We start from the raw sequence: 138,205 nt of genomic DNA, 5'->3' as shown, positions 1-138,205 counted from the left end.
AACAGCCACAAACAAATAAAGAGAAAAAAAAATTAAAATAAAAACCTAACCAAGTAATTGATTCAATTCCATCCACAATCTTCAACTGCAGAGAGTGACTTCCCGAATCGCTTTCGAAACTCCTTCAAGGTCGAGGCTTTTGATTCTCCTCCCAGCCCAAAATTCGTGGCTGCCAATCAATATTACGATTGACTCGAGTCCTCCAAAATAAAATAAAAATAATTGTTGGTTGCTTTTGTTGTTGTTTCCTTCTTTGGGATCGAAAAACAAAAAGCTTGAGGCTTTTGAGTTTGTGGCGCGTGGATTCTGAGAGTTTCCGAAAAAGGGAATGAAATGGAGAGATGGGTTTTATAGGGGAGCAGGAATCTGAGAGGGAAATGGGCGTTTACTTGAATTTTGTTGTTCATCTTATCCGACTGGGGAGGAGGCAGAAGAATTTGGACTTGCTTCGATTTTGAGATGATTCTGAAAAAAATTGTTATAAAAAAAAAGCTGGGAGCTATTTTTGTGTTTGGTAAACACTCAGCTTCAACTTTTTTTCACAGTTTTGGATGAAAAAAAGCCAAAAACAAGAAGCTGCAAAACTCAACTTTGAAAAATTGGTTTTTTCACATCTGTTTTACATAAAAGTTTATCAAACACTCTAATACTGCTTTTTTTTTTCAAAAGCACTTTTACAAAAAAGTTTACCAAACACTCTGATGCTTTATTTTACAGCTGCTTATTCTCACAGCACAGCAGAAGCAGTTTTTTTTCAAAGCACAGCAATAGCAAACCAGCCCTTCCTGTCCCTGAAAGCCTGAAAGGGATGGGCAACGCCCAATTGCTTGGTTAGAAATTAATAATTAGTTCTTTTTTAGTGGTGCAGTGTTCGCCCCTCTACTCTCGGAGGCAAATTGTCTTCCCTCCTGTCTGGATGTCCTTCTTATCACTTCTTACTTTATACGGTCACGGTTAAATTATGTTAATATTTTATATTAATTTTTTTATAAAGATAATAAGACAAAAAGTAATAGGAATATAAAATGTTGACGTGGCTTAATTGTGACCGCACAAATAGAAGGGGATGAGAAGGGCATCCAAACATGAGGGCATACAATTTGTCTCCCTCTACTCTTTTTTCTTACCCATTTTTTCATTCACCATTATAAATAGTTAGAAAACAGATATACTCTCTTCATAAAAATAAAAACAAATCAATAGTTATTTTTTTAGAGTAATGCTACACGTACAATATATTGTATTATTACTTATATCATTTCTTTAATAAAAGTGGAGTTGCCCGCTCTTCAATACTTGTGAATCCCATTTCAATAAAAATGATTGTACAAATAAATGATAAGAATAATATTTTTGTATTTCCTCATAGTATAACTTTGACACATTGAAAACTAAAAACATTTGAAATTTTGGGGTCCATTTTTTTAAATATTTAATTATTAGTTTAGATTTTTTTTGGAATTAAAACTTTATTTAATAACTATTTTCAGTTATTATTTTTTGTTTAAAAATTAAAAAAATTTAAAATCTTAAAACAAAATATTTAGCAAACAGTCTCCTACTCTTAACCATTAATCATACAAAAGATGATGGTAATGACTTTTTTTTTTTTTTTTTTGGAACAAATGATATTATCTATACTAATGCGGGAGAGGGTGAGCTTATCCTCACAATAGCTAGTAATAATATGGTTCAAACTCGTGTTTGGTGAGAATCGAACAGTTAAGACCTCTCACTTACAAGTGAAGAAGAATACCATTAGAGCATACTACTAAATTACGATGGTAATGATTTCTTAAGAAAAGTTGATTTTCACATTTTTTTTTCTATTTCTCACATACCTATTATTTTTCATCATTAAGTTAAATAAATCAAACAAAAAAAACGAAAATGATTAAATATAAATGCGTAAAAAAAATTATCCTAATATAGCCAATTTGTTTTCAACCATAATGTCTATAAGCAAAATAAGCCTCTTCTTATGGGCTGAAAGAACAGTTTATGAAGCCCAAACCGTTGATACAAAGTTGAGCCCAAATTTTGTGTGAGCAAACCTATAATGCGATCCAAAATAAAGGGCCAAGAATCTCCCAAATCCATTTCAACCAATCAGCCCAATCTAATCTCCGAAGGAGAAAAACTCGACTCCTTGACATTTTACATATGTAATCAGTCCAACTACTTCGTCGTCTTCATCGTCTCTGTCTGCAACTGCTGGTGAGAGCTTTCGACTTCGTTTTTACTTTTTTAATTTTGAAGCTCAATCTGATTCCCATAACCCATCTCTGAAACTGAAATGAAAGCCTGCTTTTCTGTTTTTAATTTCGAAGCTAAAAGGCCTTTTTGTTTTGACTGATTCAATGACCTTTAGCTTATCTGTTATGTAGATTGGATAAGCTAAAAGTCCCTTTTGCTTTTTGTATATAATATTATTATTGTATTTTATATATTATATTATAATATACTATTGTGCTGTCATGATATTTAGATTATAATACAGTGGTCTAGATATTATTGTGCTTTCATGATATTTAGCTTAATCTGTTATGTAAATTGAGTGGTCTAGATATTTAGATTATAATATTTTATGTATATGCTTTCATGATGTATTTTTTATTTCTTAAGTTAATATAAATTTCTCATGTATTAGTCTCTGTCTATACGATGAATTGACTCTTATTGTTTATATGTTTGTTAATTTAGGAAAATGAATCACCCTGATAATCATGTGAATGATAATGCTAATTTAGATGAGATTGTTGAAAATTATAATGCTCCGCTGTGGAAGTATGTCAAAAAGCTCAAAAAAGTGGGAAATAAAGGATGAGGAAATACTGAATTTGAGTGCAATTATTGTCATAAAACTTATAAAGGATCCTACTCTAGGGTCAAGTTTCATTTGTTAAAAATGTCTGGAAACGGGATCGCACCTTGCAACAAGGTTACTGATGAAACTCTTGCGAAAATGAATAAGCTAGTTCGAGAGTGTGAATACAAGTTGAAGAGTTCTGCTCCTAAGCATGTTTCGTTGCCTAATACCGGTTCATTCTGTTATGATCTACCTGAAGCAAATCTTGATCCAAAGAAGAGAAAGGGAACAAGTGGGCCTCTCAGTAAAGCTTTTAACAAGGAGGCTCGAGATCAATGTGATGCCGAAGTTGCAAGGATGTTTTATACAAGTGGCTTATCATTTAACCTTGCAAGAAATCCGCACTATCGGAACTCATATGTTCGTGCTTCTACACTTCCAGGGTATGTTCCACCAAGTTACAACGCACTGAGAACTACTCTTCTGCAACAAGAGAATAGTCACATTGAGCGGTGCCTCCAACCAATCAAGCGCACATGGAGCACTAAAGGTGTAAGTGTTTGCAGTGATGGGTGGATAAATGCTCAAAGGAGACCACTTATTAATATTATGGCAACTTGTGAAAGTGGGCCAATGTTCTTGAGAGCAATTAATTGTGAAGGTGAATACAAAGACAAGCATTGTATTGCCAACTTTCTTACAGAAGCTATTAAAGAAATTGGTCATGAAAATGTTGTTCGAGTGATCACTGATAATGCCCTTGTTTGTAAAACTACTGGGTTACTTATTGAGGCCCACTATCCCCATATCTTTTGGACACCCTGTGTTGTTCACACTCTTAATCTTGCTTTGAAGAGTATATGTTCTCCGAAACAAACAGAAGTTTCGTATGAGGACTGCAATTGGATTTCAACTATTGCTAGTGATGCTTGGTCCATAAAAATTTTTATTATGAACCATAGCATGAGATTGTCCATGTTTAATGAACATTGCAAACTAAAGTTACTTTCCATTGCCGAAACAAGGTTTGTTTTCTCCACTTTTTTTTTTTTTTCCTTATTCAATTATAAGTTGTCCTAATTTTTAAATTTTTCAGATTTGCTTCCACACTTGTGATGCTTAGAAGATTTAAGGAAATAAAGGAAGGTTTACAACAAATGGTGATTAGCCCGAATTGGGCTTTGTACAAAGAAGATGATTTGGTTAAAGCAATGATGGTGAAGCAAAAGATATTTGATGAGGATTTTTGGGACAAGATTGATTATATTCTTTTCTTTACAGCTCCAATATATGAGGTTATTAGAATGGTTGACATAAATAAACCTTGTCTTCACTTGGTGTATGAGTGATAGGATGCTATGATTGAAAATGTGAAAGCTGCTATATACAGGAATGAGTGCAAGGAATTACATGAAAAAAGCAGCTTTTTGATGCGGTGTATCGCATTTTATTGGAGCGATGGACCAAAAGTAGCACACCACTTCATTGTTTGGCACATTCATTAAATCCAAGGTAATGATTTTGCTAACTTACTTATAAATTCTTCTAGATTAATTTTTAGATTTATGAGTACATTTTAAACTGCTATTTCTTTTATTTTAGGTAGTATAGTTCAGAATGGCTCCAAGAAGACCCTAGTCGTCTTGCTCCACACCGCGATGTTGAACTTACAATTGAAAGGAAAAAGTGCTTTGAGAGATACTTTTCCAATGAGGAAATTAGAAGAAATATCAATGTGGAGTATGCCTCTTTCTCTATGTGCTTGAATGACTTTGGAGCTATTGATTCTATGAATGATAGATTTCATTTGGAACCAGTGATGTGGTGGATTGTCCATGAAGCTTCTACACCTAGTCTCCAATCCATAGCATTGAAGCTACTTGGACAACCTTGTTCCTCCTCTTGTTGTGAAAGAAATTGGAGCACTTATAGTTTTATTCACTCTTTAAGAAGGAACAATATTACACCACAAAGAGCTGAGGATTTGGTATTTGTGCATAATAATCTTCGTCTTTTATCAAGGAATAGCTCAACCTATAAGGAAGGTATTACTCAATTGTGGGATGTTGGAGGAGATGGCTTTGAAAACTTGGGTGAAGGTGTCGCGATGCTTGAAATAGCTAACCTTTCACTTGATGAACCGTCATTGGAGACTACTTTAGTTACTGGAGGAGACATCATGAATGTGGAAGTTGAATGAGACTTTGTTTTTTTTAATTTTCGTTTGGATGTTCATTTTAATTTTTCAAGTTTGAAGACTAATTGCTTGTTGGATGGACTATCTTTCTAACTGTTTGGAGTTTATTGAAATAAATTTAAACTTGAGTAATAAATTTGAATGTTTATTTTATAATATTTTAGATATATTTATTTATTTATATATATTTTTAATTACCGTATCCTTGACGTATCGTGTCCTCATTTTTAGAAATTTGACGTGTCTCTGTGTCGTATCCCCGTATCCGTGTCCGTGTCCATACATCCTAGGAGGAGAGGGATTGAGAGTTTGGGAGGTTCTGAGAGAGACTGAGAGAGAGTTTTAATTTCTTTTATAAATGGTTGAGATCTAACTTCAAGCAATTCTAACGGCCACATGTATTTCAAATACACATATTATATATATATATATATATATGTATATATATATATATATGTATATATATATATATATTTTTTTTTCGGTTTAGTTTTGTATTATCGAACATACCGTCCTTTAGTCCCGATTTTTATACCGAATTTTTTAGAATTGTTCGGTTTCGAGTACCGAATAATTTGGGATTTTCAGGTTTGATTTTTCTCAAGTCAGGGTCAAAATTTTCGGATCAGATTTGATTTTTTTTTTGGATTTCTTTCTTTGTCACATCTCTGCCCGGGGCGGATCACTTCTCGGGCCCGCTCTACCACCGTAGCACGATATTGTCTGCTTTGGGCTTCGACCATGCCCTCACGGTTTTGTTTCTGGGAACTCACACGAGAGCATTCCCAGGATGGGTCTTCAATATTGTAAGATCCCACATTGCCTAGGGGAGTGATCCTTAAATGTATATTCTCATCCCTACCTAGCACGAAGCCTTTTGGGAGCTCACTGGCTTCGGGTTCCGTAAGAACTCCGAAGTTAAGCGAGAAGGGGGCTAGAGCAATCCCATGATGGGTGACCCACTGGGAAGTTGCTCGTGAGTTCCTAAAAACAAAACTGTGAGGGAATGGTAAGCCAAAAGCGGACAATATCGTGCTACGGTGGTGGAGCGGGCCCGGGAAGTGATCCACCCCGGGCCGGGATGTGACAATTGGTATCAGAACCTAATCCTGACCGTGGTGTGCCGACGAGGACGTCGGACCCTTAAGGGGGGTGGATTGTAAGATCCCACATCGCCCAGGAGAGTGATCCTTAAGTGTATATTCTCATCCCTACCTAGCACGAGGCTTTTTGGGAGCTCATTGGCTTCGGGTTCCGTAGGAACTCCGAAGTTAAGCGAGAAGGGGGCTAGAGCAATCCCATGATGGGTGACCCATTAGGAAGTTGCTCGTGAGTTCCCAAAAACAAAACCGTGAGGGAATGGTAAGCCCAAAACGGATAATATCGTGCTACGGTGGTAGAGCGGGCCCGAGATGTGACATTCTTGCCTTACAAATAATGTTAGAAATATCTTGATATCACATTACTGATATGCAAAGTGATGTAAGCAGTAAACATATCATTGCTGTGCAAATTTTGCACTTCAGAACAGTTTAGACCCAGGTTAATGTAATGAAATCTCAGTTTTCCAATCAATAATGAGAAAAACCTAATCAAAATTAATTTTTCGATAATAATCGCAAATGGACTATTTTATTTTGTCCTGTTTGTGTACTGGCGAATGGGTGGGTTCTTTACAAACAAATTCAAAAACAAAAAATCCGGAGGCAACAGACCCAAAAGAGAGCCCAATTGAAAATGTAAATGGAGGCATTTTTGGGGTACTTTTTTATTGCTAAATATGCCCATTCTCAAACACTCATTATTGCTAGGTTTTTTATCTTATATTGGCAGTTGATTTATTGATTTTACGATTACAGATATAGACATATAATTATATATAACTAATAACAACCAAAATCTCTTATTTATATCCCACACCTAATATTCTATATTTTCTTCTTTTATCCATAGAGTTCAGAAGATAAGCGAGGTTTGATGAGAACATTGAGTGGAGATGCCTTAACGTTGGTTATTCCAAAACTCTCTGTCATATCAATTGGTGCACTCGACGGGTTTGAGATTTCAAACGCATGCAGAAAACTAGCCAATGTAAATTGCACCATTTGAAGACCAAATGCCAAACCAGGGCATGATCTTCTACCACTTGAAAAAGGAATATACTGAAAATGGTGACCCTTCAGATCAACATCCTTGTGTGTGGTAAGAAATCTCTCTGGCTTGAACTCGAATGGCTCAGGCCAATTTTTCGGGTCAGTTTGGATCTTCCAGAAGTTTGGGATGAACCGGATGCCCTTTCGAATATGGTAGCCAGCAATGGTGCAATCTTCAGTGAATATACGCGGCCCTGATAATGGTCCTACTGGGTACAAACGTAACGTCTCCTTTACAATAGCTTGGATGTAGACCAAGTTGCTTATATCTTCCTCACTCACAACTCTTTGTTTGCCTATTTTGGTGTCCAGTTCGTTTAGAGCTTTTTTCATAACATGAGGGTTGTTCAGCAATAACGATAGTGCCCACGTCAATGTCACCATGGTGGTATCGCCACCTCCTGCAATAACATTCTGCCCAAGGAATATTTGCTTGATTAACATTTATACATTCTTTAGGTGACCAAAATGTTAAAGAGATTATCTTTTTAAATCATATCTTGTAAATCAAAGAATATAACGGTTGATAGTTGAATTTCATTCTTAAAGATTTAAAGAAAGAATCTAACCATCAACCATTACATCATGTGGTCTACAAATACAGTCTAAGAAGATAATCTCTCTACCATCACTCATTGATGAGTAGACAAATATGTCGCATGAATCATATATAAAATTGGAAATCAAAAAAAAAAAAAAAAAACTATTGTCTAATGTTATCATTTTATTTTTATAGACCATGCAATTAGCTTATAAGTATTGAAGAGTAAAAATAAAATCTTGATATGTTTAGGCCTTGTTTGGCACACCGTATAAGACCGCCGGATAGTATTAATAGTACGAAACGAGTGTTTGGTGAGCTTCGTATTAAATAAGCACCGGATTATTTAATCCGGGCCCACTTATTTTATACACCTCCCACCCGCTTGTTTATCCCAACCAAAACCTTCAGATAATTTAGTCGGGTAGAACTCTCGTTGCTTACTCCGTCCCTCTCTATCACTTCTTCGTCCCTCTCCTTTTCTCACAGCACTCTCCTTCCACTTTCTCACATCGCCTGCACTCTCTTGTCTGGATCCCAAGTTCATCTTCGCCGCCTTCTTTTCTCTCTCTGTTCCTCCCTCCTTACACACACGCACCTCCCACCTCATCCGTTCGCCTTCGATCTCTGACAAGTGACAACAAGACCTTCCATGGGTTGGAGGAGGAAGATGATGATTCGAATTCTTCCGATCTGGGTTCTGACAAGGAAGGGAGCTGGGCTCCGACGAGGACGGGGATTGCAATTCGGATTTGGGCTTCGACGAGGAGCCTGTTGGTTTGTTACCATTGAAAATATTCAATATGGGATTTTAATTTTGGTTGGTGAATCGATGAGTGGCTTCGTATGGAGGGTGGGATTTGATAAGTTAATAGTAAATATTTCTAGTATTATTTTGGGTATTTTACCATTTGGAAGAGAATTACTCTGGCGTGGGACACAGGTTTATTATCAAATCTTGTTCTTATGTTCAATGCATCTGGTTCTCTAGCATGTATTTTCCGAACTTGTTTCTTCCTGCCAAATAACAATAGGCATGAAATTTATTATGAATGCTTTGTGAATGAGTTGCCTTGCTGAGCATTTTCACATGATTGCATCTTATTATGCAGGTTGTGTTGGCAGCTAATGACTTGCCTTCTATCAATGAGGTAACTTACATTGAACTGATTGAGATTATATCAATGATGTAACCTCCATTTTCTTATTCGGTTCAGTACCAAACACAGTATAAGTAATACGATCATTAGTCCGATACTGCACCAAATGTTCGACTAATTTAGTCAGTACTATCCGGTGGCTATTTATCCTATCCGATAGAAATAGTCAGTACAATCCAAGCTACCAAACGAGGCCTTAGTGTCTAACTCCAGCCTTTTATGGTTAATTATTTGCCTGCAAAATTAATGAATTATATATACGTACCAAGCTTGTGGCTCTGGTGATCGTATCAGCATCAAAACTGCCAAGGTCTGCACCATCAAGCACAGAAAGCAACGCATCTATGAAGTCCTGTTCTCCTTTTGCATCGCCTTTTGCTCTCCTCTGCTTATGCTCTTCAACCCACTCTGCAATAATGGCGTGGATTTCCGTTGCACTTTTCTTCATTGCCTTCTCATGTCCACCCCAATCCAACCACCGCAGATAAGGAACCGCATCACCCACCAAAAACATGCCCAGATAATCAAATAACTCCCTCAATGCAGTCTGAACCCTACGCGCTTCTTTCTTCTCATCCCCAGCGGCAGCCACCGAATACCGCTTTCCAGCCACCATTGTAAGAATAACGTTCAGCGTCATGTCCCCAAGCCATTGCTTTAGCTCTACAACCACTCCAACTTTCGAGCCCTCCTTTTTCTTTGTACTCCAAAGTTCGTGCAATTCTTTTAAGAAAGTAGCCACTTCCGACACTCGAATGTGCTTGAGCAGCTCAACCTTCCGGACTGAGAGCAACTCCAAGGTAACGATCTTGCGAATTTCTCGCCAATAGGGTCCAGGTGGTCCAAACCCAAACATTGCATAGTTGTAGCTAACGTGATCTACAACCGCCATCTTTGGGCGAGAGAGTACGCTCAAGTCTTTGGTTGTGTAGCATTCTTTTGCGATCTCACTGCTGCTTATCACCAACGACGGATGGACGCCAAGGCGGATAGTGAAAATGGGTCCGTACTTGTCCGCCATGGCTCCCAAAATTATGTGAGGAGGTGTGGAGCCTCCGAACAAACGAAGGTGACCAAATATAGGCCATCCACCCTTGGCTTCTGGTGGTGATAATTTGCCCTTGTGATTGGCAGCTCTCCATCTTCGTGATAAGTAATAGAACACGATGAATACTGTGAACAGGCCAGCAGTGATAGAGTTTGCATAAGGGAGAGAATCCATTATTGCAACGCAATCATTAGAAAGCTAGAGACTGTGATTTTTACCGAACTGGGTGAAGGCTTAAGTTTATATAGAGCCCTGTCATACACACGCAGAGATATAAAGGAGTAAAATGGGCACGTGTACTACGTATGAATCGATTGAAATAAATAACCTTTTATTACCTGTTAAAAAGTAAAAGATAGATGGTTTATAATAAAGAGTCGGATCCTTTTCATTAAATTCATCTAATTAATCAATCTGAATTTTTGAAATTTAATTCAACAATTACAAATAAGGGATTTATTTAAAAGTTATAATAACTTTAATCGTTGGATTAAATTCATATAAAGAGAACTTATCCATTCCAATTGTCTTTTTTTTTTCTTTTCCTGTTTTTTTTTGGCAAATCATTAATTTCCTTTACAACCCGTATAAAATTAATTGTGTCAATCAAATATGCAATAAGGATATTTTAGGTATTCAAAAAATATAAAATTTGTAAAATAAAGCATAATTATTTTACGTGGATCATTGTGATCGGGAGTAAAAAAAAAAGGGGACAATACTTGGGTACTGACAGTACCCATTTTACTCACTAACTTACATGGCCAATAAAGACATGACATGTGTTATATGTTTAAGTTTGATCACCAAGTAACCAAGCACCCTTTCTATTATTAAACCCTTAACCAAACAGACCGCTTGGTCTTTCTCCTTCGGCAAGTCTGCGAGTCTTACATGCCATAGCCGGCATGGCATGGCTTCTTTTCTCCGGCGACCCAAACAGGCCACCCCCACCACCAATCCTTCTTTTCTCCAGCGACCCACCTCCAATCCTTCTCTTCTGCAGCAACTGCAACTAGTCGTCCTCTGTTGTGTGGTTCAAAACTAGTCCCCCTCGATGGTCGACGTCGTCGTTTCAAAAGAGTATTGCTCCGCGATGGCATGATTTTTTCTTTCTTTTTTTTTGGTCAGCATCTTGATTACTTTGTCAAACATAGTATTCAAAAGAAAGAAAGAACGAGTCATTTAAAACACCTAAAAATTTTATGGATTTTATTTTACTTCTCACATGTTCTTGATAATTTTTGTCTGTTGATCTACTTTAATTCATTCGATCAGACGGTTAAAAATTAAAAAAATATATGAAAAATAAAATAAGGTGTGTGGATATCACATCTTTTTTATTACTATGAAGAACTTGATTATTTATGACATTGTTGGTTTGGACCCTTTACTTATCTGTTGGATGCAACTTGCAAATAAGATGGGATTGTCTTTTGTGTGATTTGTGCATAATTTTAGTATCATTGCCCCCACGGAAATAACCTTACAAAAAATACTCTACACTGGAATTGGGCTAGCACTCGTGAATTTTATATATTGAATAACGGTCATCTTATAACCGTTACGGGATGATCCATTGAAAACGAATTTTAAGCTCATATTTTATTCACAGTACGTTCTGGATTATATTTTTAAAGCATGTAAATCTCATAATACTGATTAAGGAGAGACTGAAATGCCTCTGTAATCTTTTGTTCCCCAAAAAGGTAAATTGTTGTGGCTAAACCACCAAGTGATTTTTTTTTTTTTTTTTTTGGTTATCACACATTGATGACATACTAATTATTAATCCCTTTTGTGATGATTAAGTTTTAGCCTAAGCTTGCTTATATTTGAGTTCTCTATCAATTATTTTTTTGTCCTTTTTCAATCGAATTTTTCTCTCAAAATCTTCCGTCTGTGGTTGTTTTGGGTAGTGTGGGTTTGGCAAGAGATGAAGTTGAGTTTTAATGATGTGGGTTTTCTAGATTCTAGTGCTGCTTTTGTCCATGTTAGATCTGCTTGTTTGAGCTTGAGTCTTTCTTTCATGTCTCATAATGGCGTTGGTACGATTTATCGTAATGTAATCGATGATTTCATTTGTCTTTTTGAATGTAGAGTCATTCTTGTAAACGTCACTAATTGTTTCTTTTGCAGTTTCTTTTTGAAGTTGGCGTTGCTTGTAAGTAAATAGTGTTCCTTTAATAGTTTTGCTAGTAATTTTGCATGCAGAGTCTCTTATGAGGCAGGTTATGATGTGATTGAATTTCTAATTACCGAGATTGAAGTATTTTTGGCTTTGGAATGCTGGATGTGTTATCAATTCACACCCAAAGATCTGCCGATATGGTGAGATTGGCCAAGTTGGCCTTGTTTTTTTGTTTTGAAATCCATTTTGTTTGAGGATCATTCGGATTTAATTCAAGATACTCAATTTGAAGTTTATACCTTTTCTTATAAGGAAAACTAATGAAAATGGCTTGAAAACTTTAAGTTTTAATAATAAGGACAAAATAAAGGGTAAAGTGAATAGTACTAGGATTTACTTTTTAATGTAAAAATATGATTTTTCGTTAAAGTGAACAGTATTATGGATTTTTCGTTAAGACTCCCTTTCTTATAATGCTAATAAAAATGTTACTGTGTTGCCTGAAAAATATCATTTTCTCCGTAGTCTTGATACCACGTGAGGCGTTGTTAATCCCACTCACACACACCGTCATTAGCTAGAGACTCCAACTTAATCAACACCTTTGTTTCAATTTCCATTGGATCGTCCTGAAAGAGCCCCTCAAATAATTAACAAATAAACCTGCATATTCCACGTTGTCTGACAATATAATTTGGTATTTTTATTATTATAAACTCATTTGTATAAAACAATAACAAAAAAAGTCATTAGTCAAATGTTGAATTAAGGTGCATCAAGCTGATTAGTGAAATGTGTGATTTTCCTTCCAGGACTTGCTACGTGGCTTTAACTTTATTATTTAAACTTATCCAATAGTACTTTCTTGTTTGTGTACGATATAATATGAGAAATGTTAAGGATATTTTCGTAAAAATGTGATTCTATTTGAACTTTCTAATCTCTTATTTTTACACAATGTTCTATAATATTTGGCTAGAAATTAACGTTAAATTGTAAGACAATAAAGAATTATATCAAATATCATGTTAAAAGAATCTCCTTAACATTTCTTATATAATATAGAGCATAATTCTCTCCCTTCCTTAACATTTCTCATATATTATGTCTCTTGATGTGCGACGAATTTTTAAGATTAACACGTAGACAAGATAAATCGTGTGATGTAAATCACATGTGGCCGTAAAACTTCCCATACTAAACAATCTGTTTTAATATTATAAAAAAAAAATTAAGATGCAACCTTAAAATCCAACTTAAAAGTTCAAAAACAAAATCATAAAAGTCTTCGACCGATCTTATCACCTGCACCTATCAGCTTTTCCATATTTCAAATGTTACATTGTTACATCGTCACGTAAGTCATCAAATTCCACAAATCTTACCTGTAAATAGTATTAGTCACGAATCCTTGATGTGGTAACTATTTTCTTTCTTTGAATCAAATGTGATTCACATATTATGGTCATAATAAACAACTAAGGTTCCCATCAACAATATCCATATAAATTTTTGTCAATCGTTAGGAAAATACAACTGGTGATATGACTAGAAGCCACGGGTTTTCAAACGTAAAATCCACCCCACTTTTAAGTCCTTGTCAAAACTCGCTTTCCTTCAAGGACCTAGTTTCTCTATTCATCCAATTCTCATACACTTCTATTCACTCTTATTTGTGCGATCATGGTTAAGTCACATTAATATTTTATATCACTATTACTTTTTGTCTCATTATCTCTATAAAAAAAATCAATATAAAATATTAACGTGGCTTAACCGTGACCGTATAAAATAGAAGGAGATAAGAGTACATGAAAATTGGGAGGGCAGAGAAGTCGGATCCTTGTCAAAACACAATTTCTTCACTTTAATTGCTGCCAGCCACACAACACCACAAAAATTAATGAATAGATTCCCTACACGGCAAACAGCCCCCAATTTTGAATTATTTTTAAGTCGTTGCACTTCTTTGAATTTGCAACAAAACCTCTATATAGTCATTAAGTTAAAATTTCTTTTTTCAACTGTTGCACTCCTTTGAATTTACAATAAAATCTTTATAAAGTCATAAAGTTTGAATCAAACTAATTTCATAACTTGTAGTAAAAAAAATATTATTTATGACTTGTCCCGTTAATTAATGTTTATTTCCTAAATATAATTCCTTGAACGTTGAATGTTCTAGTTCTCGTGTGAGTTCCCAGAACGAGAACTTCTCAATAGGTCACCCATCCTGGGAGTGCTCTCGTGCGCTACTCGCTTAACTTTGAAGTTCCCATGGAACCCGAAGTCAGTGAGCTCCCAAAAGGTCTCGTGCTAGGTAGGGATGAAAATATACATTTGAGGATCACTCCCCTGGGCGATGTGAGATGTCACAATCCACCCCCCTTACGGGCCCGACGTCCTCGTCGGCACACACGCGGCCAGGGTTAGGCTCTGATACCAAATTGTCACATCCCGGCCCGAGGGGACCACTTCCAGGGCCCGCTCCACCACCGTAGCACAATATTGTCCGTTTTGGGCTTACCATTCCCTCACGATTTTGTTTTTGGGAACTCACGAGGAACTTCCTAGTGGGTCACTCATCATGGGATTGCTCTAGCCCAGTGAGCTCCCAAAAGACCTCGTGCTAGGTAGAGATGAGAATATACATATAAGGATCACACCCCTGGGCGATGTGGGATGTCACGATCCACCCCCTTTAGGGGCCCAATGTCCTTGTCGGCACACACGCGGCCAGGGTTAGGCTCTGATACCAAATTGTCACATCTCAGCCCAGGCGGGACCACTTCCCGAGCCCGCTCCACCACCGTAGCACGATATTGTCCGTTTTGGGCCCCGACCACACCGATCACGCCCAGGACCACTTCACGGGCCCGCTCCACCACCGTAACACGATATTGTCCCCTTTGGACCCCGACCACGCCCTCACGATTTTGTTTCTGGGAACTCACACAAGAACTTCCTAATGGGTCACCCATCCTAGGAGTGCTCTAGTGCGCTACTCACTTAACTTCGGAGTTCCCATAGAACCCGAAGCTGGTAAGCTCCCAAAAGGTCTCGTGCTAGGTAAGGATGAGAATATTCGTTTAAGGATCACTCCCCTGGGCGATGTGGAATGTCACATTCATCACTTAAGATTTTGCTAACAAAAAGTTGTCAAGGAAATTTGGTCCCACAAAGGGTGTCGCTGCAAATGTCGCTGCAAATTTTGTTCGACGACTTTTTAATATTTGTTGTGCAAATAGTGCTCACTCAATGATAATATTTTGTTGAATAAAGTGCGTTGACCAAGTTGGCCCGACGGACCAAACTCATGACGCCATTATTTCGTTGGGTTTTCATAAATAAAATATTTATATTATTTTGCTCAACAAAAATATTTCAACAATCAGTTTATTTTATTTTATTTTTGAAAATGTATTAATCTAAAAAAAATCAGTACTAAAAAAAAGTATTTAATTCGATTAAAAAAATATTTGTACAAATGTATACAAGAAATCCTAAACTAACTACGAATATTGCAGTGGTTCGATGGATGGCAACTGAAAGTCACTCGGAAGATCGGGGAAGCGAATGACAAAGGTTGTCATTGCCTGGGCTATACAAGAAATGTATTGTTGAAACTGGTACTATTGCTGGTACGCAGGACTTTCTTGCTGGCTCGCTAACTCCATCTCTAGATGCGCTCCTTTATAATAAATTACAAAGAAATAAGATTTTATTTAATAAAATAGAAGAAAAATGGATGAGAACCTAATTTTATTAAAAACAAAAAATTGGAATTAAAATAAAAAAAGACTTATCAGAAATGTCGGACTTTGAATATAAATGGAAATATTTTTGCTCATCATACTAAAGTGGTGCTAATACTCACCACCATATTTATCACAACTAGATGAGTTTAAATAGTGAGCCGATCACCCAAAATAAATGGCAAATTGCCCTTTTATTGCAATGCTTCCAAAAAATTTGGTATAGCCCATCAAGACGACCTAAGAGCAACTCCAGCCATATCTTTTAGGTTGGCACCCAAAAAAACCCCTCAACCCTTAAAAATAGGCAAGCCCAAAGTTCAAGCTAGTTTGTAGGCTGACCCAAAATGGGTTGAGGTAGGAACCGGCCTATCTGGCGTCATGCTAACGCCAGCATGACGTCAGAGGGCAACACAATTTTTTTTTTTGTTTTTGCATCAGGCGTGTGGGAAACACGTGCGCATGGCTACGCGTCCCCGACAAGGTGACATGTGCTGGGCCCACGCCACAGGCGCACTAAAAGGGCGCGAGACGTGGGCCACGTGGCTAAACCTCGGTCGTTGGATTTCTGACGGCTAGTTTTTTGGGCTGTTGGATTTCCAATGGTAAAAAAAAATTTGAAATTCAAACCCAACGGCTAGTGACGTGATACAATCTGGACCGTTAGATTTTCAGATCAACAGTCCAAATTTTTTGACGAAAAAAAAAAAAGTCAGAAATTAATAATATTGTTTGATAAATAAAATAAATGTCAGAAATTTAAAATAATTTTTTTATTTTATTATAAAAAAAAACTAATAATTTTTTAATAAAATGGACAAGGCTATTTTGTTTTAGTGATAGAGATGCATTTATCCAATTACTATTCATTACAATTATTTATTATTTATTTGAATGGATTAAATGAATTTTGAGCCAGCTCATTTTTTAGGGATGGATTAAATGAAGTCTGCGATTTCCGTTGATATGAATCCATAAGCTCATTGGTTGGGGCGCCCACACTAATTAAAGAACTTTGGGAGGTTGGTGGTTCGAATTCGACTAGATCCGATTTGTTTTGAGCCCGTACTTGAATTATTTCGTAAATTGATAAGTTAACTTTAATTATTTTGTAAATTGATAATTTTTTTTTTTATTTTTTTATTTTTATAAACGATGAGATAATTTACACTAAAATTTATAGATTATGGATGATTAAAGTCATTTTGCTGTAATAGATGATGTTTTACCCTAACGACAGGAATTATGCTTTTGAACTCTGGTGAAGATTCGATCCTCATCAATCTCTCTCTCTTTTTGCAATTAACATGTTAACCCACGGATGCTATTGCTTGTGAAAAATTTCCAATAGTTGTGTTGTGTTGTTGGTTTGCGTAAAGACACCCACCACTTATCCAATACGTCCACCACAAAGTGATGCCAACTCCCTGGCTTTACATTTCCTCCTCTATATTAATCACACTATTTGGTTCTATATCCAGATGGAAGATTAATCTACCGAGAAAACTTCAGTAAAGTTGTATGACTAGGTGAAATTTGTGCAAGATTGGGTGACGTGGTTTGGGCACATTGTCATTCTTCTTATCTTTTCAATATTTTATTTCATTACTTTTGAAATTTTCATTCAGCTTGAGTTTGCAATAAAAGAACCGAAATACCTATTCAATTTGTCTATGTAACTTATCTGGAGGGAAGCTCAATTTACATAATTTGTGGTTTAGGTGGCATGTCTCAAATCTAGTACCAAAAAAATTACCATACAAAGGTTGACGTAAACGTCATATTTCTCTCCCTATCTCTCTCCCCTGGTTCATATTCCCTTGTCGGGATATCTACGGACTTGGAACCGCCAAGTTTTCATAACAATGTAAATCTGGTGGTTCATTTCTCATCAATCCGTCAAGGTATGTGATCAATCCGCTTAAATTTATCCCTACGCTGCTTGTTCTTACCTGGCTATGTTTGTTGACTGATTTTCTCATATCGTTTTATCGGTAACTGTTGCTTTCAGTCGATTACCCGGTATTGTCCACTGGATCGGATTTGGTAGTTGACCCGGTTGTGATGATTACGGTGGACGGTGAAGATGAATTTCCATATAATACAAGTATATAAGTCTGATGAAATTATGGATCTAGGCTGACCGAGGGATACAAGGAAAGAATCTGTGAAAAAAAAATGTGTGCGCTCTCGTTCTTTCTGTTTTATTTTTCTTGCATTTTGGTCTATGCTTGCATATCGTGCCAATTTCAATTAGCTTACATGGAGAAGGCGGATTCCGATTTGGCTTCACGGAGAGGTACTAACTTCGATTCGTTACTTAATAATTAAAATTGCAGCTCTCAATTAACTTATACTCAATGATTACCTGCAATGCAGTTATATAATTGATTATAAGGAATTTTAACGAAAAATTCTTGGTATTATTCATTTTAACGAAAAATCACATTTTTACACTAAAAAGTCAATCCTGATACTATTCACTTTACCCTTTATTTTGTTCTTATTGTTAAAACTCAAAGTTTTCAAGCATTTTTCATTAGTTTTTATTTGATTCTATCACTTTAAAAACTACGTGAAGAAAAATCTACAAGAGTTCGGTTCAGCTAGTGATGTATAGAAACAAATTAGGATTCAATTGGTTGCAATTGGTTGCGCACGCTAAATCATGTTATATTTTAGTATAACGATAAACGTTGCTACATTATGTTGTAACTCTTGAGGATCTTTCATATTCCGTAAAATGTTGTTGCTCAGTATTCATTTATGCTTTAGTATGTATACGTCTATTTTCCGTATTCAAGTTTGGTGAATGATATATAGATACATACGAAGAAAACTGCTGATAGTCTCTGACTCTCTTAAGCTCCTTTTGAGCTTATCGCATCTTTTGTTGGATGATTCCCAGTGACATCAGAAATAAAGCATTTAGGCTTGTATTATTTGGCGCCTACTTCCGTTTGCTTTGTTTCGTACTATGATACATGCATTTTCTATACCATTACTTCACACCGCAGTAATGACTTGTAGAGACTAGTTTAATAGATCCTTTTGTAATAGTTTAGGGAATTGGATCCCATCCTGATCCACTTTGTGCGAATTCTAGGAATTCTCATATCATAGTCATTCATCGTGTATCGTGCGTTCAGAAATTATTTAATTTTTTTTATTTAAAATTAAACACAAATATTATCTGATAATATTTGTGGGGATTCATAGGATCCTAACAAAATGGATCCGGAGAGAATCTTCTTCCATAGTTTAGAGAGGAAATCAGCAGTTGAGGTACAAGTTCGGGTCGGTTGGCAGAATGCTCCAGTAGTATCAAATGGGGAAAAATGGTGTAGGTGGGCATGTCTTCGATTTCCCTTGACATTGGCTAGGCACTTGCAAATTGGACGATGCAGCAACCACCGCTTATCGAATACGTTCACCACTTGGACATAGTGGTGCCGACTCACTGGTTTTACTTTTCCTCCTCTGTGTAAGTCACACTATTTGGCTCTATATTTGGATGGAAGACTAATGTGTCAATAAAACTTCGGTAAATTTGTTTGATTAGAAAAACTTACATCAGGTGAAATTAGTGTAATGTTGGGTGGAATTAGAATACATGGAAAGTTCATGTGTCGATGAGGTTCGGCTGCCTTTTCCTTGAAGTTTATTTGTTTTGAATATGATATGTGTGTTTGGTTTGTGTGCAAGAGAATGACTTCTTAAGTGTAAAAAACCGAGTTTTGTCAAATTAATCCTCGGAAGATGATTTGTTTAATCTCCTTTTCCTCTCATGTAAGCTATGATTATTTGTTTATGTTTCTTCATTTTTGCGATTTGTTCATGCACTTCATCAACAAGGAAAATGTAGCAAACCCAATGGGCTGGTGAAAGTAACAAACCCTACGGTTTAAATGTGTTGTAACTGTAAACCCAAAAACCCATGTCATAAAGTCATTTCTTACTTTCCCTAATACTAGATAAAGCGCGCACATCTCTGTATACTAAAACTCAGTGAAGTGGGTACTGTGGATGACCAGTGAGCGGACGATTTTGCCCCTCGAATTTTCCTCTGTTTTGCCTGCTGTTGCCTTCTTTGTACAGTCGACTAACTCTTCTGCTTATAGAAATGCCCCTGCTTTTCTCTTTTCTTACCGTTTGTCTCACCCGTTGGCCATTTTTCTGGTTGACGGATTTGCCCCATAGGTTTTTTTTTTATGATTTATGATTGGTTTTGGTGGTTCCTGCAGGAAGAAGGGGGAATTGACTGTGCCACGTGTTGGTCATTGTGTTGTGTTCTTTTTGGGGTTTATCTTGCTTCGTTTCCATTTTCTTTCCTTGCCTCGTTCCCTCTTCTCTGTCGCTCTCGGTTTGTTTTTCCTTTTGTTCTCCATTGTCTGCTTCCCTTTCGCACGGTTTTGTGTTTTGGTCTTCTCAACCCCGCTTTTCTCGCTTCACAGCTGCTTCATTCTCTGGACAACTCTGTGGTACGTGATTTTCTTTCCATTTTTATCTTCCTTTGTAGATTTTGTGTTAGTTTGTGAAATGGGTTTTCTTCTGTTGTGTTTTGAGAGATTGAGTGATGGGTTCTTATGGATTTTAGTGTTTCGAACTCTGAGAGGAGTTGCTCCCTGTGGAGAAGTCCGGGTTTCAGTGGGTTTTCTTCTGTTGTGTTTAGATAGATTGGGTGATGGGTTCTTATGGGTTTTAGTGTTTTAAACTCTGAGAGCAGTCGGTGCCTGTTGGGAGAGAGGTATGGGTTTCAGTTTTCAAACTAGAGGAAAAAATGGAAAATGTTGATATGGGTTTGTCAAAAATTTTGAAATAAAAAAGGCTTTCATGGGTTTTAGGTTGTGCTTTTTAATCACGGTTTATGGGTGCTGTGATACATAGTTAGGGTAATCAGTAGGTTTATGAACTGACCTAAGAAGTAAAGCTAAATAGTTAAGTTGTCCTGCGATTTTTGTTTCTGGGTTCCTTCAAATTTATTAGTATTTTTGTATGAAATCTGCTCTTTTCGGCCGGAGGCCATTGTTGTTCCATGTTAAGCACCAAAGGAACGCAACTGAATTGTCTTCCAATTTAAATTTATTTATTTTATTTTCATTTTTTGGGGTTATCGATTGTGGTTTTGTTTTAGTTTTTCTTTTTGTTTAAGGTTACTATGATGTTTTTTGTAAATTTTTGTTGCTTGAACATGGTGCATGGTCTAATATGTTTAAATTCTTTTTTTTTTTTACATGAACTTTTGTTATTCTTTTTCGTTTAGTTCATTTGAATTCATTTTTAAAGTCTGTTGATCAAAGAAGTGTCAAAACTAAACAGGTTTTCTAGATGTATTTTATTGGATTTCAGTAGACAAATGTATCTTTGTTGATCAATCTTATCTCTGTGTGATCATTCTCTTCGTGTTATAAATATTCAAGGCTGCAATTTTCTTTCTATCTTTATATTAATTTTTTTTTTCTTTTATGATTGCAGGTTTTTGATAAAATTCACCTTCACAGACTGACTAAAAATATATAAAGGCTGTTGGTGATTGGTATAAAGACAAAATAAAAAAGGTATGAATAAAATGTTTCAGATTATATGATTAGATTTGATTTTGTAATGTACAAGATTCTCTTTATATTTTTCAGATTAAATGGGTTTAGGACTGTATTGGTTAAATCTAATTAAATTTTTGGAATTTGCTATGAACAATATTTTGGTTCATTACAGGGCTTGGTGGTTCTACTTTTGAAATGCACAGGGTTGAGAAAGAAAAAAAAAGGAAAAAAAAAGACAATTTTGTTGGCAATCAATATAAAGACAGAATACAAAAGGTATTGTTGGATGATATCATTTGGTTTCAATTTGTGACCTGTGATTTGCAATATGGATTAATAATGTAAAAAAAATTTATTCGTGCTTATTGTCTATTTTCTTCTTTTTTTATATATTTTTTTTCCATGATTGATTTTGAATAAATTAACATTTGTTTCTGATGTAAGTGGCAATTTATAATAGATCAGTATGTCCCGTGTTTCTTTTTAGGCTTAACTTTTGTTAATCATGTAGTTGGTTTTTTTTATAATTGTCAAGACGATGATTAATTTATAAGGTGTTTATATGTGTAGGCAATTGGATTAGTGTTTTGATGAGGTTTTTAATTTTTAACGGTGTGTTAAATTACGTATGTAGAAAGTTATCGTTTAATTCTTATAACTATGAGAGGAGAGACATTTGCTCTAATGGAATTGATCATAAAACGTTATGGGCAAAAGTGGATGTGGTGAAAACATCTGATTTTAAATAAAATTTCCCAACTATGTTCTGTGTTAGTCTTTTTTTCTGTCTTTCTCTCTCTTTATATATAAATATATATTTAAGTATTGATAAATACGTGTGCACACACATATTCTAAGGTTAAAATTTGACTTCTTATAAAAGATACGGTTTCCTCCTGAAAGTTATGAGGAAGAGAAAGCAGAGTAAAAGAAATAATTATAATCTACAGTCTTGGTTATCAATTGGGTAAATGTAGGCTTCTCTGTCTCTGTAAATTTGTATTGGTTTTCTGTTTTAGGTTGATTTAATTAATGGGGTCTGTTTTTGTTTCAGATTAATTTGGTTGCTGTTAGAGTAATCAAACATTGAAAGCTTGGAACCAGTGATCTTTCAAAGAGGTTGGTTGTTTTCATTTTTGTCTTTTTAGTTGTATAAATGTGGTAATATGGTTGGTTGTCTACATTTATAATTGCAATATTTTGTTCTGTTTCTTTTAGTTTAACTGTTTTGTTGACTGTTTTTTTTTTGTTATTGTTTTTTTTTTTTTTCAAATATGTTTTGCAATCCGGTGGTTCATAATCAGTTGTGATTATTAATTTTTCACTATGGCTGAAAAAATTATAAATGATGGGAGAACAGATGGTATAAAACGAAAGCAAAATATTGATGACACGGATTGTAATGCGGTTTTAGATTTTGACAGTCGGTCCAAAAAAATGTGTAGAATGAATTGTGTACAAGACTTTGAAAATGTTGTTCCGTATGCGGTTAATGCAACTCTTTTGCAAAATTTGTTGGTTGAGAATCGTTGTTCATCTAGCAAGGCACCTGTTAACAGTGATGAAATATTGAATCCTCTCTTGCTTAAAAAACAAGTGTACACACGTGATCAAAAAGGCAAAAACATTGTTAATTTGTCAGATAACATTGAAAACAGAGCATCGTGTGCTCAAGGTCGTGTTCTCATAAGGGTTAAGCATTTTCGAAAAAAATAGGACTGGTACGTTTCAAATTCGGTTATTTCATGTTTATGTTTAGTATTTGTTTGATCACGAGTTGTTGCTAATCTTTTCCTTTTGTTTTTATTTCTTTTTCTTCTTCTTCTTCTTTTTTTTTTTTTTTTTTTTTTTTTGTGTAGGTGTTGTGAAAGATTATGTGGACTTGGGTGATCAAAATTATAGGTGTGTACATTGTGGTGCATATTTTTGGTTGAAAGAATCTCTCAAACAAAGTTGGAAAAAAATTGAACCTGTTTTCACTCTTTGTTGTCAAGAAGGAAAAATTAAATTTTGAACCTCCAAAACCAACGCCAACTTTTTTAGATTGCTTGCTTGATCCAAATGGAGGTAAAACAAGTTTATCTTTTCGAGAAAATATTAGAGCTTACAACTCTATGTTTTCATTTACTTCTATGAGAGCAAAAGTTGATAACTCAATTAATGATGGATCAAGTCCTTACATTTTTAAAATTAGTGGTCAAGTTTGTCATTTAATGGGATCTCTTTTACCTATTGGCAATGAGTCTCCAAAATTTGCTCAATTATATGTTTATGATACATATAATGAAGTTCAAAATCATCTCAAAGCTTTTAATTTTGATGGAAAAAATGGAAGGCTTGATGAAAGAATTGTTCAAGAGTTGATTAAAATGTTTGATGAATTGAATGAGTTAGTCAAACTTTTTCGAACAGCAAGAGATAAATTTGAAACTCATGGTCTTATGAATTTAAGAATGACTTTATTAGGTAGGCAACCAAATGATGGGAAACAATATGATGAACCAACGAGTGATGAGATAGGTGGTTTAATAGTTGGTGATATAGGTTTGTCTGACTCTAATAGAGACATCATTATAGAATGTAAAAGCGAGGGATTAAAGAGTGTTACAAAATTGAATCCAAAATTTATGGCCCTTCAATATCCTAATCTTTTTCTGTATGGTGAAGACGGGTATAGGCCGGATTTAAAGTGGAATCAAAATTATAAAGGGCCGAAAACAAAAAGACAAAGGGTGCCTATGAGAGCTTATATAGCTTATCAAATTTAGGAAAGAGAACCATGTTTAACTACGCTGTTAAAAAGAGGTAGACTTTTTCAACAATATTTGGTTAATTCGTATGCAACAGTTGAGGAAGACAAGTTAGATTACATTAGACAAAGTCAAAAAAATTTGAGGAGTGAAATTTACAAGGGGATTTATGATGCAATATCAAGAGGTGATAATGATGCAAACAATTTTGGACAAAAAACTGTGTTACCTGCTTCGTATACAGGAAGTCCTAGATATATGATCAATAATTATCAAGATGCTATGGCTATTTGTAGAGAGTATGGTCATCTTGATTTGTTTATAACATTTACCTATAATGTAAAGTGGCCACAAATTATAAGAGAGTTTGAAAAAAAACCGGGTTACAAACCTGAGGATAGACCTGATATAATTTCTAGAATATTTAAAATGAAGCTTGATGATATGCTTGATTTCATCAAATTTGGACAGCCTTTTGGAGAGGTTGATGACATTTTATACAATTTGCGAAAAACTTTTGCAATTCCATATATGGTTGTACCACAAGATGAATTAAAAAATTGTGTGCTATTTGACAATTATTTTATTTTGTGATGTAGCAAATCCTCAAATTCTTTCTGAAAATTATTGGCAAAATATGTTTGATGACATTTTATACAATTTGCGAAAAACTTTTGCAATTCCATAAATGGTTGTACCACAAGATGAATTAAAAAATTGTGTGCTATTTGAATTAGAATTGCTTTTCAATAATGCATCAACTTCTTTAGAAAAATATTATTTACTAATGCCTGATGCAAATAAAATGTTAGAAATAAAAAATAAACTTTTAAGAGAAGAGTTAAATTATGATTGTGAAGAATTGTTAAAAAAACATAATATTTTGAAATTACAACTCAATCAAGATCAAAAATGTATCTATGATTGTGTTATAGAAACTGTGAATAAAAAAGAAAAAGGTCTATTTTTTGTCTATGGTCATGGAGGCATTGAAAAAACTTTTTTATGGGACACTATCATATGTAGACTCAGATATGAAGGAAAAATTGTTTTAGCAGTTGCATCATTAGGAATAGCATCGTTATTATTACCAGGTAGTCGAACAACTCATTCTAGATTTAAAATACCTTTAGTTATTAATGATTCTTCAATTTGTGCAATAAAAAAGAAAACACATCTTGCTACATTAATTGAGAATACATATTTAATTATATGGGATGAAGCGCCTATGAATCATAAACATTGCTTTCACTTTCTGATATTTTATCACATTTACATGGTTCAGAGAATAAGATTCCCCTTGGTGGCAAACCTCTTTTATTAGGTAGTGATTTTCGACAAATATTACCTGTTATACCTGGAGGAACCAAAGAAGATATAATAAATGCTTCTTTAAATACTTCTTATTTATGGTCCCATTTTAAAATTTTTCAGTTGAAAGAAAACATGAGATTATCAAAAAGTGGAATTAGCGCTGAAGAAAAACAAAACATTAGTGATTTTGCAGATTGGATTTTACAAATAGGTGATGGAAAAATTAGTGATATAACAGATGAAAATAATTTGAATGATAAAGACACATCTTTGATTAAAATACCGACATATTTAATAGTTCATTCTTCTGAAAATCCAATTTCTTCCATTTTTTTGGTGACTTATCCCAATTTTGAAACTTCTTTTACCAATTTTGATTATTTAAGAGAACGTGCTATTATAACACTTCGAAACACAACTGTTACAGATTTAAACAATTATATAATTGAATTGTTACCGGGAGAACAACATGTGTTTCTAAGCTATGATTCGTTGTGTTCTTCCAATGGGAATGTTGAAAATTTAGAAGCATCATATCCTATTGAATTTTTGAATAAATTAGACTTCAATGGTCTACCTGCACATAACTTGACTTTGAAAATAGGAATGCCAATTGTGCTATTACGAAATCTGAATCAAACTTTGGGTTTATGTAATGGAACTAGATTAGTTATTACTCAATTATTTAATAAAATTATTGAGGCTAAAATACTTACTGGAAACAATGTTGGTTACAAAGTTTTCATACCAAGGATCACTCTTGCAGCAATTGAGAATAAGTGGCCTTTTGTTTTTAAAAGAAGTCAATTCCCAATTAGACCATGTTTTGCAATGACTATCAACAAAAGTCAAAGACAATCTTTGAGATAAGTAGGATTATATTTTCCTGAGCCAGTTTTTACCCATGGTCAGCTATACATTGCATTATCTAGCGTAACATCAAAAGGTCTCAAAATTTTGATATCTCATGGAGAAAATGATGTTAAAAATTATACTGCAAATATAGTCTTTAAAGATGTCCTTCAAAATTTACAGTCAAATTGTTAATTGTTATGCTTACCTACGCTTTGTCTATACACAATGAATTATGTGAGCAGGCCAAAGATAATGTACAAAACAAACATTAAACTTAGGTATGTTTTAATACATCTTTTTTTTTTAACTTTGCTCACATTATAGATTCTAATTATTTCAGCTTTATAATGTGTTAAGAGTGTTCATATCTGCATAGAAACACTGTTTAAATTTTCTTCCATTTTGTCTCCACATTGATTTACTCTCTTTGGATTTTTCCCATTTTCTTAAAGCATTTTTGTATTTCTTATTCAATTATTCAATAAATTTCTTTATTAATGATATTATGCAACGAAAATGTTATGTTTTTAAATTATTCAATTCTTGCTTGAACAATAAATCTACATTGTCGACATTTGGTATACTCTCTCTTTGATTATGTAACCGTCTGGATTTAAATTTATAAAATATGTGTATAAAAATACTACATTTACTTAAAAACATGTGAATGCTAATCTCTTTTTTTCTCCTTACTAGGTAGTCAGCCTGTTGAATCTCGCTTACTTGCACAGTTGATCACCTACTTTGTTTCATATGGAGGTACATTCCCATAACAATCAATAGTTTATTTAAAAAATTATAATTTATTGCTTTTTTCATGTATGTTTGCCGCTTAAATTAAGTTTTTGCTAACCCTTCTCTTCCGAGGAACTGGTTATTACTGATATATATCTGCAATGTCCGCTTTTCACCTGGTCACGATTAACTACTTCCTTACTCATAAATGGATTTAGTTGGACATCCAAAGGTATTATCAAAGATGTTGTAACCAAAATTGTTAAATCTATATATCCAACATTCTTATTATTGGTTAGATAGGTTAAACAATTGTACAATTCATATTATCTTCTTCTCCTCAATCAAAGGATATCGCGAAATATATCTATGATTAAAACATCTAGATTCATACTTTTGGATGTCCATCTTAAATCCTTAAAATGAATAACTAGGTAGTTTATCATCTATTTACAATAGGTGAAAAGAAGAAATTGTTTGTTTATATATTGATAACAGTCAGTTCATCTGAAGAGAAAACATGGGCATGACGGTGATGCCGCAAAAAATCAAAGCACAAACAACTCACTGATTCATATCTCTGTATACCACAGAGACACTAAATAAGGCATATCTGATCCATCTCTGAACATCATTTGTTACTATTTTTACAATTAAAAAAAAAAAACATGATTCACTTGCATCGCTTTCTACAACATGTTTCACATTTTCAGTTCATTATAAATAATGCTACTTACTTTGGTTACTTTTCTGTTACATTTATATCCCTCTACATTTTTTTCTGCGTTGAAACACCTTTAAACCAATGTTGAACAACGATGGCTCCTCTAAAACCCAACTCCTTACGTTGCCTGATCAAGATTTTGTCCTAATTTCCCATTGATAATTTTCTTTTTTTGGTTATTTCCCATTTTTAACCGATAGGTCTTTCTACGAACTTGCTGTGTACATATTTTTTTTCCTTCTCCACACACTATGGATTTCTCTCATTTAATTACAGTATCATGTGATTACAACTTTTCCTGTAGTTTTTAAAATCTCTGACAATAAATTTATGTCACTATTGACATTCTACATCTCTCTCACTTCCAAAAATTACAAGGTATGCTACCATTCCTTATTATATGCATATTTTTGATGTTGATAATTTTAACAAACATCCATTATGTCACCTGTATCCAGCTAAAAAACCTGGAGTTGTATAAAACACAAAACTACACTATAACAAATGAACATACTTTAACCAGCTCATTTCCACGTTCATTCGTTTAATTAAAATGTTGTTTCATAACAGGTTTGACCCTAATTTTTTCGTTGCGTTATAACAATGTAATTCTTGGTTGCACAAACTACGAGGTATGCTCCAACCTATTCTTTAACCAACATTATAGAATCCATGTTCTATTGAAAAATTTCAATATTCTGTGATGGAAAAGGTTATGATAAATTGCAAGGTAGAAATTCTTTTATGAGTTCTTCAGCTAATTTGGGGCATGTTTCTTTACGAGCTTAATTTCATCTAGAAACAAATAGTGTTTAGAATCACCAAGTCGTACAAAAAGTATTTTAAATTGTTTTTTAACCAATCTATTGCCAACTTTTCCAATGGGTTTCTTATTTTATTTTCCATTATTTTGCACGAAACCAAAGCCTTTCCATGCTCAAGAGTTAATGTGTGCTTAAGAATTAATCTGTTTTGTTTGATCATTATGTTATAATACCATATGTGGTTGCAAGTTTGAAAAATGTAGGGAAACAGATCAGTTATGAACAAATTAGCATGGTTCATCCTAATGCTATATAAGTTAGGTTCCTGATTTCTTTCCTCATTTCTTCATTGGTGATTTGTGTTTTTAGTGACTTTCCATTCTTGGGTAATAAGTTTTTGTCAAGAGAATCTGTTCAGTTCTTTTTTTTTTTTTTTTTTTTAAATTTATGTTCTATCTGGTTTTGTGTCATGTGATTCCAGTGTCATATGATTAGAGGTTCCAAAAGAGAAACATTACTTCTTTTATTTGGTTAGAGGAGGGGTCATGAAGTTCTGTTCAATTTTGGTTTTTCCGATGGCTTAGGAAGAAATTATGTCACTATTAATATTGCAGGTGTCCAGCTTGCAGAAATTACAAGTTATGCTACAATCTATACTTCTTAGGTAGATTTGATTCAATTTCAAATTTGGTTTCTGCAATGGCTTAGGAAGAAATTATGTCACTATTAATATTGCAGGTGTCCAGCTTGCAGAAATTACAAGTTATGCTACAATCTATACTTAGGTAGATTTGATTCAAATTGATATATTTCGGTGAGAAAAAAAAAAATCTTTTCTTTTAGTGAAGAACTCTTAGAACTTCAAATTTGTAAAAGATGTGAATATTAGAACAATGGCAATAGAACCACTTTTATCTTTTCTTTCAGTTAAGAACACTTAGGATTTCAAATTTGTAAAAGATGTGAATATTAAAACAATGGCAATAAAACCGCCAATCCATATGATTGTAAACAGATTTCAACATATATCTAAATAGTATTACATATCGTATGTATTTAGAACTTTTCGCATGTTCTATACAATTTTAAAACCCGCAGCAACGCGCGGGCACCGTTGCTAGTTATATATACTAAAACCTAGTTGGGTTCCGGTACTGTTCAGAAATAATGTCCGGACGGATCTGCCCCTCGCTTCTCTGCTTTCTTCTGTTTCTCTCGCTTGCTTCGTGCGTTGGAGAGACCCTTATTGTTATCCTTCTTTTCTTCGGGATTCTTTCACTCTTTGGCCACGTGTTGATCATCCTGGGTATCTTTTTTTTCCATTATGACTTCCTCTTTTATTTTATTTTTTGTGTCGCCATCCGACTCTCTCTTCGATTCCTGCGTTTTATCCTTACCTAATCCACACTGACAATAATGGTACATGCCTTTCCACCAAAAAATAATTAAAAAACCTTACCTCATCACACTTGGCAGCAATGATGCATGCCTTGCCACCAAAATATAATTAAAAAAACAAAAATCTAGAACATGTTTGCCCCTGTTTGACCCCAGCTTGCCCGTTGCTTTTCTTCCTTGGCACAGCCTTCCCATGCGTTCTCCACTGTTTTGTCACGCGTCGATCATTGTGGATAAGTTCTCTTTAATTGCATCTCTCCAAATCTCCTTTAGTTTCCAGTTGCTTTCCTTTTCTCAACCTTTGGTTTCCGATCTTCTCATCTTTCTCATTTTTCTCAGCCAAATCATCTGTGCAAATATCTTGCGTTTAAAACCCTTGGAAAAATAAATAGTTGTTGCATCCTCCGTTTAAAATCCCTGGGTTAGTACTAATTTTTTTGGTTTTTGGATTTTATCAGGGTGGATTTGTTACCTCCAAGGTCCACCTCTGTTTGGTGGTGAGTTTTTTTAACCTTTAAAATATTGCTGTTTTAATTTTTATTTTTGTAGTTTTCCATGTTCAAGTGGGATTTTTGTATGAATTTTTTTCCTTCTAATTCTGGGTGTTTTCTTTATATCGTTAGATCCGATGTCTGGGTGTATGATTTGTTTGTGTTTTTCGTTTCAGAACACGATGCTCTATGTTTTTTGGAATTTAGTTTTTGTAATTTTTGGTGTTTTGTTATATCCTTGGAACTGTCGTTTGGTTGTATGATTTGCATCTCTTTTTGTGTTTCAGGACACTTTGCTCTTCGTTTTTCGGGGCTTCTATGTGCAACTTCGAAGCCGTTTATGCTCAAGGTAAATAATTTCAGTTTTTTCCTTTTAGCATTTTCTGTGACAAATTTTTTTTTTTTTTTTAAATATTGTGAAGTTGTGTTTTCTATAGTGTGACAGTTGAATATGTGGGAATTATATATATATATATATATATTTTAGATTTTGGTGTCTTTTAGGGTTTTATTTTGGAGCTTGCAAGCCATTTTTGGGTCAGGTATATACTTTCACGTTTTATATATTGTGAAGTTGTGTTTTCTATAGTGTGACAGTCGAATATGTGGGAATTATATATATATATATATATATATATATATATATATATAGAACTTCTTTAGCATCGTAAGTTAAATTTGCATATCATTTTTTTTTTCACGGAATTCATTATGCTTAATAGCATACCAATTATGTGATACCAATTGTTATCTTAGCAGTTTCTAACAATTTGTATAGTACGGATAAATGTGTAGAAGTTTGAATTATACATATGAAAGTTTCATCTATTATACTCTTTTACTAATTTTTGTTATACAATCAATCATTCACAAGTAATGCTATTCAGAGTGGTTCAAAGAATTTCAAGAGCTTCATTCATTCAATTTATGCTTTTCATGTAAAAATTCTTTCAATAAGTTCAAACATCTTTCGGTGTAGATAACATTAACATTTTGTAACAATATATTATAGCTTTGAAACATTTTTTTCATACGATTTCTAATCCCATAGCAATGTGCGGGTAATATTTCTAGTGCATATATAAAAAGTAAAACAGAAAGTATTGTATAGAAATGTAATTTTTATTTTATTTTATATTTTTTAATTAAAGATATTACCATGGCAATGTGGGTGATGTTTGAAAAATAAAGAGAAAAAATTGATTATCTATATTAAAGGGACGAGAAAGTGAGTTAAGCCTCACAATAGATTAACATTAATGCAATTGAAATTCGTCTTTGATAAAAATCGAATTTAAAACTTCTATTTGAAAATAAAAACTATCAGATCGTAGTACTAAAAGGTTTCATTTTATTGACAAAAGAGAATCTTGTTAATAGGAGTTCGGATTACCTTCTAGAATCCATATATTCATCTTTTTCGTTTTTCCTCTGCGTCTCTTTCCGTTTTCCTATTAAATTTTCCCCGGTTGCAACTTGCAATGTTCCAAGAATATCGTCACTCAATAATCCGCCACGTTGAGCGGCATCGACCCAAGACAGTGATTCTCTCTTCAAAGGCCACACGTGCAAATATTAAGTGCGTGAAAAAAAAAAACACGTGGAAGTGGGTTTGGCCGCCCGTCATCGCTCGAAGTATCAGCAGGCGGTGGCTCTGCCGCCAGGAAAAATACAGAAAAAGGAAAGCGCAGAGCCGAGAGATTGCACTTCACACACACACACAAACTCTCTGGAGGGGAGAGGAGGGGAGACCAAAATATCTGAACGACCTGCCAAATCAGGACACGGAGGAACTCCAAAAAGCTTGTCTTTCCCCTTTTATCTTCTTTCTTCACTTGTATCTCGTGTTAGTGTTACAAAAGGTCATCACATCTCTCTCTCTCTCTCTCTCTCTCTCTCTCTCTCTGGGGCAAGCAGTTGGCAAGGTTGAGGCTTTGGATTTCCTGGTAGCAATGAATACTCTCTGCTCATGCTATGCGCTTGGTTTTTATGTTTTTAATTTGTTTTTGTTTCATTTTTCCTATGAAAATTAAATTGCTAGAAAATTTCTGAGTTCTTGTAGTTCTTCTGTTTGTGGGGCCCAAGATCTGGATAGTTAACAATGTTCAATTCTTCTGGAGCATGGACTGTTTGATTGTTTGACTTTTAAGATTGGGTTTGGTTGGTGTAGGAGTTTTGAGACTCCTCTTGTTCTACATCGGACAACAGTGTTTTTTCATTGGCCTTTATATAGGCTTATTATTTCTTCTTAGTAATTAGAACTTGAACCATTTAAAATGAGGATTGAGGTTTGGGCCACTAATTGTGTGGATTAGACTTGATGATTATAGTATAATATTAATATTAATTAATATTAATTAATCAATTAGTTGTGTGGATAGTTTTAATTTCGAATTAAGTTTTTAATTAAATTAATTAAAAACGTTTTTATTAATAGACATTACTTTGGAAAGAGTTGTATTGCTTCAGATACATCCAAAAGGTATTTGAAGAGGTATGAAAGAGCCTATATAACTGGAGTCCTCAGTTCCATCAAAAATCATCTTGTCTTCCTCCTTATCTTCCGTACAAAATTTCCAGAGAGTAAACACACAAAGCAATTCGCTTGAGTTCTATAATCTAGTGCGGGTTGTAGAATTAGGTAGTTGTATCCTAGTCGAGCAGACGTTGTAGAACTACAAGCACACGAGTGGGACGGAAATACTGTTCGAAGGACATAACGTTTGCGCTAGCCTCTACCTTCAATTCATTCAAGTTAGTATCATCTTAATTTTTTGTTACTATAATATAATTGCATTCTGTATTGCAAGTATTTTTTAATAATAAAATATAAGTATTTCGATTCTGTATTTCTGTTATTTTATTGTTTCTAAATTTTTCTCCAACAGTTGTTGATCTAACACCGCAGTTTGCGTGATTTTTCCTCATTTATTTATCATTTTCTACGCCTTGTGACGTTTGGCGTCGCTGTTTCATGCAAGTCCAGTAAACGAGCAGCTATTAAGTTCCTGGGTGAATGCTTGATGTTGTAGGTGAAGCTGCACTCAGTTGCGAAAGATTTTGATATCGAAAACTCTGTGGACATGTTTCGCCTCTGGAGCACTTCTCATCAGCAAGAGAACGATCCCTTGAACCATGACGCTAAGGTATTGAAAAAGTTTGAAGTTTACAAGTCTTCAAGGAAATGTGAAAAAATCCTTCTTAGTTGAGTTCATGAATTGCAATATATATGCAGATCAGTGAGCTCAAGGCTGCGACTGGACCGCTATCTGGACGCAGTTTGCAGTTCTGCACTGATGCATGCTTCAGGCGTCAACCTATAAGCCTGAGGAAATCCGCTGGGTAATATTGCGTTACTTTTTACAATGTTCTCTGTTTCTGATGCTTACATTTCTAGCTGAGTGTTGATGTGATTGTTGTGTTGTCAGCGCGAAGTTGCATGTGAAGGCGAGACTGGGAAAGTTTACAGAGCAAGTTTTCGCGATCGTAGTGGGAGGACTGTTCTTATACTGCGACCAGGAATGTAGGTATTAAGCGTTGTCGTTCTGTATTTCTGATTCGTTGAGCATTCACTAGGGCGAAGATTAATGCTACTGGAAATGTTGCAGAACACGGTATCAATAGACAATCAGTTGCGGCATCTGGTGTATCTGATGAAGCATTTTGGAAGGTTTGAGTTCTGTTCTTCCTATTTGCTTCATTGAACATTACTTCTGCCAAAAGAATCAGGGGTCGTGCGGTTTGTGCTGTTATAATCTAGTAGTTATTCAAATTGATGATAGATAATTGAATCGAGTATCTGAGATTGTTCTGTTCGGTTGATGCAGATTGTCAAGTATTTCTTGAACAACAAGACATTCCACAAGGTTAAGTTCGTTTACCCGAAGAAAACAAATTAGCATTCTGATATCTTTCAAAAAGAATTAGCAATCTGGCATTGGTTTTTTTATAAATATCTCATCAGCTGTGATGTGAGTGAGACCAATCAGACAATGCGTAATTAAAATTCTGAAGCACTTGTTTGCAAAACCTTCATTTTTCCCCGTCTTCTTGAGCCTGAGCTTGAATACGTGCACTGTTTTTCTCTCCTGATATCCGCATTTAGTCTGATAGCCAGAAATAAACTTTATTAAATCGAATTTTATTAGCTTTGGGGAAAGAGATGTTATCTACTACAACGAAATACAATATTTTACCATTTATATACTGTTGTCCAAATCAAAGACTGTTTATCTCTTTCTATTACGCCCTTCTTCTAAACAAACCTCTCACCAAGAGTTTATAGAGGAAACAACAGAGAATGCGAAACATATAAACTGTCAGCTACACAAACAGTACTAAGTCAAAATCTGTCGTTCGAGATGCACGTTAAATGTGGACGAGGTTAGCTGCCTTTCGAAATTGAGCACACACATTGACATCCGGATGTTTAATCACACCAGGCGCCTCTTGAAAGTTCGCGTGGTCGTTTGGTAAGTACGGACCAGCAAACCGACCCCTATGCCAACTCCAAGACAAACGCCAAGTCCGATACCCACGCCAACTCTCACACCAGCATTGAACCATGAGAGTTCTCCGTCTTCACCGTCCATATATTCCGTCCTCCTCCAGTACATATTGTTGTACTCGTCCTCGTTCTCCGGCTTGTAGTTTCTGTACTCTGCTACCTGCAATTCAAGAAAGGTTAGGGGATCCCAAAACGTACAATCCCAACTGAAGAATAAATAACAGAGATATGAACTATAACAAATGAAAGATGCTATGATGACTAATTATACCCTTAGTAAGTTAACCTTTCGTTCTTTACGTAAGAGATAAAACCAACAGAACAAATTCATGAATGCCATCTTAACCAGGGTAAATTAAGACAACCGTCGTACCAAGATCCCAAAGATAATAAAACGGTGCCAATATAACCTTCAGAATATTGTCTACAACAACCCAGCAGAAGGTGGGGCCTGCAACGACGGACCATCCCCACGTCTCGTTGGATGAGGCCAATGAAAGTCTGACTCCAACAAGGATATGAAAAAGAAGACAGAACGGGCTAATTGAATACAACCCCATCACTTGAAAACTGTGCCCTACCCATAATACCCATGTGCCATAAGATAAGATTCTGTTTGCAAGTCCTTGTTTAACAAGAAGTACGTTTCAGGGCAGGAAGCACAGGCAGGCAGCTGCAAGGCTCGTACGAAAGAGTTAACAAAGGCAACAATTTCACCATACCGCTATATAGTTTTAGATCACTGGGGACCTGCCTCCCGAAAACGACGAAATTGTTCAACATCTCATCTATCAAATGAGTCCTACAGTACACTGGTGTGCGGGATGCACCGGTTTTATGGACCACTAGATTCGAATGTTTGGATTAAAGCACGTAAATCTATTCATCCACGGAAGGAGACACCGATGCATTGTCCAACTTTTGATATCAAATACTGCAATGACTGCAAATAAAGCTTCAAATAATTTTTCGCCTTATAACAAACGAAAACTGACCCTAGAGTGAGGCATTAGATGAACACAGGCGCCTTACAACATGCAAATACCGACACAACCCTAAGATACCAGATAAACGCAAACTATGGCAAAGCACTGAAGTGAACATAACAAAATTTGAGTTTCAATCCTTCAATACAAAAAATAAGTTTCAGTATGTACCTCCATATCAACTCCAGGAGAGACATCTTTCTGGCATTCGGTTGTCTCGTACTCTGGTATTGCACCCAACGTGCTCTTCCTATTGTGTTTCTTTCTAAAATGAAGCTGCAGGGTCTTGGTTAAGATGATCGGTGTGCCAGAGAAACACCCTGTGATGTAAACTTCAATGGTTGGTGCAGTTAATTCAGCGCCACCAAGATGTTTCCCCTTCAAAAATCCAGTGCAAGCACTGATATCTGATTCACAATTCATGCTCCATCGCTTGACGTTGTTTTTTGATTCCCCAACGAAACCGTTGCTATTAGACATCTCTAACACCCCAGAGAGGATGAGATCATCTTTGTCATACACCTCAAATCTCGCGCTCCCCGTCAACCTTATACTGTCTGTATTCACAAATGTGGCCTCTTCAGATTTCTTATCTACTCGATCCCTTCTAAGATGTGAAGAAACACCTTCAGAGTGAATGCTAGTTTTAGCACCATTGACTTCCAAAAGGGTATCCGGGCTTACAGGAATATGATGGAGAGTCAGAAACTTTGGGGTCGAATCATCAACCTTAAAGTTACTGATCCTCACATAGAAGACTCTCAAATCAAACCAAGATGAAGGTAATTTACTGCAGGGCTGGTAAGGAGAGTATCTTATAATCTGGAGGGCATGATTCTCAACTTCACCATTGCTTGAAACTTCATTTGAACCATCCATGATTTAGGCGGGCAATCCTCACTGAAATCCCTCGATATTGATCAAAACGGCAATGTCATTGCAGTAGGAACCACACAAGTTGAACTCGGACTGGCATAAGAAACCTGTGAAGAAATAACCAGAATATTTTCGGTTCAGATAATCACAAACAAAGGAGGAAAAAACCCAGAAACCCGGAAGGTCAAACTCAAATCCATTAAACCAGCACATAATCAAGAAAAGTTTGCCTTTGCCCGGCAAAACGGTATTTTTGTAAGGGGAAAAAAAACACCCCATTGTTAAGAAACAGAAAGTTAGAAACCCATAGATTGAGGAAAAAAGAACTCAATCTCACAACTGAAAGAGCAAAAATCCAGCTCTACATGCTAATAAATAGGATTTGAAAACAAAAGGTATATGCTCACTCTTATCTTGAACAAACACAAATCTAACTTCATAGAAAGATGAAACATTTATATGGAAAGTAATTTCCGCACACACGCCTTTTCTCCGTCTGCACACCCTTGTATATTTATAGCCTTCGAATATAAATCAAAGAACATAAATAAACACAAGTGTGCAAAACGAGAATAAAACTGTGCAATCATTTCCCATTTGTATTAGCCTAAAAGTATAGCAATTCAATCAATTTGCCATCCAAATTTACAGATTAATTTTAGAGCTTTTCACTGCATGAACATAGTCTTCAAACAAATAAAATAAAATTACACACAATTTATTTGACCAGAGGATGAAAACAGGAAGACCCACCAGCAGATCCTGGAATTAAACAAGAATTGAACAATTCAAATCTTCAATCTTCAAATCCAATTCGTAATTTCGTAAAACTTTAAAGGAAAGCAAACGAACTGAAACCAAATTGAATTCTGAAATATTTGCAAGAGAATATTGCAAAATTACGAAGAAAAACAAAATAAATATGCTGCAAAAGCTGGCCACAATCAGTCAATTCACAGAAGCAGCCAAATCCATCTCTCTCTTCCTCTCAAACGAATCAACAGCCATAAACAAATAAAGAGAAAAAAAAAATTAAAATAAAACACTAACCAAGTAATTGATTCAATTCCATCCACAATCTTCAACTGCAGAAAGTGACTTCCCGAATCGCTTTCGAAACTCCTTCAAGGTCGAGGCTTTTGATTCTCCTCCCAGCCCAGAATTCGTGGCTGCCAATCAATATTACGATTGACTCGAGTCCTCCAAAATAAAATAAAAATAATTGTTGGTTGCTTTTGTTGTTGTTTCCTTTTTTTGGGATGGAAAAATAAAAAGCTTGAGGCTTTTGAGTTTGTGGTGCGTGGAATCTGAGAGTTTCCGAAGAAGGGAATGAAATGGAGAGATGGGTTTTATAGGGGAGCAGGAATCTGAATGGGAAATGGGCGTTTACTTAAATTTTGTTGTTCATCTTATCCGATTGGGGAGGAGGCAGAAGAATTTGGACTTGCTTCCTGTCCCTGAAAGCCTGAAAGGGATGGGCAACGCCTAATTGCTTGGTTAGAAAGTAATAATTAGTTCTTTTTTAGTGGTGCAGTGTTCGCCCCTGTACTCTTGCAGGCAGATTGTCTGCTTTCCTCTGTTATTCATATTATTTCTTATTTTATAGAATTACGGTTAAATTATGTTAATATTTTATATTATTTTTTTATAAAAATAATAAAACAAAAAGTAATAGAAATATAAACTGTTAACGTGGTTTAATCGTGACCGTACAAATAGAAAGGGATAAGAAGGGCATTCAAACAAGAAGATAGATAATCTGCCTCCCTCTACTCTCTTTTCTTACCCATTTTTACATTCACCATTATAAATAGTTAGAAAACAGATATACTCTCTTCATAAAAATAAAAACAAATCAATAGTTATTTTTTAAGAGTAATGCTACACTTACAATCTATTTTATCATTACTTATATCATCTTTTTAATAAAAGTGGAGCCGTTGGCTCTCCAATACATGTGAATCTCATTTCAATAAGAATGATCGTACAAATAGATGATAAAAATAATATTTTTGTATTTCCTCTTAGTATAACTTTGACACATTGAAAACTAAAAACATTTGAAAATTGGGGTCCATTTTTATAAATATTTAATTATTAGTTTAGATTTTTTTGGAATTAAAACTTTATTTAATAACTATTTTCAGTTATTATTTTTTTTGTTTAAAAATTAACATCTTAAAACAAAATATTTAGCAAACAGTTTCTTAATCTTAACCATTTAATCATACAAAAGATGATGGTAATGATTTTTATTTTTTTTTAAACAAAAGATATTATCTATACTAAGGCGAGAGATGGTGGGTTTAGTCTTACAATGGGCTAGCAATAATATGGTTCAAACTCGCATTTGGCGAGAATCGAACGGTTAAGACCTCTCACTTACAAGTAAAGATGAATATTGTAACATCCCACATCGTCCAGGGGAGTGGATCCTGTAAGTCTTATATGTATATTCCCATCTCTACCTATCACGAGGCCTTTTGGGAGTTCACTGGCTTTGGGTTCCATGAGAACTCTGAAGTTAAGCAAGTAGCACGCGAGAGCACTCCTATGATGGGTGACCCACTGAAGAAGTTCTCGTGTGAGTTCCCAGAAACAAAACCGTGAGGCCGTGGTCGGGACCCAAAGCGGACAATATTGTGCTACGGTGGTAGAGCGGGGTGGGGAAGTGATCCCCCTGGGCTGGGTTATGACAAATACCACTAGATTATAATACTAAGTTGCGATAGTAATGATTTCTTAAGAAAAGTTGATTTTCACATTTTTTTTTCTGTTTCTCACATATCTATTATTTTTCATCATTAGGTTAAATAAATCAAACAAAAATAATGAAAATGATTAAATATAAATGCGTAAAAAAAAAAAAATATATCCTAATATAGCTAATTTGTTTTCAACCATAGTGTCTGTAAGCAAAATAAGCCTCTTCTTATGGGCTGAAAGAACAGTTTATGAAGCCCAAACCGTTGATACAAAGTTGAACCCAAATTTTACGGGAGCAAACCTATAATGCGATCCAAAACAAAGGGCCAAGAATCTCCCAAATCCATTTCATCCAATCAGCCCAATCTGATTTCCGTCCAATCTAATCTCCGAAGGAGAAAAACTCGACTCCTTGACATTTTACGTATGTACGTGTCAAACTGTCATTTGCAAACTTCTTCGATGTCCAATCAGCCAAGTAGTTTCCTTTCTAAAATTTGGTATATCCACTCTTATGGTTTTGGCAGCATATGAATTTGGTATTTTCGTTCATATTCGTTTGGTTTTATGGTATTCTTATTAGGTGGCCAACTTTATACACTGCTTAGTTTTAAGGGTGGTGCTATCACACACTTATTTCTTATTTTTCATGCACTATTCTTAATTTTCGATTTCCGAATGAAATAAATTGAAAAAGATTAGTGACCAAAAAGCCTAATAAAAATATGTGAGAGGTAAAAATAAATATGTGGATAATACTATCCTAATTTATTTACTCTCATCAAGTCACCAACCATCGCTCTACCCAACACTCGAACAAAAGGTTGGGTAGAGTAGAGTGATACCTTTGGTTTTGAACAACAAAAGATTTATAGTTTAATAGGACAAGAAATGAAACCGTAATTGTATAAACTTTTGAGTTTACAACACTTATAACATAACCTGATAAACACATTTTATTCTTTACTTTGTTTTCCTCTATCGTTACATAACCTACTTTCTAGATTAAGTAAAGCTCTCCAATTAACGAACTCTTAGCGGGTTAAGTACGTAATTAGAGTGTCAATAATTAACAAACTTGCATTAAGCAACCTTGAATTGAATAACCACAACGATATCGACATCCGCACATGTGGATGCGGCAGCTTTGGAACCTCTCGTTGACCAATTCACGTTGACCACATGAGGCAACCTCGCAATGCCGCATCACCATAATAAACAAATTATCCGAATTAATAAAGGTTCCATTCGCAACTTAGGATCCTCGCTAGATATTCCAATTATATATGTTTATTATATATTATATAGTTAGTTTTTATCATATACTATATATATTTAATCTTAAATAAAAAATTTACAATAATTTCTAACCGTACAATATACAATAAATAGATGTAATTAAAAAAATTTCAGAACCCTGATAAAGAGATCCGGCGAGGCTCCTCCTGGAACCAAAACCGGCTAAGTTTGGTGTTCGGATGGAATAGCTTGAAACGACGACGTAGCCCTGGAATGGTGGGGCATATGACGGGACCCATGGCCTTTTACGTCGGCAGATTTTCAAATGTGAGGGTGATTACGCGTCTATGCAAACTTTGTCGCGAGTCGCGGGTCGCGTAGAAGGTACGAAGGATGGAGGATTATAACAAGGTTTGACCATGTTGGTCGGTCAAACAAACCTTAAATTACTTTCGGCACCACAGTAAAATGCTTTACATTATATTTGCTAATTTGCCACTTAAATACGAAATATATTTTGTCACCTTGAAAGAAGCATTATGGTGATTTTTTACGCAAAAATAGTATTGAGAAGTATGAAAACTTATTTCTTAAACCGTAAACTTTAAAAAGATTTTTTGATATGGGTCTAAAGTGACTGAAAATTAGACCTATTTTAAAAATCAAAAGTCACTAAAAACTGAACATATTTTAAAAGATGGTCTATAAAATTAGACCTATTTCAAAATTTTTCAACTTTTTAAATTCACGAATCAAAAATCGTACCAAATCATTTAAAATGAATACAAATCAAGGAATAAAAGAGTAATAAATATATTACAAAAAATGAGTTCCGCACACTTTGTATATTTTTGTTAGGAAACATTTTGGTAGGGTTAGAAAATAGAAATGGTTGGAGGCTTCCTATGCTCAAATCACAAACAGGCGGTAAAACCCTGCTGATTTCCATGCCCGCTGTTTAATTTCTTCTTCTTTTTTGTTCTGCACTCTCAAGCGACTTTTGTTTTTCTGTTCTCTCTTTTACCAAATCGACCGTATTATTTACGATATTTCAAAATAATCATGCATCATGATGAATGAACGATTAAATCACACATCGTGTGTGTGTTTACTTAAAATTATCACCGCCTTTCAACATCTCGTAAATGCCTCCAAGTAAAACAGCCAACAGGATATGTGCCTCAACGACTCCAAGATCAAACCGTAGGCGCAGCGAATGTCATGATGATCATCCATGTATGTATGATCTGTCAAGGCCAAGAAGGGCACGCAGCGGTGGTCAATGTCTAGGAGGGAGAGTAGAGTAGGATACAGCTCAGAAGCAGCCTATCACAGCTCAAAGGGCGCGAAACCCGACACTGGTGGTCAGACTGAAACACTGAGTCCTGAACCATACAGTACAACGCATCCGTCTTATTACCCACGTCGAAATAAACCCACATGCTCACCTTTTTCATTTTTCACATTAGTAAAAAGGTTGAGAGAGAGAAAGATAACCAATTTGGCATTTGCTACTGAATTGGCATTGAGATATTTTTATAAAAAATGAGTTTAAGTTTAAAAATATGTTTAGTAAAAAAAAAAAACTTATTTTCATAATTTTAGATAAAAAAAAAACTGAAAACGTGAAGCAGTAAAAATAAGCTCATTTTTACTGTACAACAAAAATAATTTTTTTTTTTGCAAAACACATCAATACCAAACTAGCTTTGTCCAACCCCGAAGCCTTCTTTTTGCAGATGTGGCCGTTGTCGAGTTGGCAAGTTGATGTCCTCGTCTCTTCACTCAATATGTGTACCAAATCTCTTTCGAATAGTTTAAGATTGGTTGATGCACAAAATCAATTAGTTAAGTTCAAGAGCATTTATCTTTAAACCTAGCTTAAGTTTTAACGTTTGATTAATAGTCAATACTACGGTCTGGTAGTACTTATCTTCATTTGTAAATAAAAAATAATAAATTCAAATTTCGTAAATAAAGAATTTGATATTAAATAAATTGTATTATCTATTATTCGACTTAACCGAACTCCCTTACTCTTCTTAATTTAAAATGTATCTTTGTGCTAAAAAACATATAGCTCCACCGTTTCAATATCTTTGTGCTAAAAAACATAAAGACCTAAATCCGTCCTTTTAATATTAGTTTAAAAGCACCCTAAAACCCTAACAAGACCCCTAACCATGGTAGCATCTAAAATATATATGGTAGAGTTATCCATCCTCAGCGACTCCATAGCTTTCCCTCACTGGCTTTCGACCTCATTTCCTCCTCCCTTGTCTTTTCTATATTCTTTTACTCAGACATGAAGGGGATAGAAAAATAGGTACTACCGAAGAAAAGGGAAATACGATTATTAGTGGCTTTTGAGCTTTTTTTTTTTTTTAATTTTATAAAAATATTTTTGCTTATTTTTATCCAACAGTAATAGGAGAGTAGGAGGAGGGGGCCGGGTCGAATTTTATTGGGTCTCGTATATGACTGGAAAGAGATTATTTTAATGGTATTTTCCGAATCTAGGTGCAGGTCAAAGATTTAAGCCTTCTCTCTCTGCCGGTTCTCATCTTTAGAGAGAGAGAGAGAGAGTGAAAAATATTAGAGAATGTTCTTGAAGTTTTTTTGGCTTTCGGGGTTTTATTTCTACTCATCAGATTAATATAAAAGCTGTTGTCTTGGTGAAAATTATCATCAAAATATTTATTATTTGATAGAGAAATTTTTCTATGGGAAAGAAGCCTCAGAAAACGAAGGAGCTATCAGTGGCAATAGCAGAAGCTTCGTCAACCGGAGACGAATCCCAGCAGCAACCCCAGGCTCATACCCCAAGAAAGAGAGGAAGGCCTCGCAAGATTGTTATTGAAGAGCAATCCACAGCAGGAATAGAAGAATCTGCTTCTGCTTCTGCAGCTGAAGATGTTAAAGAAAGTGATTCCAAAAAAGCAAAAGTAGATGAGTATGAGGATGATGAAGATCAAAAGCAGAAGCAACAGGAAGAGTTACAGCAGCCAAAGGTAAAAGAAGAAGAAGAAGGTAGTGGTAAAAAGGAAGAAGAAGAAGGTTTTTTACCTAGGGAGCCTTCAAGAAGTAGAGCAAGGAGGAAAAGCAAACCCAGAAAGAGTAGCCATAGCTAGTTACTCTCATGGTAATTTCTTTATTGTTCTTAGTTTCCTCTTCTGTGTTAAAAACATCTGGAAAATTAATTAAATCAATCAAAAAAATCTGTAAAGGCAACATATTATCTCTCCTTAATTTCCTGCATATAAATTATATGCAGAAGATAGAGAGTTGGACTTCGATTTTTGCATTTGATTTCTTCCAGCCTCTGCCTTTGTATAATATAATCAGCTTTTCTGTTCGCAATCAAAATACTTTCCGATTAGTTTTTTCTATTGATTAGTAGTTGGATGAATTAGACTGAGCAACTAGGGTTTTTTATTTCTCAGTTCATTGATGAAAATATATCTTTCATTAGTTTCATTTTTCGTTATTTTCACCTGTAGGAAATTAGTTTTGGTGTTTATGTTATAATGCAAGCGATGTTTTAAACTAATCCATCCGGAAAAGAATTCGAACTTAGGCACAAAGTGAAGCATTATTAGCATAGCTAACTTGGATGAGACTGAAGTCTGCAACTAAAATGCAACCAAAATAATTGAAGGGAGATAACGTTAAGAAGATTAAATTTATAGATAAAGTTTGTTTTGAAAATTAAAAAAAATATGAAAGTTGATAATTAGTTTATTACTTATACGTTAATAAACGTATGATTCTTATTGATGGCATATCATTTTAAAGTAGCGGAGAACACTGACATAACCAACTTAGTTACGCCCAATTATTTATGTTGAAAGGGGTAAGAAGACAAAATAAATGAAAATAGAGGGGCCACTAAAAGAAGTGGGGTTTTCTGCAAAATTTAGAAAGAAGGAAGATTGCAAAATCTGGAAAATGGAAACAGAAATCGCATGTTAGCCGAGTTAGCAGCTCTGCTACTGTCAATTGCCAAGCCGCTGCATCTATCACGTGACACTCACGTTCTAAATTAATACACGAATAAAAGCACGCCCTTGAAGGGGCACAAGCAAGCGTGCAAAGCTAGTAGAAAGAAAGCTGCTTTCGCAGGTTAAGCTCGCCGCCTCAGTAGGCCAATAAGTGCTTTTCTAATAAGTAGGACGTGGCAGCTAGGGGTTCCACTCCACGGGCGCGTGAGGCACCTAGCTTAATTACTACCGTCTCGTGTCTCATCCATTAAGCATTAATCATAGATAAAAGTAACCTAGCCACGAGTTTTATGCTGACGTAACAGTATTTCAAGTCAATTATGTATATTTACGTTGAATTATATAAGTTGTAAGAAATTTTTATGGTGCTCTACAATGTCCTATACCTAGGGACTTTTGACAATTTAATTTAGTAATTGTATCTTAGACCAAAGCGGTTTTTAATTTTTATTTACTTTTTTGGTAGTATGCACCATCCATGCAAAGACTTGCGAAAGTAGGGTTCTATATTTTGTTTTTGGTAATAAAATGGTCAGTTTTATTAATTAGAGAGTTATAATATAGATTTGTAAAAGTTTTGAGAAATGTTCGAGGTGCATATTAAATCAAATGGGATAAAAAAAACATACTACGTGAACAAATAATGCGCGTGAAATAAAATTTACTGATTGGACGTTTCATTTTGTTTTATTTTTAAAAAAGACTAGTTAGTGATTTCGTTATGACGGTTCATCATTTCGAGGGCTGGAAAAACTCACAGACATTTAGTCTCTCCCTAATCACCATCGTACAATTCACCAATTCCAGAAATCGAAACAATAATGTATCGTATGACATATAACATGAAATTCCATCTCCAACCATTAGGGGATACCTTGTTTGGATAAATGAGGTAATTTGCTCTGCCTAACAGTAAAAACTAAGACAAAAATAATGCACGAAAGAGGTTGGCTGATGTGGAAAGCTGTGTACGACATTCATAGGTAACGACAATTTCCACTTATGGAAGATCAAGCACCATTACAAGGGGCCATTGAAACAGATATTTCGCCAACTATTGTTACAATACAAGGTGAGAAGACTTGACCAAAAAAAAAAAAAAAAAAAAAAAAACAACGTGAGAAGGATTATAGACAAATGGATATTGACCGAAAATTAAAGCGCTCGTCCCAAACCAATCATGTGACGTAATGCAAGAAGGTAAAACACAACGCTTCATAGGTTTTGGGCGCCACTATCTTAGTGTCAGCTAAGAACATCTAAAGGACACAAAAGACATCAAGTAGCCACAACCTTTTGAATCTATTTGAATGAATTGGAACATAAACAGTAATTACCTCCCTGATTAAACAGTAGTTTCATCTTTATGACATTGTCCGAACATAAACATTGCAGAGTAAAACTTACCCAGAAACTCTCTTAATCTATAGACTGTTGTTATGTCGTGCAAAAACTTGCTCACATAGGTAAAACTACAACACAATACAATCAAAACTGTTCCTAGAACTCCATACTAATCAAACCCCTAACCTGGTTGTCACTGGTTTGTTCTGTGATGGCGCTCCTTCTTGTATCGAGACTGATACGGATCAAAACCGCCTTCCTCTGCCCCATAAACGGCCCATGAAGGTGTTGGAGCCATGTAATCCTTACTGTCAAAATGTTTTCCAGAAGCCACCTGCATTTTCCATAAGAATGGATGAGTGAATAAATATGATCACCCAAATGGCACTCTAGGAGTATATAATTGTTGGAGCCAAATATACCAGATCGTGAAACTTTTCATAGTCAATCCACGTGAACCACTGGCCATCAATCTTGAACTTGCTAGTTTTTGCCAGGAGGACACAGCACGAGTGGACATGCTCACATGCGACTTCATACTCCCCGTTACTTTTCAAAGCTAAGGCCTCTGAAAATGCTTTAACATCAGCATGCCAGGGCACATTCTCCATTGTCAACTTTGATGTAGCAGACCTGTGAATTGATCACTCTGAATATAGAACTAAAGCATTTAAATGACCTGACTACATAGGAACCAAAGAAATGAAAACTTACGTTCCACAATATGTAACTCCCTTGATTTCAACAAAATCAGGACTGCCAAGGCTGAAAATGTTATAATAAGCATCGATATCTTCTGTATTCCAGCCCTTCACCAGAGTTAGGCGATAAACAGTTCGTTGCTGTTTGTCCTTGAGAGAAGTCAAGGAATCCTGGCGATAAAAATTCAAGCAAACACATGAGTAACACCAGAAGTACTGAATCATTTTCTTTTTCTCAGTGGATTGAAGACAAGAAATTGGGACCTCAAAGTATCAAGTAGGTCAGATGCTTACAATTAATCGCTCCCAAAAATCCCCAAAAAGTGGCCTATCAATCGCCTTCAAACTCTCTTTAGTTGCAGCATCTACACTTACATATAACTGTGTGCAAAGAAGTCCAAAATCATTGCCAAAACTAAAGAATAGCATGATGTAAGATCAGACAGCAATATAACAGTAGCAAGCAAACCTGCGTGATAGGGTTCAGCATTTTGATCTTTTCAGGAAACTGAGCATTTGTTACTAGAAAAGTAGAAATCCGTCTTCGATGCAGCTCATCTATGAGTGCATTAATCTCAGGATACATGATGGGTTCACCAACAAGTGATAAGGCACAATGCCTGGGAGAGAGACCCTCTGTTAATCGCTCCAATGTAACACCTGCAGGAGAAGTTATCTCATGACATAGAATTAAGCAGATCTATACACTATTAAGTTTCCTAGGATTTAGTTGATGATAGTACAACCAAATAGTTGGGGAACCCAATATAACCATGCCTTCCTAAACAGTGTTTCAATTAATTCATCACTGGTTCGAGCAGTCTTGTACAACTAAAAATACTTAAAGCATTATCCAAGGATGTATTTCTTACCAAAAGAAAAAAATCACAGGATTTACCAGGAACTCCTTTCATTTGCTTGATCATTTTCGTGTGCTGGTCTATGGCAGAATTAACAATCTCTAACGGATCATCCATCTTCCACTGCCAACTCTTTCCGACAGGATTTGTGTGATGTCTCCAACAAAAAACACATTTGTTGGCACATGCCAGACTAGGGGTTGTCTCCATGCACCTGTTTCATTCCAACGTCTCAAATTTAAACCGCTAGTTGAGGCAACGTGAAATACATAAACTATAAAAGTAAATGCAACTAGGTAAAATATACAAATTCAAAATGTATATGTTATAAGACTGCCAATTCACCACTAATTACATAGCACTGAGGTATTACAGATATGCAACACTCAATCTAAAATATGCGCATAATGCATGAATTCAGAGTCACACAGACATGTACATGGGAAAGGACGGTGCGAAATCTGCTCCAAATTGATAATAATTTCGGTTACCTGTGACTTTCTATGCCATAAAACGAGTGTTTGTAGCAACCTCCACGGCCTCGAAGCTGCGACTTTGTCCATCTACAAATTTTGACACCGCTATGAGAACCAATAATTTTATACCCCTGCATTTTCACTCGAGGAAAATCAAAGCCAAAGATCAGAACAAAAATCCTAAAGGCAAACACAACACTTCAAATCTTCCAGAAAGAAGTCTGCTCAGAAAAGCCACTTCAAATCTTCCAGAAAGAAGTCTGCTCAGAAAAGCTTACCTGCTTCGTTAAGCTAGCTCGAATCAACGGAGAGACCATCTCTTTTTTACCATTTACTGTCCCGTTCGTCTTCGTCGCCGCCACTGGGTTCCTTCTTGAAGGCCCTTTACCTGCAATATCCTCAAGATCAACAACACCTGACTCCCCACCGTCCTCCTCCTCCTCATCTTCCTCGTCTGAAACATCAAAGCTCTCAGCTTCACATTCATCACTAACCCCATTACCCAAAACCCCGCCATTTTCCGCCGCACCACCCTTCAGAAACCTCACCACCTTCCCACTCCAAGCATCAAACACCTCGTCTAAATCACCACCGTCCACGTCACCTTCCCAAATCGGAAACATCTCAGAAGCGCCCAACGCCCTCATCCTCCTCGCCAAGTCCTTCCCCACCGCATTGAACGTAGCGCCGTAGGCTCGGCTCCCAACGCCGAAGACGGCGAATTTGCAATTGGAGAGCAGCAGCGATCCCACCCTGAAGTCCTCCGCGCTCTCGGCGAGCCAATTGGAGAAGAACTTGGCGTTCGGAGGCGGCTTCCCGTCATCCCAAGTCGAAGCGACGATCAGAACTAGGGTTTCCTTCGGGAGGTCTTCCGGCTCGTAGTTGTTGGGGTCGACGAGGTCGAAAGCGACGCCTTTTAATTTCAGAAAATCGAGCAGGCGACGAGCTAGGGCTTCGGAGGTTCCGGTTTGGGAGACGAAGAAGAGCTTGCCTCTGCGAGGCGAAGAGCCAGGGTTAGGGTTTAGGGAGAGCTTGAGGCGTCGGAGGCGGCGGGATTTGTAGAAACAGTAGACAGTGGTGGCTGAGAGGATGGCGAGGAGAGTGAGCCGCGCAGGAGCGGAGGAGAGGAACATGGCGGGAATTAAATTTGTGGGATTGTCCTTTGGCGGACAATCACATGAGTGTTATGGAGGCGCGAAGAAGAATGGGGTTCGTTACAGAACCGCGAGAAGAGTGAAAGAGGAGGCGGAAGATGGCGATTGGAATTTTGGGTACGCAATGTTGGTGGGCTGAATTCAAATTGGTCTTAATCGGCCCAAAATATATGAGTGCTGGGCCTTCTCTAGTGCACATGCTCATATGCACTAATATCCCTCATCAAGTTTCGGTACAACACGAGGCAGTAACGTACTGTCGTATAATTTCAATGAGTAACATTGTGTCGAATTGAATTGACTCGTGTTATAACACGTACTAGAACCAGGGTAACAATCAAATAAACCTTACTCGAATACAAGGATACAGCATTTCGCTCCTGAAAGAAAATTATTCATTTGCAGACGTAGACAGTCACATGAGCTAGAGCGAATGTTCTTCCCTTTCTTTGCAATTTAGATAAATTTAAAATAAAATTCGCTCGTATAAAAAAGAATCTTAATTCTTTAATATAACATCATCATATAATACACAAACCTATACACAGAAAAATCCATCACTTGAAATGGTTAGGAAAAAACATAATAATGTGCACTCTTAGTGAACTGAACTCATTCACCCTCACTTCCTCAGCTCATCCTCTACATCAACTGCAACTGCATCACCAATAAAATTCAAGTGGTATATCAAAAACATCGGTTATAACAACGCTCAAAATTGGATGGAGCACCTGAAGGAAGCATGGCTTCGCCGCAGGTCTTCGTGCTGTTATGGACTTGTATGAAGCTGCATTATCGTTTTAAGGCCGCCACAACGTTTTCTGGGCGCATAAGATACCCTCCTTTCCCTGAGCATAAGTCATCCGGATCTCCCAATGCATACTCTTCAATATACCCTCCAGGGGTTCCAGTACCTCAACTTTCTCGCGTATAATCGCCCAACCTCCAGGCCGTAACAAGCGATCCATCTCAACAACGATTGATACAGGTTGCTTACACCTGCAAAGTAGTATTCCAGATGTAAAGGATTGGGACACTTGAAAAACCGGAGACTTTGATAACAAAATGTCACTGCAAACAGTAATGAAGCGCTAACTGGAGGAGTTGGCTCTCACCTATTCTTAAGCCGTGAAAACAGATGATCCACATGCAAAAAGTCATATGATCTGGGATAAGTACCGAAAGACTCGCACCAGTCGTGGTAGGTTCCAACAAGCCCGCGTTCAAATATGAAAGGAAGTGTATCAGGAGCATGGACAGGTACCACATTCATCACCCAAACCTTTTGTTGTGCGAGGGCTGCAGCAAATCTGCGTCAAGTACATTACAATTCAATTCACCAATCAACTTCGACGTGTTTCTATTGAAAAGAAAAGAAAACACAAGGTTTTGTTGAATTTATTTACATACCCTCCATAGATGGCTTTCATGTCCATTACATTTCGAATTTTTGACCAGTCGATACCCAGTCCAGTGAGATAAGATTTATCAACAATAGCTTTCCAGTGCTTGGTGTCTGCATCCAATTTATCTTTATCACTTAACCAGTCAGGATACCTTTCGAGCCTTTTGGGCCATTCCTCTGGCCACTCTGTGCCACGCTGTTCAATGGCAGATGGAATGGGGTGCAAGCAAGTCTTCACGGGAACATACCTGTTAAGGGACACGTAAGGCTAACTGTTCCTAAATCATCCAAAAGTGGTCTTCCGTGCGCAGATAATGAACATACTGATTCCGTTCAACAAATTAACGAGCCAGAAATGGAACATGTATGGATTCATAATGCTAAAAAACCTAGAAGAGACGAATATTGTCAAGCAAGTTCATTTAAGCTTACCAGGCTGCATCTGGGTTTTCATTTTCCTTGCACAAAGGTGGATATTTCTTCCTCCTCAGATCATATATATCATTTGAGTCTGGCTTCTGGTATATTTTGACACCCACGTCACTGACTTCATCAGTTTTATGAGCCAGAATATTCCAACAGAGAGATGCGGTCAATTTAGCCATGGCTGGAAGATAAGAAAAAAAATGCCACATGTTATCAAATTATTCAGCACAAGCAACTCAGGATAAAATTATATAATATCATAAAGCAAACAAATATTAGATATCCTAAGGAAGTTAGTCCTCACAAAAATAGTATTAACTGTGAGATATTCGGACCACAAGGCCTACTGTTCCAGCTTTCAAGCATCTAAGATAATTATTATTATCATAATAGTTAGCAGCATAGGGCAAACCTTCTTCTTCTTCAAAGCTGTCATGTTTAGTTGACAAGACAAAGTATCCGCCTGGCCTTAAAATCCTATTCATCTCCAGAAGATGCTTACCCCCTGCAAAAGAAAGAAATCCATGAAAGTGTGACTTAAAGTTGGATTTGAAACTTCAAGAAGAAGAAATGAAGAATGAAAGGCAGAAAGAAATCGATTCAAACCATTTGAATGCCAAGGTATGGTGCAACCGCCACAGTGAACAGCATCAAAAACACCACTGGGGAAAGGCAGCCTTCTATTTTGAAAAGGGCTAACTAAAGCAGGAAAACCACGTTCGAGGGCAACTTGAGCTAGGTCAACTAGGTCATCCTTCAAGCCCAATGCCAATGTTAATACATCCTTATCAACAAGAGAAGCCCCAAAGGCGGAATCTGTACATCCAATATCAAGCACTACACGGATATTCTTTCCCCATTCGATGTCTGGTACCATCTATCAAACAAAATAAAAATTCAAACTTCTTTTTATGGTAAGACTTACAGCAATTACTATTAGGAGATAACTAGCACATACATACACATCAGAGTACGTATGGTGAAGTTTAATTGCCATCTGTAAATAGAGGCTGGTTTCAAACTCCACATCTCTCACAATATTAGGATGCAAAAATATAGTAGAGATAAAACAGTTAAGACTCTTTATCCTAGAAATATGAGATTTTCCAAGGTTTACCACTCATTTCATATATAAAAACCCACGTTCGAAAGAGAAATCGTCTATCTACCCAAATAATCATTTACAAGCGTTATCAATTCATTTCAGGTTGTAATAAAAGAGGCATCATACAGATTCTCAAATTCAATGGACAATGAGTAAAAGTCACACCTCTTCAATGGACTCAAGATAGTGAAGAATCCCACCCTTCAATTCAGACTGGTTCTGAGGGAAAGTCAGATATTCTCCAGACTTCATCACCCAACTACGTTCCTTGATGAATACAGCCAGTTTCGGATGCTCCACATTCTTGTACAATATCTACAAAACACGAAATGTTACGAAAACAAAACATCAGTAAAATTCGTTTTCCTCACATTGTACTACACTTGAATACAAGAAAAAAATATGAAACCCGAAGCATATATACCTTCTCTTTGCTCTCAGGCCAGGGGACCGGAGGGCCATATCCATCGCGGGGAAGAGGTACAAGACACATAGGTTCCACTTTCGGGCAACTCCTCTCCGTATGCCTATACTGCAGCCTTCCAGATCCAACTTCCATATCAATACAAGGAATGTAGTTATGCTTGCTCCTTGTGCTACATTGTTTCCAACTATAATGTGCTTTTGGATCAAACAATGGACCCTTCATCTTATACCTCTTCTTCCGTCTTTTTTCGGATTCACCACCGTCATCTTCCAGCTTCATCTCCTCCGATTCCTTATCCATCGTCTCCATCAAATTATCCCCCTCTCCCCCTGCTTCCCCATTTCCTTCACTCTCATCACCCAAAGCTTCTTCCTTTCCATCCACCACCTCCTTTTCTTCGTCCCCATCTTCCTTTTCACTCTCCGAATCTTCATTCTCGGATTCCAAGGTCACATTTTTACCCTTCACCACACTCTCTGGTAACTTTTTCTTACCCTTCCCCTTCTTCCCATTTACCTCTTCTTTCTTCTCCTTCTCGTATTTATGCTCATGGGCAGGTGAACTCACAGCAGAGCCATTAGCCCTTTTCTCCTCCCCACCATTACTAGCAACTTGGTGGGTCCCACTGGGAGTGCTCCCCCTGATGCTCTTTGATCCAGGCGACGCCCCAATGTTGTCGAAGCTTTCGATTCGGGTGGTGACGGAGGAGGAAGGAGAAGAAAACATCGACCAGGCGAATATAAAGCAGAGGCCCAAGATTGCCACCGCCGTCATTTTTATGCAGAACCCACCTGGCCGTTTTGCTTGGCGGCCCAACCGAGCTAACCGAGCCACTGCCATCTCTCTTTGAAGAATGTACGCTAAGGAGCCTATAAATCTGGAAAACCCCCAATGAAAAACCCCGCCAAAATTGGATAAAATATCGAAATTCAAATCCAGAAGTGAGATTTAACTAGAAAAGGAAATCTTTAACGAATCTGGAGCAGGGGACGAGACAGATCTGTGGAAATGTTTCTAAAATTGGAAATAGAAGATGAAACTGCGAGTACCCAAATGGGAAAATCACCGTCAGGATCGAAGTACAACAAAAAGAAATCGCCTTTCAAAGAATTTATAACCTTCAAGATCATGAAAAATCTAAAGAAGAGTAAATTTTTTTTCCAATGAACTGAGAAATTAAAGAAGGAACTTGAATTGGGTAAGTACCAAGTAGCACCCTACCCAATATAAATTAGCTTTTAGCAGCAGAATTTTCAAATAAGTGGGAGAAACTTCTCTGTCACTCGGAAAAATTAAAAATTTTTTTTTTTTTTTTTTAAAGTGATTAGTTGGGGAAATGACTGACGAGCAGAGGTAGTAATCGAGTATAAAGTAATAAACTTTTGAAATTTGTGTATAAAAGTTATGTTGTCTGCGAAGTGGGCAGTGCTGATAAGGTTGTCGTGTCATCTCAGAGGCTGGAACTCATGTGGAAGAACGTAGATTTTACTTGCATTTTGCGGCGAGCGCCATGGATGGAAATTGACCGCCACCAGAAAGTTTCGGGTTTATGTCCAGGTTACGGTGCGTACTGCGCACAACAGCTAACTAGCACGTGCCTAAAAATTTAGCGTATAGATAATTGAATATGGTCACTTAATATTGTATTAATCGCGTATAATATTTGAATACGGTCACTTAGTATGGTATAAATCATTTTCATGAGTGAACAAAAGTTGATAATTTCTAAATTTTACATAAGAAATTGTTATTAGCACTTCAAAAATCTCATTCTACACTTCTTCACAGGTGTACTTTTTTTTTTACTTATAGAAAATTTGAAATGTCAAATGAGATTTTTGAAATGCTAATAACAATTCCTTTTACATATTATTCATTTGTATTATGCTCGTGAAGTGAATATTTGATTATAGCGCGAAAACGTATTAATCAAGTTGGTTATATTTTAGGAAAAAAAAGATTGAAACGGAAAAATATCTTCATAGACTCATCACCTCATATTTTTTACACAATTTTTTATAATGTTAGAACAAGAATCGACATTAAACTATGAGGTAGAAGAGAGTCCATAAAAAATTCTACTTTAGGTTTGAATTACTGAAGAATACAAGATTATTAACACTTGATGTAGTGATAGTATTTACGTTCGAGAGAGTTGTCTTAGCAGTGGGTTCTCATCAAACATGTAGAGGATCATATCTTTCTACATAACTAGATAGTATTCGGTTAATTTTACATAATTTTAAACTCAAATATCGATTTTGTGCACCTAAATTTCATTCATGCGAAGAACATACGATCAATCTTACTGATCTCTTGACGTGTCGCCTTCAGAACCTTGATGAGTTGTGGTATGTGAGTCCGTTGGCATTGGACCCACAGCAGTCACCTTATCAGACTCTTGATGTTGAGAAGAACCTGAATATGATGGCACTGATGATGATGTTAGTAGTGGGGCGTGGTTGACAGGGGACCATTGTCCGGAAGGATTGGATGAGTTCGTGTAAGAAGGCTTTTCCTGAGATGCATGCATATTGACCTTAATCCTGCACATCCAAGAAATATTATCATCTTTCGGTCCAAAATACAAGTTTCAGCAATTCTGGTTGTCCTGCTCCCAAAGCAAAGTGATTGACGAACCCGTACTATGGAACCGAAGATTTAAGAAGAATGTGTTGTGCTATTATGTGCAGGTGAAAATCACTTAAAATCTTACCTGTTGTGGATATCGACGTACTCATCTGTTTCATCCCATATCTCTTCCTGGTATAAGCAGAGATTTACAATTCGGATCAATACATGCAACAATTAAAATTTACAGAAATCCAGTATCCAGATAATACTCACACAAGTGTCGTAAGAAAATGCAGGAGCAGATTCAGTTACTTATTCCTACAATGCATGACCATTACCTGAAGAAGTTCTTCAATGACATCCTCCATCGTAATTACTCCTACAAACTCTTCATTGTTTGGGAAAATTGGAATGGGACCGTTCTCAACGTCCAGAATGCAATGTGAACAGCCTCTGTGTCGTTTCTTAAAAGCGGGAGTAGCTGATGGGCTTTTCTTAGATTGTTGACCTCCATCACCATTGTCCAAAGCACTCAGAGCATTGCTTGAACCCACTTTTTCATCTGGAATTCAACAAGAACACAAACTATGTACTTCAAAGGACACACATACAAAAAAGTGGCAGTGATTGAAAAACTCAGGCAAAGCACATACATTGAGAAATCAGATAGCCAGAAACTCAGTTAATCATATCAATCATACAGGACACACAGAACAAGTTACATCCATTAACATACTCAAACGGAACTTTACATTATGAGTACAGAATGAAATATCATGAAACAATTAAATATGAAAACTGAGATATGAATCTTGAACCTCAAAATGAAAATAAACCTAAACAGCAGCATTCTTTTGTTGCTGCTACGAATATACACACCTTTCTTGAATAATGCCACAGGTTGGCCCGCTTGCTTCTTACAATCATCCTTAAACACGGGTGGTTCGCCATCTTTGCCACTCTTTAGTGCATCCTTTTTCCCGTTTGGATACTTAAAGACAACAGCAATGTGACTGTGACCCTTCTGAAATTCATTTAGAATATCATACAGAGGCATGTCTTCTGAAACCCTGTGGAGCAAATGAAAAGGCCAGCCAAGAATTATCATGCTCCAGCCCAATAAAAAATAAAACAGACAGTGAAACAAACTATTTTAGGATGGGGTGTGATATCCACACCCCCTTTTTACTTCTCACACACCTCTTATTAATTTATGTCCTTTGATCTTCTTCATTTTATTCGATCCAACGGTCGGAAATTAAGGTGTGTGAGAAGTAAAAATGGGTGTGTGGAAAGCACACCCTCTTCAGGAATTCTCAAAACTACATTAGCTCATGTCTTGTATCAGATAATAAAAACCAAAATATAATGAGGTACTATCATACCGAGGAATTTTTCTGATCATCAGTTTTCTCAAAGTAACTCCACCTTCTGGATCAACCATCAAGAGATTCTTAACCTGCACTTATATGAAATCAACTGATACATTTGAAGCTAGCATCACTCTTGTTTTTTGGTCGGACATGCAGCATCACTTCAACTTTGATAAAAGTATATAATCAAAGCAAAAATGGAATTACCAGAACAAGACCAATTATATTTCCGGGCTTCCCACAATAAACTGGAACTCTACTATGACCCATTGCCATTATTGCATTCAATGTGTCCCTGGAGAGAAAATAGAGTGACGGATTTTAAAAAATGGAAGAACACATAAAATATGATAGAGAGAACAAACCGAAATCCACAAACCCACAAAGTAAGAGGTGCATCCAGATCAAGGGCAAATGCATTTGTTATGGGAGTCATAGCATCTTTTGCTGTCTTTTCAGTCAATTCAAGTGCCCCAGCAATGATGGTAGTCTCATCATGTGTTAAATCCCCGCCTTTCCCAGCCTAAATAACAAATCATATGCATATGCCATATTTAAACACAGAACATGGGAAACCGGAGGACTTTCGGAAAGTTGAAAGTTCCTAACATATACCACTAGACTACTAGTATAGTGCCTCATGTGAACTTTCAATATGCGAGAGCTTAGTCAGGTTATATACCTCATTTCCATGAAAATTCACAAAAGTCTTTAGCTCTGCTCTTCGTAAAAGGGCAGATTGTCCCTTACCCAGCATATAATCCAGAACCTGCAGAGAGAAAATATATAGAACAAATAAAATGACAGAATAGGAAAAAAAATGCAATTAATAACAGAATATATGCGGCTACGTCAAACAGTCAAGACACATCACACAATTTACAAACATCTAAAGTCGTTGTAATCATTATGTAAGTTCATGCATTAACATCACCTTACTAATGGGATACGAAATGGGGAGGAAAAGAACAAGAAGAAAGCGCACAAATGGGGCCATTGTCGCCCCAACAGTCAATCCATAGCGAGTGCAGACTGCTTGCGGCAATATCTGGAGTAGCAACAAATACAAAGAACCAAAAGTAAACATCTTTTGTAATTATGTAGATACCTTCTTAAACTAATCACTCGGCGTGAAATGCTCTTCCGAAGACAACTTACCTCCCCAAACACCAGGATGAGAGTGACTGATATCACAATGGCCGCCCAAGGAGGCACAAGACTATCCAAAAACACCGGAAGAGCCTAATAACACAAGAAACATCATCAACTACTACGAATTAATTGCCCTAGATAAAGCCACAACATCACACGATTACCTCCATTGCTAACGCGTTTCCGATTAAAAGCGTGCAAAGTAACAGGTGCTGATTCTTCACCACCGGATAAATTTTAGCTGCAAAAAACGGAGCAGTTTAATGCAATTAAACACACGCAAATCCAGTTCTTCTGTAAAGTTCAACTATTCTTTTCACTTGGACTGCAATAAACTGAGTCATCTAGTAATTTAGCTTACTGTCCAGCATCTCACAAAACAATATCATAATTTCCAGTCCAGAAAACCGTTTCCAAAAACGAAATTTGAATAAGTTTCAAACTAAAAAAGTTCTTATAGCTCAGAATCCAGAGGATCGCCCAAAGAAATGAAAAATTCGAAATTCGAAATTGCTGAGCAGCTCCAAATTTCATAAACTAAAAACAAATAACAAATAAAAAAAATTAAAGAAAATGAAATTATGAGGGAAGAAAGCTCACCGGCGTGTTTGCGATCCTGAGGGCGGCCCGACTTCATGAGGACCTCGAGGTCGACGAGGCCGAGGGACATGAGGCCGAGAGTGAGTCCGGCCATCATTCCGGCGAAGCATACCAGGCCTACGATTATCAGCACGTACAAAAAGAACTTCGTCCCGCAGCAGGCCACCACCGCAGCCATCTCCGTCGCTCGGTTGCTGGAGAGTGGAGACCAAAATTTGAAGCCGTGCGCGTTTCTCGGACCTTTTGGGTTGGGTGTACTGGATCTCTTTTTGGCCGGTTCGGTTCCCAAGATTTTTTTATTTGCTTCCACAAAAACACTTGCTTTTAGCGGCGCCAGTGGAGCAAGTGCCCGCGTTAACAAGAATAACTTGCGTTTAATTGAGACGATTAGAACGCGGCATTTTTTTTTTTTTTTTTTTTAATAAAAGATATTATCTACAGAAGAAAGATGAGAACTTAACCTTATAATAAACTGGTAATAATATAATTCAAACTCACCTTTGACAATAATCAAAATTAAGACATTTCACTTACATGTGAAGATGAATATTACTAGACCGTAGTAATTTAAATTCATCATTCTCTTCTTTAAGATAAATAATACCTTTTGTTTAGAACAAAAATTAAAGTGCAACAACAATGGGTGACATGTTTATTGAGAAATAATTTTACACTCTTCACTTCATATATCTTTTTCTAGTTTTATAGTTGTAAGATTAAATAATTAAAGTAAAATTAGTAGTCATATACTAACAAATTTCTATTTCAACCTTCCTTTCTTTTTTCTTACACCTAAGTTTAAATCCGATACTCATAACCATCTGACATGACCCCTAAGTTTGAATTCGCTTCTCTTCTCGTAATCCAGATAGTTTAAAACATCATATCGTGCACACAAAATTAATCAAAAAAAAATCTAACTAATACGATTTTTGTCTCAAAATTCCTATGGAAAAGACAGTATCTTGAGAAACGGGGTATTAACTTCACCTAGGAAAATATTGGTCAAATATGGGCTCTGTCTGCTGATGCCAGTTGTGTGTGTGTCTGGGCCCGTCACTGCTCTCATGCAGCCTTAGTTGATTTCGGGCTCTAGGGCCCATCTCTTTCAAGTTCCAACCAACAAAAGAGAAGTTTCGCTTTTCCAGTTGGAATTACCCGGCTACCAAAGGAAACTACCCCCACAGCTAGTAAGTCTTTTGGCGCGTGGGTTAGTGTCACCATGAGACGAGACTTTCCTCCACCCCTTGGATGCTTGACGCTTCCGACTAATAATACAATGTCACGTCCAAAAATTATATGGCATGCTACTTTTTCGAGACCCCACAGTGGCATCACGGATGCAAGTATAGAGGGTGAATCACTTGAACACGACTACAAACTGATAGCCAATCAATTCGGGGCCTTTTGGGAAACCGCAAACAGCCTAACGTCAATTGCCTTCCTTTGCCACAGTGCAACGCAAGCAAACATGTACCATCAAAATGGATGCCTTTGTCGTATGCACAGCCAAAACCAAACAAATGAGTACTTGTTATGAAACCATGAACTGGATTGGACTGGACTTCCCTTTATTAGGAGCCACTCGCACCAGATAATAGCACAACGGCTATAAGGCCGAAAACACAAACGCACTAATTGGGGCAGTCGTGGACTGCATTGCAACCTTCCCTTTTTATCCAGGCAAAAATTAAAAGCCGGGACGCGACTTGTAAGCCATTTTCTCCAACCCTTTTGGTTTTGTGTTGTGTGGCTCTCTTTTCTTATCCCTCTTATCACCTGCCTCAACCTAACATTTTGATCCCACCTCTATCTTCTGCTTACACATAGCATGCCATATGTTCTCCATTCCTTTCTATTAGTTTCCAAAATTACGTGCAGTTTGAAGGCGTTTCCGTGCAATTCAAAGACCATGTCGAGTCAAGACAATGGCTCGCCTGAGTTCCCAACGTGGCCAGAGTTCAAGCTTCCGGACTTGTTGTCCACAGACACCATTCGACAGGTTCATGCAACGATTGAGAATGAATGGGATCCTCTTCAGCGGTCGGCTTGCCAGACGGCAGCTGGGAGAGCCTTGTGGAATCATGTCATTCATGACCCCCTGGCAGACATACTTGCGGGAGAGTCCTACCTTAAAAGTCTCCATGAGAAGATAAAGAAAGACTGCGTCAACAAGGCGCGAGAAATCTCTGGTGTCATTCTTGCAGTTCGAACGCTCTGGTTTGATTCGAAGCTTGAAGCAGCACTTCATTCCTTCAACGACGGGGAAGCACAAGTAGTTCTTCTTGGGGCAGGTTGGTAAAATCACAATATTTGGTTAATGGTACTCTTTGACACAATGTGGCGTGCATCAAGGTGCACTTCGTGCCTGTGATGTACGATGTTGGGACATTTTTGTGTATAACGGATTTTTAATCATAGGAGTTCTGAGTAACAGATAATCTTGACATCGTGACACTAAATGAGTTGTTCATTTACATTGCTTTATCAGAATCTACTATATGAATCCCTGTAAAGTGAAAAACAAATCCCGTCAAAACGAACACTTTCTAGGAAAACTGATCCTCAACATGCAGTTCTGGCTTCTGATTATGCACCAAAGTAAAATACAGATCACGAATTATTGGTCATGTATATGCATATGTAAACTGTAGGAAACAATGACAAACTTTTAGACCATGCCCCACCCAAATACTAGTTGTAGTTTATACTAAATTATCAATAGCATGTATATGGACACTGAAATCTCTCAAGCTTTCACGTGTACGGAAGTAAATATACAGCCTATAATAAAAATTGCACTTCTTTTTGTAGGAATGGATGCAAGGGCTTACCGATTGAGTTGCCTGAAGGAAAGCAATGTGTTTGAAGTTGATTTTCCTGATCTCCTGCAAATAAAAGCCACTCTCCTGCAAGCAGCGATGGATTCTACAAACGGTCACCCGTGTCTAATGATGACAGCAAAATCCATTACAAGAGTGGCGGCTGATATCAGAAGCAATGACTGGCTCGAAAAACTTCAAACATCAGGGTTTGTGCCAGAGAAGAACACAGTGTGGATGCTAGAAGGCATCCTCTACTACCTAACCCATTCCGAGGCCACGCAGGTACTTGAAACCATAGCAGGCAAGTGCTCGCTTACTCAGACGGTACTCTTGGCAGATTTTATGAACAAACCATCAATCAGTCTTTCCAATTCCATCTTCCATTTCTATAGCGATTGGCCTGATCATCTCCTGCCATCTCTTGGCTTTTCTCATGTTAAACTATCACAAATTGGTGATCCAGATGCTCATTTTGGACTCATGCACGATCCCTCAAATCTGTTCAACAAGCTCCGCAGCTTGCCTAGGTCAGTATATACCCACCCAGATGATGGAACGCCATGCTGTCGCTTGTATTTGGTTGAGGCTTCTGGTTCACCGAATCAAACTATTCCATAGATAGCCAGCAGATACTTACTAAATATCTCCAACTAGCTGCTCAGCTTTTCTAGGTCAGTACATCACAGCCAGGTGATGGAAAACTTCGCTACCGCCTGGTTTGGCCATCTGATTCAACCTATTAGACCATTCCACATGGACCAACAGGTGATAATGATCTGATCAAAAGTGTCAGCTCAAAACTAAAGCAGCATAGGAGTAGGCAGCATCAATATTTGTAGTTCTGCGAAGAAAAATATATTCCATTGGAATGAGAAACTCAAACGAATTTGAGATGTCTGAAAGTTTCCAAGAAGCCAATACTTATATTCAATTGTTCAATTATGTTAGGCAAATTATCAACAACACCCACCAACAACTGGTATGCAAAGTAAGGAAAAAGAAAATAAAAAAAATTAAATATTATAGCTAGTAGAGTCGGGGAACGCAAAGTGTGGATTTTGCTTCATTTCAAGTCATCAACCTAGTTAGTATCATTAAATGACTAGGATGACTTGAAATGTGACGAACTATACATTTCTAATTACAAAAAAAAATGTACATATATAAATCAAGAAAGTTGTTGTTCATTAAAGTTAGTAAGTCTTTATAGAACGACCTCCGATTCATGTCTTTCCAAAACCAAGAGCAGAGCACCTTTCTGTTAACAAAGACCAGAATAATATCGCCACAATGAGAAACTAAGACTGCAATAACTTTGTTAGATTATAAATATCTAACTTATTGAAGTAAATGGCACAAAACATGGTAAAAGCACATGAAAAGGGCAAAAATCAAGAAACAGAATAGACAAGCAACGAGAGATGATCAAATCCACAATATACATGCATCTACAGAATTTCAAGCACGATATCCACTAGATAGTTTTTTTCCTACAAATTGGTCAAGCGTCAAGGCAGTCCTTGATTCCTTGCTCAAATTTGTCTAGGGATGATAAGGTATCCATGAGAGAATCTGCAACCTTCTTTCTGCAGCCAATAGAAAATAGTGAGATGGGAAAATGTATCATTACTAACTTACAACTTGGTACCCTATTATGAGAAACAGAGTACTCAATAAATCTTTCTCAGGGATCAAGAGTGCGACAAAACTGAACGCAAATAAATTTCTACAGAAATTCTCTCTTGCCATGTTTATCTTGATAGAAGAGACATACCTTTCAGTGGCAAATTGAAAGTCGGTCTCATTTACCAGACCATTAAGAGAAGTGAATGATCTGCAACATAACAACCATAAAAAATGGAAATGAAAAAGACAATGTTGTAAATATTACAGCAATTGTATAGAGAAATATACTCCTTGACGATGTAAATATGTCAGACGTAAAATGTACCTTACAAGATCATTTAGGATAGACTCAGCTTCCAATTTTACAGGATCCTTATCACCAAGCAAGGATGATGCGTTCTTTACAACCAAACGGAATGTGCAAACCTGTGAAGTAATAAGTTTGATAATATGAGGTCAATTGGTCAATTAGCAAAAGTTCAACAGTTTCATCAATCTACAAGATTCTTTCAATGCCATGCATCAGAGCCTTAAAAATTCCGATAAATTCAGACAAGATGCTGCTTATAGTAACTATCCAAACAGTTGATTCTATGCACTAAATAGAAATTAAGAGCTGCCGAATCACTCTGATTAAATAAAACAAGGATAAATGAGCGAAAATGTTGAACCTCAACGCCTGTATTGGCTTGAAATGCAACAAACGAGTTCCTGTCCTCTATAACACAATCCCTCGCGGCAGATCTAAACAATCTCCGAACCTCCTCCATCTCCTTGTTCGTATAATCCGAATCCGTAGCCGCTGTAAAAATAAATCACATTAATCCACACGAAATTTTGTATACATAAATCACATTAATCCAGATGAAATTTTACACACACAAATATATATATATATATATATAAATAGAGAGAGAGAGAGAGAGACTGAGTAGTCGATGAGCCGCGACGAGGCTCTCTCGGGAGGCATCAATCGGGGCCAGGAGGAACCTGGAGGCCTTCTTCTTCTGCTCGCGGAGCCAATCCTTTGGTCCTGCTGCGGAAATATGGAAAAAAATGAGGGTTTCGAGATCAAATAACTAGAAACTGAAGGACTAAATCAAAATGGTGCGAGCTAGCTCACAAATGCCGAAGGAGAATCCGGATGCCGCGTCGGGTCGGAAGAGCGAAGGGATGAGAGCGACGAGGGAGAGCAAAGCGACGTCTCTACGACTGCGTTTTGGGAGTTGAAGATTGGGGGAAGCGTTCGGATTTGAAATTAGGGTTTTTGATTTTGGAGGGAAGGATGAGATGGCGGTTACTGTGGGTGAGTAGGAGCTGGAGATGAGGCGGTGCGAAGCAATTGCCATAGTTGTGTGCCTGCTTCTCTTTTGCAACGACGCGTTGTGGAGCGAGTGAGTCAGCGATATACGACTTGGCGTTTTGCTTTCCTCGTCACGTGGGACGCGATTTTGCATTTCCGACTTGGCGAGACACTATTGGTGGGATTTTATTTTGTGCTCTTAATGGACTTCAATAGGAGTTGTCAAGTTTAATGGGCCTTAGCCAATGAACAATTGGGTTTAGTTGGGCTTGGGATGGCAAAATATTCGACGATTGTTTTGGTGCATAAGAATTTTCTTTTTAACTCATTAAGTTTTGAATTTAACTTTCTCTCATCATCTCAGTAATTCTTAAAGTAGTAATATTGCTTTTAATAAAAATATATGTGTACTAAGATCTTTCTAATTGTTGACTTGCATTGTGTTTTATTAATGAGTATTGTTATTTACACATCTTTTTATACTTACAACACACTTTTATCTATTAATTTTTTTCTAATTCATTTGATTAGACGATTATAAATTAAGAGATTTGATTTCATTTTAAAAAAGAAAAAAATAATCAAAATAATTAATAAATCCTTGTCAAGTGAAGTGAGCCACAATTAATAAATGAAAATAATCACAAAAACAATCAAATTATAAATATATTTTATTTTATTTTATAAACAAACGTGAAACATCTTTGATGCAACAACGTGTGCAGTATGCTTGAATTTTTGTTAGTTTCGTCGTCATTAGTGGACTGTGACTCCCTTTGCTTGTTAAATACTTGTCCCGCCCGCCTTCTTCCTTCTCCGAGTCAGATGGCGCCAACGCCTGACGCCTTCAGTTTTTCAGTTACGGACGCATTCGGAGTGCGTTTTTAATGCGATCAAAGCCAGCCAGCCACCCGGCACTCATGCCCAGATTTCTCCCCCGAAGCCACCCGGCCTTCCTGCATGAATTTCTGGTAACGCCTCTCCGCAGTGGCAAACAGCAGTGTTGTAACGTATCAAACTTCTTTTGCCTCAAGTAACGTTCTTTTTTAAGTAAAAAAAAAATTTCCAGTTACTTTTTATTTTCATGTGACCAAAAGAGATTTTTGTTTTTTATTCAACAATTATAGTCCATTGGCACCATTAGTGTAGGACTTTTAAAGCTTTCTACATTAAAGCAAATTGTATATAGAAAGTTGTTAATGACACTTCAAAAAAAATTATTATGCTCCCCAAAAACGTGGAAATAGATGACTAATACTTTCATTCCTTGTAGAGGATAAACTTTATTGTCTCACTTGCAAATAACGTATTTTCACCATTAAAAATTAATAGTTGGAACTATTCAATTTCTTAATCTTCAAGTACAGATCAAGCCTACAAAAAATCATTCAAATTGGATGTCATTTAGTCATCTAATTGTATCAAATAAATCAATGATGTAACTACCAAATATCATACTAGTGATGACCTGTCCACTTATTTGATGCATTTATATGACTAATTGATGATCTTTAAATGATAATTAAGAAACTAAATGGCTCTGGTTGCAACATTTCTACAATAAAGATACGTTATTTACAAGTATAGAAATGAGCATAACTCCGAAGGAGGAATGCAAGTACTATCCAAAACATAATAGAGGAAATAGTACTTTGAGGAATGCATAATGACTTTTCAAATGCAAATAACATCTCACTACACGTGTTATAACATTTATTTATTAATATATATCATACATTTATTATTTCCGAACTTAACGGTCATTCACCCTATAAAGCTTAAAAACACAAAATAAACTTATTTGATAGATCGACCCTTAACCCTAAACCCTTGTTGATGTCGCATGTGTTCTTTTGTGTTATCATCTTCTTCACACAATAACCATATCAACATCGCTGGTCTATCACAATACATCTAAACGTTTCCAATTATTATTGCCTGAATTTCTCATATTCCGACCTCTTTCTCGCCTTTTTCTGACCTTCGGTCCTCATACCTTCTACAACCTCTCATCTTATCTAGCATTTTAGTAAACAAATTGTTCAATTTTTCATATGGCTTCATCAAGATCACTTCATCTACGACCAAGATGTGTTATGTGCTTTACATTTCGGACTATATTGTACTTACTAAGTCTCTGGTCTTCTCGGAAGTTGATTATTAAAGTTGTCGTGTGCTTGGTTAATTGTGGATCGTCAATTCTAATAGGTATACTTCTACCTTATGAATAATAGATGAAATATCTCGGTGAATTTTTCCAACACCAACTGGTCCTATTTTTTTTCCAACACCAACTGGTCCTATTTTTTTTCTTAAAAAAAAAAAATAAAAGTAGTAGATGATTGTGTCTTATGTTGAAGTTTATTCTGGTGGAAAATAGGTTGGATCCCAAATTTCCATGATGTGTATATACAAGCTAAGCTAAAGATGAACTCGACTATGCTGGATCATCAAAACTGAAAGATTATAGAACACAAAGATGTCATCTTCGGCAAAAAAGGTAATGTATAATTTTTGTTTTGGAATGTTGAACGTTTGGTTACAATTTATAAATATTTGAATGGGCTAAAGTTAACTTTGTAAGGAATGAGTCACAAAATGTTAGATATGAGAGACTCAAAATGCACTATACGTGCATTACAAAACCATAAAGATCTAACTTGTAAAATATCTTTTACAAATCAAACCTCTCTTATCTAATATCTTATAGTTACTATATTGTGAGTCATTCTTTACTATTATGACATCAATCCAATGAGACTTGAAAGTTCTCTACTCAGTGACTCGTTTGAACTTCGTTTAAGAAGGTTTAAAATTGCATTCAGGTTTAAAAGCAATTTTGACAATTTTGTGGGGAGCATTTCATAATATGCTTTAACGATCTGTACCGTTTATCTTTTAAAACATAATTCATAAATTATCCTTACAAAAATTTAGACAAATCAAAACTATTAAGACATTATTTATAGTAAAAAAAAAAAATAAACGAATACGTTTAGTAGATCATCCTTACAAAGAAACCCCAAAACTCATAACATGACGGTCATATGATTTTTTATTTTGGCAATTTTTAGTAGACATGATATTTGAAGAAGATCTAAAAGATAGCTAATTCAAATCGTTGAAATGTATTATGGGATAGACTGTATAAAAATTAGAGTAAAAAGTTGTGTAAAAAAAATGATGTCACGAATCTGCCACAGTTTTAATAGAGTTCATATAATATATGTTGAGCTCCCCTTAATAACAACAAATTTAAAAAAAAAAAAATTGCTTAATTTCACATGTTGAAATATGTTTCAAAGTTCAATCTTCTATTTTATAATTTTATTAGTTTAATTTATAATCATCATCAACCATCCTCATCAAATTTTAATAAGAATTAAAACATAAAAAAAAATCTGAAAAATAGTGTGAAATTGGAACATATGCTGAATTAAAAATTAGATTAACAACTCAATTAAAGTTACAAATGGAAAAGTTAATATTATCTTAGTCTCTAGACTACGTGGCACAGCATCTCTCCATCTGCCATGAACAATTTCCCACCACTTTTCCACCACCACCACCACCACCATCATTCGCGTTTCCAGAAACGGAAACAACAACAAATCCGTAGTCCTCCTCTCGTCAGCTCCGTCCCCAGCGAATTTAATTCCCTCTCCCTTCCCACTGCGAGGAATAATACTCCCAACTCCCAACCAAATTAGATGTTCCCTGCCACATAATCCCATTGGCATCGGAATCCCCCGAATCCCATTCCTTCTTATCACCCCTTCCATTCCCTCCCACTCCTCCTCCCAAATGCCTATTTAACACCACCATGCGAATTCCCAAGAAACCCGTTTCCTTCTGCCTCTTTCTGTTTTATCCCGAACTTTCCGCTTCCTCTCTCTTTCCCCGCTTCCGCTCTCCCGGTAAAAGAAAAGGCTTTCACACAATAGGTTCGTTTTTGCTTTCGTCCTCATTGTTTTTCCTTTCAAAGTTTTCAATTTTTAAACCATTTTTTGAGCTTGTGAAGGGTGAATTTTGTGAGGGTAGAGTCTGCATTTACGTTTCGCTGGTGGGTTTTTGTTGTTTTGTGATTTTACCTTGTTATCTGGCGTGAAGCATTTTAGAAGTTAGTAGGAGGAGAAGGCTATAACTATTGGGGGGTTTGTACTGAGAGAGAGCAAAAAGCACAGAGCTTTTCTTTTAACTTTGAGAAAATTGGTAATTTTTAGGTGTCTCTTGGAGCATAGCTTGGAGGATTCTTATAGTTGGAACTTAACCTGGTGCACTGTGCGCTCACTTTTGTTTGGCACTTGAGGTAAGATTCCCCATCCGGGTTCTCTGTTTGTAGAAATGGGGTTTTCTTCTTCTTCTTCTTCATTTTCTAAGAAAATGAAGACTTGTAGTTTGGGAAGTTTTTCGAGAAGGGTCTGGTGAAGAATGAGGGGAAATGAGGATTTTCGAGCTGTTTTTCGAAAAGATTGTAACTTTAGTAATTATTTTCTGTTTGTGAAAATGGGGTTTTCTTCTTCTTGTTCACTCCATCTTTCATTTTTTACTTGTAGACTTGTCGTTTGGGTAGTTGTTTGAAAAGGGTCAGCCGAAGAATGAGTGGAAATGAGGATTTTTGAGCTGTTTTTCGGAAAGCTTTTTGATAGATTGTCACACTCCCTTTTAATTCACATTGTTTGCATGTCTATGATGTTTAATGTGATATTTCTAGATAAGTACCGTATACAGTCATCATCTGAATCTGTTAATGTATGTATAGTGCATCCTGCCTTAGTTAAGTGAAAATATCATCCTTTTCGTTCACTATTAGAAGCTCTAATTTTTGCTCCGTTGCTATAATCTAACAGGAGGTTATCAATTGCATGCCAGTTATTCGATGGAAAAGGGCCACGAAACTGCTGTAGGAGGTGACCAGTCAGCGCATTTTGCACCTATGGGCTCGACTGATGGTGTTCAAAAACCATGTGTATGGTCATCTCCCCAAGGAGGATGTAAAATTGAGATAAGAAAGCAGATCTTCTGCAACAGATCGTTGAATATGAAGAATATTGTTGCGGTAGGATTTGATATGGATTACACATTGGCACAGTACAAGCCAGAAACCTTCGAGTCTCTTGCATATGATGGAACTATCCGGAAGTTGGTGTACGATCTAGGATACCCTCGTGAGGTTTGTCTGTTCTATCATTTGTTCCTACATTTCAGGAAGAAATTGATGTTGTTAACATATCAGATATTCAATTAATTTGGTTTAATATTGCAATTAATCCGGTAGTTAGTGCATTTTAATTTCAACACTAAGCAGGCATCATTTACTACCATTTTAAATTAGGAGCAAATCATAGTAAGTTGATTAACACTCATTACCTGATGTAGTTGCTGAATTGGTCCTTCGATTGGACATATATGGTCAGAGGGTTGGTTCTGGATAAGAAGAGAGGCAACATCTTGAAGGTGATCCGTTGATTATGGTGTTTTTATGTTTTTGTGGTCATTCCAAGTTAGGTTGGATTTCTATTCTTTCTTGCGAATCTCTGTGTGATATTGCATTGGTGTGCAGATGGATCGACATAAGTATGTGAAAGTTGCTTACCATGGATTCAAAGAGTTATCTAAGGAAGATAAAGTTAACACCTATGGAAATACATTAGTGCGGGATTCCTTTGACGAGCCAGATTATATTATCATTGATACCCTCTTTGCCCTTGCTGAAGCTTACATGTTTGCCCAACTGGTTGACTTTAAAGACAAAAATTCGGGAAAATTGCCAGATAGTGTTGAGTAAGAATATGACTTGCTATGTGGTCCGTGGATGGTAAAATTCTTCTATATCAAAATTTATTTTGTATTTTCCTTTTCAGTTACGCTGTTATGTACAAGGATGTTCGAGCTGCTGTTGATTTGTGCCACCGTGATGGAACTTTAAAGCAAATGGTGGCAAATGACCCTCAGCGGTAAGGATAAGCATTGTGTATTAGTTTCACATTATTCTAATCAATCGATCATTGAATGGTAAAACAAATTTACTTGGTCTTCATGCTTATTGCTACAAGGTACATTAATGAAGATACCTCCATAGTTCCTATGCTCAAAATGCTGAGAGATTCCGGCCGTGCTACATTCCTGGTGACAAACAGGTATTTGTGCTTCTTTTATTTCTGTCTAATTTAATTTGAAAATATACATATGTTTTGCTGATAATCAATAACACATCTTACTTACAGTTTATGGGACTATACAAACATTGTAATGAATTTCCTTTGTGAGTCGCGCACAGTGGATGGTAGTAGAAAATGCAATTTCGACTGGCTTAAATACTTCGATGTTGTCATCACTGGCAGGTCTTGATTTTTCCTTTCCTCTAAGCATGCTTTATTGTTCTTCACCATATATTGCCACTCAGTTTATTAATTCATTAACTGGAGAATGCTAATCTGGATTTCACTTGCCCTACCCTTTGCCATCTTGTAGGCTTGTATGAGTTACGTTGTTTATCCTTTATGTTCATCATCTCTGAATTTACTAAGAATTTGCCATCTACCATCCATGTCATAGCTACTGTCATTATACTAACCATTAGAAGCGGTTACCTATGCAGTGCAAAGCCAAGCTTCTTTCATGATGGTAACCGTGCTAATCTGTTTGAGGTAGATCTCGAGTCGGGGATGCTACATAATACTGATAATGGTTCTCCTATGGCTCAGGTTGGTATGCTAGTGTTGATAATTCATTGTATGTCGCATTGTACACGCGTATCCCCTCATTTTATGTAGTTTTATTCATTTATGTCACATTATACACACGTATCCCCTTTATTTTATCTAGTTTTATTTATCAATTTTATATTTTAAAAGGTTGGAAGTTCTTCACCTGCACCTACATTATCATTGAACGGACTGAAGAAGGGTTGTAGAGTTTTCCAGGTACTCTTTCAAATATTTAGTGCATTATAGAATCCTATTAATAGCTTTATCCGAATACATTTACATTATTTCACAACCATCTTTATTTCTATAACCAACATTCTGTTTGCTAATTACTGTGTTAATTATTTTGGCTTGAGTAATGATGCCTTTGACCTTGTTTCAGGGAGGCAGCGTTGGGCATCTTCATAAACTGCTTTCAATTGAGTCAAGTTCACAGGTGAACTATTCTATCCTCGAAGTACGTCAGTTGAAAGAAAAATTTGATGTTATTAACAAATTTGGGTCTAATATTTTGCACATTTTTCATAGGTTCTTTATGTTGGTGACCATATATACGGAGATATTTTGCGCAGCAAAAAGGTTCTTGGTACTGATCATTTTCTTTCTGATATTCGGTTATCAGTGTCACTTCTTTAAACGATGTGCATGTTTTCTTTCTTCAACATTGTTTCCTCAAATGTGATCATACTTTCCCTAATTTCTTGTCTTTATGAACAGGGTGGAGAACAATGCTTGTTGTTCCAGAGCTAGAAAGGGAGGTTGAACTCCTATGGGAATTGAGAGATACCCGCAAGGTCCTTCTAAAATTCAACAGCTGTAGTCTAGTATCATGATCAACAAGCTTATTTAGAATGTAACTCGTACACTGGTTTCATACAGCAACTTCAATTGTTGAGGAATGAGCGCGATCTGATTGAAGACAAAATACATCATCTAAAGTGGTCTCTCAAGTCGGTGTTCATCTAGGTTTCTATTTTGCTTTTATTATTTATTTTGTGAGGGATAATTTACATAGAAGTGAGGTTGCTCTTCTCAGATATGACGATATCAGTGCTGAGGAGAAGCAAAAATTATCTTCTGAATACAATGCGTTGGAGGTAAGCCTGTTAAACATGCAAAGCAAAGTTTATTTCGGCTACTTAAATATGTTGCTTAACAGTTGTGAAATTTGTATTTATCACTTCTTAATGGCTTAACTTTATAGTTCCAAAGAGACCAAGTGCGGTTCATCCATCAACAGTCTCAACGTGAATGTCACCAAATGGTAGTGATTCTCTTGTACAACATCAACTATGCTTTCTGGTTCTGAGGCTTTAGTCCAGTGGTATATGAATTTTCTTGAATTTGGATTCAAGAATGTTGACTTGTTGGTTTGCTTATGATTTCAGTTTCACAAGATTTGGGGACAACTCATGAAGACTGGCTATCAGAACTCTCGCTTTGCCCATCAGGTGAGGTGTAACCCTCCTTTCTAGGTTCCTAGTTCGTTGTTTAGTAATCCTATGCCAAAACTGCTTGCCATAAGGCGGTGGCTCGTTGGGTGTTTGGGTGAAACTTATGGTCATCTGTGATTCGCAGGTTGAAAGATTTGCCTGCCTTTATGCTAGCCAAGTTTCCAACTTGAGCCTCTATTCTCCTGACAAATACTACAGGCCGAGTGAAGACTACATGCCCCATGAATTCGATATTCTTCCCCTGTGAAGCATCTCCGCGTCGTGATAAGAAGAGGCAGCATTTCAGGAGGAGCGTAGTGAGTTCAGCTTTGAGAACCATTAAGCAAAGAGCTAATACAAAAAGCTTAGTACCCCCTTATAAATGTTTGCTCCAATAGATTACTGTAAATTAAGTGCTTATAATCCCTTTACTTTTCTTTGCCCCTGTATGTAGTACAAACTTTTCCGCATTATGAATTAAGAAATGTTTCGTTGCGTGTCATGACTATCCGATTCACTTAGATTTTTTCTCTCCAGATGATATAGCGTTGTTAAGGGCTTGTTTGGAATTGCATTCTGGAAAAGCATTTGGAAGTGCTTTTCTAGAAAGTAGTTCTATGACCTAGAAGCGCTTTCAAGTTTTTCTGCCAAAATATTTTTAAGTGCTTTTGGTTGTCAAAAAGTGACTCCAGAAACAGGATGCAAATGCTTTTGGTTCTGATGAAGTTTGAATGTTGACAACCATGAAAATTCTTCATGTATAACAAAATTCATTAACAATTTCTGCTCGTGGGATCTTTCATAAAGCACCAGTTGCAGAGCTTTGCAGCTTGTTTTCTTCAATTAACAAGCTTATCATATCAATAAGAATCTCGCTCAACTTCAATACCAACTTCACTATGCATTTCCAATCTGTCAGATAGCCCGTAATCTCTATCCGAGCATCCTCGTCGAGCCGCTTAACCCAGACGCAGAGCAATGATGCTGGTGGTCAATGTGAAGACTACGCCATCGTTCATATCTAATGTTCGTCTTGCCTCTCGAGATCTTGTATTTCATTTGGCTCAGGGAAAATTTCATTTGATAACCTTTTGTGTGATGCAGAGTACTCCCCTCCACCTACTAGCCCCGACTGTTTTAAGCCACTGATGCTCTCTCTGCTTGTCTGGCCAGGAACAGTGGCGCTCTCTGATGATGAACTATGCTGCCAGCTAGCAAAGAAAGTAGCGCTCCAGGATTTTCTCGATGAAGATGTTTGCAGCTTTCCAGAGCTGGAACTCTCTTCTCTCACCACCTTTAGAGGGTTTTCCAATGCTTTAAGAATGTATCTCATCGGGGGGCGCTTAGACGGCTTGGGGTTGAGGCAGGACCTGGCCACGATTGCCACGGACCAAACTTCTTCCAATAGATCTTCGTCTACTATCAGAGACGGGTCAACAATCTTATTCAACAGTTCCTTGTCGTATATGCTGATGTAGCGCACTATGTGCTCCAACAACTCTCTTGTAGAGGAATCATTGGATTTGCTGATGCCAAGCTTACCCGTCACAAGCTCAAGCAATACCTTCCCAAAACAGTATACATCATATGCACAAACCGCTGACGACGAGGCTATCCACAGAAAGAAACGAAAATTAAATAATCTATTGAACGAGAAATATAAAGAGCCAATACTTGAGAGTTTTAACTGGGAAGGGAGATACGAGGAATGAAATTTCAGACAAAAGGTTTCAAGTAGATATACGTACCATAAGGGCTTTGTTCCGATGTTCTGCATAAGACAGAAAGGAACTGTTACTTTGTTTCTCATATATATATAATAACAAAACAGATCCTATTATCCACGATTGAAGTATAATTTGATGAAAAATGCTAAAGATCACATATATCCAGGGCTACTGATAATCAACACTTACTGTTGTTTCCGCAACAATCTCGTGATGACATTTTGGTTACCATCCCCTTCTTGCACATGGACCTCACTCAAGCTTCCAAGCCGGACCTCAAATTTATCATCGAGAAGTATACTGCTTGCTTGAACATCTCTTCAACCACCAAAAATAAACTTTCAATTGTTTATACAACTTAATCAACTAACTGAAACTAGTAAAATACAGCACAATTAAGCATGAAGTAAAAACTATAGCGAGTCTGGGAACTACAGTCACCATATAGGCATACTTTACCTTAAGTTTAAGCAGTAGTTGTAGTTGTAACTATTAACTATCATCATAAAATCTTTATTTTTACAGACTAAACAGGTTTTATAAGACATAAATGACTTGAGCCAAAAAAATGCATTTTGTCAGGACAGAGCAGAAGTTATGAGGACTCGGAATCACAATGAATTATTGACGGTGGCTATAAGATGCTGCTCAGATCAATAGCTGAAAGAAAGTTCAGGAATACCTGTGAACGAGTGGTGGGCTGCACTCATGGTGTAGGTAAGCTAGGATTTCAGCCGCTCCAATTGCAATTTTTAATCTTGTAATCCAATCCAGGGACTGTAAATTACCATGTAAGTTGGTAACCCTGTGCAAGGAACTAGCCACGTCTCCATTTGGCATGTATTTGTAAACCAGAAGCTTCTCGCTCTCATGCTCCAAGCAGTGACCCAAAATTGGCACCAATCTTGTATGTGAAACCTTGCCTAATAAATCCATTTCTATCGTGTATGATTCTTTCGTTAAGGAATGCAAATTTACCCTTTTGATAACTACAGGGGTGCCGCTCGCCAAGGATCCCCGGTATATGTCTCCAGAGTGTCCATGTTTTATAAGATTTGCTTCACTGAAAGCACCAGTGAACTGGAGAATCTGCTCATACGTAAATGAATCTCCTCGACTTGATGCACAGATGAGATCTTTGGGGAGTGAAGGGTCATCTCCTGGAACAGGCCCAACATTTGCACTTCCTCGTTGATTTGCGCCTTTATTGCTCATTTTCAGGAGCACTACCAGAACCAGTACCAAAATCGCAACAAAGCCAAGTCCACCAAATATCCCAGCCAATATAAATGTTAATCGGTTCTTACTCTTTGATTTGGGTTCTAGGAAAGGTGGCTGAGCTGGTTGTAGGAGCCCAAAATCATCGAAAGTTAAACTCCTCTCTCCATAAAACTGTCTACAATCCTGCAAACTCCTTTGATTTTGTACCATCTGTAGGCAATTTCCAGTAAGAGTACTATTGCCTTGACTATCTTCGAATACCTTGCCTTGGAAAAAATTATCAGACAAATCGACTGAGACAAATTTCCCAACAGGGAAGGTCAGATTTCCATATAACAGATTACTAGAAAGGTTGAACACAGCACCACTAACACTAGCATTTGAACCGAGGCCCAGCAGAGTTCCAGTAAAATTGTTGCGGGATACATCAAGAAAGCGCAAACTGGGAAGTGACCACAATGCACCAGGAATAGCACCATCAAATTTATTCCGACTCAGAACCAGAACCTCCAGCCGAACAAGACTCGAAAACAAACCCTGCGGTACTGGACCTCCAAGGTTATTATCTCCAATCTCCATCCTCCTCAAACTCCTCAACCCTCTCAACTCCGCAGGCAATGACCCGGACAACGAATTCGTGGTAAGATTAAGCTCAACTAACCGGGAAAGGTTACTAAACTGAACCGGAATCAAATCGGTGAGACTATTATCAGACAAGTCCAAGAATTTAAGCCATGAAAGGGTTCCCAAACCTGGTGGAACTGGCCCAGATAAAAAATTTGAAGAAAGGTCAAGACTTTTAAGCTTTCCAAGATTGGCAAAGCCAGAAGGTATTGACCCAGTAATCGCATTCCTCGAAAGATCAAGAATTTCCAACTGTGTTATATTTATCAATGCAGAAGGCAAAATCCCAGTAATGCCATTGCCAGATAAATACAAAGCGGTAAGATTTTTCAAATTACCGAGCGACTGAGGAATAGGACCAGTGACTGATGCAGAGCTAAGGTCGAGCACCTGGAGTGCGCCAAGTCTTTGGCCGAACCAGTCGGGTATGGACCCGGGAAGCGCAAACCCGGAGGCGTTGAAAATAGACAAGAGGGTGAAATCAGCCAGTGAATCGACAGCGAACCGGGGGTTTCTCCGGCCCAGTCGGGTTCGCCTCAAACCGGACACGGTGATCACAGTGACTCGGCCGTTCTTGCTGCATTTGACTCCGTTCCAGAACGAACAAGGGTCGGCCTTTATGGGCCAGTCTTTGCATCTGAGACCCAACGACGAGCGGAGCTCCAGTAACGCCGACCGTTCCACGGCGGAGCTCAAAGAAACCTGCTGCGCAAAACCGCTCTGAATCACGAACAAGATTAGCGCTACTGCAAAGGCGCCGACTTGGGCTCTCGCCCCCATTGCCGTTTCAGTTACAGAAAACAGCTTCATGGTCGTCAATGGAGATTCTTCTTGGTCTTCGCCATTTCTCTGAAAATTCTTCTTTTCTCCACCAAGATTGAAAATTTGAGCAACTCAAGAAAAAACCCACCAAACAAAATTGCAAACTTCAAAAACCCAACAAACAAAACTGAAAATATCTTTCTCTTTTCTGCTCAGTGGAATCGAACAGAAGAGAAGAAACTTAAGAATGCTCTGCGAAAAGAGAGCGGGCTTGAAGAAGAAGAAGGTGGAACGTTTAATGAGAGAGAGAGAGAGAGAGAAAGAGAGGCAGTGAGGAGTATGCCCCACCAACCGCCAATGAAGGGTGTGCCTATGTCTAGTATTGTATTACGGAGTCGCTCTCAGAGTGACCGGAAGCCATTGATGAAGCCATGACGCGGTTCTAGCTATTTGCAATGGCAACAGTTCTGGGCCTGGCTTTGGTGGTGTGGTTGAAAATATTTGAAATAAATTATGAGATTATTCGCGGGGAGGGGTGGAGGTGGGGGGTGTTATGTTAAGTTTTTTGGGTGTGTGATTAACTGATTGCTGCTGGTTGACTTAAATATAATTACTATTTTGGTCTTGGTGCTTTTGGGATTGTGTTTGGATTGGGAAAGGGACCACATCACATTCTTATTAGCGAACTATTATTAGCATTTCAAAAATTTTATTATGTACTAATTACAAGTGTATTTTTCTATCTAATTATAGAAAGTTTAGAGTACCAAATGAGATTTTTGAAGTGCTAATAACAATTCCTTATTATTAAACAAATCATCATACTTTTCTCGTGAGTGGTTATCAATATGCCTGAAACACGGGTGTTAGATCATTATATGTCATTAGCAAGTGGAGCGACACTTGAAAAATAAATTTGTTCTCTATTTATATAACGACATATGATGTATCATCTCATATTTTAAGTACATTGAAAATGTTCTCGTACTTAAGTCTTTGGACACTTAATTTTCACTATAAAGTGAAGTTTAGATGAACTAGTTAAAGTGAAACTCAACAATCGAGAAAGTTACCACGATGATTTTACTTAAAAAATCACTAAATTATTTGTTGCAATTTTATATATGAGTTTAACCGTATAAGAGTATGTTTCTCTTAAATAATTGTATTTTGTTTTTTGATGTCTTTGGCTTTGAATTTTCTTCTCCCCTTTTCATATGGAATTATTGATACCTTGGGGCCTTATGTCACATACTTCCATAAAATATTTGGTCAGAATGATACTGATATTATTGTTTTTTGTTGTGGATAATGATATTATTGAACGTTCTGATTAGCTTCTTTGTTCCAAATTCCAATTCTTACTAGGTCAAAAAGTGATTTTATTTTGGAAAAGTTTTAAATAGTGTCATTCTCCTATGAATTTGGACTAAGAATTCGAGTACGAAACTTCTTCCAATGATATAAATAAAAGTGTTGGTATTACTAGTATGAATCTACTACATGATATTACTTATTTCATCGGAAAAAAAAAAAAACAAATACTATACATCATTGATTGTATATTTTTTTTATCTTTATATTTTTAAGGATGATATTTGTGTTTTTCTTATGTTTTCTTGTGCATTGTTTAAGACACAACCAACAAACGAAAAATGGTTAATAATGTAAGGCCATCTAATTAACAACTAGATAATCGACTCACGTAATTAGATAAGAATTTCAATAAATACCCCAATATTGTCCTTAAATTTATAATTAGTACTTAATTATTAGTTAATTGGTGAGAGACCAAGACTTCTCAACACCTACACTTTCAATAAATCAAAGTAGATTTAATGATTATTCTATGATTTATTTATATTCCTTTGATGATTATTCATGTATAATATCATAATAGAATTAATGAAAATAAACAAAAATAAATAATGAAAAACTGTAAATTTTCTTGGGGTCAAAGAGGGAATTAGAAAAGTTTGATGGGGCAGCCAACAATTATTTTCTTGGTCAAATATGGCTCCAAAATACAAAAGAATGAATTGTCCGCTCAAAATATGAAATGGGCAAATAATAAAGCGACGCGAGCGATGGAAATTAGATATGGCTCAAAACCAAGTCTCCCACAAACCAAGAAAACGACAACGACTTTGTGGGCAAATAATTGCGACCGACGTGGCATTTCCATTCACGTGATCCGACGTTGACTCGACAGCCTCCGCGTCAAAGCCATCACAAAAAGAAACTTCATATTGTTTTTTTTAACCAATTCCACGTATAAGATTGTGACACTACGCGCTATTAAGAATAAATAAAGTTTCCATGCATATTTTTTTCCTTCTTCTTTTATATAGAGGGGATCACTTTTTTTGTGAGTCGGAAAGACTTTTAGCGGCATTTTAGTATTTTTCTGATCATCATAGCGTGATTTATCAGTGTCAGAAATTAATCAGGCCGTACCGTGTGAAATAGAGGCTTGAAATGATTTAACTAAAAACGCTTTAATTATCAAAAATACTTTTAATAGTATTTGACAAAAAAATATTTATAAGCTGATAAAAAAGCTTAAAATACTTTATAAAAAAAGTATCAGTTATGTACTTTCCGAACTTGAAGTGAGTTTTTTAATTAAGGCCAACCAAGAAAAAGAAAAATAGGCAGGCCAACCAAGAAAGGATAGCCCTCAATTAGGGCCCAATAAATTTTGAATCTATTCCGTCTACAAGAGTGGCCCAGGAGGGCTTTTTAGCTGGGCATTTTCAGTTGGCCCAATTCGTCAGTAATATGAAAACATACATTTGCCTCACTAAATGCATGTTTGAAACTGTTTTTTTTTTTTTTTTTTTTTTTTTTGTCAAACAGTTAGATTAGGAAGTTAACGAGATTCGAACCCATATAATGGTGTAAAGGTAACATTCATCTTCACTACTGTGGTAGAGCGCCACTTGCATGTTTGAAACTGTTTTTAAAAAGACTAAAAGAGGGATCCAAAATAGGTGCTTATTGCATGAAGTGTTTCTTCGAATTCACCTGCCTTTTTACTAAGTATTGAGACCAAAAATATTTTTACGAAAAAACATCTTTAACAATTTTAGAAGTACTTACAAATAAGTTTTAAATAATTCATGCGAACATGACATTTTTATACACCCGAGCCACAAAAATTGCATGTCCCAGAGTGCTGTAGAATATTCTATACACGACAATATTTTAAAGTAGAATAAGATTTCTTGGTCTATGACGTTCATGATAACATCATATACGAAAACAGGGTGCAAGAATTCATATCCCGCTGCAAATCTTAATCAAATTGCAGCTTAGATGCTGCCACAGGCATATTATGCATGTATACTAGATATTTAGTTGCAACTAATTAAAAAGAAGAATCCAGTTTACTTTTCTTAGACAATTGTTATTACCTTAATTTTTTACGATAGTCTAAAGCATGACATATTCTTGGTGTTCTAATCGTTAGATTTTTATTTTAAAATACCATAATTAAAATTTTGTGGTTGAACTTGGAACCGGATCTCCTTCGGATTCATATATAGTGAGCCTGCTAAGCAGACAATTCGAATCATTGAAATTTGATCAAACGGTTACAATTATTCTAATTTTTAGAAGGCCTCCTATTTGTAATCATTTGCTTAAATTTCAACGACCTGGATCGCCTGCTCAGCAGGCTTAGTTTTATTGAATCTAGAGGGGATCCGATTCCATTGAACTTTACTCCGGGGCACGGTAGGATTTTTCATATGCTTAATTAATATTTGAATAATTAAATGAAGGAAAGTTATGTGCATGGTTTTCCAACTTTCTATCAAATCAGTCAAATGGAGAAGAATAGTATATGTCCCTCTTCTTATACGTCAAGATATGCATATCGTATCACCTGGTTGATTCTGATGTTTTCTTTCTATATATCTCAAAATTTCAGCAACAAGATCAACCAGCTGGCTTCTCCTTTTTATCAAAAAATCTACAAAACTTCTGGTATGCAAAGCTGAATCCTTTAGGCCAGTTCCAGCTTGTGAGGAGGGGCAGATAGATGCACATGCAGAAAGAATAAATTTAAAGGGTTTTGTAATGCAAGGCCATTGACGGACATGCAGAATCATATAAAAGGCAACTTTATATTGGAATAATGCATAAATGATCACCACCAATGATAAGGATTCTATATTTCCATTCATCGGTCCCGTTTTGGTATATTATGTCACCGTCTATATACCAAAATAGTAGGAGCCTTCGTCATAACAAGGTGAGCGTTACTATGTATGGATGGGTTTGGTACAGTTATTAAATGAAATACATTAAAAATAATTAAAAGTTAGTAATTTGTCACATCCCGGCCCGGGGCAGATCACTTCCCGGGCCCGCTCCACCACCGTAGCACGATATTGTCCGCTTTGGGCTTACCATTCCCTCACGGTTTTGTTTTTGGGAACTCACGAGTAACTTCCCAGTGGGTCACCCATCATGGGATTGCTTTAGCCCCCTTCTCGCTAAACTTCGGAGTTCCTACGGAACCCGAAGCCAGTAAGCTCCCAAAAGGCCTCGTGCTAGGTAGGGATGAGAATATACATATGAGGATCACTCCCCTGGGCGATGTGGGATGTCACAATCCACCCTCCTTAGGGGCCCGACGTCCTCGTCGGCACATTTTCGGCCAAGGATTGGCTCTGATACCAATTTGTCACATCCCGGCCCGAGGCGGATCACTTCCCGGGCCCGCTCCACCACCGTAGCACGATATTGTCCGCTTTGGGCTTATCATTCCCTCACGGTTTTGTTTTTGGGAACTCACGAGCAACTTCCCAGTGGGTCACCCATCATGGGATTACTCTAGCCCCCTTCTCGCTTAACTTCGGAGTTCCTACGGAACCCCAAGCCAGTGAGCTCCCAAAAGGCCTCGTGCTAGGTAGGGATGAGAATATACATATAAGGATCACTCTCCTGGACGATGTGAGATGTCACAAATTAGTAATTAGCATTATATATGATATATTTATATAAATAATTTAAAACGATACGGTAATATCGTCCGTATTAATTTGAGATACTAATAACATACCAAATATGTTTGTTTGGTACCATTACAGTTTGGCAAAAAATCAATATGGTACGGTACGGTAGAATGGCAAAAAATTCCACCCTACTACGTATTGGAAAATTCTACCATACAACAATGTGTATCATACATCAACTTTTTAACCACTGAATTTGACAGGTTCACCTTTCCATATTAATTAGTATAGAATGATAATCACTGTTGGATAAGAAATGTATGTCGTACATTGTAATATATACCTAATTTGTATAAATCCTAATACTTATATGGATGGTTTTGCTTGTTGAGAGGTCCATAAAGATCAAGACTTTCTCTCCTCAAATAAAATGGGTGGAAGATGGATTCCCCATTGCCCTCAGCAATGTCTAATCGGACAACCTATTCGGTATCCAGTCCTTGGTCTTCGAAGAATCCATCGATTGAAACTCATCTGCCTGGCATGTGATAACCATGGAAATGTGGGGGCCAAAGGTGACGAGGATCCAACTTGGAATCAGGGCCACCAGAAAAAAAGAAAACTAGTACTGTTAAGTGTCAAAGCTTTTGAAATTGAAGGAAAGGCAGGCAGCAGGCATCCATGGATAGATAAATTAAATTCCTTCATCGATCGGATGTGGATTATGATAAGGATATATGATATATGTCCTAAAAAAAAAATGTTGCATGAGTCCTATTCAGTGCGTATATATGATATATGTCAAAACAGTATGTCCTGAGTTTGATTTATGATGGTCAAAGGAAGACTAGTAGGCTAAAAATCCCCCTCATTTGGAACAAAAGAAAATGTAAATACAATTGTATATTGGTATATCCATCACATTTTTTTTAATCATACGAATGAGATCTCTTGAACTTAATGATAGAAAGAAGACATGTTTGCTTTCAAGACAGCTGCAGTGCTGTGACAACCAGCTATCAAGAAATTGGAGGAATAGTGATTTAGGCATCGGTACTTGATCCAATTGTGCTACTAAACTGGGAATTAGAATCACAATTCACTAAGAACTATATATATATATATATATATATATGTTCTGCACTGGACTTATAGGTTCTTCAAAAATCAAGTCATACAGAAAGCAATTGCCAACCGTCTTAATTGCTGGTTTAGTAAGAGGAGAGTACAATACATACAGCTATGCTTTTGCTCTAAAAATAGTTGAAACACACACCAAGTTCTGCAGAGTTTTCTGCATTACTGTCTATAATTTTGGCGAAATTAAAAAGTTTGATGAAGTTAAATGTTGCCTTTAAAATACTAGCGTTATATCGCGATAACCGAAACAATATACGCTTAAATTACAAGGATTAAAATAGTAGTCTGTGTTCTATTTATGGGGTATATATTGACTTAATTTGGGTGTACAATAGTAGTAGGGAATGAGAGATGTATATTTTTTGGCAGGTTATTTGAAAATAGAGTAACGACTAAGCAAAGGAGTACGGGTAAATCAGATGATATTAAAATACATAAGTTTTATACTTTTGTAAAAAATGTCTTACAAATGATGCGATCAAGAATATTCTGCTTGAGTTTTTCTTCATGGGTTTAGACATGAGATTGACAATAAAATGCATGTATAAAACGCTTGAAAAAAGATAGACTTTTAAAGTGATTTTTGTGTGTTACCTCATTCAGCTCGATAACGCTCTTTTCGTGAATAAGATCGATTATCTAGGTCTCATGGTGTTATCTGTTTTAGTGCACCCGTGAAAGTTAAACCAAGTATAGATTATTAACCTGGTCCCCCATGATAATTTTTGTTTAATATATTAATATATACTAGTTAAAGCAATTCAATTTGCAGGGGGTTCAATTCCATGCGCACAAGTACTACTTTTGATAAATTAACTTAAGGTATAATTAAGTATTAATTATATACTTTTAAATATGGAGATTTGAAGTCACAATCTAGGTCATCTATAGATATTGAAATGCTTTTTCTTGCTGGACACTGAAGTCCTACCAATCATAAAAACTAACAAGAGGGATGTAGATCTACAAGAATGTTGATTTGATTATACTACGTGGCCTATTTGAAACTGACTCCGGAAAGGCATATCCCAAAATAACTGAATATTTTACCCCAAATGGGTAAGAGGAATTTCGTCTTGCACGTAAATCATGCCTATTCACATCGGGATTAGGTACCCGCCACACACGATAGGTTTCTCAGTGTGATTGGAACATGAAACACCAATATTATTATACAGTTGGAGGTAGTTGTTCTTTTCAAGAGTCCCTCCAATTGTATAATGACATGTAATATTCTACAGCCTCGTGTTCCGGACACACTAAAAAATCTCTCTCCACCACAGTCTATTGTCAGTTAGATTGATAGACGTGAAAGTTTCATAGCACTAATTAAAAGGAATATTTTTGCTCACCACCTTCAATTGGTAATGATACTCACCACTCCATTCATCACTATTACATTTATTTAAATTTCGAGATCTGTATAATGAATAAACACAAATCTCAAAATTTAAACTCATCAAATCTTACCACCACTTGAGGGTGATAAGTAAAAATGCTCCCATAGTTAAACATTAAACTAGTTAGGCGACGGTTATTCATGCTTTCAATTTGTCATTGTATAGTTAGAAATTAATATTTTACTACCTTAAAATAACCTTCAGGAAAAAAATGCAAAATAACGAACAAATTAAAAGTGTGAATAGCATTTTTCTAAATCCTAATTAATATTATTCATTTGAAGCATTACAACTAGAATATAGTAACGGACAGTGTATAAACGAAGCTTACGAGAAGAAAAGTGCAAGAACGTGAAGGAGAGTGAACTGGAATGAGGGCGATCATGTCACTTTTTTTATTGGGTAAAACAAAGTCGGCCTGTATAATTTCTTGGGGGGTTTAAAGCCCTAAAATCCGCAAACCCATGAAATATTACCTGGAAAGTAAAAAGAAAACCACGTAGGTTATTACAAAGTTCAAATTCCTCCCCATTGTTTTGCAAGTAAAGAAACAGCTGTGCAACAAAATACAACTCGACCCCACCTTACCTATCTCTCTCTCTCTCTACACACACCCATCTCTCTCTCTCTCCTCCCTCCAGTATATAAGGAGCTAACACTGCCGTTCTCTTTGCTCAACATAATTATAAACCCTACTTCCATTTGGCATTTTCAGCCCCCTCCCAACAAGCATTCTATCAGTTGTAGCTAGCGAAGCTCGGTTTCCATCGATCAATGGCGTCGCCAGGATCGTGGACGGCAAGGCAAAACAAGCTGTTTGAGAATGCTCTGGCGGTTTACGACAAGGACACGCCTGACAGGTGGCACAATCTGGCGAGGGCTGTGGATGGGAAATCAGTGGAGGAAGTGAAGAGGCACTATCAGATGCTTGTGGAAGATGTAAGCAAGATTGAGGCTGGTGAGGTGCCTTTGCCTAATTATAGAAAATCTGGTGGAGCACCAAGTCCTATTCCAGGGATATTGAAGAAGAAAGGTGATTCAATATAATGTTTTTAATTTCTTGGAACTGCATTCATTTATACGAAGGAAAATGCTTTTAAAAACTTTCAAGATTATTTACCATATAACATGATTGTTTTAGCCTTTCACATATATGTGGTACATAACTGATTGCGTTGAATGGTTTATTCATATATCGTTGCATTAAGAAATGATAAAATAATTTACTGATTCTATTCTACATTCATTATTTTCAGTTTCTAAGCAAATGTATAGACATAATCACCAAATGTGACATAACAAACTCACCTGTTATAACACAGACGAGGATTTTTAGAATAAAAGTTAATGAATAAAACATGTGATATAACATAACCCCAAGCTGGACAAGCCTTTTTATATATTCAATGGGATGAATTTTTCATGCTTTAATTCCCCCTTAATTACCGCAAATGATGTTAATTGTTGTTCTCATGCAGGATGAAGAGTCTAAGAATTCAATGAAGGAGAGCAAGCCAGATCGATCAGTTCATAGATGGGAATAAAGATTCTTAAGTTTCAACATAAAAGAAAATTCAGAACCGTCCAAGTAGCAGTATACATATATATATATATATACATATATATATATATACATATATATATATATATATATATATATACATATATATATATATATAGGACAACAAGAGTCAAATGTGATTAGCTAATATGTTGCGTTTTTCCTTTAGTTTTCCAAAAGTCATTGTATTTTCCTTTCAGCTCCTTTAAATGTACTGAGAAAAAGAAAAAAAGGCCACTTCGTTTGTCTCAATTAATGAAGGATTATGAGTCTCTACATTACTTATAGCTTTTCTGCTTTTTTTATTTATATAGTCCATTATAATAATCTAACAACTTAAAACATGCCACGTCATTTAATTAACGTTTAAAGACAGATTAGATTAAGCGAAACACATAAAAATGCAGAAAAGCTAAATGCTTAGGCTCGGATAAATGAAGAGAGTCAAGGATAAATGAAAAGAATCAAGAGACTATTTATCATTATCATAACGATTTTATAAACCTTTATTTAATAACACGGATTTGAATTAGCCAACTTTGCTAAAATAATGGACTCTTTTATCTACACCGAAACTCGAATCCCTCTTTCCGTTATATATAATTCTTTCTGAGCGAAGTTGAGATTAAATTTAGAGTGGAGTATTGTTTATATTAAAAAAAAATTAACACAAACAATACATGTGCTAAATTGGATCGAATATGTAGAATCCTTAAGTTAATGACATGCGCGATGACATGAGTATAGAATCGTTGCTTTTCATTGAGTAGGTTCATTCAGAACCGTCCAAGGTGGAAGTATCGAATTAAACCAGTACTTTTCAAATGTCGGAAAGAAGTGACATGATCATATCGGCATCAAGTTTGAAAGGTTGGTCGTCATCACCCCCAACAAAATTATTGTTAATAATTGACTTATATATCACACTTACGAGACTCCATGCGATCTCCTTCATTTTGTTAACCAAATAATAAAACTCGCATGGAAGTTTCTGAACTGCAAGAGTTCAAGGCCAGCAGATAATGATTGTCGTCTCTACAATTCAAGTGACGTTCTTCTCTAGTAGTCTACATAGATTCAATTTTTGCAATTTTGGGCACGCGGTTTAGTAATTATTGCAATGCATATGTAAGATGTTCGCTTCTTGTAAAAAGTCGAATTCCCTTGCACATTTGTTACTCATACTGTAGATTTTATCGAAAAAAAAGTCATTATATTATTATTAATTTTTTAAATCAGCAAGATATTCTAATTTGAACTAATTGTTATGTATAATTATAATTAAGGGATGCAATTCAAGCGTTACAGTATTCCGTCATAAACATGCTAAGTTAATTACCTTTCCCAAACCAATAACTTAGCCGTCGATTTCCCCAAACATAAACCCTACTTTTTACCTTCATCAAACATAAACCCTAATCTCTACCTTCACCTTCTCTCTCCAAGACCTTGCCCCTCTCTCTAGAACCTGTCTCTCCTCATCCATCCACAGTCCAAAGTTGAAACACAACCAAAGCCACAATGAGAAAACTCAAATCAAAGAAATATCGTATCAAAAAGAAACTCTCGGAGGAGCTCCAAGAAATCGAGCTTCTGAAATCGTGGATCGAATCCCAGCAACCCGAACGCGGCTCCAACCCCATGTCTCTTCCCGATTTGCCCTCAGACACCCCTCTCGGTTGTGTCGGCAACCCCAACCTCTTTTCGCGGTACGCCGGCGCCACTAGGTTCGAGCAGCTGCCCATCTCCAAGAAGACTAAGGACGCCTTACGCCAATCCAAGTATGTTGTCATGACCGATATTCAGAGGGCCGCTTTGCCCCATGCCCTATGCGGCAGAGATGTTCGCGGTGCCTCCAAGACTGGATCCGGGAAGACCCTAGCTTTCGTTATACCGGTAAGTTTTTTTAGGGTTTAGGTTTTTTTTTTGTGTGTTTATGCAAGTGATATTATAATATAAAGTTTAAACTAATCTAGCTAAATAGCTAAATATGGAGTTTGAATTCGACTGCATGTGGAAGGCTGGAAGCACATCTTCTAGTTGAAAATTGAGCACCTTAGAAACTGCGAAAAAGAAAAAAAAAAAAAAAATTCAAGTTGTGAGTTTGCCTTTCCCTTTTCAGCTTTTGGAAAAATTGTATAGAGAGAGATGGTGTCGTGACGATGGTGTGGGTGTTATCGTACTATCTCCAACAAGGGAATTAGCCATTCAAACTTTTCTTGTGTTGAATTCAATTGGGAGGCACCATGATTTTAGTGCTGGTCTTCTAATCGGGGGTCGAAAAGGAGTCAAAGAAGAGAAGGAGCGTGCAAATAAGCTCAACATATTGGTTTGCACGCCTGGCCGGCTTCTTCAGCACATGAATGAGACTGAACATTTTTTCTGTTCACAGCTTCAGGTTTATTTTATCTTCTATTAGTGTTATGATTTTGATTTCGGTCTCACTTAACATCTGAAATTCAATGTGTCTTACTCAACATCATCAACTTAAAATCGGTCTCACTTTGCATCATATTGTCCAAAGTTACCTTGACGTTGTATCATTGGTGCGGGATGCCAAGGTAACGATGTACCCATGTCACATAAGTTGCGTTTCTATTTTTTCTGCTGATTTGGGTGGACTTTTACGGCCAAGGAACAGGTTTTGGTCCTTGATGAGGCAGATCGTATGCTCAGTGATGCAAGTTTTAAGCCGGCAGTGGAGTTAATCATTAAAGATCTACCTAAGGACAGGCAAATTTTTCTCTTTTCAGCAACTCATCCAAAAGATGTTAAGGATCTTGCAACTCTCTGTTTGAAAGATCCAGAGTTCATCAGTGTGCATGAGAAGTCTTTGACAGCCACTCCTACTAATTTGCAGCAAACATATATCATCGTTCCTCTTCACCGAAAGTTAGACATGTTGTGGGGCTTCATAAGAAGTAACTTAAAATCTAGGATTCTAGTGTTTCTATCAACCAGAAAACAGGTGCGCCGACTTTGTTTTGACTTATTTCAATGTATCTCAGATTCCAATGTCATGCCTGATCATTTCACCACCATTTTTTCACGTAATACACCTGTTGCTTGATCCATATTTTTACTAAATTTGATTGTCGAATTTTTGTTTTAATAGGTAGAATTTGTATACAAAGCATTTGCAAAACTCCGACCCGGAATACCTCTGAAGCGTATTCATGGTAAGAGGAAGCAAGAGGAAAGAATGGAAACAGTCTCACAGTTTAGTAAGAACCCTATAGTTCTTTTTTCGACTGATGTGGCTTCAAGAGGCCTTGACTTCGACCAGGCAGTTGACTGGGTTGTTCAGGTGTGGCTTGGCTGAACTCTCCTTCTCTTTGGTGAAAAACCATATCGATGTATTAAAAAAAAAAAAAAAAGATTGTTGTTATTAATGATATATCCCCTGAGCTTTTCATTTTCTCTCGACCCGAATCATCCGTTACTCATTTCGTCACAGCGTCGTTAAGTGCTGATACTTTTTCTCGTGTGTAGGTGGATTGTCCAGAAGATGTTGCATCTTACATACACCGAGTTGGTCGAACTGCTCGCTTTGATTCTGTAGGGAGATCGCTTTTATTTCTGATGCCGTCTGAAGAAAAAATGCTTGATAAACTACAAGCAGCAAAAATACCCATTCGGGAAAAAAAGGTGGTTATATTTTCTTACATTTGACATCTTTTTAATTATCGTTCCCGCCGTCTCCGATTGCTTGTGAGCTACGCTAAACTAATTAGCTGTTTTACTGATTTCTCAGCCTAACAAGGACCTTGTGCAATCACTGTCTAAATTGTTGGCATCTAAGATAGTCCAGGACCCTGATCTACTACGTGGTGTGGCTAATAGGGCCGTTATCACATATGTAAAGTCTGTTAAAAAACAGAAGGACAAAGAGATTTTCGACGTTAAAGAATTACCAATTGATGAGTTTTCCAAATCGATAGGTCTACCGTTCCCACCCAGAATGCGTTTTCTAAACAACGAAATCAATAATTCCTCTAAGAAAGTGTCCGAACTATCTCCCATTGTTGAACCAGAAAATTTGGACAAGGACAATGAATTGGAGCTGCTTCCTAAGGAGGAACTTGATATCAGTGATTCTGGTGAAGAAGATGGGGAGAAAGATCCTTTTCATACAAATGATACAGCAAATGCCGCAGACTGGGAAGGAAGAAAAATCGAACATACTATGTGAGTTTCTTGCATTTTATGTTTTTATACTTGTTTTAACTCGGATTATAAGCTTAAAGGGGCTACCACTGTCACGAAATGGTTATTAAACGATCCCTTTAAAAATTTCATCAACCTTTAGTATTTGTGGATGCATTACCATTGTCACCCAAACTTTGAGCTCATATATGATAATCCCGTTCCTCATAGGTCGCCTTCTACATTGTCAACTTGGGTTTCGAAGAAGAAGAAGAAGTTAAAAATCAATATCCATAGACCAGTGGGAACTAGAGTTGTCTTTGATGACGAAGGCAACTCACTACCGCCACTAGCAAGGCTGGCTGATATCAACAATGCCAGAGCTCCGCTTGACCAAATTCAAGGTATGCAGTAGAGATTGTGTCGATAAGTGCATCAGTTTCGTGTGCCCAAATAACATCATCTATTGGAAAAACACGGTGTTTTACCTTGCTTCTTCTGAAAAAACTGTTGCCTTGAAATGTGTCTCCTTCTTTATGCAGGCAAGAAGACCGAATATTATAAGAAGCTCAGGGAAGGTCTGAAGAAGGAGGACAAGGATGACAAGGCTCAATACCGCAACCGCCGTCGTGAAAAACGCTTGAAGAATAAGATGAAGTGGAAGAGAGGAAACGCAGACGAGAAGGAGGAGGATGTTTCTGATTCAGAAGGAGAGGCATACGCAAATCGACCCCACAAAAGGTCAAAGATATATTTTGGCAGTGATCATGATGATGGTGAGATAAAAGAAAGTAAGAGTGATCATGATGATGGTGAGATAAAAGAAAGTAAGGATAAATTAGGGTTCATTGCTGACTCCATATCTTTGGCGGAACAAGAGGCTGTTGCTCTCAAAGTGTTGAGTGCCATGCACTCGTTGTGGTAGAAAATAGGAATTTGTTAGCTTGCTCCGAGGTATCCTACATTTTAAAGTTTTTGATCGGTAGGACTTGGAACCTCCTTAGTCGACCCCACATTGAATTTATTAGTTTAAGTGGAAGAAAAACCTTTGCAAGTTAATAATTTGGGAGGTGCTAGCCACTTTCTGCTCTGCTACTAATTATGCAACGTACATGATAATTAGAATCGTTTATATTTTATTTGAACATTAAGAATTTATCCAAGATTAAAAATAAAGAGTTTGAATGATTGTGCTACATTTTAACCAAGACTAAAAAAAAAAAAAAAAAAAAAAAAAGGGAAAAGATAGAACAAAAAGGTTCTGCCCCTAAATAGAACCCAACAAGATTCTCTCCGGATTCTTTTGATGAGGATGAATCCGTAATCCGTAAATTATGTATGTTTATCGTATATCATGTAGACATGATTTCTAAATAAAAATATTTAGAATATTTAAAATGATTTCTAATTATACGATATATGATGAACGAACATAATTCACGAATCTTCAGGATGCTCACAATGAGGATCCGAGGAGGATCCGAATTCAAATAGAATGACCTGATATTTCCGGAGTTACTAAAACTCCGACCGTTTGTGTAAGCCCCTTGGGTTGATATCTTTCTTTGTTTAGCGATTCTGCTTGGGCTTTGGGGTTTTGGGCCCCTTTGTATAAAAAAACGACCTGAAAAGGCTGAAATGGTAACTCCATTCGCCAAAACGACCAATACAGAATCGTCGTACTTTGCAAAGACGGAATAGTAAAAACGCGCCTAAACGAGTGAACGGCGTGAAGAAAAAAGAGCCAAACGCCGCCACAACAACTGCTTCTTCCTAGCTTCAAGGTCTCAGACTGACTCGCCGGCTGACTCGCCGGCTGACTCAGCCATGGAAGCCGATTCATCTTCTTTCAAGGTACGTGACTCACTCTTCGTCTTCAACTGAGTTTCTTATTTTTCCATTGCTTAGCTCGAAGTTTTGAACTAAAAGCTAGGGTTTCGATTCGATGCGTTTCTGTCGAGACGAATTCAAACACGAAACGTCGTCGTTCCCCTTGTGGTTAGTTGCAGTACAAATTGAAGCTTTAAAAATGGTTGAAAATGTTAGGAGGAGGTTGTAGTTCTGGATATTAGGGCTCTGTTTGGTTGCAGCTGCTTCTGCCAAACAGAGAATTTGTGTTGTTTTTAGTCTAACGTGAAACATTGTACTCGTTTTCCTCTGAAACTAAGCTGCTCCAGAAAGATGATGTTAATGGTTGATTTTGCAGATAATCTTGGGATCGGCTTCGATAGCACGTCGAAAAATATTGGCTGAAATGGGATATGAATTCACAGTCATGGTACTACGAATTGTTTCTCTGAAATATATAAAACCTAATTTCCCTGATGGTTTTTAGAAATTAAACTCTTGTTTTACTTTAGACTGCAGACATTGACGAAAAATCCATCCGAACGGAAAAACCAGAGGAGTTGGTTTTGGTTCTTGCCAAGGCAAAGGTTTGGTGTTCTTCTCCTTTTTGTTGTTTTCCTATTGGGAATGTAACACTAAATGCTAATCAGCTAAATTTTGGAACTTGCGTCTTTTAGTTTAGGGTTGTTATGGTTTTAAGCTCTCACATTTGTCAAATGTGAATTGTGTGTCAGGCCGATGCTATCGTATCAAAGTTGCAAAGTATCAATAATCAAGAAAAGGATGCTGAGCCCACGATTGTGATTGCGGCAGACACAGTATGTCATTTCTTTATATATATATTGTATGTGTTTGGTATCATCACTCTGTTTAACTACTGAAGGCATCAAAGTCTGGTATCACCTAGTGCCGTTTATGGAGGAGACACCCCCGTTTTCTTTTTATAGAGGAAAATCGTGTTTTACAGTTTTAGACTTCTAAGGCTCAATTTGGGATTTTGACTACGTAATTGTACAATAGTAGTTGAGAAGAAAAGCATTTAAAGCAAGATACTAATTAGTTCTGATGCTCAACTAAATTCATCCCCGTAACTGTAGGTGTTTCTTTCTGCATGTGTATGAGTGTCTGAAATTGTGCGTGTTAATGCTCCCTTTATTGCAGTTGTTTGTTTACTGCATAATGTAATGACATTGTCTCAACTAGTTTCTGGTTGAAATAGAATTGCTTACCTATCTGAGCTGATGGAAACTTCTCAGGCAGAAGCCATTTCACAAAGGCTCCCAGTTGGTGACTACATAAAGGATGCCGAACCAACGCTATTAATTACTTCTGATCAAGTATACATCACATCTTATACCATATTTATAGTCTCTATTATATGTGTGTTGTGTGTTGTGGATAAAACACCAAAATGTGTATATGGAATTTTTACCATACTCCTATCACTTCCTCAATAGTCTGGAGAGGGTAAGGGAGAAAGTAATAAGTATAGGTTTAAATAATGTTTTGATGTCAGTTATGTGAGATTCTATTGACTGAGAAACTTGTTCAGGAAGATAAATTATACGTAGGAGTTGCGTCATATTACGACATTGTTAATCACAGAACTTCATTTTGGGCCCATGTTTACATATTACATGTTTTGATTTCTTATGCATGAATTGTGTGCTTTAGCTCTTTCTCCTCCTCATTCTTTATGGAGTATCTGTTATACCTTATGTCGTAGACGCTCCAGACATCAGCTTTTTCCATACAATAACTTGTTTTACCCTCAAGGCCTTGTGTACGCTTGTTTGTCCTTCAACATAAATGGCCTATGGTGATATGACTTGTTTGCAACACTAGGAATTTAGAATTTTCCTTTCATGAGTCAGGGAACATTAAATCTGTTATTTCTTACTCTTATTGTAAAATGATCTGGAGGTGGTGGTCTATGAAGGTGTGATTCGGGAAAAACCATCCAGCAAGGAAGAAGCACGGCAATTTTTGAAAGGTTGGTTTAATGGGTATTTATTCCATGTCCCTGATGTTTTACTTTTTGACTCTGATAATTTTCCTAACATGAATTGCAGACTATTCTGGAGGGCATGCAGCAACAGTGGGATCTGTACATGTTACAAACCTTAAAACGGGATTCAGTAAAGGAGAATGGGATCGAGTGGAGGTACCTTTTGCTTTTTCTTGTTGTAGCTTCTGAAAGATGAAATTGAATAACTTCCCAGCTCTTTAGGTGAATGCTACGAATTGACTGGTCATATTTGTGGATAATATCTATTTGGGGTTCCTTGCAGATTTATTTCCATAAAATACCAGATGAAGTCATTGAGAAGCTGGTAAGAGTTGTTTTGTATCAAATTTGGTTGTTTCACTTATTTCCTTGATTGGATGATGACAATTTAACCCCTTCCGCTGTGTCCATGTCAGATTGAGGAGGGGATAGTGCTCAAAGTAGCAGGGGGACTCATAATAGAACATCCTCTAATACTTCCTTTTGTTAAAGAAGTGGTTGGTTTTCTACTCTCTGTTCTGAAGTTGTAACATTTGGTAAATGTGGGGCAAGGGAAGCCTACTGGAGTATATTTACGTTACCATGTGTCTGTTTCAACAGTTTAATTGATTGCCTTTTCATCCACGATCTTTTATTGAATGGATCCTGAAAGCTCATCGATTCTGATCCACTTATTAGGTCTTTACTCAATAACTAGTCATGCTGATACGAACATACTATTTTGTTGAGCGGTGTCTTGATGGTCATCCTCATATTTGAAATGCTGGTGCTTCTTGCAGGTAGGGACAACCGATAGCGTGATGGGACTTCCCATAGATCTCACAAGGAGACTCCTGAAAGAGGCCGTCTAGCTGCATTTTTATGTACCGGTACTTTATCTAATTGACGCCTATTGTTTCTTCTGTCGTTAAGCTTCTGATCTGGTATTGCTGAACTTTAAAACTACCAGCTATTCACATCTGTATCTGTTGTGAACTATATTGAATCAATTTGTTTTTGAAATGTTGTAGAGTAATGCCTTCATCGTTACACACACCCCATCTCTTTTTGTATTGTTGGTCTCTAACATTTTATTGATATAGAAGCAAACGCTGGCCGCGTAATATCTAAGGCCATGACTTCTCTCAGATGGTTTTGTTTATATTTCGACATAGTAGAAGCGAAGGCCTGCGCTTCTAGACTTGCGTACGCTTCTGCCTCGGTAGTACGACCGATGCGAGGGGGAGAGAGAGAGGTGCCCAGACTTTCTCCACACGGGGACTGTGGTATACTAAGCCTATCATCCAATGCCACGTGAAATTCGTATGCAATGATACTGTTACAGTGACATCCAAGATAAATGTTTCTCTTTGTAAGGACCATTTACAAAGTCTCGCTTTTCAATGCCCTATCCAATTTGCGGGCAGCACACATCACGACCGGCATCGAAAGTTAAGAGGTCGGTGGATTCTTAAGTTTTGGCTGCACAAGTAGGGATGGGCAAATATCTATTGATTATGGGTAATCGTGGTTATCCGTCCATTTAAATTTGATGATTATGGTTATGGGTAATCGTTTACTTGTGAAATTTAAATGGACGGTTATGGGTATTACCCGTAATTATAAATGGGTACTCATTTAACCGTTCATTTTAATATATGTAAAACTAAATATAAAAAAAAGTTTCTAACTAGGTTTAGTATCCCAAGATATATTTGGTTATAAAGGGCCATATTATATATATATATATATATATATATATATATATGTATGTATGCCTCACTTGAGAGAAAAATATAGTTAATAGAACGGGCTAATGTTTAATATATGTGATTGAATGTGCTAAAACATTAGAGTGTTCAATGGTTTTGTTTTGGAGTCTTTTAGAGCTTTGACCAATTCAAGATAATGATTACTTTGAGCATTTAGAAACATGTTATTATCAGATGATGCGTACCTATATATATTATCAGAGTTGTTAGATATTGAAGTGAAACGGGAGCCATGTATTATTCTGTTTATTTTCTTCACTAGTATCAGATAAGAGAAATGAACATAGAGAGGGACAAATGAGGAAAACATGATTATTACTTTCTGCTTTTCCTCTTTTTGTACTACCCATACGATACAAGTATATGTCTCTTTTAATGCATGTAAAAGGCTTACACACCAAAACAATAAAAACCAAACTTCTACTATTTAAGCAACATAATTTTGACTTCTATTCCTCCATTTTCCACCCTTAGCCATATGTGGTTGTTTTCTTTATGTGGGCATTCACACCAATTTCACAACAGAAATCATTACTTGAGTATTTATATTCTCAACGACTACTAATGTTTCAAGAATTAATTACAAAAAACAAATAGGCACAACTTTGTATTACTTGTAGTGCAAGTAACCCTATTATTTTTCTTAAAAAAGGCACAAGGTACGGAGAAATATCATCACAGTAATTCCCAAGCCTATCCTTTCTCTTTATGCAACTGCACCACACTCTTTCTCCTTTAGTTAAATTTAGGTCACAACGCATTGTTAAACACGCTCGTAACACTGAGCTAAGGAACTGAATACTTGTTTACTACAAAGCTGTTCACAATATTCATCAAGCAATCCAAGTAATCTACAAAACATGGTTTCAATTTCGATATTTTTTCAGCAATGATTGCATGAAACATTCACCATGAAGTATGGACTCTAATTTTACGTTTTTTTTTTTTTTTTTTTTTCAAATTATAGATTCAGCTTAAATTTATTGTTCTTATACTTGTGGTGAATTGAATATGCGTGAATAAGAGAAGAAAAAAAATGGGATTTTTCAAACCCTACACGCATGGGAGCCGCAGCCTAAAGCCGCGCTGCCAGAGCCACCAAGTCGTTCCTGCTCCAAAACTCTAAGGTCCAAAACAAAGCCGTTTTGCATCACCTTTCTTATAGACTTGGGCTCCTACAGTCGACCCGCAACCCAATTGGGCATATGCACCAAACCGTCCCACTTGTTTTTTTTTCTTTATGGTCTTTTTTTTTTTTTGGCTCGCATGAAATAACAAGCCCATGAGTTAGGCCTTGTTTTTCACTTTTCCTTCTTAACCCAATAATTGGGTAAATAATCTGTTAACCCATTTACTTCTCCTTTATTGCCCAGCAACCCAACAACCACTCTTTTGGGCATGCAAGCCATGACAGCCCCGTATTTTGGGTCGTCACTCATTCTTTTTCACACATAGATTCCGAAGCTATTCCCGTTCACTACATATGTATATTGTGTTTGTTTGCAGGTATCATGAACCTAGAGTTTGTACTTAAACTCGAACTTGAAGTTTTGAAAATAAGTGCCATAGGAAATTCGAAGTTTCATAAAACAATACACCCGTAAAAATCCGGAGTTCTTGTAGGTGATTTGTTAGGATTACATGTAGATGATGCTTTTAAAAACAATTGTAAAATTTAGTTTGTACAAATTACTTTATTGTCCATAATTTTATTTTGTGATAGAAGACAAAAATATTTTTCACTCTCTTATAGTTGACAAAAAGAGTATCATTAATATGTGGTTTAAATTAACTTATTCCTTACAAATCTGTTATGTGTAAATAAACTAACTTGAAATAGGTCCAATTTTATGGAAAGAGATCATCTTTGAATCCATTCTACCAAAGCCACCAAATCAATCAATTCAGGCCCTTCAAATTTGATCCAACGGCTACAACTAGGGGGTCCCTTTAAAAGTTATAATAATTTTAGCCGTTTGACTAAATTTCAAGGGTCCAAATTAGGTTATTGGGCGGATTTGGTGAAAATTTAGATTAGTCCAATTTTTAGTTATTTTTTTATTTAGGTCCATGAATAGGACTCTATGTGTCAACACTTTTTGTTGTTAGGTTGATACTTTACATTGTGATTACTATTTTACTCTACTATAGTTATTCAATGGGAAAAAAAAAATGATACGATCGGTACTTTGCTAGCTATTCTCTTTGAGGATAATCGCTAAAAGATAACGACTGATATAAGAAAAAGTCGCTATCTTCATACCGATCCCTCTTTCAATTTTTTTTTTTCAGTTTTTTATTTTTCTTTTTTATTTTGTTAATGTTTCTTTTATTTCTCTTACCATAACAACAAACTATCATATTCATTTTTTTCAAAATATATTTTTCCGTGCAAAATATATTATAATTCATTTTTAAACACTTGTAATCAATGATTTAAAACCTAAATTTAAAGATATTTTTCTATTTTCTTACTTTAAGAATCAATAAAAAATAGTTTCAGGACCTAATAATCGGTAGGATCACATCCAAAGGTTTTGCAATAATTTCCTTAACTCCAACGTAAAATATTTCTTAAAGCTAAAAATTTCAAATATTTTTTTTTTCACAAAAAACTGTGTGCTATAAGCCAAAGTTAGAGTCATTCTATTCGCACCACATATTTCCTAAAATTAATTTAAGACATTTCCAAAATTTCGGACACCTATAAATCTCTTGGCGGGCCTCGCTATTAGTTATATTTTTTTCTATTTTTTTTTTCAACTCAGGTACCCTATTAGTCGGCATAAACCCAGATTTTAGCTGATCTTTTACAATCTAAACTACCTATCATATAAGTACTTTTACAGTCTAAATTACATGTCATATAAGTACTTGTACAAGCTAAACTACCTATTATATTATAATATTAGTCGACATAAACTTAGATTTCAACTGATCTTTTATAATCTAAATTACCTATTATATAAGTACTTTTACAGTCTAAACTACCTGTCATATAAGTACTTGTACAAGCTAAACTACCTATCGTATTGTAACTCCCTATCATGGTGAAATAAGTAATTTTACATGATTCTAGCAGTAAAATGTAGTCCTCCATCTTGGTAATGTTAAAATCCCCCGAAACTAACACAATCAATGTCAAAAGCCTCTTGAGCAAGTACTTGCATAAAACAATCAATGTATAATGCTCGCGAATCATGTAACAAATACCAGCAAAAATGAAGCTTACTGTTGTAAACGACTCAATGAAAACATGTAAAATTACTTGTAGTTCTCATAGCTTCATGCGAATTCAAATTCAAATTTGGATACTAATCTGTAGGAATTGCGAGGAAAATTCAAAACAGGAGTCGGATAGAGTTTTTGATGAAACGATGAGATTTGACGAGTAACTTTTTTTTTTTAATACAACGGTATATTTTACACTAAAAAAGATGAGAGTTTTTTATGAAATGATGAGATTTGATGTGTAATTTAAAGTTCCATGTTAATTTTGGAAGAGTCATGATAAAACATTCAACGACAGTCGGTGCAATTTTGTTTTCAAATTATGGACACTTTAATTGTTCTACTTATTAGACCCTACTTATGACTGTGCAATACATTAGACCTATATCAAAACATGTGGATCAGGATCCTCTCCTGAGCAAAGGGTGAGGATTCTCCTGACCAAACCCATCGTGTCGTTGAAATTTTATCCAACGGCTACAAATAGAGGGTCCCTCTAAAAGTTATAATAATTGTAGCCGTTGGATAAAATTTCAACGGCTCGATGGGCTAGGTTAGGAGGATCCTCACTATGGATGGGCAAATACCCATTAGTTATGGGTAACCGCATTTATCCGCTTATTTAAATTTAACGATTACGGTTATGGGTAACTGTTTAGATAAATAAACGGTTATGGATATAACCATGAAATTTAAATGGGCGATTATGGGTATTACTCGCGGTTATAAACGGGTACCCATTTAACCGTTTATTTTAATATATGTTAAAAAAAAAAAAATTAGTTTCTAACTAGGTTTAGTATCCCAAGATATATTTGGTTATAAAGGGCCATAATATATATATATTTATTTATTTATGCCTCACTTGGGAGAAAAATATAGTTGATAGAACAGGCTAATGTTTAATATATGTGATTGAATGTGCTAAAGAATTAAAGTGTTCAACAGTTTTGTTTTGGAGTCTTTTAGAGCTTTGACCAATTTAAAATAATGATTACCTTGAGCATTTAGAAGTATGTTATTATCAGATGATGCGTACATATACATACATACATACATACATACATACATACATATATATTTAATTGGCCTCGAGTTTTCAATAAATATTTGACCCCAAAATTAGAAATTGATTAAATGGCTTGGATCGATGAACATATGTGTTGACCCTAAAAATTACAAAGCCTACGTGGCGCGCAGGCCGAGTAACTAATAAGCTAACTACGTCATTCAGTTGAATGCAGGACGTGCCAACTCGTCGGCCGAGGAGTAAAATTTGTTGATGTTGCGTTGATGTGTTGCTGACTTCTTTATCTTGCAATTGTGGCCGAGGAATGAACAAATCTCGACCTTTAGATTCTCGAGCCTGAAGACAAGGCTGCTAGTTCTGCGAAGTTCAATATCAAATTCGGCTCTCAGGGTGCCGAATGTAGTAACCTGGTAACACCTCACTTCGCCGAGAAGGCTAATGAGATGACCTTTGCCAATAAGGATTCGAAAATCCTTATCGACCGAGACTTGGATAGATAACTAGTCGGCCTCGACGCAATGCTGTTTATCCAAACTGAAGGTGCTTTGGGAACGGCTGATTATACGGCAACATTGTTGTTTATCCAAACTGAAGATGTTCATTGGTTGCCTTCACAGGGCTGTTTATCCAAACTGAAGATGTGTCGGCGGAAAAAGAAAATAAAAAAAATCTCACAGTGTTTGAGAGGTTTGCGCATGGCAGTTGTGTGTTAAATTAGAGGTCCTCAAATTGAAGATGCAGCTCTGTATATATAGTGTTAATATTTGCTTGACACCGCTAGATAATTGTGGAGTCCGACTGCAACTCTAACTTGCAGAATGAAATATGATCCGTGTGGCTGACTTTTCAAATGAAAACCCATCTAGGTTTATCCCATCATGACCAAAGACCTAGCCTACCTAGGCTTCCTATCATAACTCCATCACCATCAAATCCTAGGCTCATCACATCACCACATCATCACCAAAAACCTAGCTTTCCTAGGCTCTCATCATCTTTTACCAAGCCTGCCGCATGCATCCTGACCCTATGAATATTAAATTCATTTTTAATTATCATCATATTTAAATGGATAATAATCTGTTCAGAATCTAATCCCATTAGTAGTTCCAAGTGACCTCATAATATCATCTTGTTCTGCATGCTTCATTATCTGATGCCGTGCATATCTATTAACCAAAAACTGATCCAACCACACACCCATATGCCAAACATCCACATCAACTTGAATTATCTTGAATTGTGCTACCTATTTCCTAGCTTGGAGATATATTATTTTCACATGAAAATGTCAAGATAAATCATTATTAAAAGATAATTATGATAAAAATCATAATGTTATCTTTTAATATTAATAAAATTATCTTCACGAATTCATCGACAGTGTGGAAGTATGCTTACTCAATGGCCTCGATTACTCGGATGGTGCAATTTTGGGTCCAAACAATATGTTTCTAAATAAAAATCCAAATATTAATCAAATTAGCTTATTAGCATACTAATGCGTACTTACATACACATATATATATATATATATATATGTATGTATACAAGAATATTAATTAACCTACAACCATGCATGATTCTTGTAATAGATTGATGGTCAAATAATTGGGAGACATCGCATACATTCATAAATAATATTGTCGTTAATATAAAAATACATGTTAAATGTACTTATAACGGTATTTAATAGTTAGAAAAAAGAACATTATGACAAATTTCTTTTTAATTTTCAAGTTGTTAAAAAAATAGGTAGACGGGTATAAAAAAAAAAAAGTAAACGGGTACGCGGTTAGGGGTAAATGGGTATGCAGTTATGGGTAAATGGGTATGTGGTTATGTGTATGGTTAACCGTTTATAAACGGTTATGGTTATGGGTATACCAGTTTATGTAAATACTCAACGGATAAACGGTTATGCAGGTAAAAACTTAAATTGTTATGGGTAAATAACCGCGGTTACCCACCCGCCACAACCGTTACCCATCCCTATGCACAAGTCATGTTCGACCCCTACATTCGTTGAAAGATCGAGAGCTCCATGTGAAGCTCCTCCTATTCATACCTCACTTAGGGGGTGGGCATTAAAACCGTGAAATTGAAAAATCGAACTGCATTGTAAGAAGGAAAAAAAAAAACGTAAAATTAAAAAACCAAACTGGAATCGACGTGAACATAATTATACGATTTTTATAATAAATTAAGACGGACCATATATAATCGAACAATTGATATATTCCGGTTCCAATACTAGTTTGAGGGTGGATCCGGATCAAAACTGGAAAGAGCCCAGCACTACTTACTAACCCAAATAAACAACTGTACGTAATGAATTTTTCTTTTTTGTTCATGCAAAATGCGGTCTAACACATATGTCAAAAGCATATAGCTAAAACTAAAGGTTTTGCAAACATGTCGTGTTCGGTTTTGTGTATAAGTATGAATGACTCATCACAGGTAAACGTCACAGTAAAAACACGTGATCGTGTAATTCGACTTCGATAACTCTAAATCAACAAGTATAAAGAAACCAGCAATAGAAGGTAACTGATCAATAACACACCGACCCCAGTTGAATTATCTATCTGTTTTGTTAAGAGATTCGTTTTATTGTGTCGACCTGTTGGCCGGCTTTAGGAAACAAGGAACTTTGTTGGCACTAGGATCATTAGCTTCGCCTAATAACGCAATTAATTTTTAATTAAAACACAAATTTTGGCAACGAATAGATGATGCTCATGTTTATCTAAAATAGTTCTAAAAAACGCAAAGAAAAATTCAACCATATAATTTAGGGAAGTGTTATTGGCACTCCAAAAATCTCATTCTACACTCCTCACAAGTGTATTTTTCTTTCTAAATATAGAAAGTTTGGAGGGTAAAATGAGAAATTTAGAGTGCCAATAACAATTCCCATAGTTTAATTAAATTCAAATAAAATGTTTACAGGGGTCAAAGTACAAAAAAAATTAACGTGCCTAATCCTTTGATTTAAAGAAAAAAAAAAAAAAAAAAACCCCTCGCATACTCCCTCTCATCCGACAAATATCGTAATTTTATTCAATTTAACTTTTATACATGACACTGTGTTATTTATTCAGATGACACAATGCAATACTCGTGTGTACAGAAGTATCAATGACGTCTAAAAGCATCTTCAAATGAGTTGTCAAAATCCTAAGTGGAATGACACTTTGTATATTTGACATTAAAAGTCTATCCAACCCAAATTTGACATCAATATCAATTTTATTTTTAATTCATGTTAACGGTGAGTCCCTTATTCAATTAACATTTCTACCGATAAAACTTTGGTTTTAACATTTTTTTAATAATTACAATTATTTAAAGCTCTATTTAAATAAGAAAATAAATAATTCGGTTGAAAAAAATATAAAAATTGACATGAGACTTGAAATTAACATATCAACCAACTATTAATTGTAATTTAACTCTTATAATTTAACATTTCAATTAAAGATGGTCTATTAAGGCAAGGCTCATCTAAAATTGTATTAAACAAATTTATCCAAAGAAAAAGGTTTTGAAAAAAAAAATAAAATAAAAATTATTGATTAGTCAAGGCCCGCCGTCCTTCGAGAACCAGCTATTCGTATATTCCCAGTTTTCCCACGTAACGGTTATTTAACCGTCAAAATCATTCACTCCCCCATTTCTCAACTCCCTCCTCATGATCTCATCTTCCACACCACCACACAAGACAAAACCCTCCCCACTCCCTATCGGAGCTCAGAAACCTCCTACTACTCCGTTCTCCGCCGCACCCCACCCCCACCGCCACCATTCTTGTGTTAATTTCTCAAAACGCTCTCGCTCGGTCGTCTCCAAGAAAACAGAGAGCAACGACCTTTCTCACACATACCCCGGAAGCGGAGACACCCGCCATGGACCCAGGCGGCGCAACCGATGTCACCACCGCGCCGGGAGGAGACGGTCAGGTCGGGGTCCAGATCCACCAAAACCGACGGCTTCCCGATTTCCTCCAGAGCGTTAATCTCAAGTACGTGAAATTAGGGTACCATTACTTGATCTCTAATCTCTTAACCCTCTGCTTCATCCCGTTGATTATCGTAACCCTAATCGAAGCCTCCCAAATGGACATTTACGACATTCAACAACTCTGGCTCCACCTCCAGTACAATCTCGTCTCCGTCATCATCTGCTCCGCCGTCCTCGTCTTCGGGTTGACCGTCTACATCATGACCCGACCCAGACCCGTTTACTTGGTCGATTACGCCTGCTACCGCCCGCCCGATCACCTCAAGGCCCCTTACCAGCGCTTCATGGAGCACTCCCGCCTCACCCAGGACTTCGACGACTCGTCGCTAGAGTTCCAGCGCAAGATTCTCGAGCGGTCCGGCCTCGGCGAGGAGACTTATGTCCCGGAGGCGATGCATTACATCCCTCCCCGGCCTTCGATGGCCGCCGCCAGGGATGAGGCGGAGCAGGTGATGTATGGTGCTTTGGACAATCTGTTCGCCAATACCCATGTGAAGCCGAAGGACATTGGGATTCTCGTTGTGAATTGCAGCTTGTTTAATCCGACGCCGTCGCTTTCCGCCATGATTGTTAATAAATACAAATTGAGGGGTAATATTAGGAGTTTCAATTTGGGGGGAATGGGTTGCAGTGCTGGGGTCATAGCTGTTGATCTTGCTAAGGACTTGTTGCAAATCCATAGGAACACTTATGCGGTTGTTGTTAGCACTGAGAACATTACTCAGAATTGGTATTTTGGGAATAAGAAGTCTATGTTGATACCCAATTGCTTGTTTCGGGTTGGGGGTTCTGCAGTTTTGCTTTCCAACAAGTCCGTGGATAGGAGACGGGCTAAGTACAAGCTTGTTCATGTCGTGAGGACACATCGTGGCGCGGATGATAAAGCTTTTCGTTGTGTTTACCAGGAGCAGGATGATAAGGGGAAGACTGGTGTGTCCTTGTCCAAAGATTTGATGGCAATTGCCGGTGGGACGCTTAAGACCAACATCACCACTTTGGGACCTATTGTGCTTCCGATAAGCGAGCAGCTTCTTTTCTTTTCTTCAATTGTGGTTAACAAGCTGTTCAAGTCGAATGTCAAGCCTTATATCCCGGATTTCAAGCTGGCGTTTGATCATTTTTGCATACATGCCGGGGGAAGGGCTGTGATTGATGAGCTGGAGAAGAACCTGCAGTTGCTGCCTATACATGTGGAGGCTTCTCGGATGACTCTACACCGGTTTGGGAATACTTCGTCGAGCTCCATTTGGTATGAACTGGCGTATATGGAGGCCAAGGGGAGGATGCGCAAGGGCAACCGTGTCTGGCAGATTGCCTTTGGAAGTGGTTTTAAATGTAACAGTGCGGTCTGGGAGGCGCTTCGGAATGTGAAGCCATCTCGTAATGGTCCTTGGGAAGACTGCATTGACAAGTATCCTGTGAAAGTAGTTTCCTAGCTCAGGAACATTTTTCTGGTTAGACTCTCTCCGTTCACGTTTATCTGTCATTACTAGCCTAACCAGTCTATCTTGCATTTTTCACTTCTTGATGTTGTACTTTATTTGGTTTTTGTTGTATTAGATCCTTGATGTTAAACTGTGGTCTTTGGTGCTCGATTATCGCATACGTTTCAGTCATTTGTCCAGGGAAGTTACAATTTGTAGCATTGCGGATTTTTTGTATTGTGAATGCTTCCCATTTGCCATGTTGGATGTATCTCTAATTGTATGTCAACATATAGAGTTTAGTTTTCCGATTTTAGTTATTTCAACTTGTATCAGAATCCCTGCCTTCAATAGTCAATAAAATAAATTCATTCTGATGAACGTTTTGTGCACGGTAGAGTTCTGATTGTGTTGCCGCGTTACACAAAACTCTGCTGATCTTGATCTCTTCGCTTTCGGGCTCACGGTGTGGATTGAAGAAACCTCAGCGATAACACACACACGCAACACATGAACATAACCACTGCTGAATTCGGCCTGCTTTGTATTGAATTACTAGAAGAAAGTAGCACTGCCTTCTGCTTATGAGTGAGGAAATTAATGATCTTCGAAATGCATGTTTCGTACATTTTAGCATTTTACGCACTTCGGACGAGCTTCATACTCACTCTCTGTGCTTTTGTGACCTAATTAGGTATTATATTGATATGGTTCACAAAGTTTACTTCCAATTACTAGTGGAAGAGAGTTCATCACAAGAAATTGAGTAGGTTTATTTCAAGTGTTTGTATTATTAGCTTTAAGTATTTTAAGTTATGTCATACAGAGATCCGAAGTTGCACCCTCTCGGCATCTTGTCGATTGGAGGTTTTAAATCTCAGTAGCTAGACCGAATTCTGAAACTACTAAATTTTCATCTACGAAAATTCTAGAATGGAACAAGATTCATGACTGCCGATTCCTCAACCAAGAATTTAATGTCTAAGAATCCAAAGATCATAGATTCGATTTCTGTTATGAGTCGGTCCATACTAGACAGAAGAGAGTTTCGTAGAGTTTAACTGTTGTTTTACATGTTATGCATGGTGCAAATCTAGGTTGGTGACAATTATTGACTAATAGAGCTTTTTATGTCCTTTTTTATCCTGAAAAGTGGGCAATTGTTGCGCATGCTTTTACCTTTTATTTTTTGGGTCAGGCACATGCTTTTGTCTAATTCCATCTCTTCAAATACCCTTATTAAATGAATTTCAAACCTTTTTTTTTTAACTTTTCCAAAATTGAGATAAGGAGACACGGATGCACAGGCTGGAAGGTGTGTGTAGACGTGGCACGTGCCCTGTCTGTAGATTCATCTCGCTATGGATACAAACATACAGATTTTAGAGTGGTACTTCAATTATTTTTCGTTAATTTTATTTGAATTATTTTGGGCCCCATTATCAATGGCATCCGCTTGTTTTTGCTGGAACTTGCCCATGTTAAGCTCAATCATGTTCGAAAGGAGGCCAATTCCCATCGACTTGCTCGATCTGGGATTGCCAAGATTGATGAATTTCAATGGAGGGGGACTGCTCCTAAGCTATTGGCAGAAATTCTTATGGAAGACAACTCTTTATAATTTTGCTTGTTTTCTCCCTTGGTGTGAGGATGGGTAAAGTTAGTTGTTCGTGCGGGATGCCTTTTTTCGTTTCAACCGGGTTGAAAGCTCTGGCAAAGTTTTTATCGAGGTTCATTTAAGCACATTATCCCCCCGCTTTGTACGTTTTATCTTATATCAATAAATATCGTACTTCTCTCAAAAAAGAAAAAAATTAATTCAATAACTAGAAATAAAGAGGGGCATGTGAGAGGTGAAGAATAGTGTGTAAGATTCACCTCCCTTATTTTATCAAGGTTTGTCATCCTCCCAAACATGCCACTGCGACGATATTTCAAACTACTATGGTATTTTCATATATAAAAGCTGACCGTGGCATATTCGGTGCAGGTAAGCCCTTGTCATTTCTGTTTATACGTCGTTTATAGTTTACTTTAATCAACATTAATACACCTTGATGTCGTTTAACTCTCGCCTTCATATAGTAATTAAACGGAGTTCTCTTTGGACAAAAGGAAGGGATATTTAAATTGTTCTTCACTCCCAATTTCGATTCAAATGGGGAAATTTACGCAAACTTTACAGAAAAAAACCGACAGAAGGACTACATGAACTAAAAACAAGTTGAGGGGCTAAAACATAACTCGTAGATAAGTACAGGGACTTGCTCCAAATTACTCACCAGTTATTCCAAACACAAACTAACAGTAACAGTGGACCCTTGGGCCTAGGCCCATTCACGACGTTAAATGGTCCACGCCTGTTTATGGATTCTCATTCCTAGAGTAAAGCCGGAGTGGCGCCAAAACCTACTAATGTTCAGTTTAAGACGTGAAATTGAATGATAAATAAACCCTTTACCCGTGCTAGTGAATTCAAAATCTTTACATGGTATGAATATAAAACTGGAAAGGTTTCATGACCGAAGAAAGCTGCTGGCATGGAATGCATGGAAACCGATCGAGTTCTTACATGCACAAAGGACTATACGAGGGCGATGGAAAGTTAATAAAACTGTAAGACAGTTGTGAGTTTATAACTACCTATCGAAAGATACAAACAAGCAATGAATGTGGCAAGAGAACACCAAGTGCTGGCTGAAGAAATTCACGAAAAATGCACGTTTGCACAGTTCCTGTAGGATAATCTCAAAATGGGACTGCAGCTCTGGTATCTTCCAACAGGGGAGAGCAAGTAGTTTGAAAGAACGGTAAAGAAAACCTTATCTGAAGGACCATTGAATCTCTTCCAGAGTTCTTCCCTTTGTCTCCGGAACCCAAATGTAAACAAATACAACGGCGAAAGCACTCACCAGCATGTAAATGGTGAAGGTTCCTGTTGAGAGTGGAACCAAAGCCATTAGCCCGAAAAATGTAACAGATCAACAAAGCTACTCAACAGTACAACGAACGGTAAGAAGGCAAGTGCACAGGTCTCCACATTTCTTTGGGATGTAACCACTGCTTTTTTTTAGACATGTTACCAGCTGTAGCGAGGGAGACGGAGAATAAGAGAGAGAGATAAGAGGAGGCATACCTCCACCGCTCCATTCCAGTAGCAAGTTTGCCGTCATTGTGACCACCCAGGATACGAACCAATTGGCAAGTGTTGCTATGCTTCCAGCAAGGCCTTTTATATTAATTGGCAGAATCTGTTTTGCCAAATTCACAATTTTGTTAGATGTTCCAAAAACAATATTCAGCAAGAAGTTATAAGAGCAAAACTTCGTGCTCGATGCAAGTCATGAAACACTACACCTGACTTGACTCTATTATTGGCATACCTCAGACATTATAAGCCATGGGATAGCTCCCATACCCAGAGAGAATGAAATTACCATGGCCTGCATGAATAGCACGCGACAATGGAAATTACGTATAGGAAAAAACGAAGAAGCACTATCCTTTGACTCGTGATATTAAAAAATTTACATACCACAACTCCAACCACTGATATGATGCCCAATATGCTGTGAACATTTGAATCAATGTCCACAAGATCCTGCGATCAGGTGGAATTCCTTTTTGAGAATATACACAAAAGAATAACATAGCTATAAGATATTTGTACAAACATGCAAGGTATTACCTTTATGTAGAATGCTATCGCAACAATGAGGAGGAAAATCGTCATTCCAGCAGAAGAGATCTACAATGAAAAGTATAAATTTTCTCCATCTACTCCAAACAGATAATATACAAACGGCTCAATATTGACAAAAGAAAAGAAGAAGTCAAACTCACAAGAAGCAAAAGACGACGGCCTGCTTTGTCTGCCAACCATGTAGTCACCCCAGTCGCTATGACCTAAATGCATCAAGATTCTTGTTATGTTTGCAAATTGAGAATATTGAGTGCGAGAAGAAACAAATTCTGAAGTCATCTTCATGCTTTTACCTGAACAGCACCGAGACCAACTGTGGCTACATTACCTGACGAAATCCCTGTTCAAACACTAAAACTAATAAGAGCCATTGCACGTTAAATAAATCTGACTTCCAGTCAGTTTTCCACTATGACATACATGTAATACAGGTATCTATGAGTGTACTTTATACACAATAATAAGGTGGTAGATGTACACACGTCATGTTAGGTCAAAGGAAACAAGTAGCAAATGATATCAAAGTATTCATATGGTTCTGTAGAGCATCCCAACTATATTCTTTCATATAAGTGGGGAAACTTACCCGCAGATTCAAAAATGGTAGTGGAATAGAATAGAACACCATTAATTCCACTTAGTTGTTGAAGAACAAGTAAACCAATTCCAATCTGCAAGGGAACAGTGTGAAAACAGTTAGTTTTTGACATATAGATCACATTTTGGATTAGAGGATACCAAATTAGAGAATCAACTCTTTTGGACTATTACTAATACCATTAGAGGAAGCCAATATCTTCTTTGTTTAAGCTGTGCAAACCGAATTGTTGTTCTTCTGGATGTTGATGTTACAGACCTCTGCCCATTACATATCAGAGAAATTATTTACATATGTGAATTTCCAAGAGTGATGTGGTCATAGCATAGTTCAAATGACATTATCAGGAAATTATGGCTTTGTACCTTGATTTCACTGACTTCAACCGAAATATCTGTATCAAATCCTCGGAGAACTTGCAGAGAAGCTTCAAAATCCTCTGTCATGCCCATTTTTGCCTGTTAAGGTCAAAACAAAAAAAGACGACCGTGATATCATATTTATCATTGTAAATGTGATCAAGAGGTTTCTGTGAACTTACCAGCCATCGAGGAGATTCTGGAATGAAAAAGAGCCCAGGTATCAATATCGTACAAGGCAATATTCCTGGAATTTTACCCGGGTATAAATCTTCTGTTACTCTTGAATAATTAATTTCCTTCCTTAAAGGAGGATAAGAAGTTAAAATTTCACTGAATGTAATTAAAGTTAATAGCATGACTTGTCTTTGCTTATGGCTATAGAGAAGTTGTTATAGAAAACCAAATACCACTCCATGGATGCCAAAGGTTTAACCATGACAGTACCGAAAAAGTTAATTGGCTTGGGAATGTAAGTGAGGCAATGGAGCCAGGTTTAAAGTGTTCTCTGAAATATCAAATAAGATGTCCTTTATGTACTCAAAGTTCTAATTACCATTAGGAAGTAAACGAGTTCGTAATTCTTTCAAGTAAATCGAGTTTAAGAAAATCCTACATCCATGACAGGTAAGAACAAGTGATGTGAACACCACAGTGACTTTTTAAGAAGATTACCCAGAACTGCAAGTATCCTCCATTGAACAAAAAGTCCAAGCATATAAGCCAGCATTATTCCAATCGTTACAGAGAGCTACAGAAGAAGGATTTTAAATAATCTGATTAGAGACAGATGTTAGTAACCACTAACAGCAACTCATGGTAAAAATACGCTACTAAACAAGGCCAACCTGATTGACTGAACCCAAAGCGCCTCTTAAGTTTTGAGGTGCTATCTCAGCTATATATACAGGCACCTAGCAATGATCAAACCAAATCAGTACTCTCACAGTTCCAGACTACACATTTTCGACAACAGAAACACTTGAAACAACTTGAATTTACCGTGTAGGAGATTATTCCCACGCCAAATCCTTCCAACAACCTTCCCATGTAGAGAAAAGAAGAATCCTGCAAAAAGAATGATATCAGACAGCATTTTCCCGGCTGCATTTTTCAGAAGTTATGAAAACTCACTTTGGCAAATGATATGGCAAGCCAACCGATAACATTAGGAATAGCCGCGATCATTAAAGACTGTATTTAACAAAACCCCGGATTAGAATTAATCAAAGCTGCTTAATAAGGAAAAGAACAAGTGACTGAATCCTACCCCTTTGCGTCCAATATACTCAGAAATCTGACCGCTGGCTATAGCTCCAACCATAGCTCCCACATTCGACAAAGAACCAAAAAGCGAATACTGACCCAGATGATAATAAATAGTTAGAACTCAAATTATATAAGGAAAAAAAAAAAAAAAAAAAAACCCCAATTCGCAAAAACACTGAGATTCAAACCTCTGATACTGTAAGTTTTAGATCCTTGATGATTGCTGATTGGGTCGGAGAAGAATAGCCAGTCTGCAAAACCCAAAAAAATGATTCATAATTCAGCACAAATGAATACAAAGAGAAAAAAAGTACAATTGAGCTCTCTGCAATCAGCTTGCCTAAAACCCAATAGCTCAAGGTTCTCTAATGGCGGAAAACGATTGAAGAAGAAGAGCTGTGCTTACGGTGAAGCCGAATTGGATAGGACCCAGAGCGACAATCATGACACAAGCGACCACAGAAATGGAGCTATCTCGAATCACCTGCGACGAGCCCATCATACTGGATTGCCTGGAACCCATGCGGTACCAACTTCCAGTGTGGAGGAAGGGCTTCCGCATATCGCCCCTCCCCTCTTCACTGTCTTCCCGGAAACTCATTTTTTTTTTCGCCTTCTCCGATCAGAGAAACAGAAAGTGACAGAGCTTTCTCGCCGCGCGCAGAAAGTGGTCGACGAAATCCCCCAACGAAAAAAACACCGGAAAAATAAAATAAAATAAAAAGATGGATATTCCATCATTATTGTGTCCAATCGTCTGTTTATCGCGTTGTGCCACTGCTGTGCTCTACTGTACGACTGCGGTCCTTGCCGTTACCTCCAGTCTCGTGGTATGACTGTACAACCGTGTTCTCCTTCTGCCACGTCTCCGTGTGTGAAACAAATTTCTCCCTGCATTGTGGTCTCTGCATGCTTATAACAAAACTTGCAACTTTCACCTCTCTCGCATGTGTGTGAATTTGCTCTTTATTTTATTTTATTTTTGTTGAATAAATTTAAATTTGAAAGATGTAATTCAAATTTTTCAAAAGAAAAAGGTTGCAAAAATAAAAAATAATTAATTAAATTAAAAAAAAATCGAAATTTATTTTTGTTGAATAAATTTAAATTTGGAAGATGTAATTCAAAATTCGCATGTGTGTGAACTTGATATTTGTAGTTGTGGGCCAGTGGTACTATCATTAGACAATATCACTTATTATTGTCCGTCCTTTCAGTAGCTCATCAAGTTGCTCATATTTCGCTCACCTTCTGGATTCTTCTACTTCATCAATTATTATTTAACTATTTATTGTGTACCCACCAATTCAAAAACAAACAAAAAACACGTGCTTTTCCACGCTTCTAAATTTATTTACTAATTTCGCCCTAATTCTTTTTGTTTAATCTTAAACTCACAACTTTTAACTTGTTAAAACACGTGGTTATGGACCTTTTGGCCATATATTAACTGACATACGGAGGCTTTTACAATCTGCTCAGCAGTGGAAGGCCAATTTGTGCGACGTGATGCCAATGCAGTGGCTCACAGGTTAGCTCCGCGTGGTCTCACTTTGGCACAGCTATTTTCTTAGTTTGAAAAACCACCTGATTACAATATTGGGTTACTTACTAAGTTGGATTTGTCAGTTCTACATATACCTAACAGTCCTTAGTTTTAGAGGCACCCTTTCATAAGAGTCACAATCAATGTCTTGATCAAAACTTGGAGCTTACAAGTGCCAACTTTCGTATGTTGTTCGAGTAACGTGTTGTACATTTAAAATCGATGAGTCCTATGTAAAATAGATATTTTTTGTTGTTGTAATTTTCACGCATTTAATGTCTCTTTTAAAGTTCACTATCTTTGTCTATTAATTATTTTTTTATTTATATGATATTAGAATCGAAAAAAATGAAGAGTACGAAAATCAGTTGTTAATAATTTACTTGCATGCATGGTGCACGTGGATACCAAACAAAACCGTTCGTGTTGGTCCAATTCTACGACAAACGGAGTCATCATGTTTTGGTTAGTGAGATTTTTTCAAATTTCATCTTATTCTTTTTTAGTACCAATGTACATAGAGATCAACTTTATAATACAAGGGATTGTTACTGTAACATTTTATGTCAATAATATGATTTTATATAATTAAAAATTATATATACATAACACGACACTATCATTGTGCCAATCAAATATAATGAGTTTTTAACCCCCTTTTTTTTAGTTTTATACCAAAGAGATGATATTTGAGATTAAAAACTCCCTCTCTAATTGCACCAGGTTACATGAGAATTACATGTGTAAAACTTTATCCTTCGTGTGGAAATTTTCGTATGGCACTCACATCGTTACATAATATTATTAATCTTCACATGTTACGAAATTTATATTTATTTGTTAATATTTACTTACGTCTATAATGTATCAACTCTGTTATTCATTTATATTTTAAATACATCAATTAATAATAAGAAGTTTTGAATGGAAATTGTTTTTGACGTGCATATTGTTTTTCACGAATAAGATTTGATTTAAATCTCAACCTTTTTTTTTTCGCCTTTTGCGTTGACATGGAGGAGAGGGGCCGGAAATTTAGTTCTGTTTATGACAAGATCTTCGGGTTTAAGCCTGTTAAATTCTGTTGTTTAAGGCCCAATATACAGTACATTTCCAACGTTTTGTTTTGATAATGGGCCCTAATTGTCCAAAAGGCAGTCGAGTTCACTCTATAGTATTATTGTACAACCGATCCATTAATATTTAATAGGCTTAACCGGATTAACAGTTCACTTGGCAATAACGTAGTCGGAAGGTAGTACTTGTCGTAAAAAAGACTTTATATATGAGTCGTATGTGTAAAGAATTAATAAAAATTTGACAGAACATTCATGCTAGGCCTAAACATGACAAACTTAAACTCTCTTGACGGAACATTCACGCTAAGCCTAAAACATAACGAACTTCACCACAAAAATTTAAGATCTAAACTTTTATCACATGAGGTATCTCAATCCCTATAGAGCTTGAAAGAGCTGCCTAGTGATCCCTAAGTTGCAGCACGTTCGGTCATTAACTCCTTGCACCGCTGGTGCCGTTTTTAGGACCAACCGACGCCTCACCTGCACAAGTACCTATGTAGTGTAGTGTAGTGTCGATTGCATAATCAACATAGCATTCAGACTCATGTGCCTTACAGAACCAAGGGTCTTTAAGCCTGCTGTGTACGATTAACCAGCCTTGCGGCGGCAAAAGAATTAGATATCCCCCTTGCTACGGTTCCTTACAGTCTGAAAACCGATGCTGCATTAGGTCAGGGTGTTGGGCGATAATAGCTCCTCTGCATCCCAAAGCGCACTGGCCTCCTAGGCGCGCAACACTAAGTAATCCAAGACAATCCACATTACTGACTAACGGTGGATAATCATATTTCTTAGAGGGGAAAATGATGCTCTCCAGATCCCTTCCTTCTAATCCACAAAATCAAGGAATTCGTGCAATTGAACCAATAGCTTAAGTTATTATAACTTTTAATATGGATCCTTATTTGTAGTCATTGAATCAAATTTTAATAACACAAATTTCTTGATTTAATGATTAAAAAGAAGGGATCTGAATAATCCTTATTTATAGTCATTGTATCAAATTTCAATAACACAAATTTCTTGATTTAATAATTAAAAAGAAGGGATCCGGAGGATCGCTTTCCTCTTAGAGGTACTAAATACTACTCTATGAACGAGCAAGGTAAAATCGAATTAGGCATGTTTAATAAAATATAATAAAAAGACCAATCAATTTGTACTGCAATTTTGCAAGAGCACAATGATTACTTACGTGCAACACGCGCTCAGAGGAGCGTCGCACACCAAAGCCCTAATTGGATTTCTTTATTTATTAACTTTTTCATTTGGTTAAATTGCAGAAATCCACCTTGTAGCATAGTTATATTTCACTTTTATCCCTGTAGGTTATTTTATTTCATATTTGTCCTCATAGTTTGGTTTCATTTCGACTATTGGTCCAATCCGTTAACTCCAGCATCTATTTTTATTCACGTATACTTTATCTACATCGGATTTTGGACCAAGATACCCACCAATCTCTATACGTGGTTGAATATGACTTGGATTTTATTTTGCACAAAACATAGGAAAAGACTTCGTAATTCTAATAAACATATACTATTGATTATTACAGTCTATGACTAAAAAACTTATGATCATGATGCGAACATGCCTTTTGATTTAGAGAGGGCCTAGATCTTCAAAACACATGTCATCCCATGAACATTCGAAATTGAGAGATTGTCTTACGCATGATCATAATAACTACGTCGGACGGGGAACACACCACTCATGCTCCACCATAACCAATATGTATAAATAAGAAGACAAGATGAAGTTAATGTGTTGGGCTAATAGTGAAAATGGAACTAATCTACAATGACAAAAGTAAAACAACATAATTATAAGGACGAAAGCAAAAACTGAGTAAACTACAAGGTTCATTGCTGCAATTTATCCTTATTATTATAGAGATGAACTTTTTGCTTGTCGGAAGAGAAAACGGACGCCACCTGTTGCTTTCTTAAAGGACTCTCGGATTCGCGGTGAGAGAGAGAGGAGAAATAAAAACATAAGAATACAAATCCGACTGAGTTAAGACTTCTGAGTTTCTCGCTTAAACTCGTTCGGAAACTCGTTACCGTCAATTCTTAAACTACATTCCCTTCTCTCTCTACACACAAACACTCCCAATTTTCGACGTCTCCAATTCCATCCTCCGACTGAACCACCGCGCACTCCGCCACCTCCGCCGACACCGACGCAGCCACCGTCGTACGTATTCTCAGTCAACCCATCCATTGATTTTGAAACACACTCACCACATATGGGCGAGCAAACCCAGGTCCAAACCCAAGCCCAAGACCAGCCCCAGACTCCGACTCCGGCTCAGCCGCCGCCGCAGCATGACTCCATCGACGACACCACAATCGCTCAAGTCGGCCCCACACCCACCGAACTGAGCAATGCTCCGTCCAAGACCTCTTCCCCCCCTTCCAAAATCCCGTTCCGCCCCCGAAAGATCCGGAAGCTCTCGCCCGACACCGCCGACCCCAATTCCTCCCATCAAATCGTCGCCATATCCGAAACCCCCAAACCCGTCGCCGCCACCAAGGCCTCCAAGATCAAAACCGTCACGCAGCGCACCGTTGCGGCGCCCAAAATCGTAGCGCGGCCGCTGTCCTGCGAGGGAGAGATCGAGACGGCGATTCGCTATCTTCGAAACGCCGATCCGCTCCTAGCTCCGTTGATCGACCGCCACCCGCGGCCGACCTTCGACAACTTCCACACACCCTTCCTCGCCCTAACCCGCAGCATTCTCTACCAGCAACTCGCATACAAGGCTGGCACGTCGATCTACACGCGCTTCATCGCTCTGTGCGGCGGGGAGGCTTGCGTAGTACCCGACACCGTGCTCGCCCAGACGCCACAGCAGCTCCGGCAAATCGGAATTTCGGGCCGGAAGGCGAGTTACCTCCACGACTTGGCGCGGAAGTACCAGAACGGCATTCTGTCGGACTCGGCGATTGTAAATATGGACGACAAGTCTTTGTTCACAATGCTGACGATGGTCAACGGGATCGGGTCTTGGTCTGTGCACATGTTCATGATTAACTCGCTGCACAGGCCCGACGTGCTTCCGATCAACGACCTCGGAATCCGAAAAGGTGTTCAGCTTCTGTACAATCTCGAGGAGTTGCCTCGGCCGTCGCAGATGGAGCAGCTGTGCGAAAAGTGGCGGCCTTACCGGTCGGTAGCGACGATGTATATGTGGAGATTTTCCGAGTCAAATGGGGCTCCTTCCAGTGCAGCGGCTGTGGCAGCCGGTGTTTGTCTGCGATCACAGCAGCTTCAGCAGCAGCAGCCGCAACAGCAGCAGCAGCAGCACTCGCAGCATCCCCAGCAACAGCAGCTTATGGATTCCCTCAGCAGTCTTATTAACATTGGGTATAAATTTTAATCCCTTTCACTTTAATTAATCCCCAAATAAATCCATTTGCTTGATACTTGTGCATAGTGAGTGTATTTTAGGAGTGTTCACTCGAAATGCCGGGTTTTGTACCTATCGGAAGATTACCGAGTTTGCTTGAGAATATTACAATTTACAATTGTTGAAGTTGTGCTTCACTTTCTCTGAATTATGTCGTACTCTGTTGGAGCGTAACACTGCATGTTCGTTGCTGAAGCATGTTTTTTTACATCAACTTTTTATTCCTTGTAATTTTGTGTTCACTCGTAGAGTTTAGCTATTGTTGAAGTTGTGCTTCCCTACTACTTTGTTATACGTTGCCTATTTTGTTATGTGCTTATAACATTTTCATAACGCAAAGTAAGTGGAACTTCTAAGATTCTATATACTATCGACACTCATCTCTCATGTTCCCTCCATGGTTTTTGGACTGACAAACGACCTAGAGCTAAGGGCAATTAGTTAACGTTACAACGTGTGTCTGTTTGTTGGCGTAATGGACAAGAGAAAGGAGATTTGGCCACTTCTACCTTTGTTAAAAGAACTGTGTCAACATGTTATGTGAAATTTACCTTTAGGTCAAATTTACCTTCTTCCACTGAAACACAAGGAGACATGTCCTAGTACATCATGCTAAATGTAAGAAGATAATAAGCACTCTTTCTTTTGGATTTAAATGGCAGACATAGGTTTTATAACATGTGGTGATGTAAACTGACTACATTGCTTTCTTCTTCTGTTACTGAACTCCCTGTGCACCCTCTCTCCTCCATGGGTTCTTGCATCATGTTAAACTAAAGAAATAAATTGGTACTCTTTCATTTGGACCACAACCAGCAACTTTTTCTTTCTACCTCTTCCATGGCAACGCTTGAATTTCACAACTTTAAGTATTTCCATTTCAACGCTTTGGCATTTATCCAAACTGCGAAAGTTATTTGGAATTTTTTTGCCATAGAAATCTGTCAGTGTGTGTTCTTCAGTTTTCGTTTCTTTACACCTTAAACCTTTCCTTGGTGAGACCCAAAGCATTTCATCTTCTTAGTGTATTAGATATTTTTCTTCATTAGAACCCTCAAAGAGCATACATAGGTTGTTTCCCAATTTATTCACGTCAGCTTAGTTGCTTGGTATTCTTCCCGAGCTAAGGATTATGAAACATGCTTGTACTTTTCTCAGATGTAAATGTGTATAGTAGAACAAGGTAAAGCCATCACTTTTGTCAGCAGGTCTTTTTAATTCTTCTCTGTTGTTGATGTTTTTATGATTTTGACCAAGAAATGGTATTAGTTTTGTGGTTCTTCAGTTTTTGTTACTGTTGGTTTGTTGTGAAGAAATTTCTTAGAGACTGAGAACCCTTAAGAGTTTTTTGGGTCGATATAATCTTTGAGGACCATCCACGATAGTAAGAACTATTGGTCTACCATTGCTTGTGGGTCTTGTTTTATTTATATTCTAGTCTTCCGCGAAAATCTCTTCGTACTGGCCCTGTATCTGGTTCAGCGGGTAGTAGTGGTAGATTTTCGTGAATCAATATTACATGATGCACCATACATTTGCAGTTTTTCTTGGTTGCTTGTTATTTGATTGCGGTGACCATTGATTTCTGTAATTATTATTTTGAGTATGAACTCTGGATTGGTTTAGATAGTTCAGTTTTCATTGTATTTAGCTATTTGATGAAATAAGTATATATATATATATATATATGTAAGAGTTTTAATTGTTCTCACTTTCTATGGAAGGAATGGTGCATGCATTCATGGTGAACTATCCTTTTCCATGCCATGTGATGCAAGGCCCGTTCCTGGGCACCTTGATCGGGAATGGAATTGAGACATTTGTCGGTCCATCCGCCATCTTTTCTCAACTCAGCTTGGGCAGTGCAAGAATAGTTCGCATGCGGAAATTTGCTGCTAAAAGCTATGTGACATTCAAGCCCTTCCAAGGATCAGAGTGTGTTGAACCCTATTCTGTAATTATGTTTTGGGATTGAATAAAAACTCTGTGCTCAAGTTTTATTGTCTTCAATTTAGAAAACATCGACTTTAAGTGGGCGACGAGACCTCTTGTAGGACTTGATAGAATGCTATGCTTCACCGACTTTACCCCCGAAGGTTCAGTAGACATAGAAAGCACCCACCACCTGTGGATGTAGTCCGGCGCTCGGTGTGGGCGTGGTTTCAAGATCTGATACCATAATTTGGCCGATTTGGATTTTGCCCTGGTACTTAAAACAGCCCTGTGCATTTTTGTTCACAAGTAAATTTCGAAGGACAATAATTCAGCTTCCGTAAGGTGTATTTTCTGGATTCGGCTTCTCACTTACCGGTTGATCGCCAACGCTAAGGTACCGGTGCATTCACTATGTTTCAGTTTAATTCCTGCATTCAAAACTTTGAGGATGATGCTAACGATTTTCGGTGACTAGGAGGAATTGCTTTTCTTGCCCTTTTGAGTCTCTTCATGTTTTCCGCCCAAATGAGCCGGAAATTCAAGTAGTGATGATGCCCAAAAGGCCCCAATCCCATGGTTCATTTGGGCTAATATCCCATTAGTTAAAAATTGGGCAGGGTCGCAAGGCTTTTATAAACAAGGTTCTCATCTCTCATGCTCCCTGAAAATACCTATGTTGCTCCCATGAAACCAGAAAATTACCGAATTTCGTGACCCCGACGCCGCCTTCTCATTTTTTTTCCTTTCACCAAGCGTGATGCTCCTTGTGGTGTTTCGATCTGCACTGCAGTTAATGTGTTGGGGAGAGAGAGAGAGAGAGAGAGAGATGAGCTTCAAAACAATGATGGGAGCTTCAAAACAAAAGGTCAGAAATGGTAGAGCTGTAAGTTAGAAGAATTTGGGAACAAGGAACAAGAGCATGTTGGAAGGTTTGGTTTCGTACCAAGTAAAGCTGTGGCTGATGTGGAAAAAAGTCTCTTGGTCGTTAACTTTGTACCCAACAAGCATCTCGCTTCGTCGACCGGTAGAGGCAAATTTTTTGTATAAAGCATAGTTTGAACTCAGTTGTAAGAGGCCGATCATGCCACTTATAACATCGTTAAAAATATAAGTGGCTCGTGGATCAAATTAGAAGTTGAGAGGGCAAAGTAGAACACGGTCCGTAATGGTCGGGCGGGCCTTGAGCCCCCTGGCAGTGGCGACAGCACCCCCGTGTGCGCAGCCCAGAGCCTGATGGCTCGTTTTTCCACGTATCTCGGTCAACGGTAAAAAAATGAAAATTTTTCTGTTGTGTCACGTGGCACAATTTGGCTCATCTGATTTTAAAAAATTTAGAAATCAACGGTCAAGACTAATCCAGCAATAAAAATTTTGAAAACATTTTAAAAAAAATTCTATAATTACCCAACCAGTTTTTTCATTCCACAGAAGATCCATACACTCCAAGAGAAAACAGACTGAGCCACACTGATTTTATCCCCTAAGTTTAATTAATAATGCTTGTTGTAATGGTATGTTTTTGCCTTGTATTTGAAATCATTTATTGGAATCAGACAATCATTTTATTTAAAAATAAAAAATAAAAAATAAAAAAAAGAGCTACAAAATATTTCTAAATATATATATATATATATGTTTTTTTTTTTTTTGAATAGTAATTGTTCTTACCATATTCACACGGATAGAACTGCATAAAAATAATTACTGCTCAAAGTGGATAATAAGGATAATTCAAATATTTTGCCCTTACCCTCGCCCTCCCAAAATGGTTGAACTTGCTCTAAGTGCACATCATTCCTTCCACGTACAAAGTAACAGAGGATTAAAATAAAACAAACCTCCTCATTGTAGTAATCGGCAAACCTTAAATAAACAAACATTATGTTTCACCATCGTCCATGCTTTTTAATTATGTCTCCCATACTTCAAATCTAATCCTCTGGGGATTTACCTGTCACGCAAGAAATCAAAAGGGTAGGTTCATACAAATATACGTATATTCTCTCCTCGTGCAATAAAAAAATTTAGGACGGCAAAATATACCGCGCACACACTTCAAAGACAATAACTAGAAAACATGAAACTTCGACATCAACACAACAATGGTGATCTGCGACGCTTTCTTTTTCTAGTTGTTAGATTAGAGAGTGGGATATTCTCCTCGAATATCTCTTATTCTCTCCTTTCTTTTTCTGGTTTCATACACTATGGACAACGCCATATGTCTTTTTCTCTACATCTCTATGCCAATTTTGGAGGGAGAGTTGTATTTGATCCGAAATTTTGCTTTTGTTTATGTGGTTTTTTTCTTATGTTTTCGTCGTGTTAGTTTTATTCTACTTTCACTTTAGTCCAATGTTCTTTATGTTTGTGTTTGTGTACATCATCTCACTTAAATGTAGGACACCTCTCACACTATATCATGAAACTTCAGAATTGAAAATATAACAAAAATATTAATGCTTAAAAGTGAAAATCCATTTAAATTGTGAGGACTATTAATGCAATTTAGCCTATTTTGAAACTATAAAATGCACTCAAGTGATTGTATAAGCCACTTGAAAAAAAAAAAAAACAAAAACAAAAAAACACAAAACACACACACGCCACCATGATGGACTATGAGAATTATGACCCTTCCTATCCTGACCAGCCTGTGGTGGATCTCTACCTTTCGGTATGGGCTAGCCTCCCTGCCTTCCGGTCCAAGCCGGCCTTCGTTTGGGTCGAAGATGGCTCAGCCAATGAGGCCACTTCAACCCTAACATTTGGCCAGCTGAATGACTCAGTGCAATGCATTGCTTCTCAACTGCTCACCCCACTCCAAAGAGGTGACGCCGTTGTCATCCTATGCTCGCCAGGCCTTGAGCTCGTTGAGACCATTTTCGGGTGCCAACGAGCCGGCCTTTTAAGCGTGCCCGTTTCCCCGCCCGACCCTTCTTTCACTAACCAAAACTTCCATCACCTTATAAGAGCCCTCTCCCAAACAAAGCCTAAAGCTGCCCTAGCTCATTCTACTTACATCACAAGAATTCAGCATTACATATCTTTGCCATCCTCCGATAAAGATCTTGTCCAAAGATTGCAAAATCTTCGATGGATCGCCATAGACGACATCAAAACTAAAGATACAACGTTACAACAATCACCATACAAAGGCTGCAGAGCAGAGGACTTGTATTTGGTTCAATACACTTCAGGTGCAACTGGGATCCCAAAGCCGGTGCTTGTCACGGCAGGATCAGCTGCACATAACGTTAGGACAGCGAGAAAGGCCTATGATCTTCACCCGAACAGCGTGATTGTGTCCTGGCTGCCGCAGTACCACGATTGCGGCCTCATGTTTCTGTTGCTAACAATTGTGTCCGGTGCCACATGTGTCTTGACATCGCCCGGCGCATTTGTTAACAGGCCACGGCTTTGGCTTGAGCTTATTTCGAACTTCAACGCCACTTGCACTCCAGTTCCGTCGTTCACATTGCCGCTCGTTGTCAAACGCGGAGGGGTTGACAAAGGAACTTCACCTATAAATCTATGGAGTATGAAAAATCTTATCATTATCAACGAGCCTATTTACCAGGACGCGGTCAAGCAATTTGTCGATGTGTTTAAGCCTTATGGATTAAACCCGTCGTCAATTTCTCCATCATATGGCTTGGCAGAGAATTGCACGTTTGTTTCGACTGCGTGGCGATCAGACACGCCATTGCCATCCCACAACAAGCTCCTGCCGAGCGCAAGGCTCTATGAAAATGACGACCAGTTGGAGGACATGAACATTGTGGTAGTAAACGAAGAGACACACGAAGCAGTCGAGGATGGGATCGAAGGAGAGATTTGGGTTTCGTCTCCGAGCAATGCGTCTGGTTACTTAGCCCACCCAAATTTAACTCGTGAAGTTTATTACGGAAGACTTAAGAACAAGTTGAGTCGGCCATTTCTTCGAACTGGCGATAGGGGTGTCGTGAAAGGAGAAGATCGGTATCTTTTCGTGACGGGCCGATGCGCAGACGTGATCAGACTCCGAAACGACGACGTGGGGATGGAAATCCACCCTCATTACGTAGAGACGGCGGCGTATAACAGCAACCCGGGATTTCTGAGAGGTGGGTGTTTGGCGGCGTTTGAGGTTTCGAACACCGTTGTGGTGGTTGCGGAGACGCAGAGAATGGAGAAAGACATTGGAGTTTTGAGGAAAATATGTGACGGAGTGAGACACGGTGTGGTTATGGAAGAGGGAGTGGAAGTTGGAACGGTGGTTCTGGTGAGAAGTGGGTGTGTGCCTAAAACGACGTCGGGTAAAATACAGAGATGGGCAGCTAAAGATAAGCTGGTTGGCGGGAAAATGGGAGTTTTGATGGAGGTGAGATTTGGGGATTACTGTGGCTCTGTTCCAAGTTTGGGGGCTGGAGTTGGTGAGAGTGAGGGGAGAGGTGGCGGCAGAGGAGGAGGAGGAGGAGGAGGAGGAGAGGAAGGGTGGGGAAAAGTGGCGGTGGGTGAAGAGAGAGAAGAGATCTTTCTTTCGTTCTCACCAAATGCTTCAATTCGTCCCCCGTTGCAATCTTTTCTGTGAGAGCATATCCTATAAATTAAACCAATAATTATATGTAATTAGAATAAGGATGATGAATTTTCTAATAATAATTACTTCATAGTTTTAATGAAATAGTCACACATTATATTTTGGTCTCGACGAATTAAAATATGATAAATTTACTATGCGGCATTGTTTAATAATAACGCAGCACATACCTTTTTATTATAAAATTCTAACTAATTAAGATACAAGTATTACCGTATTTACGAATAAATGATTCTATCATTTCTATATCATCAATTCAATATAGATCGCGTAACATATATATTATGGTATAATATATATTTATCATACTTATATATACCCCTATTTCTACCGTTTGACAAATACATTTTGGGAATCCTACCATAGCCATGTAAATATATGACGTTGAGTGTAATAAAGAAAACTCAAAAACAAATTTAGTGTTATGTGATGAAAGAAGTCCTAATATATTTATTTTTAGGATACCACTATATTTATTTTTTTGTTCAACCGTAGAGAACTTCATTAAACAAAGTTCAAATAGACAAGGTACATTTTACATATTCCTAGAAAAGTATGACATATAGAAAGAAAAAAAACTTCGCGTATACAAACAAAACACGAGTAATGGTTCTTCTTTGTAGCACTTACAAAAATAATAAATAAAGGAAACACAAGGGCTTCAACCCAAAAAAAAAAAAAAAACCTCAACAGTGGCCCACCCAATAGTGGCTACTAGAGAAAACCGCAGAAGTGTAGGTGATGGTGACAAGTCGCAACTGCCTATAAACCAGAGGCGACTAACATCCCACACATGTAATTTCGCACCATAAAATAACAATCGTTTACCCCTAGATCTTACCATATACCAACTTTAGAAGCCGCAAATAATAAAAAAAGTTAAACCACAAACATACAACATTATAAAAAACTACCATTCAATTGGAGCAGCCAACCCTCACAATTATATTCATCGCCCAGGGACCATCAGGAACACATTTCTAACGCTGACAAATAAGACATGAATTCAAAATCAGAAAAAGAAACGGGACAACGCTCTGTGAGGAAACGAAGGTCTTGGTTTCGCAGACCTTCATATTAATAAGCGATGATCTGCTCTCGAGGTGGGTAGCAAACATAAGAGCTCGGTTTGGCTGTTTGGGCATTTTGATTGCAAAAAGAAAGTCTTGAGGACTAGATTTGTAGTATGGGTTAGGGATTTGTGGTTCAATTGGAGCTAATGGAAATTTGGTGCGCATAATAACAAGAAATAGGGGGAATTTGGAGAATAACCAAAAGAGGAGAAATTACTCATACTTACATCTACAGATAATCAGGGGTTGTGGCAAACCACTATCTTCGGAGAAATGGGGCATGCCATCATCTTTGGAGAGTTGGGGCAAGCTACCATCGTGGGAGAGATGGCGCAAAACAACACTTAAGGGGATGTGGGGAAGAGATGGAGGAGGAAACGGGAAGGGCCGCCACCTATCAACCAGGCTCAAAGGGAAGAGGTGGCGGCCGCAGGTTTTCTTATTAGAGGGTGAAGAGTCGATGAGGATTGAGCTCACTAGAATGCATAGGCAGCATAGTGACGAAAAACGGCATTTACTAGGATACAATTGAATTTAAAACCTTCTACCTACAAATGAAAGATAAATTATTAAAACTGTAGTGTTGAGTGATTAACAAAATAGATAAGTTATCACCACAAATAAAATAAGCTTAATCAAGGGTTAATACTTTAGGACCCAAATGCCCTTTTGGAAAAATACATCTTAGTATCAATTGCATGGACCCCAAGCGGGACAATATCTGTAATTGGGCCTATCTATCACCCAGGTTGATAGTGGTCGGTGGTTATATCAACAATACAGTATTATTAGAAATAGTGGGTCGTAGACCCTATAGAACCGTTGAAAAACTAGATCTTACAGCTTTCGTTCGAGTAGACGAGTTGGGCTTTTACGCCTTGTATGTCTTTTTGAATCTTTTGGGCCCACATTTGTAGGACCTGTTGCCATTTTTTTTGTAGGCACAGGACCCCTCTTACCTATCGATCAGTGATTCAGTGGAGAAACATGAAACGACGTCTCATGCACTTCCCTGTTTGATCAGTGATTCAGTGGAGAAACACGAAACGGCGTCGTTGATCTCTTATGCACTTCCCCGAGCTTGGAGATTATCATCACTTACCCTCACTGTCAAGTGGTATTTCTACCCATTTGTATGTAGGTCTTAGATTCGACTTCGATACCAAATAATTATGGCTAACTCCTTTTGTAATTTAACCTAAATCTCACTTCTTGCGCGCAAAGGCAGAAGAGAAATTGACTGCAAAAATCATCGGTCAATTAATGAAGCTGACCTCTACGAGAAGGTTTGGCACCTTGGTGTTGCCTCTTTGCCACCTGAGGTTGTAGTAACTTGCAAGTATTATGTTCGCTGATTAGAACGTTATGTGACTTAGATTAAAAATGTCATGAGATAGTTTGGTTCATATTCGGTGTGGGCCGTCGCTCAACTTCTTTAAACTTTAAGCGAATGAAGAACTAAGTTTTAAAATGTCATATCTGGTTTTTCACGTTCTGTTATTTATAACCTAAAATTCTGTATAATACCTTGCAGATAAATTGATATGGAGCTATAGTTTATGGAGTCATGCTTGCTTGCAGTATGCTTTCATTGGATCTTCTTTTGTCAGTGTGTATTTAAATAATCACACTCCTGACATGCCTAACATAATTGAGTAACGTCCCATTAAATTTGTGAGCCATGGAGGTTAGGTATCCTCAGGTAGTGAAGTAGATGTGTCATCCAAAATGCAGAATCCCAAAAAACTCTTTGTACAATTGTCACGTTCAGATGCGGTATTATATACATTTATATTATAATACGTGAATTTTGAATTTATTACATATTAATTATGTCCAACACATGTATTAATATGTGAGTCAGTAATTTATTTAAAAAAATTATCCCAAACCCGAAGGGTATTTTTGTCAAAAAGAAAAATACATTACATTAAGACATGTAAGATTTCAATTAGACCGCACAATGAGTTAGTTATTATCTTGCTCAAGACTTTATACTTATAAAAACATAAGATTTGTGGAGGTGCATTCATAGTGGCTTAATTTACTGTATAATAGTAAAGTTACTGTTTTTACTGCTTAGTTTGATTAAGAAGGGAACATACCACTGAGCAGAAAAAAGTAGAAGGAACAGATTCTGTGTACATTTTCTCCATTATTTCTGTTCCTTAAAACATATAAGTGCATTAAATTCAAGGTTGAAATTAATTTTTGAAATGAAAAAAAACTTGAATATAATTGGTGGGAAGCTGGATTTAAGAAAAGAAAAAAATGAAAAAACAGATGCACAGTAAAAGCAGATAGCTATTAAATATCGATTAACGAACTTATTTTTTTTATCGGTAATATATTATTTGATTTAAAAAATTTGATCCCCGATATGCTTGTTTCTAATCGGTGGATTGCATCCGAAAAAGGAAAGGCAATGCTATTTGGTTTGGTTGGGGCAAGCGTGGTTGTATCAGATCAGAGCGTTGCAGAAGCCCGCACGTTAGCTCCTTTAATTCCTCAGCTCCTTGATGCTTATGAATCTGAATCAGACTCACAGAGCTAGTGAGAGACGGTCTGAAATTAAGAGAGACAGGAGAGAGAGAGAGGGGAAAACGACAAGACCACTACTGTGGACCATTTTAACAGTACTTTTCACTTTCACCCACTCTCTGTTTGGTTATTCTTGCATGGAATCCTATTAATTGTAACACAATTAGTTAGACATGGAGTATGGTTGCAATTTAAATTTAACTTATGTAGTAATGATCTAATTTACTATTGAATGTGAAAATTTATTTGCGTTTGTGTTGTCTTTTCGATCATTGTAATTATTTTAGGTAAGTTAATTGTCTGCTTTATAAATGAGCGTATGAAGATTTATTCACATATAAGTTTCCTTTTTCAATTACCATGTTTGCTTGAGGTAACTAGTCCGTTATACTTGTTTGTATTGTAACGAGAGTATGAAGACTTATTCGCATTTGAGCTACCTTCTCTTGATCACTGTGATTGCTTTAGGTAAGTTATTTGTTTGTACAACAGGCAAATAAAGATTTATATGTGTGTTAGCTGTCTTTTTCGATCATCATGATTGCTTTAAGTAAGTCAGTTGTTTGTATTATAATAGGTGAATGAAGATTTATTCACATCTAAGCAATCTTTTCAATTACCGTGTTTGCTTTAATTAAGTCAGATGTTTGTATTGAAACGAACGTAGAGGATTTATTGGCGTTTGCTTTGCCTTTTTTGATCACTATGATTTGTTGACGTAAGTTAAATGTTCGTATTATAACATTTGTATGGAACTTAACTCACATTCGATTGCAATTGTTTCATGTAAGTTAATTGTATGCACTATAGTATATGTATCTAATGTCTAATTTATCCTCACATTGTTATCTGCACGTTAATTATGTCTTGGAAAAAATGGTCAAGACTAAGTCTTTGTCCTTAAATTCCAACGATTAGTAAACTACAAGCTTTAATTGTTTCCATTTAAGAAATAATGATTTAATTTCTTTACAATTTCAACAAATGTAGCACGTGAAGTGCACATCCCTGGTGTTTTTATCGTTTGAGTTATTTGTATGTTTTCAAATCTATTTTTTGTCTCATTGCTAAAACGTGAAGATCTATTCGCGTTTGAGCTACTTTATCGATCACCATAATTGTTTCAGATAAGTAAGTTGTTTGTATTATAATCTATACAATTGAAAAGGGCTAACATTTAAACATCCCAAAATTCCAATTTACACTCGCACTACATAGACTACAAAGTATAACTTTGCTCAAGCCATGCATTCAACAACTCAAAAGTCTCAAATCATGATTTGACTAATGAATTAGTAGTATCCTAATCCTTGTGGCCTACCAATGGTGTTGAACCTAATTAAGTAAAAGTTAATTAGTCTTCTTAGTATGTGTTTAATTAAGGAAACAATAAGCAAAAAGTGACGAATATCAAAGCCAAGCTTACGTCCCTTCAAGGGGTTGCTGGAAATGGGCAATTTTGGGTCATTTGAGAGGTGAAGTGCGTTGAGATAAGAAATGGAAAAAAAAGGGGCAATAATGGAAGAGAGGGGAAGGGGTTGAGGTGTAAGGATTAGGCCCCACTGTGGCAGGGCGTGGGGAGGTCTGAACATGACGTTGTCGGTTGTTTTGTAATCTGCAAACTTGCAAAGAGAGAGAGCCAGTGTGAGCAGTGTAGTACACTACGCACCCCTCCTCCCTCTCGCTCCTCTCTCTCTCTCTCTTTCTGCTTTCTCTCTCTCTATTTTTACTTGCTATACTAGTTGCTTTAGTTGGATTGTTATCCTTCCCGCTGGCCTCACCACAAGCAACCAACCTGTCTCTTGTTGGAAGCACAGAAGCACAAAAGCACCAACATCTCAACGGACCCAGCTCAAACCCAGCACATTCCCAGCTCCCTCTCTCTCTCTCTCTCTCTCTCTCTCTCTCTCTCTCTAAAACCATAGAGATGTTCAAGCAGTCATGCTAAAGATGCTGTTGCCGCTGTTTGTTTCTATCTCTCTTTTTCTTACAAGCTGTGAGTGTTTCATCTCTCTCTCTCTCTCTCTCTCTCTCTCCATAAGCTGTGTTTTTGGCAAGAACTGTTGAAAATTACGACATGGCCAGGTTTTGGTTGGATTAGCACCCTAATATTTAGTACTAAGTTGGAGACGATAAATATACATACTAGGAACAGGATGGATATACATTTAGAGTTTTAGCTACATAGCTATATATATAGCTTCTAATTTTGTCATATATTTGAAACATTTTTCTTCCCTTTTGTGTTTTTGTTTTTGTTTATTTTAGAACAGCAGAGATTAATTAACCGAAGGACTTGGAACCCCAAGAAAGCACACAGATACTGGTTTGAGATCAATGAGACGATGATGCTTTTGTGACAGCTTTTGGTATTAAATAATTGAAGATTGTGTGCTTTTGTGACAGAATATCAAAAAATCCATGGATTTTAGAGCTCAAGATAACGAAATGAGGACGTCAGGCTCGCTAAGCTATGCTCATTTAAGTACCAAAGAGTCGTCGCCGTCGTCAGCGGCAGCAGCACCAGCAGCAGATCACCAGCAAAAGAGAAGACTTGGGATTCACAATGGCACTGGAAGTTACGGTTCTGCCACTGCTCCTCATCACCAGCACCAAACCCTAGACAACCACAACCCAGCTGTTCTCCCGTTGCAGCCGTTGATCCGCGACCCAGATCCGGATCGTGCCCTATCCGGGACCCCGGTGGCCCCACATGGAGCCGGACTCAGTGGCAGTGGTGGTGGTGGTGGTGGACCCAAGTCTTTGGGAAAAGTTGTTATGTATAGAGAGTGCCTCAAGAACCACGCGGCGAACATTGGTGGTAATGTGTTCGACGGCTGCGGAGAGTTCATGCCGAGCGGCGAAGAGGGGACGCTGGAGGCTTTGAAATGCGCGGCGTGCGACTGCCACCGCAACTTCCACCGCAAGGAGGTGGACGGGGAGACGGCTGCTTTCAGTCCCGCGTCGAGAAGGTCGAGCATAATGCTGACTCCACTTCAACTTCCGCCGCCACTGCCTTCTTCCTCGGCTCTGCACCATCATCATCACCACCACCAGAAGTACTCGATGCCCCAGATTGTCCAGCCGGTGAACGTGGCGTTCGGGAGCGGCGGAGGAGGGACGGAGAGTTCGAGCGAGGATCTGAATGCTTTTGAGGGTGGAGCGGTGCCGCCGTTTGCTTTGTCGAAGAAGCGGTTTCGAACAAAGTTTACGGTGGAGCAGAAGGAGAGGATGATGGAGTTTGCGGAGAGGGTTGAGTGGAGAATTCAGAAGCAGGATGAGGAGGAGGTGGAGAGGTTTTGTGCGGAGGTGGGAGTGAAGAGGCAGGTGCTTAGGGTTTGGATGCACAACAACAAAAACACCATTAAGAAGCAGGGTGACGTCACTGCTACTACTAATGCCATTGCTACAGGTCTGTCTTTTGACAATGTGGAGGGAGAAGGTGGGGAGGGAGCGGCGGCAGCTGAAGATTAAGTGGGGAATAAGAGTAGTGATTAAGATTATGAGAGTTAATTAAGTGAGATTTGTATAAACATGAGAGAGGCTTAGGCTCCTAGCTTTAGCTAGATCAGATATTTGCATGATTATGATTGTTTGTCAGTAGTGAAGGGAGGACTTTGTTATTGCTTTTATTATTCAGCTTTAATTTCTTCTTTATGAAGGTCTTGTATTGGTTTTGCCATGCCAAGGAATTGTGATGGACCTTGATGAAAAAGTTGGATAAAGGCTGCCAGGGACTCCTCTTAAAAAAATGTGATACATCTCCGTATTTTGATTCTACTTGACCTCACGTTGATTTCATTTCATGTGATTTGATCTCACTTTGGTTTTGTATAATGTGAAAGCTGCACTAGTCGGTCAACTTTACCAAAAGTTTCTCTCCTTTAGATGAAGAAATTTTGTAATATTATTCTAGAATATCTTATACTTCGGAGTTTTCAACTGTAAAGATCGTATCTAAGAGTCAAAAACCTTAGAGCATAAGATACTCCATGACATAATAAAATTTGAGACTTTGAAGGAAGGAAAATGAAGTGCGTAAAACAGTAAAACTTCACGTGCGTATGCTACGAGTCTGTATACTTTGATTGGCCTCACACTAATTTTACATTTAATCTGATTTATCTCACGATAGTTTCATCTCATGTGAAAATTGGCTTAACCCTCCATTTTTACCAAAAGGTTTTCTCCATGTGATGAGGCTTTGAAGGGAAGGATATGAAGTGTGTAACTCGACATGAGTATTCTGACAAAAAATGAAGAAATAAAAACACGACATGAGTATGTTCATGTCATGTTTTTGTTTTGTGGTCGTAGTCTCGAAGGCATGAGTACGCTATGAGTCTACATTTTCTTGAAACTTTAGCATGTTGACCTTGACCTGGCTTAATTGGACCTTTCCATCGATTTCTACAAGTCCAAGTCCCCTATGAGTTTAGAGATTGATGCCCAAAATGTGTAATCCTTCAAAATATTGACATTAAAATACATTCAAAAGAGTTACATGTGAGAGAGATATTTTAGTGTGTGAGAAATATAGTCTAGTATACCAAGTATAATTGATTGGAAGTAAAAAAATTTCCGCACGTTCTTAGTCTTAGAGCGAATACTATTACCTCAATTGATTGTCAATGTCTTTGAAATTCCAAATCAAATTTTTAATGGAATGAGCCCCGTAGCGAAAGAATTTGTAAATGAAATGGTTAAGAGTGGTACCAATCTTATTATTATCGGTTACATTAAAAACAAAGCTGGGTGCAAAAATTTTATACATATGATTTAATTACAACATATTCTTGAATCTCTTATTTTACAAAGAATATACAGAAATCTAACATATGTAGCCTCAACCCATTTCACGACATTAGAACAAGTCTACCACAATGGCAAAAGGCATCAGATATCCATTGACCGCATTTCTTATTCCAACGTCTACAAACCATCGGATATTCCACCTCGTCGATAAGATTAAACGAGGTAAATCTTGGTCCACGAAAAAAAAAAAAAAATGAAATTACAACCGTAAAATTATGACAACCAGATTATCCTGATTCCGGTGTCTTTGAGCTGTGATCATGGTCGTCCGATCCCAAACCCACATCACTAGAAATTAAACATGAGTTAATACATAATCAATCTATTAAATTTGATAATGTAAATATAAACAGTAAACAAACAAAAATAATGCGATAACTTACTGGAATTTGTCCTTAAACCAATCACCCCATGTTGATGTTGTCTCCTTTGCTTCCTTAAAGGCATCCGAAGCAGATTCAGACATGCTCTCGGCCGCACCCTTGGCAGTTTCCATGAAATTGTCATCACCCAACACCGCATGGATTGAAATAAGCAACACCAATGAGAAAATCAACACGAAAGCGATCTTTGCCATTTTTTGTTTTGTTGTTTTTTTTTTGATTTTTTGTAGTTTCTCTAAGCAAATAGTTAAGAAAACACAATTATTTATTTAGAACTTAAAATCAGGATTGAAAATGGTGTTTTATTTATAGGCTAAGCTGGGGGCCTATATTTGGTCAATGTTTAGGGTGAAAATCAGCAGGAATGCTATATATAGAATTGCCGTTACTGTAGATAACAGAAAAGGTCTTTTATTAGGAGTAGCACGTAAGAAAACCGATAAGTTCGAGTGTGGTACGGTTAGTTTGACTTGTGAACGACTTAAACGATTGAAAGCGAACCGTATATTCATTGCAAGTAATTTATACGTGTTTTTATTAATTTATTAAATTACAAATATGCATTTACATTTAAATTATACCATAAACTCATAAAATATCAACGAAGTTGTTCAATCATATTAAAACGGCTTAGCTAGGGAGACCGTGTGCGGGAGAGATTTTTCACTGTGGTTGAAACACGATTCACTGCATTAAATGTCTTAACACAAGTCATTGGATACTTGAAACAAAATTTCAATCCCTTGTATTATGACACTTGTGCACTAGACTATGTTCTCGATACACTAAATCTATGTGTGGTGATGATAGCCAGGTAAGATGATAGTGGGCCATACACAAAACATATATATTTGGGCCTAGCCCTCTCGGTCCAAACTAATGTGCTCAAATAAGTCCAACTACTTTTCACTTAGCTCCCAAAAACATTTGATTCGTCCCTATTTATCAACCGGGGATGTAGCTCAGATGGTAGAGCGCTCGCTTAGCATGCGAGAGGTACGGGGATCGATACCCCGCATCTCCATTTCCAATTTTTCCGCTTTTTAAACAAAGTATACGACAAAAACACCGTTGTCGTTTTGTTCGATATCCTTTATTTAAAATTTTCAAAGCCAAAGACACACGGCCTCGATCGCTTTATCTATTAACTAACAATCAAATCGACGGTGCATATTTTCAGACTGGTCGTAAGGATAGCGCCAATTGTTCTTATTTCCGAAACCAAAACGATAAATTTTCCCGCCTTCTTTGAACCGATCTGATCGTCTCTCTCTTAAAACGAAATAAGATCGATTCGGCGATTTGGATCAAACTGCGCTGCATATTGCATTTTGTCTTCGAAATTTCAAGATTGAGTCGGCGAGGTGGATCAAATAGCTCTGTGATCATGGTGGCCGGTTATCTGAGTTGCTTCTTACATCATGCCAGAACAAATTTGATTTAATTTCTCGATCGCATGCGTTTCCGTCTCCGAAGTAGCAGAGGTCAGTGGACAACACTTTGATATTGTTGCCGATCATGTTGGTATTCTAAAGAGTTTGCTAACTCAATACCAAAATATGTGGGTAATAAGTTTACAAACTCTATCACACCTCTCACTTTCCACTCTCAATAAAATTGGACAAAGAAATAGAGAAAGGAGGGAAGCAACAAGCTTTGACAAACAAGGCACTTGGACTTTGATATATGAAAAGAGAGTTTACAAAAATCAATAGCTTACAAGCTAAAAATGAGAATGGGAAATGGGATTTGGATGATATGCTCTAAGGCTTAGCAAGATGGCCTATTTATACAAAAACTGAAAAAATAAACAATCCAACAATACATATAATGAATGATGGTGTTCCACATCTTTACACCCTTTCAAACACATGCAGCAACTTTGATAGTTGGCATACACATGCATTGCATCATGGCAGGTTGTAATACCTTCTTTTCGGCTAACACATGAAGGTACACTGCTGTCTTCCTGCTAGCACATCACATGGCAGCACACTTGCTGTCTTTCATCACCATTTGGCTGTTTTGATTTGATTTTCCAACACACCTCCTCAAATTAAAACGCCTTTATGCCTAGCATTTCACGTAGCAACTTGAATGGCTCAACTGGCAGTGGCTTTGTGAATATGTCAGCCACTTGTTCCTTGGTGTGACAATAGACAAGTTCGATTGTCTTTTGCTTCACATGGTCCCTCAGAAAATGGAACCTGGTATCGATGTGCTTGCTCCTTCCATGTTGGACTGGATTCCTAGCAAGCTTGATAGCTGAGATGTTATCCACATGAATCACAGTCGATTCCATTTGTGGATGACACACTGACTTCAACAGATTTCTTAACCAAATTGCCTCACACACGGTTGAGGCTACAGCAACGTACTCGGCTTCACACGATGACAAAGCAACAATTGATTGCTTCTTTGAAGTCCATGAGAAAGCTGTTGATCCTAGAAAAAACACATAGCTAGTTGTGCTTTTCCTTTCATCTTGGTCACCTCCCCAATCACTATCTGAATAACCAAATAATTTTGCATCTTCACCAAAATTATAAAATAGACCATAGTTTAGAGTATCTCTTATGTACCTCAAAATTCTCTTGGCGGCCAGCCAATGAGATTCCCTTGGTGTTTCCATGTATCGACTCACGAGTCCAACACCATAAACTATATCAGGTCTTGTGATTGTAAGGTACCTTAGGCTTCCAACCAAGCTTTTGTACACGGTTGAGTTTACAAACTCACCTTTTCCTTCCTTGGACAGCTTCAATCCAGTTGCAACTGGAGTGTTGACAATATTACACTTGTCCATATTGAATTTCTCCAATATATCTCTCATGTACTTTTGTTGAGAGATGTAGATACCGTCACTTTCTTGCTTCACCTCTATGCCAAGAAAGTATGACATTAATCCATTGTCAGTCATCTCGAATTCACTGAACATGGATTGCTTGAACTCACAGAACATTGCTTCATTGTTTCCTGTAAACAACAAGTCATCTACATAGAGACAAATAATTAAGAACTCCCCTTTTGCACCATTCTTCATGTAAACTGAATGCTCGTATGGACATTTCTGAAATCCATTTTGGTGAAGGTAGTTGTCAATCCTTGAGTTCCAAGCTCGTGGTGCTTGCTTGAGGCCATACAAAGCCTTCTTCAAACGATACACCTTATCTTCTTTTCCTTGTACTTGGAAGCCTTCTGGTTGTTCCACGTACACTTCTTCCTCAAGAACTCCATTAAGGAAGGCTGACTTGACATCTAATTGATAAATTTTCCATTTATGCTGAGCGGCAAGAGAGATTAGTAATCTTACCGTGTCAAGTCTTGCAACTGGAGCATAGACTTTATCATAGTCCACTCCATACTTCTGTTTGTAGCCCTTTGCTACAAGCCTTGATTTGTATCGATCCACACTTCCATCTGCAATGCGTTTGATCTTGTAAACCCACTTGACACCAATAGCTTTCTGATTTGGTGGGAGCTTTGTTAACTCCCAAGTGTCATTCTTCTCGATGACATGGATCTCTTCTTCCATGGCTTTCTTCCAACAATCTTCTTCCACAGCTTCATTGAATGAGAGAGGCTCATGGTCTGCATAGAAGCAGAAAAAATTGGTTTCTTCTTCTTCTTGTCCATAAATCTCTGTGAAACTCCTTAACCTCACTGGAGTTGAGAAGCTGCTTTCCTCACTAGATGTAGGACCACTCCTTGCAATTCTGTGCACTGGAGTTGTTGTGATTGTTTGAGCAGGCTGTTGCTCAATAGGTGGTACAACTTCTGGTTCTTCAAAATCAGTGGAGACGATCTTCTCTTTACTGACTTCTTTGTTGTTCCACTTCCATGTCTCTTCCTCACTGAAGATGACATCTTTACTAACCACTAGTTTGCCAGTTAGTGGGTTGTAGAGCTTGTATGCCTTGGACTCTTCACTATAGCCCACAAATACACATTTCTCACCTCTATCATCAAGTTTCCTCCTCTTGGCTTCTGGAACTTGAGCATATGCAACACACCCAAAAATTCTTAGGTGTGTAACATTCGGCTTGTATCCACTCCAAGCCTCTTGTGGTGTCATCCTCTTAACACTCTTTGTTGGACATCGATTCAACAAATAAATCGAACAAGCTACAGCTTCTACCCATAACTCTTTTGGCAAATTCTTCTCCTTAAGCATGGACCTTGTCATGTCAAGGATGGTTCGATTCTTTCTTTCGGCTATCCCATTTTGCTGTGGGGTATAGGCAACAGTAAGTTGATGCCTAATTCCTTGCTCCTTACAGTATGCTTGGAAAGCATTGGAGGTGTACTCTCCACCTCTATCTGATCTCACGGCCACAAACTTGTGGTTACTTTCAGCCTCTGTGAGTGCCTTGAACTCCTTGAAATTTTTTAGGGCAGCTGACTTCTCCTTGAGAAAATAGACCCAAGTTTTTCTACTGAAATCATCAATGAAGGTAATAAAATACCTATTACCTCCATAAGACATGAGATCCAATGGACCACATATATTTGTGTGCACCAACTGCAGTGGTGCCTTTGCTCTCCATGTATCACCAACAGGGAACGATAGTCATGCTTGCTTGCTAAGCACACAACCTTCACATACTTGGCGTGTGGCTTCAATTTGGGGTAGACCACGAACCATTCCTCCACTTGATAGCAACTTTAGGCCATTGAAATGAAGATGGCCAAATCGAAGATGCCATTTCCATGACTTATCTTCCATTACACCGATGTTGCAGCTTCCAATCTTTGTGTTCAAATTCAACGGAAACATCCGGTTCTTTGACATTCGAACACATGCAATAAGCTTTCTCCTTGCATTCCTGAGAGTGAGAAGCATGTTCTCCATATGTATAATGTACCCTTTCTGGAGCAGTTGACCAATGCTCAGAATGTTGCTCTTCATACCTGGTATGTAGTAGGTATCGGAGATGTATTCTTCTTTACCATCCTTCTGGATGATCTTGATCTTCCCTTTGCCTTCAACTGGCAACTTTGAGGAGTCACCAAGACTTACAGATCCATAGGCCCCATCTTTGAGTTCGGCAAAAAACTCATTCTTTCCACACATGTGATTGCTTGCACCAGAGTCCAAATACCAAACATCTTGTTGGCTACTGGAATCATGGTGTGCTAGCAAGACTGTAAGTTCTTTATCAGTATTTCCACTTGATTCTGCCATGTTGACATGCTCACCATTTTTATGTGAACATTCATTGGCATAATGTCCATATTGCTTGCAATTGTGACATTGGATATGCGCCTTTCCTCGAGTAGATCTCCACTCTTGAGACTGACCTCGATTTTGTGCATAGCCTCGACCTCTTCCTCGAGCTCGTCCTCGGCTACGGTTAAATGAACTCCCACGACGTGAGTTCCACTGCCCACGACCTCTATTTGGTTTGTCAATATTCAACTTTGACTCCAAAGCTTGCTCTAGCGTTGTGGGGTTTGCATTCTTCTGAATGCGTTGCTCGTGAACTAGGAGGGATCCTAGTAGCTCCTCTGCGCTCATCACCTCCAAATCCTTGGATTCCTCAATGGCAGTCACCACATGCTCAAACTTAGATGTGAGTGAACGGAGTATCTTCTCCACAACTCGTACTTCATCGAGTCTCTCGCCATTTCTCCTCATCTGATTTACTATCACAATGAGCCTTGAGTAATAGTCGGAGATGCTCTCCCCTTCATTCATGTGAGCAGTTTCAAAATCTGCTCGAAGTGACTGTAACCTCACTTTCTTAACTCGATCTACTCATTTGTAGATTGTACTGAGTGTATCCCATACTTGCTTGCTCGTTGTTGCTTCTGCAACCTTCTCGAACGTTGAATCTTCCAAACCCTGGTATAGAAGATACAACGCC

The 138,205-nt window shown here is 37.3% G+C and overlaps 18 protein-coding genes, 2 long non-coding RNA genes, 1 other non-coding gene and 2 pseudogenes across 27 annotated transcripts; 14 read left to right on the top strand and 9 right to left on the bottom strand.

Moving 5' to 3' along the window:
- Positions 1–416, bottom strand: part of LOC137733044 (uncharacterized protein At1g01500-like) — a 3,597-nt pseudogene extending 3,181 nt beyond the window's left edge.
- Positions 417–2,908: 2,492 nt separating this feature from the next.
- Positions 2,909–5,009, top strand: LOC137746087 (uncharacterized). Its single transcript, XM_068486153.1, has 3 exons — positions 2,909–3,834; positions 3,906–4,104; positions 4,416–5,009. The coding sequence occupies exons 1-3, from the start codon at positions 2,909–2,911 to the stop codon at positions 5,007–5,009; spliced, it is 1,719 nt and encodes a 572-aa protein (XP_068342254.1).
- Positions 5,010–6,737: 1,728 nt separating this feature from the next.
- On the bottom strand, positions 6,738–10,105 carry LOC137713076 (cytochrome P450 82A3-like). Its single transcript, XM_068452328.1, has 2 exons — positions 9,126–10,105; positions 6,738–7,573 (listed from the first exon to the last, which is right to left on the bottom strand). The coding sequence occupies exons 1-2, from the start codon at positions 10,080–10,082 to the stop codon at positions 6,950–6,952; spliced, it is 1,581 nt and encodes a 526-aa protein (XP_068308429.1). The 5' UTR covers positions 10,083–10,105; the 3' UTR covers positions 6,738–6,949.
- Positions 10,106–19,833: 9,728 nt separating this feature from the next.
- Positions 19,834–24,711, top strand: LOC137717203 (uncharacterized). Its single transcript, XR_011065764.1, has 5 exons — positions 19,834–20,275; positions 21,270–21,352; positions 21,510–21,613; positions 22,392–22,456; positions 23,197–24,711. It is a non-coding gene; the product is annotated as an uncharacterized lncRNA (long non-coding RNA).
- Positions 24,712–26,828: 2,117 nt separating this feature from the next.
- Positions 26,829–30,910, top strand: LOC137714744 (uncharacterized). Its single transcript, XR_011065449.1, has 3 exons — positions 26,829–30,374; positions 30,656–30,717; positions 30,873–30,910. It is a non-coding gene; the product is annotated as an uncharacterized lncRNA (long non-coding RNA).
- A 3,580-nt stretch (positions 30,911–34,490) lies between these two features.
- LOC137733028 (uncharacterized protein At1g01500-like) lies at positions 34,491–38,214 on the bottom strand. 2 transcript variants are annotated; one of them, XM_068472257.1, is made up of 3 exons: positions 37,788–38,214; positions 36,033–36,844; positions 34,491–35,035 (listed from the first exon to the last, which is right to left on the bottom strand). In XM_068472257.1, exons 2-3 carry the CDS (start codon positions 36,738–36,740, stop codon positions 34,802–34,804), a joined length of 942 nt encoding a protein of 313 aa, XP_068328358.1. In that variant the 5' UTR covers positions 36,741–36,844; positions 37,788–38,214; the 3' UTR covers positions 34,491–34,801. The 2 variants fall into 2 exon arrangements, with proteins under 2 accessions (XP_068328358.1, XP_068328366.1); XM_068472265.1 differs by lacking the exon at positions 37,788–38,214 and adding an exon at positions 37,491–37,729.
- A 5,191-nt stretch (positions 38,215–43,405) lies between these two features.
- On the top strand, positions 43,406–44,190 carry LOC137746014 (chromatin modification-related protein EAF7-like). Its single transcript, XM_068486062.1, has 2 exons — positions 43,406–43,739; positions 44,183–44,190. Exons 1-2 carry the CDS (start codon positions 43,406–43,408, stop codon positions 44,188–44,190), a joined length of 342 nt encoding a protein of 113 aa, XP_068342163.1.
- Positions 44,191–45,966: 1,776 nt separating this feature from the next.
- LOC137740116 (S-adenosyl-L-methionine-dependent tRNA 4-demethylwyosine synthase-like) lies at positions 45,967–49,391 on the bottom strand. The gene is made up of 8 exons (XM_068479927.1): positions 48,343–49,391; positions 48,080–48,195; positions 47,627–47,802; positions 47,198–47,388; positions 47,023–47,109; positions 46,742–46,899; positions 46,450–46,660; positions 45,967–46,361 (listed from the first exon to the last, which is right to left on the bottom strand). The coding sequence occupies exons 1-8, from the start codon at positions 49,195–49,197 to the stop codon at positions 46,221–46,223; spliced, it is 1,935 nt and encodes a 644-aa protein (XP_068336028.1). The 5' UTR covers positions 49,198–49,391; the 3' UTR covers positions 45,967–46,220.
- A 292-nt stretch (positions 49,392–49,683) lies between these two features.
- LOC137740106 (probable methyltransferase PMT28) lies at positions 49,684–53,889 on the bottom strand. Its single transcript, XM_068479918.1, has 8 exons — positions 52,579–53,889; positions 52,320–52,469; positions 51,656–51,926; positions 51,462–51,554; positions 51,056–51,230; positions 50,629–50,871; positions 50,334–50,528; positions 49,684–50,217 (listed from the first exon to the last, which is right to left on the bottom strand). The coding sequence occupies exons 1-8, from the start codon at positions 53,419–53,421 to the stop codon at positions 50,019–50,021; spliced, it is 2,169 nt and encodes a 722-aa protein (XP_068336019.1). The 5' UTR covers positions 53,422–53,889; the 3' UTR covers positions 49,684–50,018.
- Positions 53,890–54,696: 807 nt separating this feature from the next.
- LOC137734987 (DUF21 domain-containing protein At1g47330-like) lies at positions 54,697–58,621 on the bottom strand. The gene is made up of 12 exons (XM_068474339.1): positions 58,281–58,621; positions 57,845–57,921; positions 57,687–57,770; positions 57,463–57,576; positions 57,211–57,297; positions 56,912–57,051; positions 56,736–56,823; positions 56,541–56,614; positions 56,035–56,225; positions 55,494–55,717; positions 55,298–55,344; positions 54,697–55,127 (listed from the first exon to the last, which is right to left on the bottom strand). The coding sequence occupies exons 1-12, from the start codon at positions 58,456–58,458 to the stop codon at positions 54,887–54,889; spliced, it is 1,545 nt and encodes a 514-aa protein (XP_068330440.1). The 5' UTR covers positions 58,459–58,621; the 3' UTR covers positions 54,697–54,886.
- A 517-nt stretch (positions 58,622–59,138) lies between these two features.
- Positions 59,139–62,534, top strand: LOC137707749 (uncharacterized). 2 transcript variants are annotated; one of them, XM_068446672.1, is made up of 3 exons: positions 59,139–60,574; positions 61,095–61,406; positions 61,569–62,534. In XM_068446672.1, the coding sequence occupies exons 1-3, from the start codon at positions 60,112–60,114 to the stop codon at positions 61,721–61,723; spliced, it is 930 nt and encodes a 309-aa protein (XP_068302773.1). In that variant the 5' UTR covers positions 59,139–60,111; the 3' UTR covers positions 61,724–62,534. The 2 variants fall into 2 exon arrangements, with proteins under 2 accessions (XP_068302773.1, XP_068302766.1); XM_068446665.1 differs by having other exon boundaries at positions 59,152–60,574; positions 61,095–62,534.
- On the bottom strand, positions 61,822–64,093 carry LOC137707762 (uncharacterized). 2 transcript variants are annotated; one of them, XM_068446679.1, is made up of 7 exons: positions 63,855–64,093; positions 63,660–63,767; positions 63,403–63,533; positions 63,057–63,157; positions 62,880–62,939; positions 62,548–62,691; positions 61,822–61,946 (listed from the first exon to the last, which is right to left on the bottom strand). In XM_068446679.1, exons 1-6 carry the CDS (start codon positions 64,078–64,080, stop codon positions 62,607–62,609), a joined length of 711 nt encoding a protein of 236 aa, XP_068302780.1. In that variant the 5' UTR covers positions 64,081–64,093; the 3' UTR covers positions 61,822–61,946; positions 62,548–62,606. The 2 variants fall into 2 exon arrangements, with proteins under 2 accessions (XP_068302780.1, XP_068302785.1); XM_068446684.1 differs by lacking the exon at positions 61,822–61,946 and having other exon boundaries at positions 63,062–63,157.
- A 3,468-nt stretch (positions 64,094–67,561) lies between these two features.
- LOC137735688 (uncharacterized) lies at positions 67,562–72,682 on the top strand. Of its 2 annotated transcripts, XM_068475143.1 has the most exons (18): positions 67,842–67,978; positions 68,258–68,343; positions 68,885–69,207; positions 69,414–69,491; positions 69,598–69,818; positions 69,899–69,991; positions 70,091–70,174; positions 70,262–70,378; positions 70,636–70,741; positions 70,892–70,960; positions 71,127–71,180; positions 71,273–71,330; positions 71,462–71,538; positions 71,624–71,694; positions 71,781–71,841; positions 71,949–72,008; positions 72,133–72,195; positions 72,323–72,682. In XM_068475143.1, exons 3-18 carry the CDS (start codon positions 68,914–68,916, stop codon positions 72,443–72,445), a joined length of 1,629 nt encoding a protein of 542 aa, XP_068331244.1. In that variant the 5' UTR covers positions 67,842–67,978; positions 68,258–68,343; positions 68,885–68,913; the 3' UTR covers positions 72,446–72,682. The 2 variants fall into 2 exon arrangements, with proteins under 2 accessions (XP_068331237.1, XP_068331244.1); XM_068475136.1 differs by lacking the exon at positions 68,258–68,343 and having other exon boundaries at positions 67,562–67,978.
- A 193-nt stretch (positions 72,683–72,875) lies between these two features.
- LOC137735676 (probable LRR receptor-like serine/threonine-protein kinase At2g16250) lies at positions 72,876–77,068 on the bottom strand. The gene is made up of 4 exons (XM_068475126.1): positions 74,587–77,068; positions 74,094–74,222; positions 73,926–73,948; positions 72,876–73,788 (listed from the first exon to the last, which is right to left on the bottom strand). The coding sequence occupies exons 1-4, from the start codon at positions 76,557–76,559 to the stop codon at positions 73,199–73,201; spliced, it is 2,715 nt and encodes a 904-aa protein (XP_068331227.1). The 5' UTR covers positions 76,560–77,068; the 3' UTR covers positions 72,876–73,198.
- Positions 77,069–84,712: 7,644 nt separating this feature from the next.
- LOC137728248 (protein RADIALIS-like 3) lies at positions 84,713–85,620 on the top strand (annotated as a pseudogene).
- A 1,477-nt stretch (positions 85,621–87,097) lies between these two features.
- Positions 87,098–90,647, top strand: LOC137745938 (DEAD-box ATP-dependent RNA helicase 32-like). Its single transcript, XM_068485973.1, has 9 exons — positions 87,098–87,472; positions 87,699–87,974; positions 88,218–88,544; positions 88,692–88,883; positions 89,069–89,224; positions 89,331–89,764; positions 89,954–90,126; positions 90,265–90,513; positions 90,547–90,647. Exons 1-9 carry the CDS (start codon positions 87,098–87,100, stop codon positions 90,645–90,647), a joined length of 2,283 nt encoding a protein of 760 aa, XP_068342074.1.
- A 798-nt stretch (positions 90,648–91,445) lies between these two features.
- On the top strand, positions 91,446–94,618 carry LOC137743187 (uncharacterized). 3 transcript variants are annotated; one of them, XR_011069445.1, is made up of 11 exons: positions 91,446–91,576; positions 91,929–92,000; positions 92,083–92,157; positions 92,305–92,388; positions 92,827–92,907; positions 93,494–93,563; positions 93,643–93,734; positions 93,862–93,903; positions 93,995–94,075; positions 94,179–94,256; positions 94,358–94,618. XR_011069445.1 is itself a non-coding variant. In XM_068483075.1 (10 exons), exons 1-10 carry the CDS (start codon positions 91,550–91,552, stop codon positions 94,427–94,429), a joined length of 696 nt encoding a protein of 231 aa, XP_068339176.1. In that variant the 5' UTR covers positions 91,446–91,549; the 3' UTR covers positions 94,430–94,618. The 3 variants fall into 3 exon arrangements, 2 of the variants coding, with proteins under 2 accessions (XP_068339176.1, XP_068339181.1); XM_068483075.1 differs by lacking the exon at positions 94,179–94,256; XM_068483080.1 differs by lacking the exons at positions 92,827–92,907; positions 94,179–94,256.
- An 8,641-nt stretch (positions 94,619–103,259) lies between these two features.
- Positions 103,260–105,994, top strand: LOC137715854 (3-ketoacyl-CoA synthase 4). The gene is made up of 2 exons (XM_068455208.1): positions 103,260–105,067; positions 105,174–105,994. Exon 1 carries the CDS (start codon positions 103,499–103,501, stop codon positions 105,047–105,049), a length of 1,551 nt encoding a protein of 516 aa, XP_068311309.1. The 5' UTR covers positions 103,260–103,498; the 3' UTR covers positions 105,050–105,067; positions 105,174–105,994.
- A 1,480-nt stretch (positions 105,995–107,474) lies between these two features.
- On the bottom strand, positions 107,475–111,702 carry LOC137715864 (sugar transporter ERD6-like 6). Its single transcript, XM_068455218.1, has 18 exons — positions 111,373–111,702; positions 111,155–111,217; positions 110,968–111,057; positions 110,832–110,891; positions 110,700–110,765; positions 110,546–110,611; positions 110,373–110,448; positions 109,880–109,944; positions 109,704–109,796; positions 109,518–109,598; positions 109,327–109,411; positions 109,034–109,080; positions 108,881–108,943; positions 108,726–108,785; positions 108,573–108,638; positions 108,421–108,480; positions 108,174–108,288; positions 107,475–107,972 (listed from the first exon to the last, which is right to left on the bottom strand). Exons 1-18 carry the CDS (start codon positions 111,565–111,567, stop codon positions 107,860–107,862), a joined length of 1,464 nt encoding a protein of 487 aa, XP_068311319.1. The 5' UTR covers positions 111,568–111,702; the 3' UTR covers positions 107,475–107,859.
- A 4,001-nt stretch (positions 111,703–115,703) lies between these two features.
- On the top strand, positions 115,704–119,003 carry LOC137736534 (DNA-3-methyladenine glycosylase-like). Its single transcript, XM_068475790.1, has 2 exons — positions 115,704–116,966; positions 118,734–119,003. Exons 1-2 carry the CDS (start codon positions 115,846–115,848, stop codon positions 118,822–118,824), a joined length of 1,212 nt encoding a protein of 403 aa, XP_068331891.1. The 5' UTR covers positions 115,704–115,845; the 3' UTR covers positions 118,825–119,003.
- Positions 119,004–121,555: 2,552 nt separating this feature from the next.
- On the top strand, positions 121,556–123,517 carry LOC137745898 (uncharacterized). Its single transcript, XM_068485937.1, has one exon. It carries the CDS (start codon positions 121,556–121,558, stop codon positions 123,515–123,517), a length of 1,962 nt encoding a protein of 653 aa, XP_068342038.1.
- Positions 123,518–128,833: 5,316 nt separating this feature from the next.
- LOC137718786 (zinc-finger homeodomain protein 2-like) lies at positions 128,834–130,854 on the top strand. The gene is made up of 2 exons (XM_068458322.1): positions 128,834–129,136; positions 129,547–130,854. The coding sequence occupies exon 2, from the start codon at positions 129,562–129,564 to the stop codon at positions 130,612–130,614; it is 1,053 nt and encodes a 350-aa protein (XP_068314423.1). The 5' UTR covers positions 128,834–129,136; positions 129,547–129,561; the 3' UTR covers positions 130,615–130,854.
- Positions 130,855–133,289: 2,435 nt separating this feature from the next.
- Positions 133,290–133,362, top strand: TRNAA-AGC (transfer RNA alanine (anticodon AGC)). The gene has a single exon. It is a non-coding gene; the product is annotated as a tRNA-Ala (tRNA).
- The last annotated feature ends 4,843 nt before the right edge of the window (positions 133,363–138,205 follow it).

Source organism: Pyrus communis, chromosome 1 (genome assembly GCF_963583255.1).
Source record: "Pyrus communis chromosome 1, drPyrComm1.1, whole genome shotgun sequence".
Lineage (NCBI taxonomy): Eukaryota > Viridiplantae > Streptophyta > Magnoliopsida > Rosales > Rosaceae > Pyrus > Pyrus communis.
Note: the sequence above shows the minus strand (reverse complement) of the source record. Positions and strands in the feature narration are given on the sequence as shown.

Excerpts from the sequence above, each read along its gene's own strand:
- LOC137734987 (XM_068474339.1), bottom strand. The coding sequence starts at position 58,458 with ATGGCTGCGGTGGTGGCCTGCTGCGGGACGAAGTTCTTTTTGTACGTG. Across the intron at positions 57,577-57,686 it reads TCATCCTGGTGTTTGGGGAG|ATATTGCCGCAAGCAGTCTG; the intron begins GTAAGTTGTCTT and ends TTGCTACTCCAG. Across the intron at positions 57,052-57,210 it reads TGAATTTTCATGGAAATGAG|GCTGGGAAAGGCGGGGATTT; the intron begins GTATATAACCTG and ends TTTGTTATTTAG.
- LOC137736534 (XM_068475790.1), top strand. The coding sequence starts at position 115,846 with ATGGGCGAGCAAACCCAGGTCCAAACCCAAGCCCAAGACCAGCCCCAG. Across the intron at positions 116,967-118,733 it reads AGCAGTCTTATTAACATTGG|GAATGGTGCATGCATTCATG; the intron begins GTATAAATTTTA and ends TTTCTATGGAAG.
- LOC137713076 (XM_068452328.1), bottom strand. The coding sequence starts at position 10,082 with ATGGATTCTCTCCCTTATGCAAACTCTATCACTGCTGGCCTGTTCACA. Across the intron at positions 7,574-9,125 it reads TCACCAGAGCCACAAGCTTG|AATGTTATTGCAGGAGGTGG; the intron begins GTACGTATATAT and ends TTCCTTGGGCAG.
- LOC137735676 (XM_068475126.1), bottom strand. The coding sequence starts at position 76,559 with ATGAAGCTGTTTTCTGTAACTGAAACGGCAATGGGGGCGAGAGCCCAA. Across the intron at positions 73,949-74,093 it reads AGATTGTTGCGGAAACAACA|AACATCGGAACAAAGCCCTT; the intron begins GTAAGTGTTGAT and ends TGTCTTATGCAG. Across the intron at positions 73,789-73,925 it reads ATCGGAACAAAGCCCTTATG|CCTCGTCGTCAGCGGTTTGT; the intron begins GTACGTATATCT and ends TTCTGTGGATAG.
- LOC137740116 (XM_068479927.1), bottom strand. The coding sequence starts at position 49,197 with ATGTTCCTCTCCTCCGCTCCTGCGCGGCTCACTCTCCTCGCCATCCTC. Across the intron at positions 47,389-47,626 it reads GCAAATGAAAGGAGTTCCTG|GTGTTACATTGGAGCGATTA; the intron begins GTAAATCCTGTG and ends CTTCTCCTGCAG. Across the intron at positions 47,110-47,197 it reads TGCTGAACCCTATCACGCAG|TTATATGTAAGTGTAGATGC; the intron begins GTTTGCTTGCTA and ends CTTTGCACACAG.
- LOC137715864 (XM_068455218.1), bottom strand. The coding sequence starts at position 111,567 with ATGAGTTTCCGGGAAGACAGTGAAGAGGGGAGGGGCGATATGCGGAAG. Across the intron at positions 110,892-110,967 it reads AGTATATTGGACGCAAAGGG|TCTTTAATGATCGCGGCTAT; the intron begins GTAGGATTCAGT and ends TGTTAAATACAG. Across the intron at positions 108,481-108,572 it reads TATCAGTGGTTGGAGTTGTG|GCCATGGTAATTTCATTCTC; the intron begins GTATGTAAATTT and ends CTATTCATGCAG.
- LOC137733028 (XM_068472257.1), bottom strand. The coding sequence starts at position 36,740 with ATGGATGGTTCAAATGAAGTTTCAAGCAATGGTGAAGTTGAGAATCAT. Across the intron at positions 35,036-36,032 it reads CTCCTGGAGTTGATATGGAG|GTAGCAGAGTACAGAAACTA; the intron begins GTACATACTGAA and ends CTTGAATTGCAG.
- LOC137745938 (XM_068485973.1), top strand. The coding sequence starts at position 87,098 with ATGAGAAAACTCAAATCAAAGAAATATCGTATCAAAAAGAAACTCTCG. Across the intron at positions 87,473-87,698 it reads CCCTAGCTTTCGTTATACCG|CTTTTGGAAAAATTGTATAG; the intron begins GTAAGTTTTTTT and ends TTCCCTTTTCAG. Across the intron at positions 90,127-90,264 it reads TCCGCTTGACCAAATTCAAG|GCAAGAAGACCGAATATTAT; the intron begins GTATGCAGTAGA and ends TTCTTTATGCAG.
- LOC137743187 (XM_068483075.1), top strand. The coding sequence starts at position 91,550 with ATGGAAGCCGATTCATCTTCTTTCAAG. Across the intron at positions 92,389-92,826 it reads TTGTGATTGCGGCAGACACA|GCAGAAGCCATTTCACAAAG; the intron begins GTATGTCATTTC and ends GAAACTTCTCAG. Across the intron at positions 93,904-93,994 it reads ATGAAGTCATTGAGAAGCTG|ATTGAGGAGGGGATAGTGCT; the intron begins GTAAGAGTTGTT and ends TGTCCATGTCAG.
- LOC137735688 (XM_068475136.1), top strand. The coding sequence starts at position 67,858 with ATGCGAATTCCCAAGAAACCCGTTTCCTTCTGCCTCTTTCTGTTTTAT. Across the intron at positions 69,819-69,898 it reads AAATTGCCAGATAGTGTTGA|TTACGCTGTTATGTACAAGG; the intron begins GTAAGAATATGA and ends TTTCCTTTTCAG. Across the intron at positions 70,379-70,635 it reads GATGTTGTCATCACTGGCAG|TGCAAAGCCAAGCTTCTTTC; the intron begins GTCTTGATTTTT and ends TTACCTATGCAG.
- LOC137745898 (XM_068485937.1), top strand. The coding sequence starts at position 121,556 with ATGATGGACTATGAGAATTATGACCCTTCCTATCCTGACCAGCCTGTG.
- LOC137746014 (XM_068486062.1), top strand. The coding sequence starts at position 43,406 with ATGGGAAAGAAGCCTCAGAAAACGAAGGAGCTATCAGTGGCAATAGCA.
- LOC137718786 (XM_068458322.1), top strand. The coding sequence starts at position 129,562 with ATGGATTTTAGAGCTCAAGATAACGAAATGAGGACGTCAGGCTCGCTA.
- LOC137707749 (XM_068446665.1), top strand. The coding sequence starts at position 60,112 with ATGCCATATGTTCTCCATTCCTTTCTATTAGTTTCCAAAATTACGTGC. Across the intron at positions 60,575-61,094 it reads AGTAGTTCTTCTTGGGGCAG|GAATGGATGCAAGGGCTTAC; the intron begins GTTGGTAAAATC and ends TTCTTTTTGTAG.
- LOC137746087 (XM_068486153.1), top strand. The coding sequence starts at position 2,909 with ATGTCTGGAAACGGGATCGCACCTTGCAACAAGGTTACTGATGAAACT. Across the intron at positions 3,835-3,905 it reads CTTTCCATTGCCGAAACAAG|ATTTGCTTCCACACTTGTGA; the intron begins GTTTGTTTTCTC and ends TAAATTTTTCAG. Across the intron at positions 4,105-4,415 it reads TTACAGCTCCAATATATGAG|TATAGTTCAGAATGGCTCCA; the intron begins GTTATTAGAATG and ends TATTTTAGGTAG.
- LOC137715854 (XM_068455208.1), top strand. The coding sequence starts at position 103,499 with ATGGACCCAGGCGGCGCAACCGATGTCACCACCGCGCCGGGAGGAGAC.
- LOC137740106 (XM_068479918.1), bottom strand. The coding sequence starts at position 53,421 with ATGGCAGTGGCTCGGTTAGCTCGGTTGGGCCGCCAAGCAAAACGGCCA. Across the intron at positions 51,927-52,319 it reads ATCTTGAGTCCATTGAAGAG|ATGGTACCAGACATCGAATG; the intron begins GTGTGACTTTTA and ends TTTGTTTGATAG. Across the intron at positions 51,231-51,461 it reads CAGCTTTGAAGAAGAAGAAG|CCATGGCTAAATTGACCGCA; the intron begins GTTTGCCCTATG and ends CTTATCTTCCAG.
- LOC137707762 (XM_068446679.1), bottom strand. The coding sequence starts at position 64,080 with ATGGCAATTGCTTCGCACCGCCTCATCTCCAGCTCCTACTCACCCACA. Across the intron at positions 63,158-63,402 it reads AAGCCAATACAGGCGTTGAG|GTTTGCACATTCCGTTTGGT; the intron begins GTTCAACATTTT and ends ATTACTTCACAG. Across the intron at positions 62,940-63,056 it reads ATCCTAAATGATCTTGTAAG|ATCATTCACTTCTCTTAATG; the intron begins GTACATTTTACG and ends GTTATGTTGCAG.